General features: G+C 49.4%; 6 protein-coding genes, 1 long non-coding RNA gene and 2 other non-coding genes across 23 annotated transcripts; 5 read left to right on the top strand and 4 right to left on the bottom strand.

Annotated features, from left to right (window-relative positions):
* Positions 1–467: 467 nt before the first annotated feature.
* On the top strand, positions 468–1988 carry Csf3 (colony stimulating factor 3). 4 transcript variants are annotated; one of them, XM_048365864.1, is made up of 5 exons: positions 468–507; positions 586–751; positions 1156–1267; positions 1391–1537; positions 1824–1988. In XM_048365864.1, the coding sequence occupies exons 1-5, from the start codon at positions 468–470 to the stop codon at positions 1986–1988; spliced, it is 630 nt and encodes a 209-aa protein (XP_048221821.1). The 4 variants fall into 4 exon arrangements, with proteins under 4 accessions (XP_048221821.1, XP_048221822.1, XP_048221823.1 ...); XM_048365865.1 differs by having other exon boundaries at positions 586–746; positions 1160–1267; XM_048365866.1 differs by lacking the exon at positions 1156–1267 and having other exon boundaries at positions 586–763; positions 1396–1537.
* A 2004-nt stretch (positions 1989–3992) lies between these two features.
* Positions 3993–41520, bottom strand: Med24 (mediator complex subunit 24). 8 transcript variants are annotated; one of them, XM_048366659.1, is made up of 26 exons: positions 41122–41520; positions 33141–33303; positions 32964–33046; positions 19639–19677; positions 19020–19093; positions 18453–18685; positions 16789–16900; positions 16501–16651; positions 16111–16224; positions 15551–15598; positions 15104–15186; positions 14761–14847; positions 13483–13588; positions 12890–13032; positions 11194–11231; positions 10619–10701; positions 10047–10225; positions 9824–9923; positions 9339–9514; positions 6901–7165; positions 6559–6740; positions 6273–6363; positions 5866–5965; positions 4967–5047; positions 4588–4736; positions 3993–4456 (listed from the first exon to the last, which is right to left on the bottom strand). In XM_048366659.1, exons 2-26 carry the CDS (start codon positions 33214–33216, stop codon positions 4340–4342), a joined length of 2910 nt encoding a protein of 969 aa, XP_048222616.1. In that variant the 5' UTR covers positions 33217–33303; positions 41122–41520; the 3' UTR covers positions 3993–4339. The 8 variants fall into 8 exon arrangements, with proteins under 8 accessions (XP_048222616.1, XP_048222612.1, XP_048222614.1 ...); XM_048366655.1 differs by having other exon boundaries at positions 33137–33303; positions 41122–41519; XM_048366657.1 differs by lacking the exon at positions 41122–41520 and adding an exon at positions 33701–33796.
* On the bottom strand, positions 10876–10979 carry LOC125366624. The gene has a single exon (XR_007213916.1). It is a non-coding gene; the product is annotated as a small nucleolar RNA SNORD124 (small nucleolar RNA).
* Positions 40853–63784, top strand: Thra (thyroid hormone receptor alpha). Its single transcript, XM_048366664.1, has 9 exons — positions 40853–41080; positions 51669–52027; positions 54459–54526; positions 55345–55445; positions 57809–57956; positions 58543–58748; positions 60529–60675; positions 61205–61463; positions 62933–63784. The coding sequence occupies exons 2-9, from the start codon at positions 51975–51977 to the stop codon at positions 63181–63183; spliced, it is 1233 nt and encodes a 410-aa protein (XP_048222621.1). The 5' UTR covers positions 40853–41080; positions 51669–51974; the 3' UTR covers positions 63184–63784.
* A 2860-nt stretch (positions 63785–66644) lies between these two features.
* Nr1d1 (nuclear receptor subfamily 1 group D member 1) lies at positions 66645–74850 on the bottom strand. 3 transcript variants are annotated; one of them, XM_048366662.1, is made up of 9 exons: positions 74183–74483; positions 73805–74064; positions 70869–71213; positions 70507–70595; positions 70257–70401; positions 68943–69586; positions 68449–68634; positions 67776–67986; positions 66645–67146 (listed from the first exon to the last, which is right to left on the bottom strand). In XM_048366662.1, the coding sequence occupies exons 2-9, from the start codon at positions 73833–73835 to the stop codon at positions 66947–66949; spliced, it is 1851 nt and encodes a 616-aa protein (XP_048222619.1). In that variant the 5' UTR covers positions 73836–74064; positions 74183–74483; the 3' UTR covers positions 66645–66946. The 3 variants fall into 3 exon arrangements, with proteins under 3 accessions (XP_048222619.1, XP_048222618.1, XP_048222620.1); XM_048366661.1 differs by having other exon boundaries at positions 73805–74483; XM_048366663.1 differs by lacking the exons at positions 66645–67146; positions 67776–67986 and adding an exon at positions 68004–68329 and having other exon boundaries at positions 68374–68634; positions 73805–74850.
* Positions 74851–94934: 20084 nt separating this feature from the next.
* Positions 94935–95848, bottom strand: LOC125365117. Its single transcript, XR_007213650.1, has 2 exons — positions 95690–95848; positions 94935–95257 (listed from the first exon to the last, which is right to left on the bottom strand). It is a non-coding gene; the product is annotated as an uncharacterized LOC125365117 (long non-coding RNA).
* Positions 95849–96225: 377 nt separating this feature from the next.
* Msl1 (MSL complex subunit 1) lies at positions 96226–108539 on the top strand. 3 transcript variants are annotated; one of them, XM_048364958.1, is made up of 9 exons: positions 96226–97312; positions 100048–100271; positions 101410–101792; positions 103681–103728; positions 104187–104251; positions 105477–105544; positions 106384–106508; positions 106672–106744; positions 107371–108539. In XM_048364958.1, exons 1-9 carry the CDS (start codon positions 96545–96547, stop codon positions 107459–107461), a joined length of 1845 nt encoding a protein of 614 aa, XP_048220915.1. In that variant the 5' UTR covers positions 96226–96544; the 3' UTR covers positions 107462–108539. The 3 variants fall into 3 exon arrangements, with proteins under 3 accessions (XP_048220915.1, XP_048220917.1, XP_048220918.1); XM_048364961.1 differs by lacking the exon at positions 96226–97312 and adding an exon at positions 98288–98994; XM_048364960.1 differs by lacking the exon at positions 103681–103728 and having other exon boundaries at positions 96291–97312.
* Positions 108540–113494: 4955 nt separating this feature from the next.
* Positions 113495–134989, top strand: Casc3 (CASC3 exon junction complex subunit). The gene is made up of 14 exons (XM_048364956.1): positions 113495–113872; positions 114285–114312; positions 114665–114702; positions 123679–123837; positions 123924–124075; positions 124821–124997; positions 125178–125860; positions 128663–128727; positions 129009–129123; positions 129360–129458; positions 129711–129925; positions 131011–131133; positions 131303–131367; positions 133343–134989. Exons 1-13 carry the CDS (start codon positions 113642–113644, stop codon positions 131324–131326), a joined length of 2109 nt encoding a protein of 702 aa, XP_048220913.1. The 5' UTR covers positions 113495–113641; the 3' UTR covers positions 131327–131367; positions 133343–134989.
* LOC125366579 lies at positions 115769–115969 on the top strand. The gene has a single exon (XR_007213876.1). It is a non-coding gene; the product is annotated as a small nucleolar RNA SNORA73 family (small nucleolar RNA).
* Positions 134990–137949: the final 2960 nt, after the last annotated feature.

Below are 137949 nucleotides of genomic sequence, written 5' to 3' on the forward strand. Positions count from 1 at the left end.
GTACAGGTGGCTTGAGGGGCACAGGGGGCTGCCTCAAATGTCTGCCAGAGGAGGGAAGGAAGCAGCCTCTGGAAACTGACCCCTTCCCTAGGGCCCTGACCAGCCTCCAGCTAGCCTCAGGACTGAAGCAGCAGCTAAGCTTCTGTTTCTCTGCCCTCATCAAACCTATGGGGTCAGCAGCAGGCCTGGGGGAGGGGAGGCTGGTGGGGGGAGGGCAGATGACACCAAGGAAGGATGAGAGATTCCATAATTTCACAAAACTTTCGCAAACTATTTTTTGGTCCCACCCACCCCCTGCATTGTCCTGGACATGAAATTTGCATAAATCCTAGGAAGTTATTACTAAGCCTTAGTGGCCACAAACGCAGGTAATTTCCTCCTGGGACTCCAAGGGGTTATGTATAAAGCCTTCTGAAACCTGGGCCTTCCCAGAGCCCAGAGCTTGCAGCCCAGATTGCTCAGGACCCATGGCAGACCCTGCTCCCCAAAGCCCCATGAAGCTTGTGGGTGAGTGTCCTGGCTACCTGCCTGGGGGTGGGAGGCAGGCGGGAGGCAGGGCCTCTCTCGAGCCCCATCTGCCCTCAGCCCTGCAGCTGCTGCTCTGGCTGGGTGCACTGTGCTTGGGATGCGAGGCTGTGCCCCTGAACCCCACGAGTGCCCTGCTGCTGCCCCGGAGCTTCCTGCTCAAGTCCTTGGAGCAAGTGAGGAAAATCCAGGCGGAGGGCACTGAGCTGCTGGAGATGCTGGTGAGGGGGAGCCCGGGGCGGGGGAGGGGAGGACAGGATGGAAGACCCCGGGAGTGGCCCGGAGGGGGAGGGGAAGGATAAGAGCTGTTGGCAAGGGAATACAGGGGGAAATGTCCTCAGGAAAGGGACAGAGAGAGAGAGAGAGAGAGAGAGAGAGAGAGAGAGAGAGAGAGAGAGAGAGAGAGGCACCTGGACCTGAAAGGAAACTAGAAGAGGTGATGATACTGGGGGACCCTCCAGTGGGAGTGAGGATGAGGTTCTGGCCAGGATAGGAGGCTCCCCATTCAGGAAGGCTGGGCCCAGGGCAATGGGGCAGGGAGCGGAACAGAATGAGCCAGGGAGGGGGCCGGGGGAAGGCAAGGAGGCCCAGAAAGATGCCCATCCTCAGTGACTTGCCCTCCTTCCATCCCCAGTGTACCACCTACACGCTGTGCCACGCCAATGAGCTGGAGCTGCTCGGCCACTCTCTGGCTATCCCGCGGGCTCCCCTGGGCAGCTGCTCCAGCCAGGCCCTGCGGCTGGTGAGTGGAGGGGCCATGGCCAGGGGGATGAAGGAGAGGTGCATCACACCTCCATGCCTGGGCATGGAAAAGGGGGTGCCCTATACCAAATGACACAGCCCAATGCCCCTACTCTGTCCCCAGGAAAGCTGCCTGAGCCAGCTCCACAGTGGCCTCGTCCTGTACGGGAGCGTCCTGCAGGCCCTGGGAGGGATTTCCTCAGAGTTCTCTCCCGCCTTGGACACGCTACAGCTGGATGTCGCCAACTTTGCCACCACTGTCAGGCAGCAGGTGAGCTGTGGGAGGACTGAGGGTAGCGACCCAGCTCGTCATGCCACCATGCCACACCACAGCCGGCTCGCTGGGCTGGAGATGGAAGCATTCCCCAGGAAGAGGCGGCCCCGGGGGAGGGTGTCCCCCCTATTCAGGCCACTCCTGCCCCCCTCCTTCCTCCCAGCCTCCCAGCCCAGGACAAAGCATAAGATCTCAGGGCCTTGACACCACCCAGGAGCAAGCGTGAGCACCCACCGTGGACCCATCAGCCCCTAACATCGCCTCTCCCCCCTCCCCCCCACAGATGGAAGACCTCGGGGTGGCCCCTGAGGCGAAGCCCACCGCAGGCGCCATGTGGGCCTTCACCTCTACCTTCCAGCGCCGGGCAGTGGGGGTCCTGGTGACCTCCAATCTGCAGAGCTCTCTGAAGCTGGCATATGAAGTTCTGCGCTACCTCGCTGAGCCCTGAGCACAGCCCTTCCCTGTTCAGTGTGTTTATCGCTATTTATTTTTCCTTGGTCTTTTGGTATTGGTACTGGGGCTCGAACTCAGGGCCTGGGCACTGGGCTTTTTCCCTCAGGGCTGTAGTTCTACTACTTGAGCCACCGCTCCACTTCCAGCTTTTTGGTACTTAATAGATTAGAGTTACAGACTTTCCTGGTAGGTTGGCATCAAACCGCGATGTAATGCCCAGATGGCAGCCTCCTGAGTAACTAGGATTACAGGCGTGAGCCACCGGCGCCTGGCTTATTTATATTTAATATTTATACTTATTTAAGCCTACTATTTAAAAATAGGGAAGTGAGAATGGAGCCAACTTCTAAGTCCTTCCCTTCCTCTTCGAGTTTCATTCTTCTGCCTGTAGCAGCAAGAAAAAGCTCCAGTCCTCTTGTCCTCCGGTCCATGGGACAGGGGGGTAAATAGGTAAATACCACGTATTGATTCCTGCCGCTGCTCCCCGGGGACCCTGGGGAGTACCAGGAGGTCTCCCCACGTGGGAGACCAGGCATCCCTGTTTAATATTTAAACACCAGTGTTCCCGACTGCTCCTCTGTCAGGCCCTACGCCCCCTGCAGGAGCCGAGGTGGTAGAGCAGGGAACCCGCGCTGGCACTTGCTCTAAGTTCTCTTTGCGCCTCCCAGCACAAGCTCGGGCAGCCGGTGCAGCTACCTGTGGCTGACAAGGCTGGGGCTCACTTTAGGGCCTTGTCAAGCTGGGACTGGCTCATGCATGGGAGGGAAGGTGGGGAATCATGAGGGGAGCAAGCATGACTGTGTCCTCTCTCCCTCCTCCCCCCCATTTCCTCATTGTCACTAAGTCTAGAAAGAATAAAGTCTTTGTCTGCAATACACGTTCTTCCTCCTCTTTGTATCCAGCTGGTGTGGGGTGGACACTGGGGAATGGTCCGGGAGGAGGGATGGGAGCAGGGTCCTCTAGCTCACTGACACTTGGGGCTCAGCCTGCATCACTTGGTGCTCCCTCAGCAGATGCTAGGCTTCTTGGGGAAGACCAAGGCAGACAGGTCACAGGTCAGAACAGAGCTGGCTGGGTTGGGCCACCAGCCTCAACATGGGCTACAGCAAGGGCAAATATTTGCCTGGGGCCACAAACCTGAGAGCACCCACAAACGTAAAGTGACCACTTGGGGCAGAACTCCTGGAATGGCTTTTCTCTCCCCATGGAGCCCACCAACAGAGAACACCCCGGCGGGACAGGAGCCTCCCAGACTGGAGGGAACCAACTGGAACAGTGGAACCAGAGCTATGGAGACACAGCTCCAGCCGAAGGCGCCCGTGGGGATTGGAAGAGCCTGTCCTTTTACCCACATGGCTCCTCGGCCTCAGGCCTGAAGAGTTCAGTGGCAGGGAAAGGCTAGAAAGAGCTTTTGCCTTCACCCCCCACAGCCTTTTCTGGAGAGGACAGATGGAAATCAGGGCCATCAGACTGGGCAGGGTGAGACTAAAGAGCAGGACACCTGCAAGGCACCGTAGCTACTCGGGTGGCTGAGATCTGAGGATCAAGGTTCAAAGCCAACCTGGGCAGAAAAGTCTGTGAGACTTTTCTCCAATTAATCATAGAAAAAAACCAGAAGTGGGTCAAAGTGGAAGAGCACTAGCCTTGAGCAAAAGAAGTACAGCGACAGTGCCCAATCTCCAAGTTCAGGTCCCAGGACTGGCACACACACACACAAAAAAAAGCAGGATACCCGTGGGGCCTTTTACAGGAACCGGCTCCTTTTTCATTGAGGGAGGGAAAGGGCTGATCCTTCACCACCCTAGTGGGTCTGCTGAAGGGAGCTGCTCTCTCTGCCCCTGCCCAGCCTGTCCCTGCCCAGCCTAGTAAACAAATGCACAAAGGGCCCTGGACTCTGCCTCTTCCTCCTTCTCACCACAGCACTGCACCCCTCCCAGCACCAGGAACTCGGGGAGGATGGGAGGACAGGGGAGGACAGGGGCAGGTAAAGCACGTCAAGTCACGGCATCCACAGGGATCTTTATTAACAAATGAGCCCAGGCAGCCTCCCTGGGTGATACAAAAATAGACTTCTATACACACTGTGCATCTACAAAGTTCCCACCTCGGGGTGGGCCAGCACTTGGGACCCGCTGCGTGTCTCCTTCAGGAGCTGGCAGAAGAGAAGGGAAGTTACAAAACCAACTGAGATGCCTGGGAAGTCAGAGGTCGGGAGTGGGCAGTCTGCAAGCTGAAAACGGGTCTTGCCATCCCGTGAACGTGAAGGGTGGAAGCTGGTGGCTCGTTCTCCTCACAGTTCTCTCTGGGCACGGAGTCTGAGTCCCTCCCCAGCACGCTCCCAGCTCCTCAGAGCGCGGCGATGGCCTTGGCAGCCACCTGGCGGCCCAGGGGCAGGCTGAGGTCGGTGATGGCCAGAACCACCTTGGGGCTGGACATGGCAGACACCTTCACTAGCTCTGACACCTGCCACAGACAGATGAACTCAGGGGAGTGTGTGAGGGGTGACGTCCCAGGAGAAAGGCCCCCCCCTTCAGGAGGGCTGCCTCCAGCCCCCGCCTCTGCCCTGCCTGCTACCCCGTCCCCCTGGTACTCACGGTGGTGAAGGGCATGAACTGCAGGATGCTGCCCTGGCTGCCCTGCTCGAGGCAGTCCACGCACTCCTCCATGAACCACTGCACGAACTGCGTGTGGGGGCCGGCGGTGCGCGAGCCCAGGATGGAGGAAATGAGCAGGAACAGGTTGGCTGTGCGGGGAGGGGCAGGAGAGTTCCCTGAGAACGCCAGCCTCGGGGAGGGAAGAGGACGCACAAGTGCGCTCCAGACGGGGCGATCGGAGGAAGTGTAGGAGGAAGGCAGGAGCTGGGGGACCTGAAGCGGGTGAAGGCTGCTTGGAGGGAAGCAGCGGGGCCTTGGGGCCCCTTCTAGCCAGGGCCCCGCCTCCAGCTGTGCTCAGGAGCAGCGGGCAGGGACTCACCCAGCACTCGGTTCAGAGGGTCCCTCATGTTGACTGTGTGGAGCTGGGAGGCCGAGAGCGAGGTGTTCATGGACCGGTCAGCTGTGGGAGGAGGGGGAAGGGAACTGGACTCAGAACCAGTGCTTCCTGCTCTCCGCTCATCAGGGGGGTGCGCACATGCTGAGCCCAGATGTGATTCTTGGACCCCATAAGATGGGGGAAGAGCTAACTAACGCCGCATGAGCCACACAAGGTGGAGCGATCCTTGCATGAAGCTACCGAGCCCTCCCCATGCTCCATCGTACAGACAAGGACACTGAGTCTCGGAGTTGAGTGTACAGGCGGCAGACCCAGCATCTTCTCGACTTAAGTGTGAATCCCAGTCCCCAATAGGCCCCAGAGAAAACATCTAGGCTCTGGAGAAACCTCTGGAGACAGGAAAAATTAAATAGTGCATAAATAAGGAGCCTCTGGCAGAAGTCGTGAGGAGGGGAGGGGAGGACAATGAAGGAGATGACACTCGGAGAAGCAGAGCCGGGAGGGAAGCTCTCCAGTTAGGGGGTGAGTCACCCCAGGTCCCGGCTCAGGGCTGTTCCAGGCCGCAGGACACACTTCAGGGGAAGGAAGGAAGGAAGGAAGGAAGATGGAGCGGGTGAGTCAGTGGCACAGGCTGTACTGGGGCAGTGAACACATGGGTGCTTGTCACCCCTCAACCCGACAGTGACGGAGGGCGGGAGTGGGGACAACTGGGCGGCTACAGGCTCTGGGAAGGACAGCTTCACTCCCTGGGGAGAGACAATGGTGCACCTCCTGGGCGACAGAATGGCACAAGCTCCTGCCATGCCCTCTGACAGGTGTCTCTGGGAGCAGCAGGTCAGGGTCCCCAGCAGAAAGCAGCCCCGGCCCCCGCACGCGCTCACTAGGACTTGACAGAAGGTTGGCATCATCCTCATTGGAGCTCAGGAGCCGCATCAGCTTGGAGGGCTGCGTGTCTTCCAGGGGGAAGAGGCTGATGTAATCCTGGGGGGCAGGAGGGTTGCCATCATGGCCCTGACCGCTCACATTTCCGGTTAGCAGGGGAATCAGCTCCCTACTGCCCAAGGATGGGCATCACCAGTGGGTAGATTCCTCTTTCCCCTCTTCACTCTGAAGCCCCAGTTAGCGGACAGGACCCTCTCAGCAGGAGGTCTGGGGGCCCATATCAGCTACTTCTCTAGACTTGGGCCAGCCAGGCCCCCACACAGCTGACCCAAGGGCAGAGCCCCCTGGCCCACTGCTCAGCAACAACCTGCCGAGGACACACCGAGCAAGTCATCGGCGGGCCTACCTCAATGTCTTCCCGGTGCCTCTTCTTTTGGCGGGAGGACGCCTGTCCCTTGTGAGAAGAGTAAGAACTCAGGGCACACCACACGGCAAGCCTGCCAAAAGATTCCAGGAAGAGGGTACCATTAGAGGCTCCCCAAGGAAGGTTTCCACATCTGGATTAATTGATACCATCTATGGCTTTCAACAGCCTAGTTTCCCGCCAAAGTTCCCGGCCAGGGCGCCTGACTGGGTGGCAGGCGCTTGGGACCCAGGGCCGGGAGCTAGGCAGACTCCGGGGAGAATCCTACTTAGCCAGTGCCGTGCCAGGGGGGTCCATGAGGCTGTGCCACTTGGCGGAGTCTGTGAGCAGGCCAGGAAGGACGTGTCCCAGCAGGACGAGCGTCACCTGCTGCATATCCAGACAGAAGATGGAATACAGCAGCTCCACCGCCCGCAGTGTGTGCTCCTTCCGCGTCTCCTTCAACAGCTCCTGAACAACAGGGGAGCAGGTGGCTAAGGGGCGGAGGGTCCTGATCTGGGGGCTCTGACACCCCAAACACACCCTGCTGGCTGGTATGCCCAGCTCCCAGCAGCTCCCAAGAAGCCAGGGCGGGCGCCAGGCTCAGCACACACGGCTGTCCCCCAAGTACCTTGATCAGATTGTTGCAGAACCAGTAGACACCCCCCATGTGCAGCAGTGTGTCGAGGATGTGGATGGAGCGGCTGTCCACCCAGCCCTTCTCCAGCACCTTGGCAAAGATGTCCATCAGCACTTCCTTGATGGGGCGCTTGGGGGGCAGCAGGTTCCAGTAGGGCATCGTGTCCACCCCCGCGGAAGGGAACTTGATCTGCGTGGCTGTCTGCTGCAGCACGTCTGCACACATGTGCTCCAGAATGGAGCTCATGATCACCACCCTGGGGGCGGGGGACACAGCAAAGCCATGCTCTTCCCGGGTCTAGGGTTACAGACATACTCCTGGGGACGTCACCCTATTCTGATCTGAGGAGGAGGCGACCCCAGCTCTGCTCCTCCTCAGGCCAGCTCTTGCTGCTGGGCACAGAGCCCATGAGTGGTGAAGGGCAGAGGCCATTCCCCCTCCACCCCCCCAGGTGGCTCCTGCAATGTGTTCCCAAGTTCTCTCCCATCCCCCAGGCCCAGGCTCTGCCAACTCTGTCATAAATAATGATAGTCACTTCCCCTGTACTGAGTGCTTGGGGGGGGGTCCCCACCCAGCCTTGGCCTCCTCCCAAAATAAGCTGTAACTTCCAGGAGAGGACCGAGGGCTGCCCCACGGGGCTCTTCCCGGCTCTGGGCAGCTGGGCAAATAAAGAGGTATGTCCAGGAATCTTCTCAGGAGTGTCATGGCTGAATGCAGGCGGGGTGTGAGAACGAGCTGTTCCTGGAATGCTGGTGGAGAGGGGATGGTGCTGAGATTCAGAGCACCTTCCGCCTGTGTGACAGCCACAGGTTGCCCACTAGTCCTGACCAACAGGACGTAGGTGGCTCTGGATGGATGGTGACAGGGCAAATGGTCCATGACTTGGAGGGGGGGGAATGGGGGAAAAAAAGCAAGCATATTTGATTTTTTTTTGGGGGGGGTCGGTTGTGGGGCTTGAACTCAGGGCCTATGCACTGTTCTTGAGCTCTTTTTGTTCAAGGCTAACTAACACTCTACTACTTGAGCCACAGTGTCACTTCTGGCTTTTTCTGTTTCTGTAGTACTGAGGAATCGAACCCAGGGCGTTGTGCATGCTGGGCAAGCACTTTACCACTAGGCCAAACCCCTAGCCCACATATGTGATTTTATTTTATAGACCCTACCCAGGTACCTGCTTCTGTCTGTCCTTCCTAAGACCCCCCCCCGCCAGCAGCCAGGCCACCCACGTGCATAGCAGCACACTGCACCCCAACAGTCAGGGGTGGAAGCATGCCGAGCAGCCACGAGAGCTGAACAGATAGACATGACGTGGCACATGCGGACTATGGGAATATTACTCAGTCTTAAAAAGGAAGGAAATGCAGTCACATGCTACAACATGAATGGACTTTGAGGAGTTTCTGCGGAATGGAGCAAGTTGGTTGCAATAATACAAACATTGCCTCACTTGGCTTACAGGAGACATCTAAAGTAGCCCAGCTCATCAGCAAAGCAGTTGCCAGGGGCTGGAGGGGGGGAGGGGGAAGCGGGAAAGTTGCTTCCTGAGTGTAGTTTCAGACTTGCAAGATGAAATATTCTGGAGTTTTGTTTCCCAATAATCTGAATATATGCCATGCTACTGAACTGTTACACGCATACTCAGGGAAGATACATTTTCTGTCGTGTTTTTTGTCACATTTAAAAAAAGGTCCTGCAAGCCCTTCAAGAGCCAGCGCATGAGCCGCTTATGAAGCCAGCTGGGCGACAGAGGCTCCGCAGCCCGCAGATGGCTCCCAGCTCCTCCGTGGCAGCACAGCAGGAGAATCCCGCGGCTGTTCTGCTCAGCTAGTGCTCCTTAAGGACAAAAGTCAGAGCTGTTTGGAATCTGCATTCCTGGCACACAGAAGGTGCTGGATTAAAACATCCCTAACAACAAGGCGCTGGTAACTCATGCCTGCAATCCTAGGTACTCAGGAGGCTGATATCTGAGGATCATGGTTCAAAGCCAGCCTGAGCAGGAAAGTCTGTGAGACTCCCATATCCAATTAACCACCAGAAAAGCTGAAAGTGTGAAAGTGGAGCTGCGGATCTAGTGGTAGAGCGTTAGCTTTGAGCTAATGTCAGTGCCCAGGCCCTGAGTTCAAACCCCAGGACCAGTACCAAAAAACAAGCAAAAAAAAAAAAAAAAAAAAAACCATTCCTGAGACACACAAAATGTTCACTGAGCCATGGCATGACTGTGTGGCTGAGAATGGGGGGAGGGGAACATGAGGGTCTTGGCACTCTCAGCACGCCAGATCACCGGAGCCAAACCAGGATGGCTGGTGTGAGGGAGGAGGAAGGGGGTGAGCGAGTGAGGAAGGTAACAAGAGCGAGCTGGTGGTTTGGGCCAGTGCTGACTCCTCTGGCCACACCTGCAGGGTTTGAGGAGGGTGGGCGGGGTCACTGACCTCTCCTTGTAGAACTGCAGGGTGTTCTCACTGTATAGTGGCCCTGCCAGCTGGCGGATCATCTGAAGCGACTTCTCACGCTCATCCAGCCCCAGCATCCGGACGTGGGCCACAAGCCAAGCCACGGCGCACACCGCCAGACTGCATACCTTTCCCTTGATATTATCGGTGATTTTCTGTGGGACGGGAGAAGGGTGGCGGGGGCTACTCTCCTCCCTCTTTGGCCTCTGGGAACAGCAGAGGAGGCGGGAGGAGTCCTGGGTCACACTCACGCCTCTCGGCACAAGTATGAAGTTCCCAGAGCCACCTGGGTGGGAAGGACTGGCTACGACTATGATTTCAGAGAAAACTAATTTCAAGACATAAGATCTGAATTAAGGGTCTTCTTTTTCTTATCAAATATAAAAACTGATGTAGTAAATATAACAAGCTACTGATAACTGGCTTTGTGTCTTAGGGAAGAGGGGGATGGAAAAGGGGACTACCTGGATAGACTCAAAGGCCAGGACACCATTCTCCCAGGCATTGAGGATTTCCAAGATGGCTGCAGAAATGCTGAGACAGGCTTCATGCCACTTCATTTGCCTACAGAGGGGTGGAGGCAGGAGGAAAATCACCACAGGGGAGCATGGAGTGGGCTTGCAGAAGCAAGGGGGTCTTGGCCCTGCCCCTACCACTACCCTGGGAGCAGGTACCCAAGTCACTAACACCAGCTTCATTTCCGAGGAGTTGTTGAGCAGGGCGACCAGGGACTCTACTTTAGTGGAGTCGGGCCGGAAACAGGGGTGGTCAGGGTTCAGGATCTTGCCTTCCTCAGGCATGCAGGTCTGCATCCAGGTCTCAAAGAAAGGCACCTCTGCTCCTGTGCTTGACTCAGACAAAATCACCTGCGTGAGAGGGAAAGGAGAGGCTAAGTGAGAAAGGTGTGGTACCTGCCAGAGCTTGGCCCTGTGGCTGTGCCTCAATTCCCTGTCCCAATGCTATTTCCTCCCCTGCCTGAGGAGCTGGGGAACAAATTGGCCTAAGGGCAGCAGACAGGGGGCAATGCTGCCACCTAGTGGTCAGCATGAATGTGGCGCTGGAGGATTTGGGTGGGAGGTAACTAGAAGCATCTATTGACTTTCCCAGGGTGGGTTCCTGGTTTCAGAGGCCAGCAGAACCCACTAGTGTTAAGAGACTGATGGGGACAGGGAGTGATGTGGGTAAATTATTTGTCATTATCTTCCTCTTTTCCCCATCATTTGGCACCCTCTAAGCCCACCTGCTCTCTTCTCACTCACCTCTGACCCATAGGTCTGGGCCACATGGCACAGCATGAGGAAGGAGATGTCGAAGAGTAAGGCACGAACTGAGGCGGTTTTGGCTGTGGGAAGAGTAACAAGGCTAACTGCTCAGCCCAGAGCAAGGGCCCAGAGGTCTTGTCTGGATCAGGAAGGAGATCAAGATTTTGTTTTGTCTTTGCAGTGCTGGGGACTGAACCCAGGGCCTCTGCCTATTAGGCAAGCACCCTTCCACTGAGCTACAGCCCAGTCTAGGATTTGTCTTAAGGAAGGTCAGGGATCAGCTGGCTCCTTCAAAGCTCTGAGGCTCAGAATCCTTTTCTTGAGTCTCAATTAGAACATCATCCCTTCCTTAGAGTCCAAGATTTCTAGAACCTTCTTCCTTACATTGTACAAATACTAACGGATGAAGGTAAAAGGGAAGACTTGATTGCTTTAGACGAATCCCCTTCCCAGCATTAACTTCCCTCAAGGCTCCCCAAAAACTTCAGTTAGTCATGACTCAGGGGAGGAAACCAGACTCCCAGAATGAGCCCAGGTAGCCCCTCCCTCCACACCCACAACTGAGGACTTACTGCTTTCTCCACTGCCATGGGTGGTGAACTCATTCAGACTGTGGAAGAAATGGAGACAGGGGGTATCAGGGAAAGCTCACAGAGGTAATTCACTACAGCCTGAATTATAGGCTGCACTTAAACACTATCAATACAGGAAAAAGAAAAGAGAAAAGAGAATGGAGAATGTGGGGCTGGAAATGTGGCTTAGCGGTAGAGTGTTTGCCTAGCATGCACAAAGCCCTGGGTTCAACTCCCCAGCACCACATAAACAGAAAAAGCAGGAAGTGGCACTGGTGGCTCAAGAGGTAGAGTGCTAGCCTTGTGCAAAAAGGAGTCAGGGAGAGTGCTCAAGACCCCGAGTCCAAGCCCCAGGACTAGCAAAAAAAAGAAAAAAGAATGCTTTCTGCTATTAAAAGATTTCTGCTAGAGAACTAGGCACTGATGGCTCACACCTGTAATTTTAGCTTCTCAGGAGGCTCAGACTTAGAGAACTATAGTTCAAAGCTAGTCCGGGCAGAGAAGTTTGTGGGACTCCATTTCCAATTAACCAGCAAAAAGGTTGGCCAGAAGCATGGCTCAGGTGGTAGAGGGAGGACTAAACATGAGCAAGCTAGCTAAGTAATAGTAAGGCCCCAGAATTTAAGCGCCGGTATACAGAAAAAAATAATTCTGTTGGGAATGATAGTTTATACCTATAATCCTATCACTCACAAGGCTGAGGTAGGAGGAGAATCTCAAGTCTGAAGCTAGCCTGAGTTACAGAGCCAGATTCTTTCTCAAAATAAAATTATTATTATTTTGTTTTTTACTTTTGGTGTTAATGAGGTTTGAAACCAATGCCCTGGGGCTGGGAATATGGCCTAGTGGCAAGAGTGCTTGCCTCATATACATGAAGCCCTGGGTTCGATTCCCCAGCACCACATATATAGAAAATGGCCAGAAGTGGCGCTGTGGCTCAAGTGGCAGAGTGCTAGCCTTGAGCAAAAAGAAGCCAGGGACAGTGCTCAGGCCCTGAGTCCAAGCCCCAGGACTGGCCAAAAAAAACAAGAAAAGAAAAGAAAAGAAAAGAAACCAATGCCCTTACTCTGCCACTTGAACCATACTTCCAGCCCTATTTTCAACTGGTTATTTTTTGGAGCTTTTCTGCTTGGACTGGCTTCAAACAGTGATTCTTCCACTCTTAGCCTCATGACTAACAAAAATTATAGGACTAATCCTATAATCAAAAAAGATTTCAAAGACCTACAAAATGGCTCATTGAATGGAACAATGTTCTATAACGCCAAATTCCCAGTCAACCCAAAAAGGTAACAGAATTTGAGAGACTATTAAAACAAAAATTGGACAGGATCTCACTATATAGCCCAGGCTGGCCTTGAGCTCATAATCCTCCTGCTTCTGCTCATGAGTGTGAGGATTACAGGCATGTGCCACCAAGTCCGACAGAGCACCCTTGTTAATAGAGCAAACAGAATTTCTCTGTGCTGACTGTTCAATGCCTCTCACCTGACCAGCCTTCTCCACTCCATCCTCAACTGAAGAGGGAAGAGGAAAGGGAACCAGCCCTTCCACAGAGGGGTCTAGTTACCATGCTCACTAAGCCTTGGCCTATGAAACTCCAGGGAAAGGCAGACCCAGATGCCTCACTCCCACTCTGCTGTCTGCTCCTTTCAGACATGACCTCCGCTTGAGACAGGGGCTCAGCTTTTCTCACTTGATGAACTTCCGGGCGAAGGATTTCAGCTTCCCAGTGGCAGCGGCAGCAGCCAGCAGCAAGTCTAGGCTCTTCCCCGACAGCATGTGTCCCAGGACCCCCAGCAGTCCCTCCGGGGACTTGGAGTGGTCTGCGTCCATTGTCTGGAGACAGGACAGGAAATCAAGTCCTGAAGAACACTGAAGACCCCCCAGACATGGCCTAGCCACACTTTTTCTCCGCATAGCTCCACCAACTGGTATATCACACCCTGCGATTTGACTCCAATCTGAAAAACAGTTCCTAAAATCCATCCTTGCTCTACAGCCCACCACACTTAACTGTGCTGGTGCAGTGGTGGTCGGGATGGGTGAGAAACTGGCTGGGAGCTTCGCCACCATGTCCTCATGTGCTGGTCTCTGGGAAGGCATCTACCACAGTGCCAGGACACAGGTGAAGTCTGACCAGTGTGAGCTTTGGGTGCTAGCTGTCCTTGCCTTCCCCCTTTCTCTATTCCCAAAGCAGCTACATACGGAAGTCAGATGCTGTGGATCCTGTCTATTTGGAAGTAAAGAAGAGCTCGAAGGAAAAAGAGGAAGTTCCTGACAGCTCACCTTGAGGATGTTTGTGACAGTGGGCTCTGCCCGGAGGATCAACCCAGGATTGGGCTGGATGTTGGCATTTTCTGATGATTTTAGTTCTGGGTCCCGGTCTGCTGCACTATGGCCACGACCGGTTGGTCAAGAGAAGGAAATAGGAACAAAAAACATAGTTTACACACTCTATAGTAAAACCCCAGAAAAAGAAGCACAGAGGAAAGTGGAAAGCATGCAGGAGCTGGGCACCAGTAGCTCACACCTGTAATCCTAGCAACTCAGGAGGATGAGATGAAGATGGCAGTTCAAAGCCATCCTGGGCAGAAAAGGCCCCAGGAGACTCTTATCTTCAATAAACTACTCAAAAAGGCTCGAAGTGGCACTGTGGCTCAAGGGGTGGAGCACTAGCCTTGAGCACAAAGAGGCTCAGGGACAGCACCCAGGCCCTGAGTTCAAGCCCCATGACTGACCAAAAAAAAAAGAAAGCAAGTATGTAGGAACTTCCGGGGGCTTGGGGTATAGCTCAGTGGTATAGCATTTGCCTAGTATGCATAAGGCTGTAGGATTGAACCTCAGCACTGAATATAACAATGACAAAATCCAAAACTTTGGGGCTGGGGTGAAGTTAACAAAGGATAAGGATATTCAATATTGTAATCATCTTAATTATCCTTAATCACTACATCTATTTAAAAGGTTTGTCTAGGGCTGGGGATATAGCCTAGTGGCAAGAGTGCCTGCCTCGGATACACGAGGCCCTAGGTTCGATTCCCCAGCACCACATATACAGAAAACGGCCAGAAGCAGCGCTGTGGCTCAAGTGGCAGAGTGCTAGCCTTGAGCGGGAAGAAGCCAGGGACAGTGCTCAGGCCCTGAGTCCAAGGCCCAGGACTGGCCAAAAATAAAATCAATAAATAAATAAATAAAAGGTTTGTCTAAGCTAGGTGCCAGTGGCTCACACCTATAAACCTAGCTACTCTGGAGGCTGAGATCTGAGAATCACGGTTCAAAGTCAGCCCCAAGAGAAAAACCCAAGAGACTCTTGTCTCTTGTTATCCTGCCAGACTGAAGGCATGGCTCAAAAAAGCCAAGTGAGAGTACAAATCCCAGAGTTCAAGATCTAGTAATCCCCTCCCCTCCCCCCACCCCACAATCACACAAGATTAAAGGAAGACCTAAGACGTTTTCCTTTGATCACAAAGAAGGCTGCGTCAGTCACTGAGGATGTCAACTGTGCTTTGGCAGCAAAGTCTGGCATGAGATAGGGAAGCAAGGGCCAAGTGGCCCCGTACTTACCGCTTGGCTACAAGGTTGGCAAAATTGGCTTCAGACAGAAGCCCCTGCTTGTTACACTCTTGGAGAAGGAAGTTTGTACAGTCACAGCTGTGAAGAAAGCAAGGATGAGGGAAGTGGGCGCCGAGGGCGGGAGGAACAGGAGCAATGGAGTGCCATCCACTCTCCTCCCTCCTTTGGGATTAAGACAACGAGGGCCCACAGGAAGACTGGGAGACTGTGGGCAAGGACAACTATGACCCATGCTAAGGGCAGCCAACAAGCAGACAAAGTCTCCTGCAACTCAGCTGGCATGGGGAGCGCAGACACCTTCCAGAAGAGCACTGGGAAGCAGCAGAGTTCATACTTGCAGCGCTGGTCAGCTTTGTCCAACAGAGGGGTGAGCTTCAGCAGGAACTCAAAAGCACAGTTGACATCCTCAGTGAAGTCCTGAAAGAGTCAGAGCCTCCGCCTGGGTTCAGGTCCTCCAGGCCTCCTGCAGCCTGTGGTGCAGGCATACAAGGACACTCTGCTGGGGTGAGAACCTGAAGTTGGCTGTGCTCACCAGTAGCCTAGATGCTGGTGTTGGGGGGTCTCCCTGCCCCCCCCCCCCATATGGTTATCATGGGCAATCTTGTCTGCTGGGGGGAGCAGCTCAGGCCTCCTGTCTAGAGCCTGGGCATTGAGGCAAGGATGCATATAGGTATTCAGCCAATGCACATTTCTGCTTTCTCCATGGCACTGGAATACACTAGCACCCAGAATTATCCCTAATGTACTCCCCAAACCCCTCACTCTCATTTCTCTAACTCACCTTGTCTCCGTGAGAATATTTCTTTAACTTCACCAAAACCTGTGGAATCTATTGTGCAGTAGGAAGAAAAATAGGAAACTCAATTTCTTTTCTATTTTACCCACTACTGAAGGGCCCAGGTTCCTGGCTCGGGGTAGAGACAGAACACTCTGGTCCTGGCAGTGAAGGTGCTTTTACACTCCCATCAGAAATCCCACAGCCACCCATCCACCCATGCCTCTTGACCTACAGGACATGTGTACCACTCACTTCTACTGACTCAACCAGGAAAAGCCATAAGCAAAGCAGAAGCCCAGCTCAAGGAGACTGGGGCCATTTTCCCCAGCTCCCCAGCACCAACATGGCTAACAATGAGCTGAGCAATGAGAAGAACTGAGCTAGCCCCACAAAATGGCTACACATAGCTTCAGAGAAAAATGGTTGGAATTTGTGCCAGAGACGCAACAGGCTGGTCCCAAGGACAGCAGGGGAACACACAAGGCAAGGACCCCGCCATTTTTCCACTTCCTGAGACCCTGACCCCAAGACCTGGCTCTCTGTTGCTCCGTGTCCCCAAGTACCTTGAGGTAGGTGAAAGCCGTCCACTTCAGCTCCTGCGTCCCCTCAGGAGACTCAATGAGCCCCACGAAGCAAGCTTTCCAGATCTCCAGCACAAACAGTGGGGTGGGGATATGCTGTGGGAAGTGTGGAGGGGAGGCATGAGAGGGTGCCCACGGCCTCCATGCTCCTGAGGCTCCAGGGACCAGACAGAGGGGGCACTATACACAGCCCAGCCATGACCCAGCTCCAGGGCTGAGAACCAGGAGCGTAAGGCTGAATGACAGAACTGTGCACAACTGGCATCTACAGTCCAGGGACGAAGAGAAAACCGACTCGTCCCAAGAAGTACAGAACAGGCCCCCAAATGATGGGCCCATCTTGGGAAAGGGGAGACTCTTGGCCCCTCCCACCTGCATGCGTTTCACCATCATCAGCTGCTCCACCAGGGGCTGTGTCTCGCCTGTCAGGTTCATGGTGCCCTCAAGCAAGATCAGTGCGTGGACAGTAGGGAAGCCGGTCTTATGCAGCTTCTCTGAATGCACAGATAGCATCGTGGGGATGCTGCGGGGACAGATATATGAGACAGTGTTGAGTGAGAGTGAGAGTGGAAAGGAGGAGCAGATACTCCATCTTCCCACAAGGCCCTGGGGCACTGTCTCTCTCTCTCCCTTTACCACCTCCCCCTGGAAGCCTGGTACCTCCTAATGAGCGTGCCACACTGCTCAGCCTGGCTTCGGAGCTGGGGGTTGCTGAGGCTGGTCAAGATCTCCCCAAGTTTCAAAAGAGAATGCTCAATGGCAGTCCAGGAGGCTGGAAGAGAAAAGGAAAGGCAGAGATAGAATGGGGCACAGTGGAGAGATAGCGTTTGGCCCCAGACTTCTTGACTGTCGTACCACTTGGGCTCATGAAACCATGAAGAGACGCTTCCCAAGGAGGCTGTGGAAGCCAGAGCCCTGAGGGCAGGACAAACTGTGTCTGGAAGAGGTGTGACCACCAAGGACCAAACCCTGAACAACTGTTCCCAAGGGCCTGACTACCAGGAGTCACATGGACTCACTTTATCAGCCAATGAGAAAAGCGCAGGGAGGCTACAGCCTCCTCCAGGGGCTGGAACAGGGACACTGGCCCTAAGTCAGGACCAGGCCAACTCAAAAAGCCAGACTTGCTGCAGCCACTTCTACCCAAAGCAAGCCAGGGTCCTAAACGCCACTCACTCCCTGTCCAGGCTTGGCCCTCACTGTTCTCTTCTCATAGGATACCTCATCTTATCCTTCAAGTCTCAGCTCCTCAAACCACCTGTCCAACTGGTCCCTGTCCTAAATGCCCAGACACATGGTCTATACTTAAAGCTTAATTGGAAGTCACTTATCCTAGTTACAATTCCAGTCGGTCAAATGATGAATAATGGCACCAACTAGCCCATTAATCTCCATGTAGCATGGTGAGAAAGAAAGACAAGACCCAAAATCCATTAAAACTAAGTATTCGTCCACTTTTCAGCCAATAAACATTTATCAAGTGCTCAAGGTAGGGAGAAACTGTCAACACAGCCCATTTTGACATAGTAGAACTCTTTCTGGACTTCTCCCAGACAATAAGGTATATCTGGAGAAATAATAAATAGAGTATAATTTTCTAACAAGCTCTCTAACTGGGCCCTAAAGGCTTGGATGCTATCCATTCTACCACTCTTGTCAATAGAAGATAGGTGATCTGGAGCTATTGGAGCCCCAAAAGGACTGTGGCCTCAGGACCCCCATTGCTGAAAGGCTTCCCTCCCATAGATTTGTCTGTTCTCAGGCTCTGGAAGGTTCCAATAGTTGAGTGGAGGTGGCTGGCACACAGGCCTGACAGTAGATTTGTGTCTGGAAGATGAGCTAAGACAAAGAGCAAATGGTGAACTTGTTTTGTCTTCTAATTTTGTGTTTGTTTTTTAGTGCTGGGGATTGAACTCAGGGCCCCGTGCTTGCACACTACCACTTGAGCCACACCCCAAGTCCTTGTCATCTAATCTGCTCTACGTAGATGGCAAACTAATCTTGTTGTCCATTAGTGTGTATGCCTGTTGAGGGCAGGGACCCTGCCACATGCTTCTTTGGTAGTCCCCCCTACCCTCCCACCCCCAGCACCTAGCATAGGGCTGGGAATAGGACAATGCTCAGTAAATACCTTTTGGTTGATTGGCTCGGGCGCCACCCTGCCCAAGTCCCTGGGATGTATGCAATGCTTATGGGAGAGAGAAAAGGAAGTGGGATGGTTTCAGATCCTCCTGGAAAGAAGTGGGATGGCATCCTGCCTCTCCCCTCTCAATCAAAGGATCGGCTACAGAAGCAGCAGCAGGCGGGGCACACGGGGGACATACAGGCCTCCTCTAGCTTGGCGATGTGCAGCAGGGCCCGGTTCTTGGTGCTGCTGAGGGTCTTCTCCAGGCACTGCAGGCACATGGCAAGCTGCTTCTCCCCAGCGGCTGGGGTGCCAGCCTCCAATCCTTCTTGGATCCGTTCTGCAGAGGCCGCTGTGCAGCGCAGAAGCCAGTGGAGGGCGCTGAGAAGGGCTCGGCACAGCCCAATGCACTCCTCAGCTTTGCCATGACAGCTACGGGAAAGGATACAAAATCTATCTCTGCTCCAATGGCTGAAATCTGACCCACACCCATGTTCCTCAGTCTCTGGCAATCCCCTACTAGGGAGCAGATTTGGAAACCTAGTAAAGTCCGGGGGAAGACACTTAGCCCAGCCAACTTCCACCGGACAGGGTTTCAAATGAGCTATTTCGAGTAGAGAAGAGGCATTTTATCCTAAGGGAATAAATAGAAAAGATAGGAACAGGCAGGTGGGGAGAAGAAATGAAGGAACACAAATAGGTGCCAAGAGGTTCTTCGTAGTGAGTGAACGTTGGAATGTTCTTAACCCCCGCTCCCAACCCTTACCTCAGTCGGTCACAAAACATGTCCATGATATCCAGCAAAGCCTGGACACACAGGTCCCGGGAGAAGTCATCAAACTGGAAAGAAGAGTGGACAGGCTCCAGAGTGCCTGGTTACCCCAGGATTTGTGCAAGGCGGCAGATGGTGCATGCTTTTCTTTCCTCCAACCTCAGGTTTCAGACTCTGCACCCTTTCCATATGGAAGCTGACTCCCAATTCCAGTCCCCACTTCCCAGATCTCCCAGGGAGAAGCAGCAACACCAGAGGCCATCATGGACTGTCTGTCCAACCTCAAAAGTCACATGACAACGGTAGTAAAAAAAAAAAGTGGACCTTGGGCCGGGCATGTGGCCTAGTGGTAAAGTGCTTACCTCATATACATGAAGCCCTGGGTTTGATTTCTCAGCACCACATAGATAAAAAAAAAAAAAGCCAGAAGTGGCACTGTGGCTCAAGTGGTAGAGTGCTAGCCTTTAGCAAAAAGAAGCCAGGGACAGTGCTCAGGCCCTGAGTTCAAGCACCAGGACTGGCAAAAAAAAAAAAAAAAAAAAAAAGGACCTTGTCTGTCACTACCACAGGTCTGCCCCTGCCCTCCGTAGTGTGTGAGTGGCTATGGTCATACCTTACTGATAGCTGTGAGGACAGAGGAGTAGGACACCATCTAAAGGGAAGGAAGAAAGATGGCATTCAGACAAGCAGTCTACTTAAAGGGAACAAATACTGATGCTTCAAGCTGCTGTAGCTCTGAAACCTCAACTCCTTCAAAAAGCTTTGTGAATTTATTAAGACAGGTGATAGCCAGGTGCCAGTGGCTCACATCTGTACTCCTAGCTACTCATGAGGCTGAGACCTAAAGATTGTGGTCTATGAGACTCTAATCTCTAATTAACCACCAAAAAACCTTGAGCAAAAAAGCTCAGGAAGCACCTAGGCCCTGAGTTCAAGCCCCAACACACATACACACACAAATAGCCAGTGGCTATTTGTACCAGTGGCTCACATCTGAAAGCCCAGCTACTCGGGAAGCTGAGATCTGACAAAGGAGGTTAAAAGCCAGCTTACACAGATAGCCAGCGAAAGGCCAGAATTGGGAGGTGTGGCTCAAGCAGAAGAACACCAGCCTGGAGCTAGGATAACAGGTGTGACCATCAGCACCCAGCTAAATTATCATTTTTGTTTTGTTTTGTTTTGTTTTGTTTTGTTTTGGCCAGTCCTGGCTTCTTTTTGCTCAAGGCTAGCACTCTGCCACTTGAGCCACAGCGCCACTTCTGGCCATTTTCTGTATATGTGGTGCTGGGGAATTGAACCCAGGGCCTCATGTACCTATGAGGCAAGCACTCTTGCCACTAGGCCATATCCCCAGCCCCAATTATCATATTTTTAAAGAAACAATTACAGAGGGGGCAGAGGTATACATCAGTGGTAAAGCATCTGTCTAGCACTCACAGGACTCTGGATTGATTCTACTCTCACCACTGCAAAGAACAATAACAGTAACAATAGTGCCAATAAAATACAAGTCATATTACAGAACATAGTTACAATGGTATACACTCAAAACCAATAGCAAAACACACCAAAATTAAAATTCAGAATACACTAACAGAATAATCATCTGCTTCTTGAGATGTCTCTGCTTACATAGTAGAACCCTCCAAAGATTTAAGAAAACTTAACTCAGCCCCAATGACCAAAGTTATGATGAATTTTCCTTCCATGTATAATTTCCCTTTCAATTGAACTGGCAGCTCCCATTCAGAAATCTTTACCTAGAACTCTTGCATGGACAGAAGCAAACCAGAGAGAGCTTTAATGCAATTAGTATTCAGAACCATCATGAGCAGGACACACTGTGAAGCCAAGGCTGGTGTCTGACAGTGATCAAAAAATTGGGAGCTTGCCTGGGCAGAATGACCATAACGTTCCAGCCTAGTGTTTGTTTATTTATAGCCGATGTCCCCATAGCAAGAGCTTGGCAGAGAACTAACACTTGCTGGATACCAACCTCTAGGTGGAGCTGGATGTTCCTGTTAAACAGACCCCACACTGAGGAGAGACTCCCCCAGCTCTGTATATTCTGAGGGATGGTGTTCGTTTAAATAAATTTATGGGCCCTTAGAACCTGATTTTTTTTTTTGTAAATTCAGGATACACTTCCTAAGTGTATCAATACACTCTTTCTCGCAGCAAGATTTAACCTATTCTACTCTGAATAACTGTACCAACCCAGCTCTAACCCAGAAGGCTCCCAAGGCTGGCGGCCAGCGGCATGGTAAGCTGCACAAGTGGCCAGCCTGGGCCTGACCCTCCATCTGCTCTCTAATCCTCTCTGCTCGTCTTCAGATTGCACTCCTAAGTGCTCTCCAGACACAATACTGGACCAAAGAGCCTCTTGACCCAGGGAAGAAGAAATTACCAATTTTGCACAGCACTTGCTAGGTCACAGAGGTCTTTCATGTCTATTTCTCCCTCATTCTCATCAGCTCTACCTCCTCCTTGCCTTTCTCATCACTACTTACACATCTCAAGATTCTTCTGGTTTTTTTGTTTTGTTTTGTTTTTGTGGGGTCAGTCATGAGTCTTGAACTCTGGGCCCCAGACACTACTCCTGAGTTCTTCTTTTCAAGGCTAATGCTCTACCACTTTGAGCCATAGCACCACTTCTGGGTTTCTAGTGATTAACTGGAGATAAGAGTCTCATAGACTTTCCTGCTCAGGCTGGCTTTGAACTTCGATCCTCAGATCTCAGCCTCCTGAGTAGCTAGAATTACAGGCTTGAATCTCTAGCACCCAGCTAACATTTCTATTCATTCACTATCTCTATCTCCACACCTTCTCTTTCCTCTTCAGCCACTCCAATCACCTCTGTGAATCTTCTCATAAGGTCATCCACATCATCTTGAGATTAAACCCACTGGAACTCAAATGCGACCTAATTTGGCTTCTTAGCAGCTTCTGATACCATGAAAGGCACCCTCTTCCATACCCTTCTACCATGATATTCTAACTTAATCATGCCCAGAAACAATATAGCTGGCCAACAAGGGACTAAAATCTCTGAAACCTAAGCCAAAACCAATCTTTTTCCTCTTAGTTGTTTATCTCAGAGACTGTGTCACAGCAACAAAAACCCAACAGACATAGATATGCAACTACCAAACTAATAGCTCCGACCCAGACCTTTCTTTAAGTTGCACACGTAAATCCTAGATACCTACTGACTGTCCTTTCAGACAGCTCTCCAAGGCACCTTGAATTTAACAAGGCCAGAATCAAACATGCCATCTTCCCTCTCAACCCAATTCTAACCAGTCCTACCCTGCTTCTGTTGTCTCATGAACTCACGAGCCAGTTATCACTTTTGATTTCTTGCACTCTCCTCATGCAGTTAATCAGCAAATCCTCTTCATGTCATTCCCTAAAATGTCTTTGAATCTATCTTTGTGTCTGCTGTCACTTTCTAGGTTTATGCTAATATCACTTCTCATCTGAATTACTTTAGTAGCCTAAATCAAGTGTTTTAATAGGACAGAGATATACCCACTTATTTACACATTATCAATATTTGCTTCCAAAATGTATGGAATGAATAGAGGCTTCAGAGACATTATAGCCTACAAAGTTCAAAATATTTACTATCTGGTTCCTTACAAAATATAAAAAGTCAGCCTAGATGGTCTCCTGCCTTATGTTCTAAGTCCCTTAAACTAAAACTACTCCCAGAGGAGTTCTAAAATTAATTCCTAAGTTTCCAAAATTATTCTACAAAGTCTAGAAAATCTCTGTTAAAATCCTAAGGCTTTTAAAGGAACTTAACAAGTTTGATTCTAAAATCTGTCTGGAAAGTGACAAACAGACTGAAAACAGCCAAGAAATTTTTGAAAAATAAAACAACTAAGGAAAGATTTGCCTAATCAGAGTGGGGATGTAGCTCAGTGCTAGAACATCTGCCTAGCGTGTACAGGACCTGGGCTGGATCCCCAGTGCAACAAACAAAACAAATCAAAACAACTGTTAAAGTACGGGTGTAAAACATGGCTCTGAGATAGAACTAAAGTACCAAGAAACAGGTGTTGTCCATAAGAGAATTTAAGGTATGACAGATAATGGCCTTGTCAATAAAGACAGCTGAGTCCATTATCTATTTGGAAAATTAAATGAGCAAACTTGACTCCCTCATACAATGAACTCTAAATGGAATAAACAGAAATTTAAAAAAAAGAAAAGACAGAGTTTAGAGCAGATGTGGTTGTGAGTACCTGTAATTCCAGCATTTGAAAGGTAATTTGAATTCAGGGCCTTACACTGCTAGGCCTCCAGCCCTTGTGTGGGCTGGTGATAAGATGGTAAGGTCTCACTTCCCGCTTGGGCATAGGCCTGGACCAGAGTCCACCTACTTTAGGCTTCCCCTCCTAGCTATCATGACAGGCTAGTGCTACCACGCCTAGCTATCAGTTGAGAATGGGTCTTGAAAACTTTTCTGCCTGGGCTGGCCTTTAACTTCAAACTTCCCAATCTCAGCCTCAAGGACAGTTAGGATTCTAGGCATAAGCTACCAGCATCCAGCAAAAAAATCTAATTTCTGTTGGCAAAAAGTAGAGAATATATTTAGATTCTTGGAGCAGGGAATTCTTTAAGCAAGACAAAAGCCATTTAGGGAAAACAAAAAGTGCAAGACTGACAATGAAAGCAGTAAGAATTTCTGTGCTAAGGGTGCAACTCGATGGCAGTGCATGTTCAGTATATATGCGACCCCAAGTGTCATTCCTGGCCCCCACACCTGCCAAAAAAAAGGCACAAAAATGTCTACATAGTAGAGAACAAAATGATGAAGTTAAAACAGTGATAGAGTGCTGGGTGCCAGCACTGTGCCAGAGCTGTGGTGCTCACACCTATAATCCTAGGATCACAGTTCAAAGCCAGCTCAGGCAGGAAAGTCTGTGAGACTTATCTCCAATAAACTACCAAAAAGCTGGAAAAAGAGCTGTGACTCAAGTGGTACAGCACAAGTTGAGAAAAAAGAAGCTCAAGTACAGCACCCAGGCCCTGAGTTCAAGCCCAGGACCAGGGTGCACATGCCTGCACACATAGACATGCATGCAGACACACACTGACAGACAGACACACACACACACACACACACACACACACACACACACACAGAGCAGGCACTGAAACTCATATCCAATTAACCACCAAAAAACCTGGAAGTAGAGCTATGGCTCCAAGTGGTAGAGCACTAGCCTTGAGCAAAACATTGCTCAGGGACAGTACCCAGGCCTTGAATTTAAGCCCCACAACCACACACATATGCACGCACACACACACACACACACACACACACACACACACACACACACAAGTAAATACACAAATAGGTAAGGATTAAAAGACACAGAGCTAGAGATGTAGGGATGTATGTCAGTGGTACAGCATTTGCCAATTAAATTAAAAGACCAAGAGTTCGATCCCAACCAACTCAAATAAAAACAAGGCCAGGTGCCAGAGGCTCACACCTATAATCCTACCTACTCAGGAGGCTGAGATCTGAGGATTACCTTTCAAAGCCAGCCTGGGCAGCAAAGTATGGGAGACTCTTATCTCCCATTAACTATATAAAGTCCAGAAGTGGAACTGTGGCTCATGTAGTAGAGCACACTAGCCTTGAGCACAAAAACTCAGGAACAGTGTCTAGGTCATGAGTTCAAGCCCCAGAACCAGAACAAAAGAAAAAAAAGAGTTCTAGACTAGACTGGGCTACATAGCAAGTCCTTTAAAAAAATTTTTTTTTAAAGGAAGAGAGGGAAACAGGTAGAAAAAGCAGTAGGAGGGAGAAGAGAGAAGAGGAAGAGGAAGCAGAGGATAAACTACTGACATAATAAAAAGCAACCTAGGAAAATCCCGAAAACATTTATGCTAAATAAGAGCATGTATAAACTACGTAACTATGATTTCATTTCCATGAAGTACAAATGTAGATAGTATTTTTTGATACAAATTCTTTAGTAGCATTGGGGAAAAAAAAACAGAATAAAAGGGACAAAGGGGAATCATACGGAAAAGCTGAGATGTCCTTCCTGTACATTACTGTGGCTGTTGGTAACGAGAGTACACAAAACTGGTAGCACTCACTGACGTGAGCTTAGGATCTGGGCCTTCTAGAGTTAGGTATAGCTCCATTATATATATATTGCATATACACATTTCTTTTGTAAATAAATCCTATAACACTATTTCTCCAATTAAAAACCCCTCTAAGCGAGCCAGGTATGGTAGCACACAACTATAATAGAACCTGGGAAGATGAGGCAAGATCATTGTGAGTACAAGGCCAGCTTTGGCTACAAAACAAAACTCTTATAAAAAACAAAAACAAGCAAAGCCTTGAAGTAATTTGCTGGACACCAAACATAAAATCCAAGCTCCTGGGCATTAGCCATAGGTCCCTTACTACCTATCTATATTTCCTTACCGAGGAATTGAACCCAGGGCTTCATGCATGCTAGGCAAGAACTCTACTACTAGGCCAAACTCCTGGCCCTCACTTTCTTAAAGTACTAGCTTGGCAGATCTCAAGGTGGGGTTCAAAACCTCCTGAAGGCTCCCCTAGATTTTTTTAAAAAGCCTAGAAGGTCTAAAAAAAAAAAGAGGTTTGGGGTAGTAATGGAGAATGAACTCGAGGCTTTCCGCTTGTTAGGCAAGCACTCTAACAACTGAGCCATACACCCCCACCCCCTTCTTTTTTGCATTTAGTCTGTTTTTAAAGAAAAAGGTCTTGGGGGCTGGGAATATGGCCTAGTGGCAAGAGTGTTTGACTCGTATACATGAAGCCCTGGGTTCAATTTCCCAGCAACACATATATAGAAAATGGCCAGAAGTGGCACTGTGGCTCAAGTGGTAGAGTGCTAGCCTTGAGCAAAGAGAAGCCAGGGACAGTGCTCAGGCCCTGAGTCCAAGGCCCAAGACTGGCCAAAAAAAAAGAAAGAAAAGGTCTTAAGCCAGATTCTGGTGGCTCACGACTGTAATCCTAGCTACTTAGATGTAAGGAGCCTGGTTCCAAGACAGCTGGGACAGGAAAGTCTGTGAGACTTTTTGTTTGTTCTTGGCCAGTCCTGGGGCCTAGGCACTACCCCTGGGTTTCTTTTGCTCAAGGCTAGCATCTACCACTTGAGCCATAGTCCCACTTCTGGCTTTTTCTGTTTATATGGCACTGAGGAATCCAACTCGGGGCTTCATGAATGCTAGACAAGCACTCTACCACTAAGCCACATCCCCAGCCCCTGTGAGACTCATCTCTAATATAAACTACTCAGAAACGGCTGGAAGCGGTGCTGTGGCTCAAGTGGTAGAGTACTAGCCTTGAGGCAAAGAAACTCAGGGACAGGGACAGGCCCTGAATTCAAGCCCCAGGACTGCACACACACACACACACACACACACACACACACACAAAGGTTTTACACTTTTACTAGGAACAGCCCTAGATAGTGATACTCCTGTCTTTATTTCCCAAGGAGCAGAGATTCTAAACATGCACTGGCAGGCCGGCTAATACTATTTTTAAAATACTACTAAGGTGTTATTTTGTACTGCCATGCCTGGCCAAAACTATTTTTAAAATACTATTAAGATATTATTTACCTTTTCACTCTCATTTTCTCACACTTGTGCAGTGAATTCAATAATTAGAGGATAGTAAGCCCACCTCATTCACAAACTTCATCTGGTTTTAATCAAGCATGGTCAAAAAAATAGTGCCAGTTGCTCACGCCTGTAATCCTAGCTACTTAAGAGGCTGAGATCTAGAGGATCACAGTTCAAAACTAGCCCAGACTGGAAAGCCCAAGAGATTCCAACTTCAAAATAACCAGTAAAAAAAAAACTGGGCTGGTGGCTGGGAATATGGCCTAGTGGTAAAGTGCTCGCCTTGTATACATGAAGCCCTGGGTTCGATTCCTCAGCACCACATATATAGAAAAAGCCAGGAGTGGTACTGTGGCTCAAGTGCTAGAGTGCTGGCCTTGAGCAAAAAGAAGCCAGGGACAGTGCTCAGGTCCTGAGCTCAAGCCCCAGGACTGGCAAAAAACAAAAACAAAAACTGGGCTGGTGACAGTTCACTTAGGATAGCCCCCAGCCAAGTAAGCCAAGTAAGAGAATGGTCCCCAGTTCAAACTTCAGTACCAGCAAAAAATAATATAGTAGTAGTAGTAATAATAAATTTCTTTATTAAAAATCATAGGAAACTAAAAAATAAATACCTTAACAGCTTAGTGGAGCTGCTCAGTCCTTTCTATGTTCCCATCACTTGTGTTTAAATCATTGTGATCTGCTGTTTCCTTGCCTTTAATTTTGTGAAAATATACCCCCAAAATAAATGGTTAGCACAGTGCCAGTGGCTCATGCCTGTAACCCTCGCTACTCAGAAGGCTGACATCTGAAAATTGCAGTTGTTCAAAGCCAGCCGGAGCAAGAAAATCCATGAGACTCTTAGCTCCAATTTTCAGCAAAAAGCTGGAAGCGGAGCTGTACCTCAAGTGTTCAAGCATCAGCCTTGAAGCTCCAGGGACAGTGCCCAGACCTTAGGTCCAAGCCCTAGTACTGGCACCAAAAAAAAAAAAAAGGTGCCTAAAAAGCAAGACAACACAGCTATGGTAATCTTCCTAAGCCAAAAAGGGCACAGAATGTACTTAATTTAAGTAATAAAAAGAAATTTAAAGATTTGTTGAAAAACAGCATATGTTTAGCAAAAGTTGGGCAGCAATATGGGAAAAATGAATCCACCATCTGCAGAATTCGAAATAACTTGAGACAACATCTATTAATACTGCAATGATGTGTGTGACAATAAATTTTGTCACAACAATGGAGCCTACCCCATGCAGTTCCAAGTTATGGATCTCAGACCTGTTGTACATACAGTCAAGGTAAATTTGAGTTCGCCTTTTGTGTATATGCTAGTATTGGGGACTGACGGCAAGCACTCAAGCTCTGGCTCAGCATTTCAGTTCACAGTTGGCACTCTACCACTTGAGCCAGGCATTCACTTCTAGTTTTTTTGCTGGTTATTTGGAGATAACAGTCTTGTGGATTTGTCCGCCAAGACTACATCTAAACTGAGAGTGTCAGATCTCAGCCTCCTGAGTAGTAGGATTATAAGAATAATCCACCAATACATTTGGGTAACTTTGAAAAGTACTGAATCCTTCATTCTAAGCAATCATGGATTTTCCTCAATGGAGATCTTCTTGGAACCATATGCCCACAGATACTAAGGATTTACTGTAGCTGTATAACTCAGCAATGGATATTTTCCAAATGACCATTTCTTGATGTTCCAAAATCCTGCATGAGTAAAAGGTCCATTCAAAGTGCAAAAGAGTGCTGTGGGTATATGTATATCTTAGTGGCAGGGTGATCACCTGGCCATGTGCAAGGCCTGGGGGTTGATCTCCTGCACCATGGGGCACTGAATGAGGTAGGCCAAGGGTTTGTTTCAAGTTCCCATACTGGGGCTTGATATCAGGACCTGGTGCTCTTGCAAAAGGCTCTTAGCTTTTCTGCTCAAGGATGACACCCTATCATTGAGCTATACCTCCACTTCCAGCTTTTTGCTAGTTGGAGACAAAAGAGTCTCTTAGATTTGTCTACTCAGACTTTAAACCTTCATCCTCATATCTCAGCCTCCTGAGTAGCAAGGTTCCAGGCATGAGCCACCAGCACCCAACTTGGGACCAGTGGATTTAATTTTTTTTTTTTTTTTTTTTGCCAGTCCTAAGGCTTGAACTTGGGGCTTGGTTGCTGTCTATGAAGCTAGTGCTCTACCACTTGAGCCACAGCTCCACTTCTGGCTTTATTTATTTATTATTATTTTTTTTTTTTTTGGCCTGTCTTGGGGCTTGGACTCAGGGCCTCAGCACTGTCCCTGGCTTCTTTTTGCTCAAGGCTAGCACTCTGCCACTTGAGCCACAGCGCCACTTCTGGCCATTTTCTGTATATGTGGTGCTGGGGAATCGAACCCAGGGCCTCATGTATATGAGGCAAGCACTCTTGCCACTAGGCCATATCCCCAGCCTCTGGCTTTATTTTGAGTAGTTTATTGGAGATAAGAGAGCTGCTTGGGCTGGCTTCAAACCACAATCCTCATATTTGTCTTCTGAGTAGCTAGGATTACAGTGTGAGCCACTAGGGCATGGCAGGACTGATGGATTTTAATATAATCAAGTGCAACATATTAATTGAACTGGCCCAGTGGCTCATGAGTGGAATTCTAGCAACTCGGGAGATTAGAAGGACTGTAGTTCAAGGCTAGCTCAGGCAAAAAGCTTATAAGACCTTATCTCAACCAACGAAACACTGATTATATGGTTTATGTCTGTAATCTCAGTGACACAGGAAGTATAAATAGGAGACCCAGTCTAGGCCAGCCTGGACACAAACTGGAGATATTACTTAAAAAAATAACTAAGGGGGCTGGGAATGTGGCTTAGTGGTAAAGTGCTTGCCTAGCATGCACAAAGCCCTGGGTTTGATTCCTCAACACCACATAAACAGAAAAAGCTGGAAGTGTCGCTGTGGTTCAAGAGGTAGAATGTTAGCCTTGAGCAAAAAGAAGCCAGGGACAGTGCACAGGCCCTGAGTCCAAGCTCCAGGACTGACAAAATAACAACACCAACAACAACTAAGCCAGGCACCGGTGGTTCACACCTGTAACCCTAGCTACTTAGGAGGCTGAGATCTGAAGATCCTGGTTCAAAGCCAGCCTGGACAGGAAAGTCAATGAGACTCTTATCTCCAGTTAACCACCAGAAAACTAGAAGTGGTGCTGTGGCTCAAGTGATAGAGAGCTGAAGAGCTCAGTGACAGTACCCACTCCCAGAGTTTAAGCCCCACTATCAATTAACTAAATAAATAAAAGCTCTGTGTGTGTGTGTGTGTGTGTGTGTGTGTGTGCGCGCAGCTCAAGTGGCAAAGTATTCTCCTAGCAAGTAAAAGGTCCAGAGTTCAAACTCCAGAATCCCTCCTGAAAAAATAAAAGATTCATTGAAGTCACATTACCTGTTAATTTTTTTTTTTTGGGTGGCCAGTCCAGGGGGTCTTGCCCCTGGCTTCTTTTTGCTCAAGGTGAGCACTCTACCACTTGGGCCACAGCACCACTTCTGGCTTTTTCTGTTTATGTGGTGCTAAAGAATTGAACCCAGGGCTTCATACATGCTAGGCAAGCAGTCTACCACTAGGCCACATTCCCAGCCCATACCTGTCAAATTTTAATAAAATATTAAGTAATATTGCTACCTGAGCAGGGTGACAGTGGTTCGCACCTGAAATCCTAACTATTCAGGAGGTTGAGATCTGAGGATCAAGGTTCAAAGCCAGCCCAAGCAAGAAATTCTATAAGACTCTTTTTTTTTTTTTGCCAGTCCTGGGCTTGGACTCAGGGCCTGAACACTGTCCCTGGCTTCTTTTTTGCTCAAGGCTAGCACTCTACCACTTGAGCCACAGCGCCACTTCTGGCCATTTTCTGTATATGTGGTGCTGAGGAATCGAACCGAGGGCTTCATGCATACAAGGCAAGCGCTCTTGCCACTAGGCCATATCCCCAGCCCCTCTATAAGACTCTTATCTCTAATAAATCACCAAAAGCTAGAAGTGGGGCTGTGGCTCAAATAGTAGAGCAATAGCTTTGAACAAAAAAGCTCAGGGACAGCACTCAGGCCCTGGTTCAAGCCCTAGGACCAGCACACACACATGCTGCTACTACTACTACTAATAATAATAATGTTATCTGAAAAGCTTATTAAAATACTTCTCTGGTACTGGGATGTAGCTCAGTGGCAAAGTGCTTCCCTAGCAAGTGCAACATCCTGGGTTTGATCCCCAGTACCAAAAAAAAAAAAAAAAAGACAAAGGGGGAAAAAGAAAAACAGTTAAAAGGAAAAATAAGACAACAAAAAAAATACTTCTCTGTTTTCAAAGTAAACATCAGGACAGGTGCCAGTCTGAGATTTTTATCTCCAATTAACCACAAAAAAATAAAATCTGATGTGTAAGGTCAGATTTTCTTCATGTATTTCAAGTAGAATAAGAGCCTATTGCAATAATTGAATGCAGAAGCAGGTGTGAGATTCAACTCTCTTCTGCTAAGCAAAACATTAAAGATATTTATAGAAAAGCAAAAGAGGGTTGGGAATATGGCCTAGTGGCAAGAGTGCTTGCCTTGTATACATGAGGCCCTGAGTTCGATTCCCCAGCACCACATATACCGAAAGCGGCCAGAAGTGGCTTTGTGGCTCAAGTGGCAGAGTGCTAGCCTTGAGCAAAAAAGAAGCCAGGGACAGTGCTCAGGCCCTGAGTTCAAGGCCCAGGACTGGCAAAAAAAAAAAAAAGCAAAAGATTAACTTTTTTTGTTTTGGAAAACATGTTTTCATTATGCTGTTACTTATATCCAAGTACAATGAATTATTTTAAATTAGCTCAGATTTTTTTTTTTTTTTTTTTTTTTTTTTTTTTTTTTTTTTTTTTGCCAGTCCTGGGCCTTGAACTCGGCCTGAGCACTGTCCCTGGCTTCTTTTTTGCTCAAGGCTAGCACTCTGCCACTTGAGCCACAGCGCCACTTATGGCCGTTTCCTATATATGTGGTGCTGGGGAATTGAACCCAGGGCTTTATGTATATGAGGCAAGCACTCTTGCCACTAGGCCATATTCCCAGCCCTAGCTCAGATATTTCTTAAATCCCTCTGTTCTAATTTCTATGGCAGATATTAATTTCTATGGATAACTATAATACACATAAACAAAAGCTGTCTATGAAAATCTATAATGTTTCTCTAGCCACACCAAATTGTCATCAGTTCTTTTTGTGGTGCTGAGGATCAAATCCAGAACCTACTGAATGCTAAGCAAACTCACTACTACTGGGCTACTTATTTTCAGTACTTCAACACAACATGACTTCTGCCTCCTAATCTTTGCATTTGCTTTTGCATACTCTCATTCATCTGCCTGGCTAACTCCTACTCAACAGTCAGGTCTTGATTTAAACACCACTTACTTCCTCTAGAAAGCCTTCCCCGACTACACTGACAACTTGAGATGTCCCCTTCCTGTACTCCTATAATAGCACCTGTAATTCATCCTAATGTTTATCATAAATCCATCCTGTTATTGATTGTTTATAGTCTGCATTATCCACCATATTCTTTGTGTAATGAAATCAGGTCCAGCTCACAGCTGTCTCCAGGGCTTAACACTGCCTGACACATACAAACATTTGTAAACACTTATGAATAGAACAAGTTAAGCGAACAGAATAATCATCACAACAAATGAAATACCATATTTCATATTTCATACACACACACACAAAACCCTATAGTTCAGAGAGGTGATCCAGAGAAGGTGTAAACTGGCAAGTGCACTTCAAGTATAAATTGCAAATTGTCAAGTTCGGAATCCTTTTTTTCTTTTTTTTTGGTGCTGTTACGGGGCTTGAGCTCAAAGCCTCATACTTTTGCTTAGTATTTTCACTCAAAGCAAGTGCTCTACCACTTGAGCGCCTCCACATTTGGCCTTTTGCTGGTTAATTGGAAATACGCATCTGCTCAAGCTGGTTTTGTTTTGTTTTGTTTTTTTGCCAGTCCTGAGGGCTTGGGACTCAGGGCCTGAGCGCTGTCCCTGGCTTCTTTTTGCTCAAGGCTAGCACTCTACCTCTTGAGTCACAGCGCCACTTCTGGCTCTCTGTTTATGTGGTGTTGAGAAATCAAACCCAGGGCTTCATGCATGCTAGGCAAGCACTCTACCACTAAGCCACATTCTCTGCCCTCAAGCTGGTTTTGAACTGCCATTCTCAGATCTTGAGAAGCTTACAGATGTGAGCCAATGGCACCCAGCTCAAAATCCTCTCTCTCTTTTACTTTTTGAGGGGTGGGGGGGTGATGTCGCATAGTTTACCTGGGAACTAATGGCATACTTCAGGTAAGAAAGGATAAGAGGATTGGGGGAAGGTCCAATCATAGCCTGCTCCAGTAGTGCTTCTGCAAAGGCAAATAACAAAATAAGGCTGAGTAGTTACAACTTTCCTGGGAATATCCCTCCCATACCTTCCTTCCCATTTCACTGGAGACCTGCCAGGTTGAGAATGTCCCAGGTGGCTCCTTTGGGAAAGAATTTCTTCATGTTGATTGCCCATTGGTAGTCGCTCCATCGCTCCTTCCAAGCTTGCAAAATGGCTTGTTTCAAGTTCACCACCTTCATGATTTCACTCTGAGGAGGCCAGGCTGGTGGCCGCCAGCTTTGAGATGTGGAAAAATGGGAGTTAGAGAAAAGATGAGGGTCTGGGGAGGGATGGAGGGAGGAGGGGGGAACAAGGAAGGCGGAGCTATAAAGACTGGAGATTAGGGAAGATAAGCAGAGCAGAGAAACTAGATGGGGCGGGCGGGGGGCGGGGGAGAATGAGGTGGGAGGGGACGTCGAGACCCTCCTGGGGCCTCTCCTCCGTTGCCATTCTTCTGGCACTGACTAGACGCGCCTGACCCGCTAACACCAACACCGAAGGGGGCAGGAAGGAGTTAAGCCAGCCCCGCTGCCTAATTGCGCCCTCGGTGCTAGCTGCGTTCCGCACCCACGGCCGCCCCCCGATCCATATTTCCACCCCCTAAACACACACATTTCCTGTGCCTCCTCCAAACCTGAAACTCTTAATTCTTCTCCTTTCATTCACCACCTCCTCAAATTTGAGCCTACCGGACAATCAACTTCTACATCTCCGGCTGCGCCATCTTGGCACCTATCAAGGAACTCGCTTTCTATTGGCTAGAGCTAAAACACATCTGCCAATAAAAATGCAGGGGGAGAAAGGCCGTAGTGTCTTCTGGGAAATGTAGTTCCTTAAGCTGGAGCCGCGTTTGAGCGAGAGAGCTTGTGAATCCTATTGGTCTAGCAAGGAACCAAAAGCTCAGGGTCTGGGAAAGGTGTTAGTCAGGTGTCACCCGACGACGTCGCCGTCGACTGCCGCTTGTTTAAATATATTTCCCTTATCCTCGTGTTAGAAGGCACAGCAAAGGATGTGGTATGCTTTCCAGCCCTCTCCCTCCACCACCCCCCCTTTTTTTGTGTCTTCAAAGCCTGCCACCCTTGTTCCTATTTTCCATACTTGTGTTAAGGAAGTGACATTGAGGTACCATTGATTGCAACGTATCGTCACCCCATTCTCCTTCATTTGACTATTCTCATAGAATATAATGACTCTGCATATTGATAAGGAGGAATCTGAGGTTAAGGCTATCAAAACAGCAAGGTTTTAACTCTAAGAAACTCTTCACCATTGCCTAGAGAGAAATGATAACTGAATTTAATGCGGTATTGTAGTTGAGTTCCAGGAACAGAAACAGAATATTTGATTTTTTTTTAAATTAAGAAGCTGGGCTCCCGTGGCTCACTTCTAGAATCCTAGCTACTCAGAAGGTTGAGATCTGAAAATCTTGGTTCAAAGCCAACCCAGGCAGGAAAGTCCCTGAGATTCTTATCTCCAGTTAACCAGTAAAAACCTGAAAGTCGTGCTGTGGCTCCAATGATAGCACAGAGACCAAGTTTAACCCCAAGACTAGCACATACAAACACATAAATACACACACACACACACACACACACACACGCATACATGCCACTATGCCAGGTCACTGTCTGAATGAAAATTAGGATGAATCTGAGAGATCTCCACTTTGGGCTCTGGAAGTGGCCTTGCAGCTGTTAGGGAAGAGAATAACAGGTTCCGGGGTACTTTGAGCAAAGTTTAAACGGAGAGACAAGGACTGCTATCTGAAGCTAAGAATGTGGCTTGAAGAAATCCAAATTGCATCCTTCTAAGACGTGTATGGCTCTGCTGTCTCTTCAAACTTTCAGCCCCCTCCATTCTGTCCCCTTGGTGCCTGTCCAAGTGCCACCACCGGGGAAACAGTATTTATACATGATGACTGACAAATGTCTGTCACCAAAGTACCCAAGCAGAAGGAAGGAGAACTCAGAGTCCTCATGCGAAACCTCCAGGCTTCCTCAACCACACACAAGCTTATACTTGCCATTGCCACTAACTCTGCTTCTCCACAGTCTCTTACCTAGCTAGCTTTGCCCTTCATTCCACCTGCTCCACACCTCCTCCTATTCATTTTCTATTACAGCAGCCCAAGACCTCCTCCCACATATACTTTATGCCATTTCTGGATCCTGCAGCTCTTTTCCTATCCTTCATAGCCCAAACTAGCCCTCTTGGAGAGAAGCTGTCAGCTTTGTGACTGCTTCTTACAGGGTTAGTGAGTGCTGGTTGGAGCAGTCCACATGGGAGTGGAAACTATTTAGGCTCCGAGGATGGCAACACTCTGAGCTCAAGCCAGCTCCTCTGACAAAAAAGCCTAGCAGATTTCTAGAGGAGGTGACTCCCCCATTTCATAGTGACAGAGAGGCAGCTCTTGGAATCAAGCCATCTGTCTTACACACACACACACACACACACACACACACACACACACACAGTTTAAGAAAAAGTAATGAGTCCAAAACCCAGAAACCCTTAGATCACTGATAAGCATAAAAGCCTAGGGCATTTCAGCTTTCCTTCTCTCCAGAGAGAAACTGAGTTATGTAAGTGGGACGTTTCTCTCTGGAAACTTGCGTGGGCAGCCCACTATGAGAAGAGGCGCACGGGAAGAGTCGCACTCACTCACTCACACATAGTGGGCTTCAAACCAGTTTCATTCTCTTAGCAGTTCAAAAATCAAAATCCTGCTTTCTGCTTTACCTGGAGAAGAGGCTGGTCAGGAGGAGGGTCCCAGGGTGACGAAGCCTCGTAGACAGGCCCTGGGGCCCCGGCACTCTGCCTCTGTCTTCAGCCCCTCCAGGAGAGTGAAAAGCTAAGTTTGTTTTTATTTTTGTTTATTTAGGCTTTTGAGACAGGTTGCACTATATGCCCAGATTGGCCTCAAACTCATGATCCTCCTGCTTCCAGGTTCCATATGCTGGGATTACAAGTGTGAGCCACCATACTGGGCTGAAGGGGCAGAATGTGAACCAAATCTCAGAATAGTTTCTTCTCTAACACCCTAGAGATTGTTTCCCTCTCCCAGTAGATGTACCAGCTCTATCTTCAGGCCAAGAAAGCTCAAAATGCCATTCTATTTTTACTTTTTTTTGCCAGTCCTGGGCCTTGAACTCAGGGCTTGAGCACTGTCCCTGGCTTCTTTTTACTCAAGGGTAGCACTTTGCCACTTGAGTCACAGCGCCTCTTCTGGCTGTTTTCTATATAAGTGGGGCTGGGGAATCAAACCTAGGACTTCATGTATACGAGACAAGCACTCTTGCCACTAGGCCATATTCCCAGCCCAGCCATTCTATTTTATACTCTCAAACTCACCAACTTCCCCATCCTCTCCTCTAACTGGAAGGGGAGGACTGAAAGGATGTAAGCCCCAAACTCCGATGATTAAGAAGACCTCCCTCGGGCTGGAAATGTGGCTTAGTGGTAGAGTGCTTGCTTAGCATGCATGAAGCCCTGGGTTCGATTCCTCAGTACCATATATACAGAAAAAGCCAGAAGTGGCGCTGTGATCCAAGTGGTGGAGTGGTTAGCATTGAGCAAAAGAAGCTCAGGGACAGCCGGGCACTGGTGGCTCATGCCTGTAATCCTAGCTACTCCACAGGATGAGATCTGAAGATCATGGTTCAAAGCCAGTCCAGGCAGGAAAGTTGTGAAACTCTTATCTCCAATGAACCACCAGAAAACTAGAAGTGGTGCTGAGGTAGATCACTAGCCTTGAGCTGAAGCGCTCAGGGAGGGTGCCTGAGCCCTGAGTTCAAGGCCCAGGACTGGAGAAGGAAAAGGAGGAGAAGGAGAAGGAGAATGCTAGTCTTTGAGTACAAAAGCTAAGGGATGGGGCTGGGAATGTGGCTTAACGGTAGAGTGCCTGCCTAGCATAGAGGAAGCCCTGGGTCCCATTCCTTAGTACTACATACACAGAAGAAAACAGAAGTGGCACTGTAGCTCAAGTGGTAGAGTGCTTGAGCAAAAAGAAGCTCAGGGACAGTGCTCTGAGTTCAAGTCCCAGGACTGGCAGAAAGAAAGAGAGGGAGGAAAGGAGGGAGGGAGGGAGGGAGGGAAGAAGGAAGGAAGGAAGGAAGGAAGGAAGGAAGGAAGGAAGGAAGGAAGGGTTGTACATCCCTAGCCATTTGGGAAAATAGGAGACAGGCTTTTTGCCAACCAGTCCCAATGGCTGGGGCCTCAGAGCACCCCCAATAATTAAGGCTGCGTTTTCAGAGCCAGTGAGTGCTGCTGGGTATTTCATCACTTGCTGACATCACCCCAAGCCTAAGAGGTCAAGATGAGATGGTAGGAGGCAGGGAGTTGTAGAACACATGCTAAGTTCTAAGCCCTGAGTTTGACCCCTAGGACTAAGTAAAGAAATAAAAGATAGGGAGGGGGATTATTGAGGCCCAGGCCATATAGTAAGGCTAGCAGAGGGGCCTGTCTTGCTTCCCCAAACCCCTAAGATATAGAACGCTTCCTAGAAGAAATGGAGGGTGCTGTATAGATCTTAGCTGCTATAAGAGGGGAAACCTCTTTGGAAACAGATTCCTTGGTTTCTAGGGGTGGAAACCTCAAGAAATCTTGGGGGCGCCTCCTAGCAACAGCCTGGGAGGAAGGCAAGGAAAAGAGGAAAGGAGGGGCCTGGGTACCAACTGCTCCAATGGAAGCCCAGACAGCAGACTATTCCTGCCGCTTCCTTGGCAACCCAAATCCAAGATGGAGGGGAGGGGACTGGCAGACAGTCTCCTAACCATCTCGTTCATGCTCCACCTTCAGGCTTTCTGCATAGATGCAGAAGTGGGGGTTCCTGCAGAAGCAGGGGGGATAAGAATCTGAGTATGGGGGGGGGGTTCATGGGAAGGATGGAACAGGAACTGGGATGAACTGAATCTCAGAAGAGCTAGAAGCTTCAAGGAACAGGTGGGCAGGGTAAGCGGGTAGGAAGAAGAATGTTGCAACCCAGAGATAGAGGCTTGTAAGCGCAGAACTGGGCTGCAGCCTGGCATCTGGTGAAGTGTCATCTCTGAAGGCAATATGCTATTCACTTTGCCCTTGCCCAGGTAGGTCATTCACCTGTATTAGGAACCCAGGAGAGAGGGAGATGGGAATGGTGAACCCTTATCTTTGAATTCAAAGAGCCCCATTCTGCCTCTGATGGGGTAGTTGAAGGTAAAACACAAGGCATTTCATTTTCTGGCTCTGGGTCTACGATTTCACTTTTGGAGAGTGTCTAAGATTTCAGAAAGTCTCCACCTTGTATCAAAAAGCACTGGCCTTGCATCAAAGACATATTTGGTGAAGAAAGACAGAATGGCTGGGCGTGGCGGCACACCTCTTTAATCCCAGCACTCAGGAGTCTGGGGCAGGAGAATCATGAATTTGAGGCAGCATAGGCTACATAACAGACCTTATTTTAAAAAAGAACGAAAAGAAAAGCATTAGAGAAGAGGCAAAAATGGGCTGGGGATATAGCCTAGTGGCAAGAGTGCCTGCCTCGGATACACGAGGCCCTAGGTTCGATTCCCCAGCACCACATATACAGAAAACGGCCAGAAGCGGCGCTGTGGCTCAAGTGGTGGAGTGCTAGCCTTGAGCGGGAAGAAGCCAGGGACAGTGCTCAGGCCCTGAGTCCAAGGCCCAGGACTGGCAAAAAAAAAAAAAAAAAGAAAAGAAAAGAAAAAGAGAAGAGGCAAAAGACAAAAGGAGATCTGGGAACGTGGCTTAGTGGTAGAGTGCATGCATGAAGACCTGGGTTCAATTCCTCAGTACCCAATAGACAAAAGCTGGAAGTGGCGCTGAGGCTCAAGTGGTAGAGTGCTAGCCTTGAGCAAAAGCAGCCCAGGGACAATGCCCAGGACCTGAGTTTGAGCCCCAGGACTAACAACAACAACAACAAAAAAAAGGGTATCATCTTCATTTTCTAGTTCTGTCTGGTCTAGGCAGAATACAACTGTGTATCTCATGCACTGGGTTGGGTTGGTTTCCCAACTCCTCAGGTCCAAGGAACTATTTTCCATAGAGAGTAGAACACATGCTCCAAGTAGGGCATGATCGCGGCGGCCTTGCTCCCCAGGGTTTCTCAGCCAAACCTGATCACTGATGAGGTGGCATCAACTGGCAGACAGCCACACTCAGTGCACCTCCCAGTCCATGCAGCACTGACTACGCTGCAGCTGTTGCATGTTCACTGCGAGCCCAGACTGAACACAGGCTGGTTCACTTACTGCGTGCTGACTCTGCACACTGCAGCCTCAATTTCCCACTGCAGCTGCCAGGGCACACTGCATACTTCCACCCATTGCATATCCACCACCATCTCCTATTGCATTCTGTGCCCCGAGGATTTCCTTCCAGCAGCCTTCTCAGCAACCTCTGTGCTCCACGAAGCGGCTGGGCCCTCCAAGTATGCACTGCAAACCTGTAAATTGCCCTGCAAGAGAAGTGGCTCCATGGGAGCCGAGGATGCTTACTTAGGCGGATGAAGGGCAGCCCAACTGACATAGGCTGTTTTGGTGAGCATCTCACTCAGCACATGATTCTGTCCAGTATAAACGGGGCAATTACCAGAACCAGCTCTCCCCCCCCCCCACACACACATACACACATACACTCCTCCCCAAGAGCTGGCTGTAGAGGCAGGGCCCCACCCTGGGAGCCGTGGGAAGGCCATGGCCCCCGCTGGTAAAACTGGGCTAATGACAGCGGGGGAACCGGCGGGGCCAGAGGGGGGTGCTAAGGTAATTAGACCTCTGCCTGGCGCTAGGAGATCCAGAGATGAAAGGGGCTCTGGCGTCGCTGGCGTGGTTTTATGTCCATGAATGCAGGTGTGTTTTGAGTATGCGTGTGCGTCCACACGTGTGTGTGTGTGTGTGCGCGCGCGCGTGCAGGGGCTTGGAGACGGCGGCGCGAAGCCCTCTCTTTTGGGGAAACGCGGTCACCCACCACCTTTGGTTGGCTCTGATTGCCCTTTGGATTTTGATGGGAGGAAATGCCCTATCTACGAAGCTGGGAGAAGAGGGGCCCTGGCTGGTCCTGGGGTGGGGGGGTGGGGGGGGCAGATGGTTGGAGAACAGCTGTAGTCGGTGAAAGGAACCGAGTCTCCGTGGGGAGGGGCGGGCGTCTGCGAGGCCGTGGGCGCAGCACTGTGGGGAGTCGGAGGGGAGAGGGTCACACGCGGCGCCGAAGGCCCCTGCCCACCCCTCGCCGGGGGTTAAGCCGAGGAAGCGCTGCCCCGGGGCGGCGGTGGTGATTTGCTCAAGGTCACCCGGAGCGTTGGCTGGGAGGGAAGGGACCCGAACACTGAACAGGACAAAACCAAACACGAGAACTGCGGCCCCTCCCAGCGGTCCGGCAAGTCCGGGTGGAGGCGGGCTCCCCCGGGCTTCCTTCCCACCCCGGGGTGCAAACCCGAAAGCCTCCCAAGGCTTCCAGCGACGGAAGCGCTGGCTTTTATTTTTATTTTTTGCTTTTCTTTCTTTCTTTCTTCTTAATGACATCTTTTCCAAAACGTGTCACCGAGTAACCCCATTCCGGCCTGCAGTGGGGAGGGCGAGTCGTCCCGGAGCCGTGATCCGAGGCGATCGCGGGGCGGCCGGGGGTTGCTGGCCGGGGTCCCGGGGCGCGGCGGGGGGCGGGGGCCGCGGGGCGGGGGGGGGGGGGGGGGGCGGAGGCCGGCGGCGGCGCGGCGGCGGCGGCGGCGGCGGCGGCCTGCAGGGAGCAGCCGCGAGCCGGGCCGGGCGCGCCGAGCCCGAGCCCCAGCCGGAGCGGAGCGGGGCGGGGGAGGGAGGAGCCAGAGCGGCCGCCGCCTCTGCCGGAGGAGCCGCGGGGCCGCCACACTCGCCCCCCGCCCCCCCCCGCGCTCACTCGCACTCACACCCGGGCGCTGGAGGCGGGCGGCCCGGGCCCCACCGGCCCCCCATGGACGCCCCCGGCTCGGGGCGCTAGGACCCCCGCGGTCGCTCACCCAAGCCCCGGTCCAGCGCACCACGCCGAGGTAAGGAGGAGGGAGCGCGGGGGGCATTAATATGCAAATACCTCGCGATTGATTATGCAAAGCCGCGGGTCTCCACCGCCAGCCTGGCCGGCCGAGCCGGGGGGACCCCGGGGCTTCCCGATGCCCACCGTCGCCTTTCCCGGCGCCCGGGTGACCCTGTCAGAGCTCCGGAGCTTTGCAACCGAACGCCCGTGGGGAAGGGAGATGGTGCTGGGCGATCGGGGGGCCCCCCGGGTTCGCAGGCGGAGATGGCGTCCGGGCCTCCCCCTCGAGGGCCCGCCCGGCGTCTGTCCGGCCGGTCTGCTGCGCATTCCCGGGCCCCGAGCCCCCGGAGCCGGGGCTCCCCCGCCCGCCGCGCCGCGGTTTGTTTACGGTGCGCGCCGGAGGCCTGCCCCCCCTCCCCGGCCCCCACCCCTAGCCTCGAAGACCGAGTGGCCTTTGCAGACCTGCCTCTCCAGCTGCGGAGGGCAGTGTGGGTGCGGCGGTGGGAGGGGGCCTGCTTGGACAGGGGTGGGGGGGAGGAGAGGGAAGGCCCCCTCCCCTCACCCGCCTCCCCAGTTAAGCATGGCCCTCTGGTTGCAACACTCCTAATTGCAAAAACGCGGCGGATTGGGGGGGGGGGAGTGTGTGCGTGCGCGTGTGTGTAATGGTGGGGGTGTGCTTGATGGTCCCAAGATGATTAGGGGAGTTAACTGGCTGGCATGGTTGGAGAAGAGAGGAAGGAACGGACCTGTGCTGTGCGTGCCCCCTCCCTTCCTTTTTTCCCCTCCCTTTGCAACGTGTCTCTGGTGCCCCTTCTCTGTCTAGGGCCCTCCCTTGTCCAGTGTGAAAGGAAGGCCTGGGAAGATGTCAGAAGCAGTGGAGACAGACACCCATTCCAGGGGCTGGGGTGTGTGTGGAGGGGGGGGGGGCTGCACACAGAAGGAAAGCCAGTGCCATTGGAGCCTGCTCCTCAATGCTGGCCCTGGCCCCAGGAGGGGGAGGGGATGAAGGGGTCCATTGTCCAAGATGAAGGGGAAAGCAAAGGTGACATGCAGACACAGATATGCCCACACAGCCACATGCATACCCAGGGACACCCAGGCAGACTCAAGGACAGGAGCAGTTGGACACACCCACATGGGGACAAGGGAAAAAGGCAGGCTGCGGCTGGCTGCATGGTGGAGCTCAGAGGGGCGGGACACACCCACAAGAGACCAAGAGCAGGGAGACCAACCCATGCACATACCCACGCACAGGGTCACACGGAGTTGCTGTCACACACAGGAGCAAGGAGGAGGCACTGTCACCCACACAGCACCGCATGCACGCACGCATGCATGCGTGCACACAGAGCAATTGCACACAGGCACACAATTACAAAAGACCCTGTCACTCGCAGGCACACACGTGCTCACATATGCCCAGTCACGCAGTCATCATCGCCTGCCATGACCGCCGCTGTCACTCAGTCAAACACAAACGTAGTTAACACATCAACACATGTGTAGACAACCTAGCAACAAGTATTTTCCTGGACTCTTACCGTGGAGTTCTGAGGTCCTGTAGACAATAAAACCTCTACTCGGGGGCGGGGGCGGGGGGGGGGGAATCAAATTCATCTGTGTGAAAAGACTTCTGCATAATGGTTGCAAAGCGAACATTCCCAGGAACACCTTCTCAGTCACTGTCGCTTGCCATACCACCCAATTACTAGATGGCAAGCTCTTTGAAACCTGGGAGAATCACTAGAAGACCTCTGGATCCCACCCAGAGCCTAGCACAGGGTGTGCTCTGTAAACACCTGTTAGTTGATTGCGGGAACTCAGGTGCACTCAGTTGTGCACAGTCCCACAGACTTGTGTGCAGAACACATGCACAAGACACAAGTCCACAGAGTCGGAAGTCCACTCTGGCAGTGTCTAGACAACCCTAGGTACACACATTGCAACCAGAGCAATCAGGCACATGCCTAGGCACAACCATCAACTTTTCCATCCCTCTTCTTTCTGTTCTCTAAGCTCAGCCACCGAGTAGCAATGGATGGCTTTTTTTTGGGGGGGGGGGTGGGGAGTGGGGGGAAGAAGACAAAGAAACAAGAGCAAAATGGGTGCCGGGGGGGGGGTGTGCTCCAGAGGGGCGAGCCATGGGCCTGAAGCAGTGTCCAATAACTTCCAGCAGCTGGGATTGTCCTGGCTGCTGAGGGAGGGTGTCGGCAAGGGCTGGCTCCTAGGGAGCAGCTGGGTTTTCTTGTTCCTACCCTAAAAGCCAAAGCGGGGACCTGGCTTGAGCCTTTCCTGTGTCCCCTTAATTGCCCCGAGCTGAATGTCTGCCTCCCACCCTATGTTCAAGCCCCTTTCCCACCTCTCCCCTCTGATCCAAACTTGGAAACTTTGCTTCGGAGGCTGTATGCTGGCCAGTGTCTGTGAGTGATGTGTATTTTTGACTTGGAATTTCTAACTCTTGTCTCTCACCGTTGCTCTGTCTTGGGGTGTCTGATTCTCCCTCACTCCTTGTTTCTCTGCCAGTCTGTAACTCTCTTTTCTCTCACCCTGCCCCTGGTCTCTGTTTCTGCCACAGCCGCCTGTCTCACAGAGATGGGAACTGGCAGCAAAGTTCTTCATACTTTTCCAGTTGTTAATGCTCAAACTCTGGCCTTCTGTCCCGCCCGCCCCGCCTCTGGGGTCAGCCGGAGGTTGGGGTGGGGGGTGGGGGGGTTTCAGCTGGCTGCTCAGGACATCCTGCGCTTCCTTAGTGCTGCAGCTGAGGCTGGCTAACAAGTTTTGGGGGCTGGGAATGGGGGAGACAGGGGTGCCCCATAAGGACCCCTCAGGCTAGCACACCCAGCCCAGGGAACACCAGTTCTGTGGGAGCCATGGGTGCAAAGGCTGCAGCGCCTCCCCCGGCACTGACCTAAGTGGGAAAAGCATGACCCTGCCGGGCAGTGGCGGGAATTGGCTGGGTCCACAGCAGGACTTACAATGGCCTTTCTCCACACCCCTGGCAGCTGAGACCCACCTCAAAGATGCCCAACAGCTGTGCCCTCCTTGCCCAGCCTCAGGCCTAGCTCTGAGAGTACAACTGCTCAGATTGTTTGTGGGGTTAAAGGAAAGCACCTCACCCGCAAGAGAGGGCAAAAGGGACACCCTTTGAGAGCAGGAATTTAAGCAGGGGTCACAGGGACAGGAGATCCAAAGCCCAGGGCATAGGTACCGGGCATTTCTGGCCCTGGCCCTCTAGTTTTGGCCTACTTGGATAATGAGGCATTGGTAAGGATTCTACTGTAGAGCATCCATGGGCTGCTACAAAAGGGAAAACTGAGGCTTGCCACACATGGCCCGAGGAAAGAATAGACTATCTTTCCTCTAGCAAGATATATGCTGCCATGGTAAGGAGCAGGCATGTTTCTGGAGCTGGACTGCCTAGTTTGAGTCCCAGCTCTTCCCCCTGTTGGTTGGGTGACCTTGAAAAGATTTCATTTCCCTCTTGCCTTATGTATAAACCAAGGATATTAATATCTACCTCATTTAGCCTTCCATGTTGAGCGGTCTTTCAGATGTATAAGATGCTTTGAAAAGTACCTAGTTTGTACCAAGCTATATGTATTAAGCTGCTGTGGTGTTTGAAGAAAACTGGGGGTCGTGGGTCTCCTGGATTTTTTGGAGAAGCTAGGTAGAGACACCACAGAAATGGTGATAAGACTTGATAGGGGACAGTGGGTCTCCAATCTCCAGCCTCTGCACCACTCCGGCCATCTCTCCCTCTCCCACTTATTTTTGCAAGCTAGAATCTGTACCTCTCCCTCTCCCACTTACTGCTGCAAGCTAGAATCTGTTCTCTAACCCTCACCTAAAAGGAGCCCTTGGCATCTCATCCTAGGACACACCTCCCCAGCTAAGGGCACGTGTCCTGGCACCACTGCATCTCTTTTGGGACAAGTCTGAGTGCTGGCAGCAGGAGAGATAACAAGAAAAACAATCCCCTCTCCACCAGCGCTCTCCCTTACACAATGAGAGACTCAGGAAAGAGGTAGTGGCCTTACTCTTTCTGGGGGAGTGAAGGGGTGCAGGCTAGCATGCTACCTATGTCCTACCATCCATCAACCAGGACCTGGGCCTGCCTCACAGATCCCAGATTCCCCTCCACTCCTTAGATCGGACATGAGTGTGAAGGGTGGTGGGCAGAGAGAAACAGACATTGAGGAAGGCATGCGTGGTAGGCATGGCATCTGAAGATCCTGAATCTGCTCTAGGTTTCCCCAAACCTCTTTATTCAGTGCCTGCCCTTCTAGGTGATGCAAGGACAATGGGGGCTGCCCCTTGGTGGGGCATCTTTGGAATGGGACCCAATCTCAATTCCAGTTCTCATAGCTGTAGAGGTGTGCTTGGGGAACGTTGGTGCCTCTTTGGTGGGGGAGGCAGAGGTGACAGTATGGAAACAACACAGGTTGGGAGTTGAGGGGCTGGGTGTTTGCCATTCACCTCTGGTGGAACTGGACCTGGGCTTGGGTTATCTGCTCCATTGAGGGTGAGGATAAGAATGTAAGATGGTTGGGGCTGTGGAGGAGACGGGGGAGTAAATCAGTGGTAGAATGCTTGCCCAGCATGTGTGAGGCACTGAATTTGATCCTGAGCACTACCACGAGAGAGAGAGGGAGACAGGAGAGACAGAGAGAGGGAGCTCACTGAAGGCAGAGTGCTAATCATGTTCAATATTCATTCCATGTTGTTGTACCTGGCGTGGTAAACAGTACCTGTGGATTCTCCCCTCTGGCATACACACATCAGGCTGCCGTCCCACACACATCTTGGGCTAGTGTGCAGTGGGGCACATGTGGCTTCACCTTAGTGCCACTTGGCAGGCCAAAACTGGGCTACTAACACCCCTTGTGTTGCCTCTGGTGGTTTAGAGGGAGCGGGTCGGAAGTCCTGAAGCAGACAAGAGGAGCCAAACGGGCGTTATTGTGCCCAGGAATGCTTTCCTTGTTTCTTTGCTTTGGGATGGGCACTGAGTTTGAGGATTCGGGGCGGGGGGGGGGTGAGGGGGAGGTGGGGATTACAAGTTAGTGCCAAAGACACAGCCATGCCTCCCCAGAAGTGGCAAAGAGCAGTGTGATTGGGCCAGGCACCCAGCCCTCCTTCTCCTTCGCCTCCTCCTTTCTCTCTCTTCTAAGGGAGATGAGCTCTTGGCTCTCGGAGCCCTTGGCTGCCTGTTTCGTTTTCTTTTTTACCAGACATGGGAAGGGGGAGGGGACAGCTTTGGTGGCTATCAGCCTTTCTGTACACATCAGTGAGTAGGTGTGTTGTGCATACGTCCATGTATCCATGTGAGAGTGTTTTTAATGCGTGTGTGGGCTGGGCAGGGCTCTGAATATCTCCGTGAACGGTACCAGAGCCCTGCAGCTCTGCGCATGCGGGGTGCGTGTGTGTGTGTGTGTGTGTGTGTGTGTGTGTGTGTGTGTCTGCACGTGTCTGTGGTGTGTGCGGAGACTCAGCTGCATTTCTCTCTCCCTCTTTCTCTTTCTCACACATGCACATGCACACACCCTTCTCAATCTTCCTTCTCCTTCCCCTCCCTTCGTCCCTTCTTTCCTATTCCCTCCCTCCCTCCCTCTCTTCCCCCTCTGTCTCTCTTTTCTTCTCTCTCCCTCCTTCTGCCTGGGTGGGGGCTAGCTTCTGCCTGGCTAGGATGCCTGGGAGAACACCCCTGCCTTCTTTCTTTTCCCATCCACCATTCCCTCCCATTCTCGGCACCGTGTCCCTGGGGTGCAGGACTTTTCCTGCCTTAGATGGGGAGGGTGCAGAGGGAGTCCCCCAAGCCTTGTACCCATGATGCCATCTGCAGCCAGCGCCTTGGCCCCGTGACATTCATGCCTCCAGCATTCAGCTGCCCCAGCTCCCAGCTCCCAGCTCCAATTACCCACTGGCTGCTGGGGGAGGGTGGGGAGAAAGTGCCATACCCAGCTTAGGGGTGCTCCTCGTACCACCTTTTGGGCTCCTTGTAACTCCCACCTCCATTCCTTGAGGGGAGTTGGGGCAGAAGGGCTGAGCTCTTGAGCAGAGGTATATATAGGCAGAGCTGTCCACCAGCGGGTATAGAGTCTGGACGTGACCAGGGAAGTGACCCCTAGACCTGAGTCCTAAGTGCCCAACCTTGAAACCTGCTGGAGCTGGCCTAGACTAGAGGAGAGGCCTTAGACTAGAAGCAGGTGAGTGAGGTTATAGGGGAGTGGGGTGGGAAGCCAGTCTTTGATCTTAGTACTGGGCATCTGGCCCAAAACAGGGCTGCTGTTTATGTCTTTCTGTCTCTGACCTGTAGGGGAGAGTTTCCTGTCAGATTCTTCGGGAGGGGGTACAGGGAGGAGCCTTTGTTTAAGTAACCAGTTTCCCCCATAGGTCCATTCTCCTCCCCCATCTCTCATTCCCTCGCCTCTAATGCCCCAGGGGTAACGGTAATGAGGCGATCTGACTTCTGGACCCCAGAATCCCACCTTCTGGGGCCCCAGCGAGAGCCTTACTAAGGGATCCTGCCTCCCTCCCCACCCCCACCCCCACGCCTGCCAAGCTGTGCCCGAGTCTGTGTACTCCTCTGCCACCTCACACCTGCCAAATAGTGCCTTGCCTTCCCGCCTTCACTCTCTCTTTCCTGGCACGAGGATAGCCGCGTTGGGTGGGGCAGCCCTGCCCAATCCCTACCTGAGAATAGAGCTGGGGGCTGGGGAGGGGCGTTCTGGGGAAAGAGAGCCCGGCCCCAGCCCTGAGGAGGCATCCACGCCCCCGCGTGGGGCATGGATTGCCGTGGCAGATCCTCTTATGGCCGTAGGCTTGCAAAGGGGGCTGGTGGGTTGGTGGCCGCTCACAGGCCCATGTTGGCACTGGGCACATCTACACACAGATGCCTGTTTGCCTGTGCATGCCCATGTGTGCTTGGGCTCTAGCGGCTGCCCGGGCTCCTCTACGTTTTGCTCTTCTCGGTTGGTTCTCTGGTAGGGAGTCAGGATAGCCAGGATATCGATGCTGTGTGATTGGGAGTAGGTTGTTGGTGGGGAAGGGATGGCCCCCCACCCTAGCAGCAGGCAGAGGGGAAGGGGAGAGAGAGGTGTGAACCTACCCACAGCACTATTAATAGCCCACATGCCAGGCCACCAAGAACCAGCTGTCACCGTGGTAACCATTCCTACTTCCTCCCCTCCCCCAGCCTCCAAAGGGTGGGACTTAGGCAGGGCAGAAGCACCCCAACACACACACACACACACACACTCACACACACACAGGTACACACACACACTCTCGTCTTTCTTTGTTTTCTTTCTCTCTTTGTCTCTCCTCCTTCATCTGTCTCTCTTCCCCTTTATCTGTCCTCCTTCCACATCCCCCTTTCTTTTCCCATCCCCCTTCCCATCCTCTCCTTCCTTTCCTTCTACTTCCTTGATATCCCCAGCTCTACTCCCATCCTGCCCTGCCTCTTTGTTCTTCCTCATCCCATCTCTCCCTTCCACATACACTGCTTTCCCTCTTGCACCCCTTCGCCTTGCTCTTCCTCCCCTTTGCTCAGCCCTCCTCCCCATGTGTACCTCTTTCTATGGTTGACCAGGAGGGCTGAGCTTTCTTCAGCGCATTAAGGACAAAGTTCAGAGGCCCCAGAAAGGTGGGGCCAAAGCCAAGCGCAGTTACTCGGGAGAGCAGTGTGTGGAGTGTTTGAAGCTCGGTTGGGCGGGGGTGGTGGGGCACAGAGTCCCTGGTGGCAGCCCCAGGAGTTGTTGGGGAGTGTCCCTCGGATGCACAGGACTGCAGTGTGGGACAGACGGCAGTGGGAACTTGGCCTAGTGCCTGTGGATGCCGCATTGGCTCTTCATCCCGGTACCCCTCATTGCAGAAGCACTTAAGCTTAATGAAATGCTTCCCCCTCGGCGGGCACCTTGCCCACGCTGCCACCCGGCAGTTCTTATCTGACAAACAGGGAGTGGGTGGCCAGGCCAGCCGACAGGTGGGGCCTGCTGTCCACAAGACTCTCAGAGCCCTCTTCTGCCTCCTTGGGGCTGAGCCTCTGCCTCTACAAGGCATGTGCCAGGGAGGAGCTTAAGAATATTAAGCTGGACTGCTGGAGGAAGGGGGACAGGCTGCCCTTCAGGGTGGGTATCCATACTCCTATCCCCTTGCCTGGTGACCTTTCTGTGCCCACGGCTAACACAGCTCACATGGTTTGTGCCTCTGCATGCTGGGCCCTCTGCCTGGGCAGTGTTGCTTCAGAGGCCTAGGCACATCCCTGGAGAGACTTCAAGAAGTCTCCAGAGGTTCTAGTCTCTTGCTAGGTGCCAGGCAAGAGTGCCCTAGGCAGCAAGGGCAGCACATTGGTCTTCTGCCCACTGCCAGGGGCTAACTGTATTCTGGGTTGCACCGACAGGCACCAGGACACCGGTGGAGAGGCGGGGCAGAAGAGGGCCCTGCCCTTCCCCCAGTGGGCACGTGCAAGCCCTTGGCAGTGCCCAGACACATTTGGAGTTAAGGCCGGGCTGGGAAGGGGAAATAAACAGGGTGGCTTAGGTTGGCACTGCCCCAGGTCTGCCCTGTAGCAAGTGGTGGCAGTAGTGTGTGTGGTGTGGGGGGAGTTCCCCCAGAACTATGGCCTGGGGCAGGAGCTGCCCACGCCAGTGACTGCCGCTGGGGTTCCCTGCCCAGCCTGGCCCATGGCTGCTAATACCCATTCCTCCACACCCCGGGCCTTTTTGCCTGCCCCCAGGGCCTGCTCCCTAGGACTGCCCCTCTCTTTCACTATGCCCACTCCTGGGTCTGCCTCCTCCCCTCCCCGGGGGCACTTGGGCCTCCGGCTGGCGAGTGGATTTTTCCAGCTTCTGTAAACAAGTGGTGGCAGCGTGCCAGGCGGGCAGGAGACAGGCGGGGGCAGCACCGCAGCCAGGGTGTGCCAAGCACCGAGGCACAGACTAGGGGGAGACAGGGAGACACCCAGACCCAGAGAGAGAGAGAGAGAGAGAGAGAGAGAGAGAGAGAGAGAGAGAGAGAAAGAGAGAGAGGAGACATTCAGACACACGAAGACAGACCAAATGGAAGCCTTGCTGGGTACAGATAGAAGGGGGAACAGAATCGTCTCTGTTGTCCATCCTAGCCCCCCCACATTGCCCCTCATCCGGTCTCTCTGTCCCTCTGTCCTGGCTGAGAGCAGAGGGCCCCAGTGCCCAACCCAACCCTGGGCATCCCCACCCACTCCTTCTCTTTCCCCACCTCCACCCCTTAGGGCTGGCTACGCCATTATAAATTTATAACAGGAATTTCTCCACAAGCCAAGAAAAACTTGACCTACTTTCTTGAAGGCTCCCTGGACTAAGGCGCCCCACACTCGTCGTTCCCCCCCACCAGTCTCCCATCCAGCCCCCCACCCCCACCCCAGTGCCCAGGCGCAGCCCGGGCCCCGAGGGGTGCCAGAGGCAGAATGGGCCTTTTTTTTTTTTTTTTTCCTGTGCTTCTCCCATATTCCCCACCCACCCCAGGGGCTTGCCTGGGTGCTGAGGCCCTGCCCTGTTGCCTGGCCCTGCCCAATGCCCTGCCTTATCTCAGCCCCCTCCTCTTACCCCGGCTCCTTATCAGTTCCTGGGGGTGGGGCCCAGGGGGCCCAGGGTGAGATCCCTGGTACTGCAGTCACGTGAAGGTTGAGTGTATGGAACTGCACCCTTTGTCCCCCTCCCATCTGCCTGCACCTGCCTGCGTGCCTGCAGACAGCACACCACCGGTCTGCAGCCCAGGGCCAGAGGTAGAATGTAGAGGGATGGTGGGCCCAAGCTGGCATTGTTTGGCTCCAGGTAGCAGCTCAAGGATGACCTAAGGCCCAGGCTGTGAGGTTGTAATCCCTGAACCATTTGCTTCTGGTGAACTCTTTGCTTTGTGAACTCTTGAGTGTGACCTTGGAGCTTTCTGAGACTCAGTTTCTGCACCTGCAAAGTCCTGCTGCCTGCTGTTCAGTCGCCTTGTTAGTTTCCTTTCCTGTTCTCTCGCTATTCTGGTGCCTGGCAGCTCAGCCTAACCACCTAAGTCTCATCCATAAACTGGACAGTGGGATTTGGGGCCTTGTATAGGAGACACAGGAGTCTCAGAGACAGAAGTTGTAGGATTGATACCGGGCTGGCAGCAGGGGAGGCCATTCCTCATTGCTTTTGGTGTGTCTCTAACCTGCGCATTCACAATCCCCGCATGCTCTTCCCCACCCTGCCGTTGCGGGTACCCCCATGCCTGAACTGGAAACTGCTTTTCTCTTACCCCCATATGACTGAGCAATCTTAGGAAAACTTGGGTGTAAGGTGGTAACAATAGCTAGTGTTTAATAGACACTCGTCAAGAGCTAGGCATTTGTGTGAATGCGAGTATTGTGACTTACTACCTGCCACATGGATGACCTCATTCTTTCCCTCCATCCCTCCCCATGTCTAGGGCATGGGATGTGGTACTCCAGTCTTACCTGCAACATAAAGTTACTATGGTCCTCTCCTGTGCCTGTCCTCCATGCCTACTGCCATCTTGTTATGGGCCCTGGAAACCCCAAATGTTACCCACCTTTCCCATGGTACCTTCTTACCCCTGATTCTCTCTTGTCTCCACAGGGATCTCTGGACAGGACAAGAGTCCGAAGTTACTTCCCCAACCACCTAGCCCAGGACCTCCTAAGCAGATCCAGCTTGCCCCCAGCCCTCTCTCCTGCCACTCCCTGGCCCCTCCCACCACCTGCCCCCCCCCCTTGGGGAGCAGGGCATGGTGTGAAAGGCCAAGTGCTGAGGGAGGTACCATGGGTGCTGTGCCCTAGGGCCTGGGTAGTGGGGGGTGGGTGGCTGTGGGTGTGCCGGGGGGGCCAGTGTGCCCACCCCAGTCTCTTGGCGTGCTGGAGGGCATCCTGGATGGAATTGAAGTGAATGGAACAGAAGCCAAGCAAGGTGGAGTGTGGGTCAGACCCAGAGGAGAACAGGTAATCAATCTGACAAGCTGGCAGTGTCAGCTCCTAACAGCAGGCACGGGCACCTGCCCGGTCAAGAGTACTGAATTCCCCTTTAAGTGCTGCCTTTTAAACACCTCTGGAGATGGATGCGAGGCCAGCAGGCCTGCTGCCTACCTTGGTCCAGGAGATGGCGTGATCAGATGTCACAGAGAATTAGGCACTTGAATTGAGAGATGCCCATTTTGAAGAAAGAAATGATAGGAACAGAGTAATTGCAGGCAGCAGGCATGTAGCCCCTTTCTTGACAGTGCCAGACAATTCCCAGTGCCCTGATTGTCCCCCTCTGTCATTGCTGTCCTCTCCTAAGCCATTTTTCCCCCTCTCCCTCTGACCACAAACAAGTGCACTGACCACAAGCCTTGGTGCATGTAACATGACGTTTCAGTATACAGGCACCAATAACTATACGTCATAACCCATGTTTATATATGGGATCTCCTGGGAGCCCTATAAGCGCTTCCTTGTTCTTGGTCAAGGGCGGGCTCTGTCCTGGGACTCCTCCCAGGAAGTGGAAGTGCAAACCAGCCATGAAAGTTTTGCCTACTCGTGGGTGAGGCATCAGTCCTGCACGCACAAGTCGGGATGTTACCTCTGTTCTGCCCTGCCCTCCAGCAGTCCAGAGGGTCTTTGCTTCTCCCATTAGCTCCAAGTGGCACAGAGCTCTGTCCCAGTTGGCATAGTATCCCGGGAGCTGGGTACAGCCTGTGCCTATGGCCGGAGAAGGAGTGGGGGTGGGGGTGCTCTGGGGAGCAGTGTGGCTGGCTGTTGCCTAGGAGATCAGATCCTGAGCCAGGAGGCCAGAGGCTTGGCCAGGCAAAACCCTGGGGCCCAAGATTGGTTCCCTGGGGTGTATTGAGGGAAGCATAGAGAAAGTAGATGGGGCTTCTAATTGTGTAGGTAAGGGCACTGGGTAAGCCCCTTCCCCAGGAGACTATAAGAAGGACAATCTGGTTTGCCACCATGTAGCTGTCACTTGCATCTTTTTTTTTTTTTTTTTTTTTAATTTCCTGCTGAGACTTCTGTGGCTCTGGAAGAGACTACACCTTAAGGCTTGAACAATGGCGGGAATGCAGGTTCCAGTCCCCTAGAACTGAGGCCCCTCCCCCAATGCTTCCCCTCCCCCTCCCATCCATGTGCCACCTTGTGGCTGTTCGTGGGACTGCACCCAGAGGATATGAATCTGGCCATCGTAAAGATGCCAGCTTCACTGGAGCCTAGATAGCCCAAGTTCTCCCCAGTTCCCCCTCCTGAAGGCAAGAGGGAGGTCTGACCCTCCGGCCTGGTAGGAACCAGACAAGGACAAATTCCCAGGGGGAGTGGAGCACAGGGCCGTCTATAACTGTGACCCTGGCCAAGGTCACTGTGTCAGTGTGTTGGGAGCTGCCTTTGGCTCCAGGAGGAGGGGCCCTGCAACATGCCACGCGCAAAATGGGTGTGGTATGGAAGGTTATACAATCCTTGCATGCGTGTAGAGGGCTTATGTAACCTGCGTGTGCTGAGGTTATGTAACATGTATGTGGAGAGCCTGGCAACATGTATGTGCATTGTCTGAGCGTGGCTAAGAATACCTTGCATAGAGGGGTTCAGGGTCCTTGTCCTGGCTCCAGCTCTAAAGCATGGTGTCACCAGGCTGGAGTGGCAGTTGAGTTTGCTGCTCTGCTAAATGGAGGATGGTGCTAGTGTTTTCTGTCACTGTGAGTTATTTAGCATGTCCTAGAAATCAGGCAACATGTTCACACTAGTAGGAGGAGGTGATATCATTAGGTGCCTGTTCTGAGTATTATATAATGCACAGGGAATATCCTAGAGGTCATAAAATATATTTGAGAATGTCCTGAAAGTTGCATAGATATGCAGATTTAGGGCTTATTACCGTACTTGGGTTGATACCGAAGGCTGCATAGTTATTCATGTGCGTGGGTGTCATGTTGCATATGTGTGTGTGTGTTTTAAAGGTTACATAGCTTTTAAGAATATTCTGAGGATTCTTCCAGCCTATTTGTCATCTACTGAAGGCTTAAATATATGGATGTCCCATGAATTATGGGTGTTTAAGGTCTATGGTGTATATGCATATGTGTATACTTGGGTATATGTGTACATGTGGAAGGATATGTGTGTTTATGTGGTATAGGTGTTGGAGTCTTAGAACAATGTTTACATATGTGATGAGGTGGCCCTAGAACGTGCTTTTGCCCCTCATCAAGCCCCTTATCTCTTCTCTGCAGCTACCAGATAGCCAGACCCTTCTAAGCTTTCTTAGCTGACCTGGAGGCTGGCAGGTAGAATAAGGACATAAAAATGGAGGGAGCTGAACCTAGGGGAGTGTAGCTGCCCCTTAGATGAGAAGGGACTACCCAAAGACTTGCTCTGTGATCCTACCCACTTTGCCCCTATCCAGTGCCAGGTCACCAGATGGAAAGCGAAAAAGAAAGAACGGCCAATGTTCCCTGAAAACCAGCATGTCAGGTGAGTCTGGCTGTGTGTCCCTTCTCCCTGCCTCTCATGCCACAGACCACCCTGGGCCTCCTCTGGACTCTGACTGGTACCTCTTGTGTCCCTGGGGAGAGCCTGGGGATGAGAGTAGTCTTTGTGGAGGAATTAGATCAGGAAGTGCCTCTTTTGTTCTCCCATTAATTAATTACTCCCTCACCTAAGGCCCCACCATAGTCGGGTCTGCACAGAGGAACAGAGGGCATGTCTGCTCCCAAGATAAACGGCTCCTATTCATTCTTCTCCTTGCCATCCTCCGCCTTTTAGAAAAAGCAAGTGTGTGTGGGGGAACAAACACCTAAGTAGTCCCAGCTATTCAGGAAGAGGATGGGCAGAAAGATCATTTTAATACAAGAGTTTAAGGCTAGCCTGAGCAACATAGTAAGAACCTAGCTTAGACAGGGGGAAGAAGAAAAGAGAAAAAAAAAAAAAAGAAATTCTGGATGGGTAGTCAAAAGTGCAGATTTGCTGGGTATGGTGGTACATGCCTGTAATCCCAGCATTCATGTGGTTGAGGCAGGAGGATGTTGAGTTCAAGGCCAGTCACAGAGAGACTCTTTTCTTAGAAAACCAGTGGGGGGGGGGGGGGCGTAAAACCCTGTTATATTAGATGGACACGATTACCTCCACTGTGTCTCTAGGAGCCTAACTTTCTACCTGGAACAAAGTCCCCTTCAGCAAAACTGGGTTAGGAAATGGGCCAGAAAGGAAAACTTGGGGTTGGGGAAAGTATAGGAGCCTCTCTACTGGGCTTCTCGCCATACCCACTGTCTCCACCCTTTCCTCCCTCCCAGGGTATATCCCTAGTTACCTGGACAAAGACGAGCAGTGTGTCGTGTGTGGGGACAAGGCAACCGGTTATCACTACCGCTGTATCACTTGTGAGGGCTGCAAGGTATGGACCAGCCATGGCCTCCCCTCCCCTCCCCCGCCACCCCTGCCTCCTCCCACTCCCCTTGAATCTCTCAGCATCTGGCATGACAGACAAGCTCTATAAATATGTAACCTAATCCAGGTGGCTCATTCCTGTAATCTTAGCTACTCAGAGGCTAAGATCTGAGGATCAAGGTTCAAAGCCAGCCCAGGCACACACACAAAAAAAATCTATTGAGACTCTTATCTCCAATGAACCCTCCAAAAAGCCAGAAGTAGAGCTGTGACTGCAGTGGTAAAGCACTCAGCCTTCAGTGAAGAAAACGAAGGGGCAGCACCCAGGCCCCGAGTTCAAGCTCCAGTGCTGATACATAAAAACAAAACAACATACAACACAAAGCCAAAAGGCCACCAGTTATATCATTTTTCTTCTCTTCTATATTCATTCACTCATTCCTCATCTCTGCTCTGCCACTTGTGGGGAAATTGCTTAACCTTTCTAAGCCTCTGTTTCTTCCTCTATAAACTGGGTATAATTATAGTGCCTATTTCCTAAGAATTGTTCAGAGAAGTAAATGAGATAATTCACATGGACTGCTTAACACAACAACAGGCACTTAAGGACTTGATAAATGTGGTACAGTAGTGGCTCAGAAGAAGGTGACAGGTTTTCCCTGGACAGAGAGGACAAGAACTTGGAGAGGCTTAATTCAATTTCGTTTTCATTGTTCCAGTCTGCAAAGTTTTTCTGGGCTCCCTCTTATCCTGAAAGTATACACCTTCAAAGAAACAGTGGCTCACACCTGTAATCCTAGCTACTCAGGAGGCTGAAATCTTGGCTCCACCCCTAGTTTGGATTAATAGGTCTGGAATGAGGCCCAGGAGTCTGTATCTTGGGTAAGTGTGCTAGGTGATTTTAATACATCCCAAATATCTGAGAGCACGGGCCTTAGTGTCTTCTACTTGAGAGAGCCTCTGGCTCTGCTGCCCATGTAGCCCGCTGACTGGGGGAAAATTGTATGAAGCTCTCCAAACTTCCATTTCCTAGTCTGCGAAATAGAAACAGTGACAGTTTCTACCTCCTGGGGTTGTCATTAGGGCTAAATGTAACGGTGCATGAGAGAAAGAGAAAGCTTTATTAAGTGCCAAACACAGTAGTATGCATTCAACCAGTATTTGCTCTTCATCCTGCTGCCATCTCCATTCTTGACATTTTTTCCTTTAAAGCAAAGATCAAGCCTAATGGGGCTGGGAATATGGCCTAGTGGCAAGAGTGCTTGCCTTGTATACATTGAAGCCCTGGGTTCAATTCCCAGCACCACATATATAGAAAACGGCCAGAAGTGGTGCTGTGGCTCAAGTGGTAGAGTGCTGGCCTTGAGCAAAAAGAAGCCAGGGACAGTGCTCAGGCCCTGAGTCCAAGGCCCAGGACTGGCAATAAGAAAAAAAAAGAAAGAAAGAAAGAAAGAAAAAGATCAAGCCTAATTATAGAAATGAAAATTTTCTTTTCAAGCTACTAGAGTTTATATACAATGCCTTTTCTTATCTTTTTTTGCCAGTCTTGGGGCTTGGACTCAAGGCCTGGGCACCGTCCTTTCTTTTTTGCTCAAGGCTAGCACTCTACCTCTTGAGCCACAGCGCCACTTCTGGCTTTTTCTATGTATGTGGTGCTGAGGAATCAAACCCAGGGCTTCATGAGTGCTAGGCAAGCGCGCTACCACTAAGTCACATTTCCAGTCCCTTACTTACATTCTTTATTTTTGATGCTGTCTTTAATTAGATTTCCAAAGCTGTCATTCCTTATAGCACCTCATACTACCCTAGGCCCAATGCTCCCCATTACAGTCACAATTTCTCTCTCTCTCTCTCTCTCTCTCTCTCTCTCTCTCTCTCTCTCTCTCTCTCTTTTTCTCCTCTCCCTCCTCCTCCTCCTCCCCTCTTCTTCTTCCTCCTCCTTGGGCTTGAACTCAGGGCCATGAGCCTATTTGTACTCAAGGCTAATGCTCTACCACTTGAGCCACAGTGCCATTTACAGCTGCTTCTGAGTCGTTTATTGAAGTCTCTTGGACTTTTCTGCCTGGGCTGGCTTTGAACTGTGATCTAGATCTCAGCCTCCTGAATAGAGTAGCTAGGATGACAGGCATGAGCCACTGGTGGCCCAGCCACCATCCTTATTTCTTTTACCTCAGCAGCCTGGGGGCTGAGGGCATGTGTTTCTCAGACTCTTTGGCCTTGCAGAGCTCATTGATCATTTGTCAGCAGTATCAGGAGTGCCCAGGTGTCCTTGCTGATCTTACCTCCCCCACCCACCCCCGTGAACTGTGTGGTTGATTCAGGAGGGAGAAGTCACGATTAGAACCTGCCTCATCTCCCCTCCAACCCCAGGGCTTCTTTCGCCGCACAATCCAGAAGAACCTTCATCCCACCTATTCCTGCAAATATGACAGCTGCTGTGTCATTGACAAGATCACTCGCAATCAGTGCCAGCTGTGCCGCTTCAAGAAGTGCATCGCCGTGGGCATGGCCATGGACTGTAAGGGGCAAGGCTGGGGATTAGAACCAGGCACCTGGGGGTGGGGAGAGATCAGGGGTGACAGCTCCCTTCCAGGGTACCCTCAAGGCAGAGGGAGGTGTAGTCAGTCCAGTCAGGCTGATGGCACGTTCAGGCATCTTCATCCCTCGTCCCCAGGGAAACAGGATTTCCCTTGGGCCCTGCACACGGCCTCGGTGCTGGGACTGTCTACAGGCCTTAGAGACCGAGTTGAGTAAGAACTCAAGGATTCACCCTGGTTCACATGGTCCTGACTCCCAGGGAAGGTACCCCACTTCTGGATAAAGGAGATGTCTTTCATTGGTTTTGGCTTGGGTGTCAGCCATTGTTACTGTCCCATATTGGACCAGAGTATACTAGTTCTCTGAACTGAAGTTGACACGGTCCCAGTGATGATACTCAATTGTTAGTTGACTTGAGAAGTCAATTCACCTCCCTGGCCCTGTTTCCCCAATCTGTGTACGAGGCGGCACAGACAGAAAACTACTACTAAGAGTAGTTTTTGCCAGGATTGTGGTGAGGAAAGGGAGGGTACCAAGCAAAGACTCGCGTATCTCTCTGCCAACAGTGGTTCTAGATGACTCGAAGCGAGTGGCCAAGCGCAAACTGATTGAGCAGAACCGGGAGCGGCGGCGGAAAGAAGAGATGATCCGGTCATTGCAGCAGCGACCAGAGCCCACTCCTGAGGAGTGGGATCTGATCCACGTTGCCACAGAGGCCCATCGCAGCACCAATGCCCAGGGCAGCCATTGGAAGCAGAGGCGGAAATTCCTGGTAAGGAGACCAGGGCATAAGGAGGCTTGCCTTCTGTAGGAAACCTCCTTGGTTTAATCCAACCCAGAGCCTAACATCTCCACACCTTGGCAGTTCAGGTTTTGTATACATGTGTATGTGCCATTGCTGTCCGCAAGTGCAGGGCCTTGCCTTCCTCATCAAACTTCCAGTGCAGACAGGACCCCTCCTTCTTTGCTTGCACACAGTGACAAGGAGGGGACCATGAAGACACAGTCATGTAATGGAATCTTTTTTGAGCACCTGCTGGGTCTCAGGCATTGTATCAGGACTGGTAAACTGACTTCTGAGTGGATGATCAGTTTGGAAGGAGATGTACTACTGGCTCCTGGTTCTTTATTTTTGTGCCTGTACTGGGGCTTGAACTCAGGACCTTGAACTCTAGGTTTTTTTGTTTTGTGTTGTTTTGTTTTGCTCAAGGATAGCCCTACCTCTGCTTTTAGCTTTTTGATGGTTAATTGGAGCTAAGAGTCTCATAGAGGGCTGGGAATGTGGCTTAGTGGTAGAGTGCTTGCCTAGTATGCATGAAGTCCTGGGTTTGATTCCTTAGTACCATCATAAACAGAAAAAGTCAGAAGTGGCGCTGTGGCTCAAGTGATAAGAGTGCTAGCCTTGAGCAAAAGAAGCTTAGGGATAGTGCCTAGGCTCTGAGTTCAAGCTCCAGGACTGGCCAAAAAAAAAAAAAAAACCTTTTCCTGAGCACTGTCCCTGGCTTCTTCTTGCTCAAGGCTAGCACTCTGCCACTTGAGCCACAGCGCCACTTCTGGCCATTTTCTGTATATGGTGCTGGGGAATCGAACCTAGGGCCTCATGTATACGAGGCAAGCACTCTTGCCACTAGGCCATATCCCCAGCCCCGCTCATGGACTTTTCTAAATTAGCTCACCTTGAACCAAGATCTTCATCTCAGCTTCCTGACTAGGTTGGATTATAGGCGTAAGCCACTAGAACATGCCAGGAGGTAGAACAGTAGTACATTGTGAAGAACATGTGTTCCAATGCCGAACATTGGACTGTGTGTGTGTGTGTGTGTGTGTGTGTGTGTGTGTGTGTGTGTGTGGTGTGTATGTGATGTGCCAGGTCTGGGCTTAAACTCAGGGTCCAGGTGCTATCTGTGAGCTTTTCTGTTCAAGGTTAGTACTCTACCAATTGAGCCATAGCTCCACATCTGGTTTCTTGTTGTTGGTGGTGGTGGTTTTTTGGTGAATAATTGGAGACAAGAGTTTTACATATTTTTCCTGCCTGGCCTGTATTTGAACCTCGATCCTCAAACCTCGGTCCTCAGATCTCAGCCTCCTGAGTAGCTAGGATTATTACTATTGCCCACCGATGCTGGGCAAGAACTAGTCATGTGACTTTAACCTTATACCTTAGTTTCACTTGTCCTCAGTTTCCTGGTCTGTCAGGTAGTGACAGTGTTACCTTCTTTATAGAATTGATTTAGGGGTTAAAATGAGCTAAAAATCTGTAGAACATATAGTCTAATAGCTGGCTACATGTTTTCAATCATTATAGCTATTATTCTACTACAGCTACTTCCGTTCTTACCATTATTATTAGTCGACTTGGAACATTTGCTCTGGTCTACCCTCTGCCCAAGGTTGAAGGAAAAACCTCGCTGAGACACAGCTGTCCTGCCCAGTCCTGTCCAACCTTTCTTCCCCAAGCTGCCCTGGAGCTCCCCCTGGTGGGCAGGGATCCTCAGTGAGAGGTTGAAAGGGGTCTGCAGCCCCAGCTGACCCCCTTGTCTCTCTCTCTCTAGCCCGATGACATTGGCCAGTCACCCATAGTCTCCATGCCGGATGGAGACAAGGTGGACCTAGAGGCCTTCAGTGAGTTTACCAAGATCATCACCCCGGCCATCACCCGTGTGGTGGACTTTGCCAAAAAACTGCCCATGTTCTCCGAGGTGAGTGGCATGAAGGACATGACAGCACGTGGGAGGGAATCTGGAGGGTAATTCCCCAGGTTACCCAGTCTCACTGGGTTCTCCTTGGAAGTTCCCTGAGTGATTTCTGTAGAGTAACATATCCTGTACACGGTCTTGGGTAAACACACACACACACACACACATTTGCACACTAGGGATGCCTACTCTATGAGCCAGCGGGCTTCATGTGCCCACCTTCCCAGCCCTTCTCCCCTCAAGTCTGGGGTGGCCATCTCACCTCCAGGCAACCTGAATGTTTTCCTCCTTTTGCACAGGACAGTAGACTACAGCACAGTATGAGACAGCCTGTCCTACCAGCTGTGAGGTCTTGACCAAGTTCCCTCAAATCCCCTGTACTGCTTGTGCACACTGGGTTGGGTATACTCCTTAGGCCTAAGTGTGAGGGCCTGGGCATGGTCCAGCATAAGGTAGCTGTAGAGGAGACTCCTTACTAGGAGTTACTAGGAGAAGGGATGCTGACCGGTCCTGTGGCCCTGCCGTCCTGCAGCTGCCTTGCGAAGACCAGATCATCCTCCTGAAGGGGTGCTGCATGGAGATCATGTCCCTGCGGGCAGCCGTCCGCTATGACCCCGAGAGTGATACCCTGACACTGAGTGGGGAGATGGCCGTGAAGCGGGAGCAGCTCAAGAATGGTGGCCTGGGCGTAGTCTCTGATGCCATCTTTGAACTGGGCAAGTCACTCTCTGCCTTTAACCTGGATGACACGGAAGTGGCTCTGCTGCAGGCTGTGCTGCTAATGTCAACAGGTACCTGCTGCTGCTGGGAAGGCTTAGAAGCCCTCGGGCCCAGAGCTGAGCTGGACCCCAGGCTTATTGCCCTCCTCCTGCCTTAATCTTATAGACTCCTCCAGCTACCTCTCTGTCATCCAAGCTGTCCTATCCTCTGCTGTCATCTGCTCCCCATCCCACCCCCACCTCTGGTCCTCAGCCCCATCACTGACCTCCCAGCCCCTTTGTGTGTGTGTGTGTGTGTGTGTGTGTGTGTGTGTGTGTGTGTGTGCTTGAATTCAGGGCCTGGGCACAATCCTGTAGATTTTTTTCCCCTCAAAGTAAGTGTGATCCCCACTTGAGCCATAGTACAACTTCTGGATTTTGGGTGGTTATTAGAGATAAGAGTCTCATGAACTTTCTTGCCTCAGCTGGCTTCAAACAGCCATCCTCCTCTCCTCAGATCTCATTCCCAACTTCTGACCTTCCTGAGTAGCTAGGAGTTCAGGAGTAAATCACTAGCAGGCTGGTTTCATTGCCTTTTGTTGTTGTCGTTTGTCTTGTTTTCTGTTGTGTGTGTGTGAGATAGTACTGGGGCTTAAACTCAGGACCTGAATGCAGTCTCTTAGCTTTTTCCACTCAAGGCTAGTGCTCTACAACTTGAGCCACAACTCCACTTTTTTTTTGTTGTTGTTGTTGTTTTAGTGGTTAGCTGCAGATAAGAGTCTCACAGGCCTTCCTCTCCAGGGTGGCTTTTGAACCCTGATACTTAGGTCTCAGCCTCCTGAGTAGCTAGGATTATATAACCACCAACACCCAGCCCCTGCTTTTTTTTTTTTTTTTTTTTGCCAGTCCTAGGCCTTGGACTCAGGACCTGAGCACTGTCCCTGGCTTTTTTTTTTTTTTTTTTGCTCAAGGCTAGCACTCTGCCACTTGAGCCACAGCGCCACTTCCAGCTTTTTTCTATATATGTGGTGCTGAGGAATCGAACCCAGGGCTTCATGTATACGAGGCAAGCACTCTACCACTAGGCCATATTCCCAGCGCCCTGCTTCGTTCTCTGTCCTGCTGCTGCCCATTCTTCCTCTTCCCCCCTCATCCTGTCACTTACACGCCCCTTTGTTCCTTACTCCCCACTTTGATCCTATCTATTTTCTGTTGTCTCTCCCATATGTCTCTCAGTCCTACCTTTTGTCCCTCAATCTCCTCTCTACCCCACCTCTCTGACCACCATCAACATTTCTCTCTCCCCCCTGGTCCTCTTGTTTCCACCTTCCCGTTCCTCTGTCCTCTTTATGCATTACTCCACACCCCCTGTCCCTTCAATGCCCTATATGATCCTCGGCGCAGGAGTCACCCCCATACAGGTCACTTGGTGTTCTTTTCTTCCCACATTCTCTCCTAGCCTCAGACTACCACCTTGCCCCCTACTTGTGTCCTCCCCTGCATTTTATTCATGTCTCTCCCAGGCCTTTGCCACTCACCCATCATGCCTTCCCTCCCTACAGATCGCTCGGGCCTGCTGTGTGTGGACAAGATCGAGAAGAGTCAGGAGGCGTACCTGCTGGCGTTCGAGCACTACGTGAACCACCGCAAACACAACATTCCGCACTTCTGGCCCAAGCTGCTGATGAAGGTGACTGACCTCCGCATGATCGGGGCCTGCCACGCCAGCCGCTTCCTCCACATGAAAGTCGAGTGCCCCACCGAACTCTTCCCCCCACTCTTCCTCGAGGTCTTTGAGGATCAGGAAGTCTAAAGCCTCAGGCGGCCAGAGGGTGTGCGGAGCTGGTGGGGAGGAGTCTGGAGAGAAGGGGTAGAGCTGGGGACTGAGAGAGACCTCCCACCTCTTCTCTCCTTCCTCCCATCCTTGGATAGATGCAGCTCCCACATAACCCCTGCACTGCCCAGATCCCCCTCAGAACCTCCATAGCCCTGAGACAGGGCAAACAAATGAACTTGCTATGAGGACAGTATGGGAGGCTGGGCCCCGTGTCTTGCAGTTCCCAGAACCCCATCCTCTAAGAAGGTAGGGGAAGGGAAAACAGAGAGACAGGCCATCTTGACCGTAGGGAAAGGAGAAATGAGGGTTGGGGGCAGATGCCCCCACTCAGTCCCCTACACATATACAAGAGAGCCCCAACCCAGTTCCTTGGCCTAGTTTTCCCCTCCAGGCGAAGGGCCTCTACTTCCCCAGATGCCTGGATGGCAAAGGACAGCTTGGCTTGGCTCCTCCCCTGGAGGCTAAAAATGATAAGTCATCCTAACTGCACTTTGGAAACCAAGCAAGGGGAGAAGATACATGAAGAAAAACTAGACAGAGGATAAGGAGAAAAAGAAAAAAAAGAAAAAAAAACAGAGAGAGAGAGAGAGAGAGCAATAGAGAGAGACATGATATTAAGTTATTAGCTGAGGCTGGCCCGAGGGGAAGGACCCCTACTTCCCACCCCCATGCACTTTGAGAGCTGCCCTTCCTCCCCACCCCCCAGATCAGAGGAAAAAAATGCCCCCCCCCAGCAGACCCCCCAAGGGTAGGGCTGCCGATCAGAGCTGTGAGTTGACACAACAGGGTCCTGGCACCCCCTTGCCTTGCCCCCACCCTGTGCCCCTTTGGCACCCCGAACCCCAGTACTTCCTCTGTCCTTTGCCACTCGTGCCCGCTGAGTTCCATCTACCTCTCACGCTGGATGCCAGCTGGCCCCTCACCAGCCTGCCCTGCTGCCCACACAGCTCCCCTTTTAAGTGCCCAGCCCCAGGGGCCTTCCTGGTCCCCCCTCCTCTTGCACCTTGGCACCCACACAGGAAAAAACGGTGGCCCACGCTCGCTCCTTCCCTCTTTCGGATCCTGCAGTATTAGCTCCGATCCAGATGCGGCTGTGGTGGGGGAGGGGGCGGTGTGTGAGATCTCCCAGAGCCTCCACCCCTTGTAGGTCTGTTGCCCTGTTTGCCCCGTCTGTCTTCTTCCCTCCTTGTTCCCCCACCCCCACCCAATGCATCCAACCCAGACTCCGGGTGGATGGGCACAGAATGGGGATGTTTCCATGAGTGGCACTTAGTGGAAGCCCCAGAGGAGGAAGCAGTTGGTGCTCCTCCTGTTTTCTTTGAAGCTCTTCAGGCTGGCTGCCCCTTTGCCCCTGGGACTCCTTTCCCTTCTTCTCTCTAATTCAGGGACTTTGGCTTGAGCCACCTCCCACCCTCTGGGAAGGAGTGCTCTGTTGGTCTGTACTTGGGTGAGCTACCGTCCTCCTCCTCCTCCTCCCCCTCCTCCCCTCCTCCCCCTGTTGGCTACAGCCTACTTCTCAGGGGAGAGAAGGAGAGGGAATTGGCCCTCCCGTGGGTGAGAGGGAGGGGAGGAGGCGGGACAGAGCAGACCAGAGGGCCCTGGGCTCAGGGCTGCATGTCGGCAGGGATGGATGGGTGGACACTGATGCCCCCCCGGAAGCCATGGGGAATGGGGCAGGGGGTGAGCGAGGGGTGCCAGGGCTTCCTGCGCTTTGCACTATTGGGGCAGTCATGTCTTAAGCAGTGGGGAAGCCTGCCACCCCACTCTGACCCTCAGCCTGCCACAGCCCCCAACACACACACATACACACACACACACACACACACCACACACACACACACACACACACACTCCACAGAGGCAATGCTGTGCTGCCACTCAGGGCAGTGCCCTCTCACTGTTCAGGTGTTCCCACTGGGTAGAGGGCCTGGGGGAGCATCCACTGTCACCCGTGCATATGCCCTCCCTGTGCCTCTGGGGCCACAGGGCCTCCTGCACTATCTACTATCTTTGTCTCTATCCTTCCTCCACTCCCTCTATGCCCTCCTGCCACCTCTCTCTCTCTCTCTCTCTCTCTCTCTCTCTCTTTCATCTCTCTCTCCTGGGTTACTGGTTTCTGTATTCCAGTCCCATGGGTAAACCCTGTCACACCTTCCTTCTTTGCCTGGGAGCCCAGTGGAGTTCCTGACCTGCCTGCTGTCTCTTTCCCCTTCCTACAGACCCACTCCTGTCCATCCAGCCCCATTCTTAGCCATATACTTGGCCTCTTCTCTTACAAGCACTTGGAGTCCCCGTCCCTCCCCAATCATATGAGCTGTGATCCCCCTCCCTTTTGGCTTCTCCCCCTCCCCTTGGTGACATGGTGTGCGTGTGCGTGTGTGTGTGTGTGTGTGTGTGTGTTTCTCTGTGTGAATGTCTGAGTGAGTACACGTGGTAGGGGAGGAGCCAGGGAGACTCAGGAGTGCCACGTACCTGCTCTAGAGGCAGCTGTCCCAGTCCCTGCTGTGGAAGTGAGGGACAGGGCCCTCTCCTGGGGGCCATTGGTGCTAATGGGGGGACGGCCTTGGTGTGGGTGCTTAGCATGCCTCCCCCAGTGTTGGCCCGGGGCACTAGGGCAGGCAGGGTGAGGCAGCAGGTGCAGTATTGGTGGGAGGGTGGGTTGCTGGGAATAGGACGAGGAGGCCAGGCCAGGACAAGGGGGTGCCAGAGCCATGACCACTACCCTACCCCCACCCGCCTCACCTCTCCATCTCAGTATTTCCCCTCCCATCACTTATAACACACATACCTCATCCAGCCTCCTCCCTGCTCAGACTTGGGGAGGGTGGGGGAGGAGGAGCCCCTGCCCCTTCCTGGGGGGGTGGGTCTGCAGGGCTGGGAGAGGGCAGGGCGCGTGACACAGACACCGTCCATAAGGGGGACAGTACTTGCTGCCCTGGGAACTCCTGGGTGGGGGAGGGAGACACTGCCCAGAGGCGCTACTGAATGTATGAGAAGCTGGTGCTGGGGTGGGGGGAGGGAGGGTTGTGGCCAGAAACAGGGAAGGAGGTAGGTCCCTTCCCCAGGGAGGGGTGGGACCGGTAGGGGTGACTTGCGGGGGCTCCTACTCCTGCCCCACGTTGACAATCAGTATGTCTGTTATGTGCGATTTTTCACCCCGTTGTGTTTTGGGTCAGGATTTTAAAGAAAGATATTTTTATGGTAATTGTTGCTCGTCTATTTTACTATATATTTATGTAATAAATATATGATGAAAATAACCCCCTTGGGCACTCCCCCCTTAGACTTGTGTGCTGTTTCCCTATATCCTCCCATCTGCTGGCAGAGTACCCTCCCCACAAGCTGACCAGATGGAGAGATGCCCCCCTCCCAGCCTTGGCACCAGTCCCCATCCATCCCCACCCTACCCCAAACGAGCACACACCACAGAAGCCAGCTTAGCTGTAAACTATTGGATTTGAGACAGGAACAGAACAAGTGGGGGGGGGGGGTGAGGGCAGAGGCAGGTGGGAAAGCAAGAGTGGTTTAAATAGGGGAGGATGGGAAAGCACGGTGATGGGTGGGGAGGGAAGCAGGCTATTTACAAGAAGGCTCAGGGGGCCAGAAGCTCATCTTGGAATATTTTATAACAATATAAATAAGATTCTGGTTTGCTTTTCCTTTTCGTCTCGTAAAGGAGAGAGAAGTGCAGAGTTCGATTCTGTACAAGGGGGCAGCGGCAGAAGGCCGGCCGGGCGGGTCACTGGGCGTCCACCCGGAAGGACAGCAGCTTCTCGGAATGCATGTTGTTCAGGGTCCGCAGGTCCGGCAGCTTGAGCAGCAGCTTGGTGAAGCGGGAAGTCTCCGAGGGCCGGTTCTTCAGCACCAGAGCCCGAAGAGCCCGCAGCAGCGTCTCCTGGAGCTGCTCCACCGAAGCGGAATTCTCCATGCCCGAGCGGTCTGTGGGGAGGAAGACGACAGCAGTGAGGCAGGCTCCTTGAGCTCCTCTGACGAGGACCCGGAGGTCTGCGAGGACCTGGCAGGCAAGGCAGCCTCTCCCTGAAGCCCCTCGGAGGGCCCATGGGGAAGGAGAAGGAGAAGGAGGGCGCTACTCCTTCTCCCAGGCCTCTGCCCCAATGCTGGGAGCAAGGGCCACAGGCTGGCTGCCTCCCATCCCCCCAAGACCACACTCCTCCCCTCAACAGGCCACATGTGACCAGGCTCCCTTGCTATTTGCTCTGTAGTTCCCTCTGCCTGGGATGCCCTCCCCCCCCCCTGTTCTATGCCTGGCAACATCTCACTTGTCCCTTTGAGGCCCCACTCAAGTGTCACCTCCTTCCCCCAGCTCCCCCAGGCAGAAATAGTTTTGTCTGTGCTTCCTTGGTTCATGCTTCTAATGTGACACTTATCTCACTGTTTTATTATTAGTCGGGCATGAGTCTGTTTTCCCAAGCTAGACTGTGTCTGAATCATGTCTGTATGCCCCAGTGCCTGGTGCAGGGCCTGGCGTAGAGTAGGTACTCCATAAAAGGTATGTTGAATTCAACCGCGTCTGCCTCCTCCCGGGTCAGGCGAGAGCTTGAACCTACCTGCAGATACAAGCACCACCGCCGTGAAGAGGCCTAGCTCCTCCTCTGTCAGCGCCAGGGAGTTGAGCTTCTCGCTGAAGTCGAACATGGCGCTGAGCAGGTCTCCCATGCCCATGGCGCCCAGCTCTTGCAGGCTGTAGGTGGTGCGGCTCAGGAACATCACTGTCTGGTCCTTCACGTTGAACAATGATGCAAAGCGCACCATTAGCACCTGAATCAGGGAGATAGTCAGACTGGGTGAGGCGGGAACAGCACCTGGCAAAATTACCCCTCAAGTTTCCCAGAGGGCTCAAGGGGCACTGCTGTTGATTTCTCAGTAGGGAAGTTGTTTCTAAAAGGGCAGTGGGGGGGGGGGGGCGGGGAATGGGGTGTGTGTGTGGTGGTGGGGATCTGGAATGGGTTCTTCACCCAAGTTTGCTTGTTCACATCTGGCAGGGGAATAGCAATGCACCGTGGTGTTATTTTCATGTAATGGGTGGGGATTAGACGCCAACTGAGATGACAGAAATCTTAGCCACCCAGAGGTGGGAACAGAAGGGATTCAGCCCCCCCCCCTCAGATACTAGAGTTTTAGAAGCCCAGAGAACCCCCTGCCCACCCCAGACACCATGCCATTCTTCTGGGTCCTGAGACTCTCAAGGGCAAAAGCAAGGGGTGAACAGGGGTCACTCACCTCAAAAGTGCCAGCCTTAAGCAAGGTGACCTGGTCATGCTGAGAAAGGTCACGGAAGCCAGGGATGTGCTTTGCAAATTCTACCACCTCCCGCACAGCAGGCGTGAAGCTCATAGAAAAGTCCTCCCAGATTTCCTGCACAGTCCGGCCGCTGCGTCCGTGGGGGTACATGTTCATGGGACAAGCCTAGGGAAGGAAGGGATGTGAGGAAGGGAGAATCAACCAGACTGGCTTGGATGAGCTGCCCTGCAAGAAAGTGTTCCAGATTTTTCCCTGGGCTAGACTTTGTGGCTCTTGAGGAAGAGTCCTTCCTGAAAACTAGCAATCAGGTGCTAGATGGCAATCAGGGATTCCCAGGCAGAGCCTAGACTGCAGGTCAGGAAATCCCCTCTTAGAAAGAAGCTATCTCTACCTTCAGCCTCCAGGGAATACCCAGGGTCCCCCAGAGAAGTCCTCCTGTGACCCTGCCCGCCATAGCCACTCTGTGCCCTCACCAGCAGAACGTTCTTGGAGTTGCTTTGCCTTGGCCCGTTGGCAGGTGCCTCCCCTTCTGGAGCCGAGTACATGTGGGTGGGGCATAGCCGGTGCCCATTGCTGTTGGGCTGGTGGCAGCTATGGTGGGCAGGGCCAGGGGGCCAAGCAGGAGGGTAGGAGGAGGGGCCCTGGCGTAGACCGTTCAAAGCCTCATTGTGGCGCTGGGCAGCCAAGGTGTTATTGTCATTGGGGGCAGGAGGGCAGCTGTGACTCTCCCAGCGGTGTGGGGTGGTGGCTGCAGGGCTTCCAGATGCATGGTTGGCATTGAAGTTGCTAGGTGAAGTGCCCAGCTTGTCATGGGCATAGGTGAAGATCTCTCGATGGGCCCTGGCCACCTGGGATATCACATCCTCCATGGTGGGCTCAGGGCTGGGGGATCTGGGTGGTGTGAGCTGCTGTGGGAACTGAGAGAAGCCCACCAAGGGTGAGGGGGCTGGAGCAGGAGGTGGTGAGGGGCCCATAGGGCCTGAAGTGGGGTGCTGGGTGGATGAGGTCTCCAAGGGGCACTGGCTGCTCAGCTGGTTATTGGCCAGGTTCATGGCACTCTGCATCTCAGCAAGCATCCTCTGCTTCTCTCGTTTGGGGATGCGCCCGAAACGTACAGCTGTGACAAGATAAGAGAGCAGGGTCAGGAAGTTCTCACACACACTCGAACGTGTCTCTTCCTTCCTTCCTCCTGAAAGAGCAAGACCCTGAATGTCTAGGGTTCCACATTAAAATGAAAGCCAGCAAGGACACACTTTCAAAGGGATTTTCCCAGTAACTATTCTGGTAAGGGGTGGGTGACCAGAAGAGCCAATGGGAGAGTAGTATGTGTTTACCCAAGAAGGTAACACATGAGCTTCCTCTATGCAAATGAGATTCATGGTGTAAAGTGTCTTTGTTTAGAACTAATTTGTGTGTGTGTGTGTGTGTGTGTGTGTGTGTGTGTGTGTATTGGTACTAGGGTTTGAACTCAGGGCCTGGGCACTGTCACTGTCCCTTAGCTTTTTCCGCTCAAGGTTAGCACTCTGCTTCCTGAACCACAGCTTCACTTCTGCCTTTCTGCTGGTTAATTGGAGCTAAGAGTCTCACAGACTTTCCGGCCCAGCTTAGCCTGAACTAGTGAGTGGATGACCCTCAGACTGTTCAGTGTCCTAAGTCGCTAGGTTTACAGGTTTCAGTCACTGCACCCACTCCCCCCCAATTTGGAACTACTTTTTTTTTTTAAGGGAGGAATTAAGTCAGAAACTTTGGGTAGAAGGAAGGGGGAGGATGTAGAGCTGCAGCCTCACCATCTCGAGACATGCCCACGGAGAGACACTTCTTGAAGCGACACTGCTGGCAGCGGTTGCGGTTGATGCGGACAATGGAACAGTTCTCATTTTTCAGACACCTTTTGTACTGGATATTCTGCTGAATGCTCCGACGGAAAAAGCCCTGGAGGGCCAAGGCAACTAGTAAGCATCTGCATGTAGGCTGAGCCTAGTGACAACTAGGGAAGGGGTCCCCTTTCCCCTGCCCTCACCCTCAACCCCACCTCACCTTGCAGCCCTCACAGGCATGCACACCATAGTGGAAGCCTGAAGCCACGTCCCCACACACTTTGCAGAGTAGCACCATGCCATTCAACTCTGTGGAAAGACATAGGCAGTGGGTAAGCAGAGGCCTGAGTGGTCTGAGACACAGAGGCTTTCTTGGCTGGAGATTCTAGAAAGGAAAAGCTATGGAGAAGCTCATGTCTATGGGCACTCAGGTTCCAGCCTGGATTGAACAGGCTGGTAGAACCCAAGGATAAAACTCTTGAGACTAGGAAAGGTGCTAAGAATAACTTACATGGAAACCAACTTCCCACTGAGCCCTCTGGCCTGCTTTCCCTTCCCCCAATCAGGTGGACATTTACTCACTGGTGATATTGCTGGTGCTCTTGCTGGGGGACACTCGGCTGCTGTCCTCCATGGCCACTTGTAGGGTTCCTGGGGGACTCCCATTATAGAAGGAGGAGGAGGAGGAGGAAGAAGAAGAAGAAGAGGAGGAGGAAGGGGAGCCATCATCACTGAGGCTGGGTGGAATGCTCCCAAAGGAGCGAGCTGGATCCTGGGTAAGGGAGCCAGTGGGTGATGGTGGGAAGTAGGTGGGACAGCCTTGAGTCAGGGACTGGAAGCTGCCATTGGAATTGTCACTGTAGAGAGACTCAGGGCTGGTGCGGCTCGGGGAAGAGCCACTGGAGCCAATGTAGGTGATGACGCCACCTGGCAGGAAAACACAAAAGAAGCAGGAATCAGCTGCCATGTCAGTCTTAGGACACCACCATGCTTATCCCTATAAAACTGTTCTTTTTCAAAGTTAACCCTTTGGAATCTCTAACTTTGTAGTTAATAAACAACTCATCAGCATGCATACCAGATATGACATAACCAATCTAGTCACAAGAAGAAACTACACAGGCTAGACATATAGCATGGCCAACTGAAACCCACAACCCATTCTTTGTACCCATACTTTCCGCTCCATTTTGTGTGTCATGCATGACACCTCTGGGCACTCACACACATGACCCCCTGCCGTAGACACTTTTCTGGGGACTATCTACTACAACTAGTTGGAGGTGGCAGACAGGATTAGATGAACAGCTAATTCATTTGTATTGTCTCAAAAACAAAAAGCCAGCTGCCAATGTGAATACTGCAAAACCACGGATGGTGAGGGGCGGCTGGCTAACATCCAAGAGAACAGAGGTCTTACAAAAGTAAGACAGTCACATGTTCTCCCCAAACTGGGGACCATTTGTAAAAGGTACTATAGGAAAGAAACTGGCCCAGCCTGGCTCTTCTGGCCTGCAAACTATGAGTCACTGTGACTATCTCTGCGTTCAGAAAAGACTTAGCAGGTATGTACTGAAGAACGTAGAAGAGAGGTACAAATTGTCCAGCCTCGGCCTCCGGAATTCCCCCTTCCAGATCTTAAATCTGATGACAACTTTAGCTCTCTGACCACTCAGGGACTTTGGCCCTTTGGTTACATTGTTAACCAGGTGTCTCAGTTCCCATGGTATGAGTAGGAGAAAAGGGTGACCTGGCTGGCCACACCTCTGCCAAGGACCTAGCTTAGTGTGTCATGGGTAGGGTGGAAGAAGGGAGGATCCCAGGACACGTGTGAGCTGACACATGCCATGCCACCATGTCTACCGAGGCACATGTCTTGCTCACCCACTGACACACACTAAACTGGGCAGGGCAGTCTTAAAATAGCTCAAGGTTGGTCAGGGTGAACCCAGCTCCCTATAAAATAGTTTCACAACATGCTCACTCCTACAGTTTCAGGGCTGAAGTGGAGGATGGGGTATTTATTTGGTGGTAAATGAACTTGACCTAGTTTACCCATCTCCAAAAGGGGAGTGAGACCATCACCCAAAGACACTTCCCACTTTGAAGCAAGGGGCTCACTCCAGACAGCCTAGTAATCACCAAATTCATTACTGCCAAATCTGCTTTGACCCCCTAGGAAACGAATTCCCCTTTACTGGGCTTGTTTTCCTCTCTCTGATAGAAAGCAAAAGAGCTGAAAAGCCGTGTGTCAGCTATGATTCTGTTTGGGAGACGGAGGAGGAAGAAGGCGCTTGCGGTGGAAGGGAGATGCTGGGAGAAATTTGATGGGGCTGGGTCTCAACGCGGTCCAGTGAAGTACAAATGGAATAAAAGAGAAAACAGTGCTTAGGAGTGAGGTCCCTTTTGGGAGCATAACTTGAAGCCAGGGGAGGTCAGAGCGGTCTTCACCTTAGTCTGCCTCAATGGTGTTGGGGGGGGGGGTAGGGGATGGGCAGGCAGACAGGAAAAGGAGGCAGGCAGGCGGGGGCGGTGAGTCAGCCCAGCTTCACCCAGATCTTGGCAGGGCGGGGCGGGGGAGCCCGGGCCTCAGCCGGCCTCACGTCCCAGCTCCACGTGTGCCCCTCGCACGTGGCTCCCCAACGAGGAACCCCGGAACTCAAGGCCCCGCCCACCCCGAGCTTCCCGCAGCAGCCCCGCCCCGGCCCCGCCCCTCCCTGGCGTCCCACGTCTCGGGGCTGGGACCAGAACGCCAGCTGAGGCCGGGACAACCTCAGGGAGGAGAAAAGGGAACACGCGTTGCCGGGGTAACCGGGGGGGCGGAGCTCATTATGTAACGGGGCCGGGAGGCAACAACCAATGGGGTGGCGGCCACGGCTTCGGCTGAATGAAAACAAATGCAGCACGTGGGCCCGGCTCTAAGGCCATGTGAGCCTTACCCGAGCTAGTCGGCCAGCCCGGTGGCCCAGCACCACGCGCGGGACTCCTTGAGTGCGGGTCCCCACTGTCACTGAGGATTTTCCTTGTGAGACCCGACCCATTCCCTCAGCCCTCCCTGCCCCCCACTGCTTCTCAGATGTTCTGGTGCCTGAGGGGACTAGAGAAAAGGGGGGAGACGAAGAGGGAAGAGGTCCTCCTTCGGAGGTCAGGCATCCCCCAGCTTCAGGAGACGGACAGATAGGGACATTCCAGGGTAATTGTCCAAAGCCCTCAGTCTCCCTAAACGCTTCGCCTCACCGCCAGTACCGGCTCTCGATTTCCTCCAGCCGGGAATTCGAGTCCTTCCGGCTGGAAGGAGCGAGCCTTGGTGCGCTTCAGGGGAGCGCAATCCCCGGCAGGCAGGGGCAACCCCCTCCGGAAATTCTACCCCAGGACCCGGCTGCTGGGCTCGCTCGCCAACCCTCGGGGCGGAGGGAATCCCCCGTCCCTGCTGAAGTTCCTTTCATTACCAGCCACAGAAGTCGGGAGACAGTGACAGAACAAGGAGGGGAGGACGATCTAAAAAAAGAGTCTAGTACCTGTGTTGTTGTTGGAGTCCAGGGTCGTCATGTCTTCACCGGCTGAGAGCGGTCATTCAAACTGGACCTTGACACAAACGGGAGGTTGCGACGGTCGCTCTGGCCCCCGGGGCGCTGGCTGAGGGCGGCAAGTGGACCCCGCGGCTCGCAGTCAGGACTCCTCCGCAGCAAGGTCTTGGGGTGGCTGGACTGCAGCTCTGCAGAAGGGTTGGACGCTGAAGCAACGGAGATCTGCTTTGCATGGGAAGAGCAGGGAGTGCCTGTGGAGGGAAATCAGCCTGCAGTAGTTCTGGCTGGAAGGTATCAAGGAGGGTCGGGTGTCTGCAGTGCACCGGGTGGCACTGCCTGAAGGCTCCGCAGCACTGCGGGATAGCGAACCTGGAGCGCCCGGTGCAAAAGTCCCAGAGAGGGAGTTGCAATCAGGAAGTAAGTAGGTGATGGGAGAAACGGGGCACCCCGACGCAAAGAGGAGACGTGTGCCCTGCTACGTTCCCTCAGCAGCAATATTTCACTCTGCCTATCTCAGCCGCCTTTTGCCCGAGCCTTTCCCTGGGACAGAGGGCTCTGCGCAGGCGCCAACAGCCCAGGGTTCCCGGGCCGCACGCGGCACTGGAGCAGGTACCATGTGATCCCAGGGAGCGCCTCGTGCCCCAGTGACACACTTTTCCAGCACCCGGCACGTTGAGCCGCCGCGCGCCTGCGCAGAGCCAGGGCTGTTGGGATTTGTAGTCCGCCGGTAAAGTGGGCGGACTGCATATCTTTCCCCTATTGCCTCGCAAAAGTTCTGGTTGCCAGCTGGGAGGAGCTTCCGAAAGTGGAGTTGGGTGGGGTCCGCTGGAGAGACTGGGTGGCGTGTTTGGAAAGCCTGTATGGCAAGGGCATGTGAATTCCTGGGGAGGGACTGGCAAGCCTGGCTGCTCCCTGGGAGATCAAAGCTAACAGGCTCTTTCTGCAAACCTTGCAAACGTGAGAGATTCACGTGATTGCAGGACTGACCTCACCCCGGAGGTTTGCCAGTGACACTGGGAGAGGCAAGGAGGGAAAGGAGAGTTCTCTGGAGTCAACAGGTCAATCTACCTTCTGGTGGAGGGTCAAGGCCTGAAATGGAAAGGCAGTGTGACCCCTTTTTCCCTTCTACTCCTCTTAGGGAGAACATCCCAAGGGAAAGGAGTGTCACAAAGGTGGGGATGTCCCCAGGGACTCCCTGTTTGCTTGTATGACATTACACCACCCACTCAAGGTGACTTTGGGATGAGTCACTTCCCTTTGGGGAATAAAAAGGACAACAGAGGGGATCCTCGTGGTGAAAGTGTTTTGAAGTCCTAAAGTAATGGGACAGAAGAAGGCAGGGGTATGGGGGTGAGTAGTGCTACCCCAAGCTCTATAGAAGAAAACATGATGATCATCTTAGTCTTCCTTCATCGTCGTCCTCCTTCTCCTTCTTCTTTTTTCTCCTACTTCTTTTCCTCCTTCTCCTTCTTCTTCTTTGGTGCTGGCACTGGGGCTTGAACTTGGCCTTGTGTTCATGCTTGGCTTTTTTGCTCACATGAGCCATAGCTCCACTTCAGCTTTTTGCTGGTTAATTGGAGGCAATCTTATGGACTTTACTGCCGGCCCTGGCTAGCTTCAAACCTTGATGCTCAGATCTCAACCTCCGGATTAGCTAGGATTACAAGTGCCTGACTGTCTCCACCCCCCTGCACCACCACCACCCCGCTCCCATTCTTTTTATTTTTTTGTCAGTCATTGGGCTTGAACTCAAGGCCTGGGTGCTGTCCCTGAGCCTCTCTGTGCTCAAGGCAAGCACTTTACCTCTTGATCCACAGCACCGCTTCCGGCTTTTGAATAGTTAATTGGAGATGAGCGTCTCACTGAGACTATTCTCCCCAGGCTGGCTTTGAACCATGATCCTCAGATCTCAGCCTCCTGAGTAGTTAGGATTACAGTTACAGGTGTGAGCCACCAGTGCCCGACTCTTCCCACCCCCACCCCCCATTTCATTGAAAAAGAAAAATGAAACTTAGATTGACCCAAGATCAGACATCGATGGCTTGTTTCACCTTTCTGAGGATCACCTTATTCTCAGAGAGATGATGGCTAGATGAGCAAGTGGAACCCTGAGCATAGGGTTTAGAAACATCTATAATCTACCTTCAGGGCAGCAATTGCCCCAGTGGTGAAAAACAGGTCCCTAGGTTTCAAGCAGAGCTCTTAGAGGTTTTGGGTTGCATGAGAAGTAGAAGTTTCCTCAGTCATCTGAGCTTGGGCCACCTCCAGCTTCTGCCAAGTCCTCCTTATCACCAGTGATTCTAGGATGAGTTTTCTTCATGGAGGAAGCCCTTCTCCACTTGTTCACAGGCGGCTCCAGGGCAGCCTTCATGGATGGTTGAGAAACATGACAACGCAGAGAAAAGGTTAGGGGACGGGTACAGTGGCAGGCATCTATAGGTCCACTTACTTGGGAGGCTGAGATAGGAAAATTACTTGAGCCTAGGAGTTCGAGACCAGTCTGGACACTGCAATGAAGTATAGATTCCAAAAGGTAAGGAAGGAGTACCAAGGAAAAGAGGAAGCCAGACAGGGAGGCCAGTGAAGTTGATTGGGCATCTGGCTTGACCATTGACCCTCTGAGGCTCCGAATAAAATGGGCTTCCTAAAATAGACTAGATTTTTAGCTTTGTTTCTCTGTCCCCAATAAAAGTAGGAAGGAGAAGGAAGTGGGCTTTTTTTTTTTTTTTTTTTCCTGGCCTAGCCTAGCTTGGCCCTTGGGCCCAGAGCTGGGAAGCTGCTGCTTCCGCGTGGGAGGAACTGGGAGTGGTTAGGACAAACAAGGAAAGAGGCTTTTCAGGAAAACTTGGTTCTGAGCATAGTTACCACCCTTTCTCCCTCCTCCCACTGTCCTGTGGAAAGAGAGCTAAGAAGTGACCTGCTCTGCCTTGCTTACTCTCTGTGACATTCCTGACTCTGTCAGGCCAAACCAGCCAGGCTGCTGAAAATCAGGGTCCTGATTTTTACTGCCCACCACCTTGGCATGGCCATTGACACAACACACTCCTTATGGTTGCTCTGGGACATCCTAAGGCTCCCTGCTACATGTGCTGCTGTGGTGGTCCTGCCCAGCCCTTGGCTGCTGGCTGGTTGTTTGTTCCTATATGGGCTAGGCCAGGGGTCAAGACTCCCTCTTTGAATTTGCAGCCAGCAAGGAGGAGGGGCCAGAGGCAGCAAGAGCTGAAATTCAGTGGGCCTCTTTTCTTGGCAAGAGGCTGTGTTGTTTTGTAGTCTGTGTGGTATAAAGGCAAGGGCTAGAAGACATGAGGCCAAGGAGGGGCGTTTTCTCTGCTCCCTCTCCTTGTTCCTTCTCTCCCTAACAAAGAGGTAACTTTGGGGTTTTATTTTTTGAGACAGTGGGTTTCCTTATATAGGTGGCCCAGGATGGCTTCGAACTAGTAATCCATCCACCTAAACTTCCTGAGTACTGGGATTACAGATGGGTGTTGCCACACCCAACTAAAAAAAAAAATTTTTTTTTTTCTTTCTGCAATGGATGAGAGAGATTCAGCATGAAAGGCAAGCTTCCTTAGGCTTCAGCCAGCAGCTGCTAAGAAGGACATATATTAGGGGAACCAGAGCCACCAAAAGGAGGATGGTGAGGGGAAATTTGGCTTCCCTGGTCTTTGGGGACCTGGAATAGACTCATGGCTTCCTTTTTATCTTTTTATTATTTAATTCTATACCTTGTCTTTTTTCCATGGTCTCCTTTTGACCTTAATCTTGACTTTAAGACAAAAGGTGTTGGGACTGGGAATGTGGCTTAGTGGTAGAGTGCTTGCCTAGCATGCATGAAGCCATGGGTTCGATTCCTCAGTACCATATAAACAGAAAAAGCAGGCTCAAGTGGCAGAGTGCTAGCCTTGAGCAAAAGAAGCTCAGGGACAGTGCCCACGCCCTGAGTTCAAGCCCTAGGACTGGCAAAAAAAAAAAAAAAGACAAAAGTGTGGGGGTTGGAGGCCTGGCTCAGGTGACAGAGCACCAGCCACTGAGTGAAAGCTTCAGATACCAAATCCCAACAACAAAAAAGACAAAAGGTGTCAGCTGAGCTTCAAAGGCTCATGGCTATAAACCTGTCTATTGAGAAGGCTGAGATCTGAGGATCATGATTCAAAGCCAGGCAGGTAGGAAAGACCAATGAGATCCTTTAATTAACCACAAAAAAAAGTCAGAAGTAGAGCTGTGTAGGGCTCTACTAGGCTCAAGTGGTACAGCACTAGGCCCTGAGTTCAAGTCCTAGTATAAGGACCAAAAAAAAGAAAAAGGAAGAAAAAATAAAAGGTATACTTCAACCTTCCTCTCCCTCTTGCTAGTCATATATTACAGTTCACTCCTATACACACACACAAACCCCATCCCACAAGAACATCATGCCTCTCCAGAGCCAAGTTTAGCCCAGCTTAGTCCAGACTCAATAAACAGTGCTCAGCAAGGCACTGTGGATTCATATTGTTCACACTTCCATTCAGATTCCTTGAAGTCAGGGATCCTGAGACTGAGTGAGTCTTCATTTAGGGGCTGCATTGGATCTTTTGTGTGTTTCCAAATATGTCTTTAATCTTTCTGTATTCTTTGGACCGGGAAGGACAGAGGAAAAAAAGATTAAGGGTTTGGCTATACACTTCAGTCACTGTGTATGTGTGTGTGTGATATGATTGTGTGAGATGGTACCTTTGCATGTGTATGAATGATGTGAGTGGGCGTCCTTTTGATCCCAGATCTATTCTCCTAGCCAGAAGGTTGTTCTGGGTAACAAGGTAACACCCTGTGCAAATCCTAGGTGCCCTAAATCTTAGACAGACTGCTTAACTGACAGACTGACTGAGGGTGGGTCCTTGCTGAAAACAGGTCAGGCTTCAGTGGGTGCCTTCCCATCTGCCCATCCCCCTCCTTTCTCACCAAGGAACATTGCCCAGGGTAAAAACCTGTCTGTCCAGATGATGCAAACCTGGGACAGAAGCCCCGGGGATGCCCTGGAATTGAATCCGGGAACCAGCCCATATACCTGGCAGAGACTCATCCCTGCCTTCCTGGATCCATTTCCTAGTCTCTAGAAGGCCAGCTAGCATTCCCTACCCCACCCAAAGCCTAGACATGTGGGGGGGGGGGGGCGGGGAGGGAGGGCTTCAAGATTGTAGAGGGTCAAGATCTGAGCTAACTTGCTTATTTGGGGACATGGGGGAGATGGAAAAAGACAAGGTAAGATGAGAGCCAGGACTGGGTTCCATGGATGTGTATTGCCTTAGATTCTATCTTTAGCTCACTGTTGCTCTTTCCAACAGAAAGAAATAATAAATATGTATTAAGTACCAACTGTATGCCAGGCACTGTGCTAACTACCTTACACACACTTTTCTCACTTAATTTTCACCACAAGGCTAGCTTGTAGGTCCCATTCTTATTTTAGAGATGGGAACACTGAGACCTAAAGATGTTCATTAATTTACTCAGTGTGTCAGAGGGACCAGGTGATTTGTCTGGGCTGTTTGTCAGAGGAGCTGGGTGTATTTGCACAAGACTTAAGGTTGGGAAGATGTCACATCAAGCCAGGTGCTGCTGGCTCATGCCTGTAATCCTAGCTGTTCAGGAAGAAGGCTGAGCTCTGAGGATCACTGTTCAACGCCAGCCCAGACAGGAAAGTCTGTGAGCCTCTTACCTCTACTTAACCAGCAGAAAACCGGAAGTGGTTCTGTGGCTTGAAGTGGTAGAGCACTAGCCTTGAGCACAAATTGCTCAGGGACAGCAGTGCCCAGGCCCTGAATTCAGGCCCCACAATGAACAACAACAACAAGATGTCACATCAAAGAATAACAAAGCTGATAGAGATTATTGGAAGTGCTAAAGCTCCCCAGAGTGCGTGGCACTGGTGGTTCACACCTGTAATCCTAGTTATTCAGGAGGCTGTGATCTGACGATCAAGGTTTGAAGCCAGCTGGGGAAGGCAAGAAAGTCCTTGAGTCTCATCTCCAATTAACCAGAAAAAAAGCTGGGAATAGAGCTGTGGCTCAAACTGTAGAACCCAAGCCCTGAGCAAAAGAACTTAGGGACAGCACCCATGCCCTGAATTCAAGCTTCACTACTAGCACCAAAAAAAAAAAAAAAAAAAAAGTAAATAAATAAAAACACCATCCTGGATCAATGCTTTTTTGGCAGATGCTTTGACAAACCCCAAAAGAAAATCTCCTGCTTAGGATCCAGGATCCCATCCACATCATAGGATCTGAGAATACTATGGAATGTAGGTGACCCTCCTTCTGGCATGGGATTCCTCTTCCTAATTAGGGGGACAGTAGTATGGAGCACCCCCAGTGCTAAAGTGTCCTGTCTGTCTTTTGATGTACATACGGGTGCTGTGGTCACCTTCCAGGCCCCTGTACCTGCCCCCTGGCTGTCCTTGAGTCTGTATGGACTGAGATGTAGAGAAATGTGGAGCCCCCTGTACTCTTGCTTCCATCTCCACCCCAAGCTGCATCTCAAACCCTCTCCTTATCCAGGATCTCTCATTCCTTGGGCCACTGTAGGTCTCTGTACAGCTGCCTGGAGAGGCCAGAGGCTCATGACAGTCCTCGTGAGCAGGATGGCCCTTGGAGGAGCTGAGGCCCAGGCAGGCATTAGTGGCCATGTGTAGCTTCTAGGAGGCTTACATAAACACTGGCTGGGATGAAGAGGGAAAGCGGGAGGGGGGGGGGCGCGATGGTTTGCCCAGGAAAAAAAGAAACCCCAGCCTCGACAGCTCAGCCTGCCTAGAAACAAGGCTCACGTTTCCTGGTTCCCTCCTCCCACCCTTCTATCCTGGTCTGCAGCTGTTAGCTGGGCTAGGAGGACTGCAGTATCTTTGGGGAGGGAGGGAGGGGGAAGGAGAGAGAGTGAGGATGCAACTACACAAATTTGGTATCTTTCCCCCTCTTCTAAATTGGGGGGGGGGGGGAAGAGACGAGGGAAGAAGCAATTTGCCAAAGAGATTTTCAATGCCGCAGGAAGGAGCTTTGGCTCATTAGAATGCAGTTTGCACCCTGGAAAAAAAAATCTGTGCTGGTTGCAAAAATGCAGACGTGTGTAGAGGCCCAGTAGAGACAAAAAAAAAAAAAAAAAAGAAAAAGAAAAAAAGCTAGCTCTGCAATGCAGGATCCGCGAAGTTTTTGGTGTGCAGAGGAAATGTGGGTCGTGCTCATTTCATTTGCTTGTTCCTGCTAACCTACTGTCCGCCTGACTCCAGCAGACTCACATCCCAGCAAGAGGGACCGCTGCTCAGAAACAGGGTCACAGGAGGGGGGATGGCACAGAGGACTGGAAGTGAGGGTCTGAGGTCAGAAGGCCAGGTGGGTGGGGGAGGGGACTCTGCAGGGATAGAGGCTGAGCTTGTCTTCTATACCCTTATTTGTCCTCTGGACTGGCAAGGGTTAGTGTGACAGCCCTTAGAGATCCTCAGATCTCTCAGCCCTGGGCTCCTCCTCACCACACCAGCAGGCAAGGCAGTCTTTCCCCTTCCTATCTCTTAACCTCTCAGCTCACGACTGCAGGAAGGACCTTTGCTTCCTGCCCATGACCCTTACATATCCTTGAATTCACCCTTTTCTAGTCCTTGGAAGGGGGCAACTAGCTGCCTAGTTGCTTGGCATTCTCCTTCCTAGAAAGAGGGGACCGAGAAGCCTGATTTGGGGAGCCCCAGACTGCAGGACAAAGTCTGGGCTCTGGGTTGATGCCAGTCTGTCAGCTCTGTGTGTGTGTGTGTGGGGGGGGGGGGATTCTGTGCCTTCAGACTGGAGAGGCCCTTTGTTCTTTTGGGGGTGAGGACTCTAGGCTATGTAATCACCAGGGGGGGCTTCCTGGGTGGTTCAGGAAAGACAAAAAGAAAAAAAAAAAAGGCAGAAGTAGAGCCAGGGTCTAGGAGGCCCAGGGAGCCCAGTGCCCTCTCACTCCTATCCCCTTCTTGCCTCCTGAAACTCCCGCTGCTGGAGGACAGTTTGTGCCGGCTGGAGGCTCACGCGGGCTGCCCAGGTCACATGGCCCGGGCATGTGCAGCCTGCTCCATTTCTACCACAACAACTCGCTCATAAACAGCCGGGCTGCTGCGGCGGCGGCGGCGGAGACATGTGCGAGCGAGGGGGTGGGGCACGTGGCCCGGCCCGAGCCAAGGGAAGGCGCTGGATCGCTCGCTCGCTCGCTCGCTCGGCGCGGCCTCCACCCCTCCCCGCACTGGCGCAGCCTTTCTACAGGAAATTCCGAGTGCTCTGTTGCTTCTGCAAAACATGTTTTGGGGAAGTAGCTTTCTGTAAAGGGATGGATTCCATGGATTACCAATTCTCACGTGTCCCTACTAAGAATTGGAAGTAACCACATCCTCACAGTGGACGTTGAGTTCAGGAGCCGGAATTCCCAAAGACAATGATGGTTCTCAGGACCAACAAACCCTGTCAAGCATCACTTGGGAACCTGCAAGAAATGCATTTTCTCAGCCCCAGGGTGCTGGGAGTCAGACCTGTAATCCTAGCTCCTTAGGAAGCAGAGACCTGAGGATCAAGGTTCACAGCCAGCCCAGGCAGGAAAGTCCAGGAGACTCTTAGCTCCAGGGAACCACCCAAAGCTGATAGTGAAGCTGTGGCTCAAGTGGTAGAAGTTAAGGGACAGTGCTCAGGTCCTAATAAGTTCAAGTCCCGGTTACCCAGCCAGGCTGAATCAAACTCTGGGGCAGAGCCTAGGAATCTGTGTTTTATCATGAGCTCCATTTGATTCTGATGGACTATGAAGTCTGGGGACCTCCAGTTTAGATCATAGTTTCCTCTAGGAGAATGAACTGTAGCCCCAGGTGCAGGAATGTGTCTATTTTTCTCCTTTGGGGGTTTCATCTCCAAGTGTAACCAAAGACCATGAACCAGATTTAGTTTGACTCAGTGTAAAAAAGCATTTATGGAGTGTCTTCTGTGTGAAAGGATTTTGAAAATAAGGGCAAATGACCCAAAAATTCAATCAATGAGTTGCTGAGTTCTCAAAGGAGAGATGGTAGAAAAATAAGGGACTGAGACAACTAGACCCTTCCTGTCCTACCTACTTTTCTTCCTGCCCTGAGTCTCCTATTAGAACAACTGATGGTTGTTTAAATTGTTTTAAAGTAGAAATTGGTCCCTTGCCTATTTTTGCTGGCCATGGGGACCCTGAGCTAGTTATAGTCATTTGCCCTTGTGAGTTGAATTGTGTAACTCAACTCCCCCTGTGAAACCAAAAGACTGAAGACCATGCACACACATTACACAAACACACACTCCTTTTGATTTTTTGATTGGGGGTGGGGAGGAGGCGGGGAAGAGCTGGGAGAGCCAAGAAAAAGAATGAGGTCCCAGAGGATTGGAAGTTCCCTGGGCAAAATGAGTTTAACAGATAAGGCAGGAAAAGTTTTTCAATAGGAGGGTGGGGACAACACTGTCCTACTCCTGCTTCCTGAGACCCAGAAAAACTATGGCCAGAGGAAGTAGAGGGTCTCTATAGGTTAGATCACAAAGGCTTCTGAAAATGAAACTTGAGCCTTAGAATAGAGGATAGATACCAGATCCAAAGGGTTCTCTTACATAGATAGGCAAACAGAGCAAGGGAAAGAAGGGGAAAGCTAGGGATGGGACCCAGATCTAGCCTGTCTGCTCCGGCTTTCTTTCTATCACAGCCAGCTTGAAGGTGCAGAATTCCTGTTACTGTTTCAACTAACCAGTAGGCTCCTGGTTTCTCCTGGCTTCACGTTCTGAGCAATATATTTTTGTGTGTGTCTGATTCTTAGGGAGTACTTTCCTTTGCTTCTCTGCAAGGCTTCCTCTGGGCCTGAAAGACTGTGGGCTCAAGGAGCAGACAGCCCTGCAGGCTCAGCTGCAGTGACCTACATTGGCTCTCCCCTAGGCCCTGGGTGTGGGGGCTGAGATTTCAAGATAGGAACTTGGGAATCTGGCACAGGTCTATAGATGATGACGTCAGACAGATGGCAAAAGTGGCAGCGAGGGACTGTGAAACAGGGGGTGCCACAGGGCTGAATTCTCATTTTGTCATCTGAGGACCTTTGTGGACAATATGACAAGATTCCTCCCCCCACCCCAAATGCCAAAAACATTTTTAAGCAGTGACCCCTTGGATAAGAGCCAGAGGTTTCTGACAGGCTTGCTGTCTATTCATGAGATCTGAGAGTGGTTTCTGCCTGCTCCTTCTTGCTGAACCCACCCCAGTCTGCTGGAAAGACTCCTTTGATCTTGATGTGGACGGGTGAGTTCAGATTTCAGCTGACTTATTTCAGGGAAATGGAGGCTAAGTGGAGGTCAGATATGCAGAAATCTGCTTACTCCTGGGCTTAACTATATAGGGACCAGCCTACTACTTTAGACCTGTGGGTTCTGAGAAGGAACCAAAAGGAACTTGAGGGATGAGTTACTATAAATAGCTCCTGACCTTGGGACCCTGGTAACTGAATCCCTCCTTCAGCTTGCAGGCCTCTGTAACAGGAAAGGTAGGCTGTCAGATAGGTGCCTCCCCTCCCACCCACTCTAACCCACAATGCTCAGGATGATCACCGCCTCCAGACTGGATGTTTTGCCTTTGCTAGGAAATCCTATTGTGGTGGAGAGGAAATTAGGTAGTGGTCACAGAGAATGACAGATGATCCTTTTGCTTAACAGAGAGAGAAAGCCGGCAGGCTGTGCAGGACTGGGTGGCTCTCCTGTCCAAAGGGCTTCCCTTCTGCTAAGCCCCACCCCAAAACCCAGAAAGGCCACAGGTTGGCACCTAGCCAGGACAGTGCATTCCTCAGCATTCTAACCAGCTGGGGGACAGTTCCCATTGGGAGGGTGGGGGAGGGGAAGGAAACTAGAAAGGGAGGAAATGACCACACAGCAGGGGTGAGGGTAATAGACGAGGAGTTAAGTTTCCCATGCCCATGCATCCCTTTTCAAGAAGAGGGTTGGGGCTTCATGACTTCCTACCACCACACAAAGGGTCTGCACCTTCAGAACAGATGGCCCCTGGGTCAACCTCTTTGTTCAGGGTCACACACAAGTCCTAAGTTGTCCTCTAAAAGCTCCTAGGCTTGCTTGTTTTTCTCTCTCTCTTTACTCTGGGCCTGTGGTTGAGCTCGGGAGCCCCCGAGTGGCGAAAAGCTGGAACTGTATCTGGACTGTGGGGAGGAGCCCAGGCAGGCTCCCTCGGCCTCTCCACCTCTGCCCCTCCCATTTCCTCCCCTAAGCCGGGGACTCTGGAAATAGCACCTGGTAATGGGAGTGCTGACAGATGCTGAGTTATAAGAGAGCAAGTGTCCCCGCCAGAGTCCTCAATCTTCTAGCTTGATTGTTTTGGGACATTTTCCCTTAAAGATAGGTACTCTGGCTAGGTGTGGTGGTGCACACCTGTCTCAGCACTTGGGAGGCTGAGCCAAAAGGATTTCAAGTTCAAGGCCAGTCTGGGCTACACAGAGAAACAAACAAGACAAAATGCCTGATTCCTCCCATTCTTTCTACTCTTGTACCATAACATGTCCATGAATTGTTTCTTAGCTACAGTGCCTCTCCTTGGGCCCATGGTTTTCAGCTCTTGGGCAATCTACTATTCATGACTCCTGTGACCTTTGAAGGACAAATGGTCCCACTATAATTCTGTGTGTGTGTGTATGTGTGTGTGTGTTGGTTATGGGGCTTGAACTCAGAGCCTATATAATGTTCCTGTTTTTGTTTTATTACTAGTCCTGGGGCTTGAACTCAGGGCCAGAGCACTGTCCCTGGCTTCTTTTTGCTCAAGGCTAGCACTCTACCACTTGAGCCACAGCACCACTTCTGACTTTTTCTCTATATGTGGTGCTGAGGAATTGAACCCAGGGCCTCATGTATACGAAGCAAGCACTCTACCAGTAGGCCATATTCCCAGCCCCCATTCCTTTTTTTTTTTTTTTTCTTTTACCAGTCCTGGGGCATTTTAACTCAAGGCCTAGGCACTGTCCCTCAGCTTTTTTTTTTTTTTTTTTTTTTTTTTGCTTAGGCTAGTGCTCTTGAACTTGAGCCCCAGCTCCACTTTCCAGCTTTTGTAATAGTTCATTGGAGTGAATAGTGGGCAATGATCATCAATAACATAACATCTCAAAGACAATTGTGTCTATATAAAAGGGTATGCATATATGTAAGTTTGTCTTGATATGAATATTTATCAGGCACTGTTAAGCACCTTGCCCATAAGACCACATATGTGCGTATGTGTATTGTTGTTGTTGGTGGTGGTCATGGGGCTTGAACTCAGGGCCTGTGTGCTGTCCCAAGCTCTTTTGCTCAAGACCAGGGACCTGGTGGCTCATGTCACTCCAGAGGCTGAGATCTGAGGATCATGGTTCAAAGCTAGCCTGGGCAGGAAAGTCCTTGAGACTCTTCAATTAATCACAGAAAAAACTGGAAGTAGCACTGTAACTCCAGTAGTAGAGTGCTAGTATGAGCAAAAGGAGCTCGGGGACAGTGCCCAGGCCTTCAAGCCGCATGACTGACAAAAAAAAAATGTCTCAGGCTGGCTTTGAACCGAATTCGATCCTCAATCTCAGCCTTCTGAGTAGCTAGGATTACAGGCATGAACCATGGCTGCCTGGCTTGTCTTAAAGCTTTCAGTCATCCTGCTGCAACCTCTGAGTAACTGGGATTACAAACCTGCATTACTAGTCTTTTTTTTGTGTGTGTGTGTCATTTGTGGGGCTTGAACTCTGGACCTGGGCGCTGTCCCTGAGCTCTTTTCAGCTCAAGGTTAGTGCTCTACCACTTGAGCCACAGCACCACTTCCGGTTTTCTCCTGGCTAATTAGAGATAAATGTCTCAGGGACTTTCCTGACTGGGCTGGCTTTGAACCATGATCCTCAGATTACAGGGTAGCTAGGAATACAGGCGTGAGCCACCAAGCTTGGCACCCCTCGTTTTTTTTTTTTTTATTCCCCAGTCCTGGGGCTTGAACTCAACGCCTGAGCACTGTCCCTGGCTTCTTCTTTTTTTTTTTGGCCAGTCCTGGGCCTTGGACTCAGGGCCTGAGCACTGTTCCTGGCTTCTTTTTGCTCAAGGCTAGCACTCTGCCACTGAGCCACAGTGCCACTTCTGGCCATTTTCTGTATATGTGGTGCTGGGGAATCGAACCCAGGGTATACAGGGCAAGCACTCTTGCCACTAGGCCATATCCCCATTCCCCCCCCCCCCCCCACCCCTCGGCTTCTTTTTGCTGAAGGTTAGCGCACTGCCAAGCGCCACTTGTGGCTTTTTTCTATATATGTGGTGCTGAGGAATCGAACCCCAGGCTTCATGGATAGGAGACAAACACGCTACCATAAGGCCATGTTCCCAGCTCCCTCCTCGTCTTTTAATTGTGCAATCCTTGAAGTTATTAACCAGAGAACTGTGTGGGTGTGAAATTATTCCTAGCGGAAGCAGCCACATTCCCTTAATATACTCGAGGTCTCAACAACTCCGCCCTGACCTAGGCTGCTGCCCCACAACTGCCCTGAAGGGGGCGCCTTTGGTCAGTCCTTACTTGTTGCCAGCTAGGAGGGGAGTCTCAGGAAGGAAACACAACAATTGATCACGTGTTGGTGGAGGGGGGGCGTGGCGTTCTCGCAGGGGTTGCTGGGAAAGGGAGGTCCACGTGGGGTGGGCGGGACGCGCTGGAAGTTTTGGCGCGGGCCGGCCGCGAGAGAAAAATGCCCAAATTTGAGTCGTGGTATTACTGGGAAAGGAGGGGGGTGGGGTAGAGAAGAGCAGCGGGGAGGGTGCTGCGCCCTGCGACCGCCGAGGCCCGGGTAAGAAGGGCAGTCGGGCGTCCGGCACCCCGAGACCTGCTGGAACGCTGGGCAGAGAGGCTTTCTGCCGGAAGGCTCGGGTCGGGCTGGGGCTTCCGAGCCGGAAGCTTCTGTGGCTTCAAGGCTGCACCCGCCCCCCACCCCCATCCCCTCTTGCTCCCGGGGAAGCGCGAGGGGGCCTTCCCCGGCCGCGGCCTCCTTTCCGTGCCATGTGGGCCGGGGCGAATGCCAGACGCACAGCTCCCGAGCTCTGTTATTTACCTTTCCGAGAGCCTGAGGAAGCTGCCTAGGAATCCTGTCTTCCTGGGGAGAAACCAAAACAAGTCTTTTTAAATTTTTTTTTAAACTATCTAGTTCTGCCCCCTCTGTTGGCAGAAAAATACATTTCCAGCATCGTGAAGCTGGACAAGACCCGGGAAGATGGTCCATTGCACTTTTTGGCCAGGGGGAAACAGGACCCAAGGGCTAGCTAGCTTCATGTTATTTCCCGGCCGCAAGAATGGGTGTAGAAATGGAACCCTGGGGCTGGGAATGCGGTTTAGTGGTAGAGTGCTGGCCTTGCATGCATCAGGCTCTGGGTTCGATCCCTCAGCACCACGTGGCACGGGAAAAAAAAGCCGGAAGTGGTGCTATGGCTCAAGTGGTAGAGTGGTTGCCTTGAGCAAAAAGAAGCAGCTCAGGGACAACGCCCAGGCCCAACGTTCAAGCCCCAGAACTGGCAAAAAGAAGAAAAAAATGGCATTCTGTCATTCTGTAAAAGCCTGCAATGGGAGGGTGAAAGGGCTGACATTTAAGTTTTTCCATAGCCAGAGGGTCAGAGGTCCTCATCTGGCTAAGGATTGTTTTAGGGACTGGATTTTCCTAGGTTCTCTCAGCTAGATTTCTGATTTCTCCCTCTTTGAGTTGTTGTTTTTTTCCCCCTCATTGAAACCGTCCCATGTTTTAGTTCAGGAGTCTCAGAAGCTTAAAACATAAAGGTTTGGAAATAAGAACTCCTTCCTTTCTTAGAAGACCCTTTTTTTTTTCTTTTTGGCCAGTCCTGGGGCCTGAGCACTGTCCCTGGCTGCTTTTTTTTTTTTTTTTTTTGCTCAAGGCTAGCACTCTGCCACTTGAGCCACAGCGCCACTTCTGGCCGTTTTCTGTATATATGGTGCATGGGGAATCGAACCCAGGGCTTCATGTATACAAGGCAAGCACTCTTGCCACTAGGCCATATCCCCAGCTCCTAGAAGACCTTTTAGCTTTGTTTTCTAGTGGTTTGTTCAGGTCATCCTATAAATTAAGAAGATTGGACTTCAAATCCAAAAATTCCAGCCGTGAAATCCTGAACTATGGATCTCAGAGCTGTAAAGTTTCCAGGGGAAAAATTGTCCTAGATTGGCTGCAGTTTGGTATATATGTCTTTAGGTCAGGCAGGAGTGGGTACTCTGAATTCTAAGCCCAATCCAGCTTTTGGTTTGTGTGCTGGTACTGGGGCTTTAATTCATGGCCTGGCCACTGTCCCTGAGCTTTTTTGCTCAGGCTGGCACTTGAACTACAGCTCCATTATCTGGTTTGGGGGCTGGTTAATTGGGAATTAGAATCTCAGAGACTGCTTCCCTGCCTGGACTGGCTTCAAACTGTGATCCTCAGGCTGGGAATGTGGCTTAGTGGTGTAGTGCTTGCCTAGCATGCATGAAATCCTGGATTCGATTCCTCAGCACCACATAAACAGAAAATACTTGAAGTGGTGCTGTGGCCCAAGTGGTAGAGTGCTAAGCCTTAAGCAAAAGCAGCTCAGGGGAGGACAGTGCCCAGGCCCTGAGTTTAAGCCCCAGGACTGGCAAAAACAAAACAAAGAACAACAAAAAACCATGATCCTCAGCCCTCAGCCTCTCGAGTACTTAGGATTACAAGAATGAGTTGCTGTTTTGTTTTTTTTTTGTGCAGATCCTGGGGCTTAAACTTAGGGCCTATGTGCCAGCACTCAGCTGGTTGTTTGTTTTGTTTTCTCTTTGTTTTGTTTCTTGAGAAAGGTCCTCATTGTGTTGTTCAAGCTGGTCTATAACTCCTGTGTAACCCAGGCTGGACTCATTTTCCATTTGGGTGTTAGGATTACAGGTATATACCACCATGCATGCCAAATTAACAGCTATATGTCCTACAAACCAGAATTTTCAAACACTCCAACTTAAAACATTTCATGACATTAAAACTATATGGAGAGTTCATACAATCAAATTAAGATGGAACACAGCTATACCCACGCCATTTACCACAGCAGCTTTTGTAAAGGCAGAATTGAGGCATACAAAAGACAGTCTTGTAATCCTACCTACTCAGGAGGCTGAGATCCAAAGATCATGGTTTGAAGCCAGCCTGGGCTGAAAAGTCCCCATGAGACACTTATCTCCAGTTAACCACCAGAAAACTGGAAGTGGCACTATGACTTAATGTGGTAGAGTGCTATCCTTGAGCAAAAGAGCTCAGGGACAGTTCCCAGTCCTTGGGCTCAAGCCCACACGACCAACCAAAAAACAAAACAAAAAACGGTAACAGGCAAAGCCTGAAACAATCACTGTCCTGGCAAGAATAGGTAGGCCAACCCCAGGATCAAACTCCAAAGCAAGCAATGATTCTTAAGGATTATCAGCATCAACTAGAGGAATTGTTAAAACTAACTTTCTGGGGGCACCAGGTGGCTCATGCTGTAATTCTAGCTACTTTAGGAGGCTGAGATTGGAGGATAGAAGTTCAAAGCTAGCCCAGTAGGAAAGTCCACAGACTTTTAGCTGCTATCAGTCAACAAAAAGCCACAAGTGGAGCTGTGGCTCAAGTGGTAGAGGACTAGCTTTGAAGGGGGAATAAAAAAAGCTTGGGGTCAGTGCCCAGGCCTTGAGTTCAGACCCTAGGACCAGCACAAAAAATATACTACTCCATCCCTGTCTACTGATCAAATCCTGTCAGTAATAAATGTACTCACCTAATCTTCATAATAATGGTATAGGGTATGATACTATTGCAGGCGTTTTTCAGCTAAGGAAACATGCAGAGAAGTTCAATAATAGCGAAAAATGGTTAGTGATTATTTGCTTTGCTCCTAGAAGGCTGTCCAACCTATGATCCTTCTATATATCACTATACTACTACACTTGAACCACAGTGCCACTTCTGGCTTTCTCTGTGTATGTGGTACTGAGGAATCAAACCCAGGGCTTCATGCATGCTAGGCAAGCACTCTATAGTTAAGCCACATTCCCAGCCCCTTCACTTAGCTATTGTACTCAAAGACTAGCATTTTACCACTTAATCCACAGCTCCACTTCCTGGCTTCTTGGTGACTAATTGGAGATAAAAATGTCAAAGGTTTCCTAGCTACTCAGGAGGTTGAGATCTGAGGATCATGGCTCAAAGCCAGCCCAGGCAGAAAAGTCCATGAAACTGTTTATCTCCATTTAGCCATCAGAAAACCAGAAATGGTGCTGTGGCTCAAGTGATAGAGTGCTATCCTTGAGCTGAAGAGCTCAGGGACAGTGCCCAGGCCCAGAATTCAAACCCCAGGACTAACAACAACAAAAGTCAAAGGATTTCTATCCCAGGCTGGCCTTGAACTATAATCCTTAGATCTTAGCCTCCTGAGAAGCTAGGATTACAGGTGTGAGCAGCACTTGGCAGAAAGTATATTATTGCTTCTGCACAACTTTGGTCTCACCTAGATTTCATTAATCATGTGTGTCTGTGTATGCCAGTAGTAGGGCTTGAACTCAGGGCACAGGCGCTGTCCCTTAGATTTTTCTAGTTAATTGGAGATACGAGTTTCCTAGGACTTTCTTGCCCAGGCTGGCTTTGAACCTTGATTCTCAGTCTCCTGAATAGTTAGGATTATAGACCTGAGCCATTAATGCCTGGCTTTTGTTTTCTTCCAGACCTCGAACTTGAACTCAGGGCCTGGACATTGTCCTTGAACTTTTGTTCTACCACCACTTGAGCCACAGCGCCACTTCCAACTTTTTCTTTTTTGCCAGTCCTGGGCCTTGGACTCAGGGCCTGAGCACTGTCCCTGGCTTCTTCCCGCTCAAGGCTAGCACTCTGCCACTTGAGCCACAGCGCCCCTGCTGGCCATTTTCCATATATGTGGTGCTGGGGAACTGAACCGAGAGCTTCATGTGTAGGAGGCAAGCACTCTTGCCACTAGGCCATATTCCCAGCCCCCAACTTTTTCTGTATATGTGGTACTGAGGAATAGAACCCAGAGCTGCATGCATGCTAGGCAAGCACTCTACCACTAAGCCACATTCCTAGCCCTGGTGCCTGACTAGTTTTTGTATAACAATGTTCTGTGACTGCCACTTTCAAACCAAGCTAAAGGTTAAGGGTAGATACCTTATCTTGATACATCTAAACAGCTCATTTACTCACTTGATGTATATCTATTGATGAGTACTTTGTGCCAGGTATGGCTCTAGATGCTAAAAACACGGCACTGAGGCTGGGAATATGGCCTAGTGGCTAGAGTGCTTGCCTCATATACATGAAGCCCTGGGTTTGATTCCTCAGCACCACATATATAGAAAATGGCCAGAAGTGGCGCTGTGGCTCCAGGTGGCCGAGCAAAAAAAAAAAAAAAAAAAAAAAAAAAGAAGCCAGGGACAGCACTCAGGCAGAGTCCAAGGCCCAGGACTGGCAAAAAAGAAAACCAAAAACACAGCACTGAACAATACAGGAAACTTACATTTACTAGGATCAAAGAAAAGCAGATTAAGGGGAAAGTATGTTTGAAGGAGGTTGAGAATCTATAAGTATAGCCAGAGAAGTTATCACTGAAAAGATATTAAGAGGTGAAGGAAAAGAGATCCACACAGAGGGATCGGAAAATGGAAGGACTTGGGCATACATGTGCTGGGTATGCAAGGGGCAGCAAGGAGGTGAATGAATATGGCGAGAGGAATAAACTAAGGGGAGGTCAGAGCAATATTGAGGCCAGATCCAACAGGCTTTACAGAGGTCTTGCTTTTCATTCAAATGAGATGGGAAGTTAGGAGAGGTTTTTAATTTGAGAAAGAGCACGATTTCACATCTTATTGGGAGCACTACAGCTTCTCAGAGAAGCAGACATGAGGGAAGGTATAGGTTGGCATTGAGACCAATTACAAGGTTACAGCCATTTAAAACACACACACACACACACACACACAGATTAGGTTGTGGCTTCTGGAGGTGAAAGTGTTGAGGTAGTATAGGATTTTGGACATATATTTGGCAAGCGCTTTTTTTTTTCCTTTTCTTTTTTTTTTGCCAGTCCTGGGCCTTGGACTCAGGGCCTGAGCACTGTCCCTGGCTTCTTTTTGCTCAAGGCTAGCACTCTGCTACTTGAGCCACAGTGCCACTTCTGGTCATTTTCTGTATATGTGGTGCTGGGGAATCGAACCCAGGGCTTCATGTATGTGAGGCAAGTGCTCTTGCCACTAGGCCATATCCCCAGCCTGGACATATATTTGGAAGTATATAATTTGCTGACTTACCAGATACTAGAAGCAGGATTCAGAAGCTTGATTTTAGATTAGTCTGAAATCCTTATTCAACATTCATCTGGATACACAAATCAGGCAATTGGAGAAATGATTTTGTGAGGGGATGAGACAAAGAGGAACACAGAAACTTGGGAGTTGTCAGTGCATGAGTGTGAGGTGGCATGGAAAGTAGAATGGAAGCTTATAGACTGAAAGGTCACATTCTACAATTGTACCACACTTTCACACTTCCCTTCCTTGGTATTCCTAAGCCCAGTATTTCCCTTGCAGATCTGAGGCCATACAGCTTGGTGGAAGAGGGCTAGGGCACTCTTGCCTTTTTTTTTTTTTTTTGGCCAGTCCTGGGGCCTGAACTCAGGGCCTGAGCACTGTCTCTGGCTTCTTGTTGCTCAAGGCTAGTAGCACTCAAGGGCCACTTCTGGCTTTTTCTATATATATATATTACTAAGGACTCAAACCCAGGGCTTCATGTATAAGAACGAGACAAGCACTCTACCACTAGGTCATATTCCCAGCCCCCTCTTGACTTCTGAACACTCTCATACCCATGTGTTCAAACTTTCCTGTGCTTAATGCTTTGGGTCCACAAGGAAGAGACACAGTTTCAATTAGGGGCTTTCACGTGAGTTCATACAGATTTTTTTTCCCCCTAGTCCTAGGGCTTAAACTCAAACTCAAGCCTGGGCACTGTCCCTCAGCTTCTTTTGCTCAAGGCTAGCACTCTACCACTTGAGCCATAGTACCACTTCTAGCCTTTCCTGTTTATGGGGTACTGAAGAATCAAACCTAGGGCTTCTGAATGCTAGGTAAGCACTCTACCACTAAGACACATTACCAGCCCGCCATACAGATTTTTTAAAACACAGATAGAAAAAGAACCAAGGGGGCCGGGGATATGGCCTAGTGGCAAGAGTGCTTGCCTCGTAGACATGAGGCCCTGGGTTCAGAAAATGACCAGAAGTGGCGCTGTGGCTCAAGTGGCAGAGTGCTAGCCTTGAGCAAAAAGAAGCCAGGGACAGTGCTCAGGCCCTGAGTCCAAGCCCCAGGACTGGCCAAAAAACAAAAAACAAAAAAAAAAAAGAGAAAAAGAACCAATTAAGAGTACTTAAAAGTTTCTGCAGCCAGGCATTGGTAGCTTAAGCCGCAGTCCTAGCTACTCAGGAGGCTGAGAACTGAGGATCTCAGTTCAAAGCCAACCCTAGCAGTTTATCTCCAATAAACTACTCAGAAAAAGCCAGAAGTGGCATTGTGGCTCACATGTTAAAGCTCTAACCTTGAGCACAGTCTCAACAGAGCCCAGGCCCAGAAAGGAAAAAACAACAAAAAAACAGCTGGGTGTTGGTGGTGGCTCCTAACCTGTAACCCCAGCTACTCAGAAGGCTTAGATATTGAGGTTCACAGTCCTTAGCCAGTTGGGGCAGGAAAGTTCAGGAAATTCTTATCTTCAATTAGCTATCAAAATAGCTCTAAGGGGAGGTGTGTCTCCAAAGGTAGAGCAGTACTAGCCTTGGGCAATTTCCCTCCACTCACAGGGGCTCCTACCTACAATCCCAGCTACTCTGAAGGATGAGACCTGAGAATTGTGGTTCCAAGCCAACCTCCACAGGAAAGTCCTAGAGACTCATCACCAATTAGCTTCCAAAAAGCCTGAAGTGTAGCTGTGGCTCAAGTGGATAGAGTGCTAGCCTTGAGTCAAAATGGCTCAGAGGCAGTCCAAGAGCCAGGATGGATCCTCCCCCCCCACCCCACGCCAAACACACCCCGTAAAAAAAGGAACAAGGAACACTAGGAGACCTGACCTCAAATGGCTAAGTTGCTTGGAAAGGGAAGACACACATGGGAAATGAACATGGAGATAAGAGGTGCTCTGATAGAAGGCCTTAAAGCACCGCTGCCCCTCACAAAGGCATAAATTATAAATCTCTTAAGAGATTTTCTTCCCGAGCTTCCTCCTGCAGAAAACACTAGCTGGGGAGGTAGGTGGCCGTTGGGAAAGATCTGTTGGTAGTTGGTAGTCCTTCATGCTGAAGAGGTGGTGGCAACAACTCCCTGGGCAGTAGACATCGTGGGTTTTCCTGCCTCTGGGGTGCAGAAGTCCCTCCGTTTCTGTCCCGGGTCCTTTAGAGACAAAGAACTTCATTCTCTCCACACCAAGTGTGGGGCTTGGCAGGGCGCGTAAGGGGGGGAACGGGTTAGGGCGCCACTACCCCAAGCCACTCGCAACCCGCTCCAAAGCGGAGCCTGGATCCTGACTGGTCCGGGAGGCGCCGCGCTGGGCCCCGCCGGCCTGCGCCAGGCGCGTTGCCAAGGCGCCCGAGCAGGCAGGGCGACCCCGTGCAGGCCGGGCTCGGTGGGGCGCTCCGCACGCAGCTACGAAGGGCGGGCGCCATCTACCTCCCGAGCCCCTGTCCTTCCCCTTCCCCTTCCCCTTCCCTTTCTCCCACCTCCATTCCCCCGCGTGCGCCGCTTCTCCGGGGGAAGCCTCCGCATTTCCCAGGTCCCAGCGGCCGCCTGACCCTCCCCAGGCCCGCCCCTCCCGGGGCTGCCCACCTTCGCCCGCTCCTTCCGCGCGCTCCTCGGTCCGCGCCCCGCAGCCCTGCGCCGGCCCCCCGGGGGAGGAAGCGGGGGGGGGGGGAGAACCCTTCCCGCCCCCCTGGCGGCGGCCCGGGCCCCTTTCACAATAGTGCGGCCCGCCGCCCTCCCCTGCGCGGCCCGTGCGCTCCCGCCCGCCGCCCTCCCGGCGCATGCGCCCTCCGGTCGGCGGTGGCTCCGGCGGTGGCGGCTGCGAGCGGCTCGGTTTTTTTAAAGGGAAACGCTGAGGCGCCGGGGGTGACTGTGGGGGAGGGGGGCCCGGAGCGGCAGAGACCCCCAGGGGAGGCAGCAGACCCCCACCCGGAGTAGGAGGGCTCGGGGCGGACCCATCCCTTCCACCTCCTCCTGAGGAGGAGGAGGAGGAGGGGGGGGGAGAGGAATGGAAGCTCGGGGCGGCTGAGGCGAGCTCCGGGGCGGGGGGCCGGGGCGGGGAAGGGGGGGTGCGGGGTGGGGAGACGAGGCGGGCCCGGCCGGGCCAGGGGGGGCCGAGGCGAGCTCCGGGGATGAGCTCGGGGGCGGCTGGGTGCGAGCTCCTGCCTCTGAGGCGAAGGCGGCGGCGGCGGCGGCAGCAGAGGCGGCGGCGGCGAGGCCCCCGTGGGCCGGCGGCGGGCCTCAGCCGCGGCCTCCACTTCTCCGCTCGCCGGCGGGATGGCGCCCGGGCTCCGGAGCAGCCGCGCTAGCGGAGGCCCGCGGCCGCGCTGCTGAGGCGAGCCCGCCAAACTCCCCTCCCCCCCCCTGCGTCCGCGACCCCCCGCACCTCGCCCCCTCCCCGCCCCTCCTCCGCCTCGGTGCCCGGCGCGGCCCCGGACCACTATGACCATGAGATCCGCAGTGTTCAAGGCGGCCGCGGCCCCTGCCGGCGGCAACCCTGAGCAGCGACTGGACTACGAGCGGGCTGCGGCGCTGGGCGGGCCCGAGGACGAGCCCGGGGCGGCCGAAGCCCACTTCCTTCCCCGGCACCGTAAGCTCAAGGAGCCGGGGCCCCCGCTGGCCTCCTCCCAGGGCGGCAGCCCCGCGCCCTCCCCGGCCGGCTGCGGCGGCAAGGGCCGGGGTTTGTTACTCCCGGCCGGGGCGGCCCCCGGGCAGCAGGAAGAGAGCTGGGGCGGTTCGGTGCCCTTGCCCTGCCCGCCCCCGGCTACCAAACAAGCCGGCATCGGTGGGGAGCCGGCGGCGGCCGGCGCCGGCTGCAGCCCCCGACCCAAGTATCAGGCGGTGCTGCCCATTCAGACGGGCTCGCTCGTGGCGGCGGCCAAAGAGCCTACGCCCTGGGCTGGGGACAAGGGTGGGGCGGCTGCGCCGGCTGCCACCGCCTCGGACCCGGCGGGACCCCCGCCACTACCTCTGCCCGGGCCGCCACCACTCGCGCCCACCGCTACCGCTGGGACCCTGGCGGCCAGCGAGGGCAGATGGAAGAGTATGAGGAAGAGCCCTCTCGGGGGTGGCGGCGGTTCGGGAGCCTCCAGCCAGGCCGCCTGCCTCAAACAGATACTCCTGCTGCAATTGGACCTCATCGAGCAGCAGCAGCAGCAGCTGCAGGCCAAGGAGAAGGAGATCGAGGAGCTCAAGTCCGAGAGAGACACGGTACGCGAGGGGTTAATCGGCGTTCGGGCCGGGGAGCGCGCTGTGCGCATGCTCGGGGGGAGGGGGGGGGACTGGGGAAGGCTTAGGTCTCCCTTGGTGAGGGGGTAGAGGAGGTTGGCCACCCGCAGACGAGTAATCTTAGGTGCCGGGTGCTGGGGAACCCAGCTCCCAGACACGTTGGGTCGGAGCGAAGGGGTTAAAGGGCAAACCTCCCAGGGGGAGGGGGGGAGGGGTGGTTTCGGGCGCCGAAGGGTTAATTTAAAATGACAGCCTCAGACTTGTGGGAAAGACGTTTAGAATGGGGAAAGACTTGATGTGTGAGGGGTTAAAAAAAAAAAATGAAAGGGTTGGGGTGGAGATGTGGTGGCTGTGTGGAAGGGGTTAAGTTAAAGAGCTATTGCGTTAGTAATGGATTGTGGAGGGGAGGCCCATAGCAGCTGTTGCTCTAACCAGTGCTGCAGCATCTTTAGACCAGAGGGTCGTAGGCCCTTCAGCGGGCAGAGGGGTAGAGGTGAACTTCATAGAATTCTGTTTGGCTTTCTTAAATGATGTTATGAGAATCACTGCCTTTGGTTTCAGACAATTTTGATAGGAATTTGAGTTATAAAACATAACCCACTGACCCAGGCCCCTTGAATAAGCATGATGTTTGAAGCTGGAAGATTTTAAGACCATCAGGGAAAAGTAAGCTTATTCAGTATATTAAATAGATCCATTCCCTCCAAAATCTCTCTTTGAGAATCTAGAGCATAGTAGGAGAAGTCTGTTAGTATTTCTTCATACTTCTTGTACATAGGCTTGTTTAAGGGCACCTCCACCTTAAACATACTCCTTCATATATCAGGGAAGCTGGGGTGGTGGGGTTTTACTGTGCTAGCATACCTGCCTAAAAATAAACATGGTTTCTACAATGGTTAGGTTGAGGCTACAGCAGTTTCCCTCCCTGTCTCTATGTCTCTGTCTTCCTCTCCTCCCTCCCTCCCTCTCCTCTCTGCACTCACCCCTTCCCCTCGCCCAGTGGTGCGCCAAGGGCTGAGCTAGGGAGCAGAGGCTATTCATTTTGTTTGTTTTCCAAATGAATCTCATCAGGCTGCTTTTTAAAAAAAAATTGGAGAATGCATTCTGAGAGGTGGAATGGAAGCTGGGGCAGGTCTTAGGAAAATATCTGTGTTGGTTTGTGGAAGTTACTCAATATGGAGGTGCCACTGCTTAGGTACTCTACTGCAGTCTAGGGGTGTGTTGGTTCTGTAATTACAGCACTTCATATCCTTCCATGGGGAGGGGATGGGAAGAAAGACCAGTGAAGGAGAAGAAATTAAGAAAATATCCACAAATTGTGGTGAACTAATGCTAAGGCTGTGAATCAAAACAGATAAAAGAAGATGAAATGAGACTATGTCTGACAAGTGGGGCTCTGCTGACTGGTGGCTTCTGTTGTGTTGCTTAGGTAATGTCCCTTTTGCAGGATTTCCTAGGTAGGAAAAGTGGGGTGAATTAAGGATAGAATATTGGTTAAAACTTGGCGTTCACTGCTTCTGTTATGTATTGCAGTCCTAGCATTGCTTAAGCTTGTTTCTCTTATTCCAGCCATTGTTTGGCCTCTACTGAAATCTATGCAATGGATGTAATGAAGGCAGAAATACTAACACTGTATAACCCTGATCAAATTCTTGTAGTATGGTGTAAGTAGCACATTTTCTCAGAAGTTGAGTTAATGTGAAGCTTTTATGACAATAGACTTCCATTTTCTCTTTGATATGTAGTCCTCTTTTAATTAGAATGAAAGGATATTAATTTTAAGGAATATTTAAATATTGTTTCTTTTCTTTCAAATGCAAAGCATTATATACATGCCATTATTTGCTAGGATTTATATTACTTTTTTTTTCTGGTCCTGGGGCTTGAACTAGGTATGGGTGCTGACCTTGGTCTCCTTTTACTCAAGGCTAGTGCTCTACCACTTGAGCCACAGCTCCACTTTGGGCTTTTTTGGTGCTTAACTAGAGATAAAAATCTCATGGACTTTCTTCCCTGGCTGACTTTGAGCCGCCATCCTCAGATCTCAGCCTCCTGAGTAACTAGGATTACAAGTGTGAGCCACTGGCACCCAGCTTATATTACTGTTTTCTATATAGCTTTTTTCAAAGGGAATGTTCATTGTTTTAGAAGTATAGCACACACACACACACACACACACTTTCAAATAGTACTGCCATCCCTAGTGATACTGTAAGTTCTTGATTCCCTCTCTATGTATGTACTATTTTGGGTGACTTAAGGTCCTCTTAAAAAACACAAGATGGCATAAAGTTTAGTAGTGGAGTGCTTGCCTACCATTCCCTCTCAAGGACCAGCTTCTCAGCACTGAGCGTGCACGCGCCACACACGGAGAACAATATATGATATATGAGAAACTCCCCAACTGCTTTGGTTAGCAGTACCACATAGCATGCCACTAAAAGACATGCTGTGGCCTCTCTCTTATGTAGAGGATCTTTCAGAATACTGAACTACAAATTGCCCCATACCTCTTTCCATTTAGGCTAACCACTAAAATTAAATCATATGTCTTATCTTCTCTCTTGAGTTTGAAGAAAACTATTGAGATTAATTTCTGCCAATTAAAAATAAGTTCAATTGATAGGAGCTTCCAAAAAATATTGCTGAGAACTGTGCTGATTCCTAAGTGGATTCTTTTGAGTGTATTAAGCCTATGTCTTGTCACTTTCTTTTAGCTCCTTGCTCGGATTGAACGTATGGAAAGGCGGATGCAGCTGGTAAAGAAGGATAACGAGAAGGAAAGGCACAAGCTGTTTCAGGGCTATGAAACTGAAGAGAGAGAGGAAACTGAGCTATCGGAGAAAATTAAATTGGAGTGCCAGTCAGAGCTTTCTGAAACATCCCAGACTCTGCCTCCCAAGCCTTTCTCCTGTGGGCGGAGTGGAAAGGGACATAAAAGGTGTGCTCATAACTTTGTTCTACTGTCTGGACATGATGAGGACTTCTTACAGTGATTGAATGTAGGGGTTGGGATTTATGCATTGGTTTTATTGCAACCTTAGCCTGAATTACCAAGTCTTCTCTATCTTGAAACAGTCTTGCAGCTGGCTATTTAAAGTCTCTTAGGAACATTTGGTCACAGTAGTAAGTATATCATAAAGAGAATGATAAGAAATAGTTTTTTTAAAGCTATAGCAGTTTACTTCAAGTTTGAAAAATGTTAAATTACTCCCTTATGTGAGACATTGATAGACATAAATTAATATAATTTAAACAATAAAATACACAGAAAACACTTGTTAAAAACTCACTTTTATAGGATCCACAGGTATTAAACATACTAAGAATTGTGAAACTTGAAGGAGGAAATGGATCATGAAAAAGAAGCACAGAATTTAGGTTGGTTAATAAGGAATGATAGAGTGCTTGGCACATGGCTCTGAGTTCAAACTCCAGTTATCTCCCCCCCCCCCCAAAAAAAAAAGACATATAGGTTGTAACGTGAAACAGGGCAAGTTATTAAAATAGAGTAGTGAGTCTCTGGTTGACAGGAATGAAATCAGTAACAGGGTAGTGGCATCTAATGTTGGCTAAAGAACTTTGATGAAAATAAAGACCCGTGTGTGTGTTTGTGTACTCACCCATACTAGGGTTTGCAGGCACTGGGTGCTATCCCTTAGCTTTTTTACTCAAGGCTGGTGGACTGCCACTTGAACCATGGCACCATTTCTAGCTTTCTGGTGCTTAATCAGAGATAAGAGCCTCATAGACTTTTCTATCTGGGCTGACTTCAAATCTTGATATGTAGACCTCCTGAGTAGCTAGGATTACAGGCATGAGCCACCAGCTCCTGGCTCTATTAGAGATTCTTAAATGTGGAACCTTGTTTTTTTTATTTACGAAGGTCCTAGTCTATGTACTGTTAATCATAAGGTGGTTTCTGCTCATGACTTCCAAATGAGCACCATATATGTAAGTACCATGAGCACTGGTTATTTTGGAGCATGGAAACAAAGTACTTCTTTGCCCCAAAACATATTCAGATCAGATTTTATTCAAGAGTCAATAAATCTTACATTTTCTTTCCTATCTGATAGGAAAACCTCATTTGGAAGTACAGAAAGAAAGACTCCAGTAAAAAAGCTGGCTCCTGAATTTTCAAAAGTCAAAACAAAAACTCCTAAGCACTCTCCCATTAAAGAGGAGCCCTGTGGTTCCTTATCTGAAACTCTTTGTAAGCGTGAATTGAGGAGCCAAGAAACCCCAGAAAAGCCCCGGTCTTCAGTGGACACTCCACCAAGACTCTCCACTCCCCAAAAGGGACCCATCGCCCATCCCAAGGAGAAAGCCTTCGCAAGTGAGATAGAAGATTTGCCGTACCTTTCCACCACAGAAATGTATTTGTGTCGTTGGCACCAGCCTCCCCCATCACCATTACCATTACGGGAATCCTCTCCAAAGAAGGAGGAGACTGTAGCAAGTAAGGCATAGAGAACACTTGCTCTTATACCCTAGTGGTGGCGGTCAAGCTAACAAGTGTGAAAATGCCTTTGGCATTTTTTTTTTTTAAAGTGCAATCAATAAAGCAGAGTTCTGTCAAGAATGAGTAAGTTAACAGCCAGAGACAGACACTGTGCAGGCATTGCAAATAGATGGAATTACAGCAAAATGTGTACAATGTATTTGCCTGCTTACAACACTGGGAGATGTGTTTGCCAGTAAGTTGCTCATCACAAGAGCATCAGACTTGGGGGGTGTAATCTCCGGCAACTTGCATGCCCTCTTGAAAGAAGGGTTTTCTGTGCTGTGAAATGCATAGAACTTATACTTTGCCGTGCACGACTGTTCCTGAAATTGATATTATGTGAAACCTGGGAGGGTGGTCTTTGGGTGTTCTCAGGGGCTAATGGTAATTTTTGGTTGGGGAGCCAGGTTGGGATGGGGGATTTCATCTGGGCCTCCATTCTTAACTATATAAACATTTATCTGTATCTCTATGTCCCGGTCTGGGGGCAGGAGGAATCTGCCAAAGACCAACAGTCTTACTTAATCTTACTATACTTCACAAAGGTTCTAAAATGTGAAGAGTTTACTTGGATTGCAGTAGCCCATTGGTTGTTCATATATTTAAATAAAATGGTCTACAAACTATTTTTCAAACAATAAGGACTATCTTGGGATATCTGAGCTGCTTGGGGAGGGTGGGGATATGGGACTTGGTTTTCATTCCTTTTTTTTTCCTTTATGGCTTCCACACAGAGATGCTCCCCTATCTCCTACATCAACTATTAACTGGAATGTGTCTTCATTGTGTGCTACTAGCCTGTGACAGTCACTGTGGGTGTCTTGGGTTGTGGTGGGGAAGCATTCTTGGATAGAGCCTCAGACCTGAGTTTCTATCCCTGTGCCTTGTCCTAGCAGGGATGGGGATGGGAATCCATTCCAATGAGATGAGAGCATTCTCCAGGCTTTGTTTGGCTGTTGTGGTGACAACATTAAGTGGGGAAGATAGATTCATTATCTGACATTTATTAGGCCTCACACTTGAATGTATGAGAGACTAGGATCCTGATCTAGATTCAGATTTTTCTGTTGTTCAGTCAGTTGAAGGTTCATCCCTAATGGTTAACCTTTTTGCTACCATGGCAATGCTTTGTAACAACTTAAGAGAAACTGAAGTAACTTCCTATCCGGAATTGGGAAATGGCTTGGTCTGGAGATACTCTGTGTGACTGGCTGTTTTTGAAAACCCCGTCTGCCCTAGTAAAGCAAGTTCCAAACACCTCTGAGATTGTGGGCCCGACCATTTGAAGGAGTGTGACTGGGGATATCCTAGTCCTTTGAGGAGCCTGAGTTCCAATAAACATGTGAATCCTTGTTCTTGGTCCCCCTATCTCAAGAGGAAGTCTCAATGGCTTGTTCTAAGGAAGCCAGTCTTTGTGCATGTTGTTCAGGCTGGACCAGCAAGGTAGTTTGTTTGGAGGGAGGAGGGAGCTGTTTAAGAAGACTACATATGTAAGTTTTGAGAACATTGATCTTTTATTTGAAAAATAGGGTCAACTTTTACTCACCTGCCATGTTCTGAGTTTTAAGGTTTGATATCCTTGGCCATCAACTGTTGCAGGGAAACCACCCTAAATAATGAAGAAAAGAAGTCGTCTCAGTGTAAAAAAAAAAGTGGTGGGCTTATTTTCTTTTCTTTTGTCTGTTGTTCCCTTTTCCCCTCCCCCAGAGAGAAATTCTCAAAACAACTCAAAAAACAAAATGGCTTCCTAAGTGAGAACTTCAGTGATGATCCTTTCCTCCATCTTGGGTATGGGCTTTTTTTCTTTTACACTGAGATGATTCTTCTTTCCTGCATTATTTAGGGTGTCTGATGCCATCAAGTGTTGCAGGAGAAACTTCAGTCTTGGCTGGTGAGTAGAATAGGAATTTTGCTGGCTGGGCCTGGGGTGGAGGTGGGTGGGCTGGTGGCTGGTTGGGAGCTGAATTCCCCATCTGCTGGATGTGGGTGAGAGTCCTTGGTGTTTGATTACATTACCATATAGACTTCAAAATGACAACAAATTTCAGTTGTTTTTCAGGAACTGCCATAGCATCCATTTTATGAATTGTCAGGTATTGGCTTAGGGTTTTTTGTGTTCCCGAGTTTGGCAGACCACAATGGCATTTTAGGTACTTTTATACCATAGCCAGGACACTGAATATGGCTTCAGGTGAGGCCATAGAATGGATTCCTATCACTTGGTAACTTTGTCTTATCTGGGGAGAGATCTCTTATCCTAGTGAATAGGTAGAGGGTTTATAAGACTTTGGATTTAAGGGTGGTTCCACCCCTCCTCTCTTTCTTTTTCTTTTTCTTTTTTTTTTTCAGTTCCTTCTTGGAGGGACCACTTGGTAGAGCCTCTAAGGGACCCAAATCCTTCAGACATTTTGGAGGTGAGTACCAAGAGCTTGTCATAGAAGAGAGTAAGAGATTAAATAAAATGTGGGGCGGGTTCAGCCAGCCATGGAGGCTGGTATCTATAGTCCCAACTACTTTGGAGACTGAGGCAGGAAGGTTGCTTAAACCTAGGACTCTGAGGCCAGCCCATCTAAAAGAAATGGAGGGGCATAACTATGTGGATGGATGTCATGTACATTTTTTTATGTTTCAACTTTGAATTGCAGAAAGGAACTTGTCTAGTTGGACTTATCTAGTCTGACTCCTTCATTTCATATATGAGAAAGCCAGGATCCAAAGTGCATTTCTCAAAAATAAGTTGCTGCCTGACCTAGGTGACTTACATCTGTAATCCTAGTTACTTAGAAGGCTAAGATGTAAAGATCACAGTTTGAAGCCAGCCCAGGCAGGAAAGTCTGAAACTCTTTATTTCCACTTAACCCCCAAAAAGCTGGAAGTGGAGCTGTGGCTCAAGTGGTAGAGCATTAGCCTTAAGCAAGCAAAAGCATGTAAGCCTGAATTCAAGCCCCAAACTTGACAGTTTAAGGAAAAAAAACAAAACTGGAGGGCTGGGAATATGGCTTAGTGATAGAGTGAGTGCTTGCCCAGCATGCATGAAGCCCTGGGTTCAATTCCTCAGCACCACATTAACAGAAAAAAACCGAAAGTGGCACTGTGGTTCAAGTGGTAGAGCGCTAGCCTTGAGCAAAAGGAAACCAGGGACAGTGCTCAGGCCCGAGTCCAAGCCCCAGGATTGGCAAAAAAAGAAAAATGTTGAAAACAATGGGAGATTTTATGCCAAGTAGAAAAGTATACCATTATAAGCTCATTTGACTCTAAAAAATTTGATAGCTGAACTCAGACTCTGAGCATATGTAGGTAGGGAGAATTAATGGCAATCTCAGGGGTTTCAGTTCTATGTGGTGAGCATTTTCCTGATTAGTTGGAGACAGAGTTTCATGGACTTTCCTACCCAGACTGTCTTTGAACTTGAACCTTGATCTTCCAGGTCTCACTCAGCCTCTTGAGTATCCAAGATTACTGGCATGAGCCATCAGCATCCATCCACCGTGATGGTTGTGGCTTTTACTTTGGAAAATTAAGGGAATTATTTTGAAATTTGTAGTTTCTGAAAGAATGTAGGTGACAAAAAGCCTGGATGTAGGTAGTTATATGAATATGATATGGTGATTTAGCTTATTACTGCTGTTCCTTAACCAGAACCTGGATGACAGTGTGTTTTCAAAGAGGCATGCAAAACTGGAGCTGGATGAGAAGAGAAGGAAAAGGTAAGGCACAGATGTCCATCATGGAAACAACTGATCCCCAGCACCCTGAGCTCCCTCTTCCATGTTGTGGACAGCCCTACAGCTCTTAATACTCCATTATTGACTTCCTAATCAGTTGAGTATCGTAGGTGCAAGTGATAGTTGTAAGTAAACATGTTTGACTTCCTTTTCTTTTTTTCTTTATGCCAATCCTGGGGCTTGAACTCAGGACTCGGGCTAACACTGAGCTTTTGTGCTTAAAGCTAGTGCTGTATACACCACTTGAGCGCCAGCTCCACTTGCAGTTTTTTGGCAATTAGTTGGAGATCAGAGTCTCACAGACTTTACCAGCTGGTTTCAAACCATGATCCTCAGATCTCAGCCTAAGTAGCTAGGATTACAGGTGTGAGGCACTGATACCCAAGCTTTTCTTTATTTATGTCCTTCTTCAGTTCTACTTTGTGTGGAACACCAACACATAATCTGGATTGCTAGACCTTAATAGCTCTTCCTAACCAAGCAGTCAGCAGTCGCTTTATCCTACCTAGAAGAGTCAGTAAGTATTTTCCTAGCATCTGGACCGTGAGGTTTTTGTTTGTTTGTTTTTCCTTCAGGGCCTGGGCACTGTCCCTCAGCTTCTTTTGCTCAAGGCTAGTGTTCACCACTTGAGCCACAGCACCACTTCTGGCTTTTTTGTTTTTGTTTATTTGGTACTGAGGAATCAAACCCTGGGCTTCATGTATACCAGGCGAGCACTTTACCACTAGGCCATATTCCCAGCCCTGGCCTTGAAGTGTTCTTACAGAACAAATTTGGGGTAAGCAGTAATGTGTTTGTTTTGTGTGTCTGGTTTTTCCCAGGTGGGATATTCAAAGGATCAGGGAACAAAGAATTTTACAGCGACTGCAGCTCAGAATGTATAAAAAGAAAGGAATTCAGGAATCTGAGCCTGAGGTTACCTCATTTTTCCCTGAGCCAGATGATGGTAAGTTTTACCTCTCTAAGAAAGTAATTTTTTCAGAAGAAAAAGGGGGGTGTATAGCTTCAGAATACAACTTGTTCTGATGAGTAGGCTATTTTGGTGCCATTGTTACTAGACACTTTCCACCTGTGTCACTAACAAGGTCTCATTTGACTTTCTTCCGTAGTTGAAAGTTTGATGATTACCCCCTTCTTGCCGGTTGTAGCATTTGGACGGCCATTACCAAAATTAGCTCCACAGTAAGTATAAAGGACTTACTTTGTCCCCTGTCCTTTGTGTTCTGTATCTCCTTTCAGACTCCAGAAGCCTAGATAGGTCAAACCAAATGGCTTAAGGATAACCATGATTCTATGATAGATGTGAAGCTACCTGAGCAACAGCCAGGAATTGTTTTTTGACCAAGAAATAGATTAATCTGTTACTTTAATAGTATATGGACTATTATTCAGAGGCATGAATGACAATTGAAACTTGGGTCTCAGCAGTAAGGGCTGGAAATGGTGAGAAGCATGAGAGCATTACAGAGATGCTGTCTTGTCATACTGAATATCTCCTAATTTTTTGTTTGTTTGTTTGCTTGCTTATTTGTTTTGATCTGTCATGGGGCTTGAACTCAGGGCTTGAATGTTGTCCCTGAACTCTTGTTGCTCAAGGCTTGTGCTCTACAACTTGTAGCTACAACCTCCACTTCCAGTTTTCTGGTGGTTAATTGGGGATAAGAGTCCCACGGACTTTCCTGCCCAGGCTGGCTTTGAACCACAGTCCTCAGATCTCAGCCTCCTAAGAAGCTAGGACTACAGGCATGAACCACTCGTGCCCAGCTCCTTCTAGTCTTGCCATTGATATCCTCATCTTTTTTTCCTAGAAATTTTGAGCTGCCCTGGTTGGATGAACGTAGCCGATGCAGGCTGGAGATCCAGAAGAAGCAAACACCTCACCGGACGTGTAGGAAATAGCTGTGCTGGCAAGAACTCTGTCTTCAGATAGTTGTAGCATGCCATTCCCAGAGAGTGGCAGAGACCTGTTATGTGACCTATGTCCTCATGTATGTTATCATTTGCTGATGATGCCCTTCCATACTCCCTTGATTTTAGTTTTATTTTTGTCACTCTGGATTCACAAAAAGTCTTTCACTGGGCTAATTGAGAATTAGAGTGATTGGGAATTCTTTTCCCTTTTTGGGGAAATGAGCTCTCAAGCTAAATCTATAGGATGGTAGATTTGGAAGTTTCAGGGTCATTTCTACACATTTGCCTAGGTTAAAGGTGTACAAGGGCTCTCTTCATTCAACATGTGGAAGATGAAGCAACCCTTTCTATTAGGAGCTGTGCCTGCCTGGCACTCTTGCTCTGGTATACATCCTATGTATAGTTGGCGCATAGTGGTTTTGGACCTCACCATGAGCTTTAGGACCAGATGAGGAATAAATAACAGTGAAGTGATAAAGCAAGTCGTTTTCACAGAATAAGGTTAAAATTGGAGAGTTGATAGATAAATATCTGAAAAGATAATTGTTCTCTTCAAACTATTCTGTGATATAGGTTAGGTAAGAAGGGATGTGTGGTTGTGACTATTTTCTTTCTTAGTTAATGCTTAACTGAAGTTCTTCCCTCACCCCTCAAAAAACATAATCTTTGAAAAGAGAATGGAGATGTTTGTTTCAGACAGTTACAGTGCTAAACAAAAGCATTTATCATTTGGGGATGGCATGCCAGAACGTGTACATGTCCTAGTGTCACATCACTTCTCAAATATTCCTTAGTTGGGCTTTATCCTCTTAGCTGAGCTCTTGGTGGTGGGGTAGAGATATAGGGTGGGAGGGGGGTGCAGAATATGTGCTTCCTTTGGCTGGCAAATGTCTACATCTTGAAACAAACAGATGTCCCTATTGAGCTTCTCTGTTCATTTTGTAAAAGTAGATTCGTGTGTGTACCATCTTGGTCACCTTCCCCATTTTGTTAAAAAGAAATTTAAGGACAGAACTCCCAGGCCACTTTGGTCTCAGTGCAAGATCCCCACTAACTATCTGGGGGGGAGGGGGGGAAGCCAAGACCTCTGGTCTTACGTACATAGGAATTGCCTTTCTTTAGTCTTCAGGACTATTGTGTGGAAATGAGTAGGGGTCTAATCTCCTAGAAGGTAGGGGCTTTTATCCTTAAAGAGAATATGTCCCCAGATTATTAGCACTTTTAGAGGAGAAGCCAAGGTATGTAAGGTGTGTGGCGGGCCCATCAGTGGAGCATGAGAGAGAATGGGATATGGTGAGAAGAGAAGTTCCTCAGGGGCCATCCACTGCTACAAGCTTTTTGTGAGATGTTGATCTGTGCTCCCTGGGTTTGATTTTGAAAAGAATTATTCCGGCAGCACGTGTAGTATTCTTGGATGACCTTGCTGCTCTTATTTCTCTTTCTCTTTTCGTGTGTTGTGTGTGTGTGTGTGTGTGTGTGTGTGTGTGTGTGTGTGTGTGTGTGTGTAATTCCATCTGCTTAGGAGAATGGGCTCTATAAGGGAACCTGCTCTAAGCTTCCTTGCAGCAAGGATGTAAAGGATTTATTCCACTAGGGGCTCTCATCTCACACCTTAAGGATAAGATTTCTTTTTGGAAAAAAAAAAAAAGGAAAGAAACAAAACTGGGCCAGATTTTTTTGTTTTCTATTATTTTAATGTGGCAAACTGTTTAGCCTTCCTACTCTGACCTATGTTGTTTCTTTATAATGTACCCCAAAGGAAAAAATACTCATGTCTCTTTACTTTGTTCCTGGATCCCTCTCAGCTTCTTCTTGATTTCATCATTTGTCAGATTCCTAATTTTGGGTGTGGATTAACAAATTTAGCCTTTATGTTTCTGCCCTATACATGGAACTCCTCAGATACTGCTTTTGCTAGACTGAGAGGAATCCATGAGGTGCTATCTGGCCAGACTTAAGTGGATTTCATTTCCCTGGTTCTCCCTTTTGCTGAAGACCTCTGATTTTATTGGCCCCGTTTCTAGATCTCCTTTGATTTGGATATGTTGGGGTTTGTTGAGAATGAGGCTGGACAAAGTTTAAAGAGTGAAATTACAGTGTGTTAGAGTGTAAGGGAAAAATTTGTCTTATTTTTCCCTACATGGGATACAACACTGTGAAATTCAATCTTTAACTGAAGGCCCTGCAATTCTCCTAAAACATAGTTCCTTATTTCTTTAACAGAGTTTAAGCTAGTGTTAATAAATTAAGAGAAATTGCTTGTCTGTCCACCTCAGCTTTGTTTTATGCCCATTTCATATTGTTGTCTGTGTTGTAATTCATACTTTTGATACCATTTCTGATGTGTAAAATTGGTTGTCTTGTAAATATCTTATAAAGAGTTCAATTGTAAATAAACTATTGTGGCTGTTAACTTTTGAACTGCCTCAAATTATTAGATTTCTTGGGAAACAAGAAATCAATCTGCTTATATATTTGAATGATTAGGAAAAGATCTATTTCCACAATAAAGTATAACACATTATTTCCCCCTCTTACTTCCCCCTTACAAGGTACTCACTTGTATTTGTACCTGAATACAGTGTACTTTGGATACTCTTCTTCCTTAGTTGACAGTCTCTCTCTCTCTCACTCTCCTCTCTCCTCTCTCTCCTCCCTCCCTCCCTCCCTCTCTCCCTCCCTTCCTTCCTTCCCTCTTTGTCCTGGGGCTTGAACTCAAAGCCTGACCCTGAACTCTTTTGCTCAAGGCTAGCACTCTGCCATTTTTGAGTCACCGCTCCACTTCTGGCTTTCTGGTGGTTAATTGAAGATGAAAGCAATGGACTTTTCCTGACCAGGTTGGTTTTGAACCATGTTTCCCAGATCTTGCCCTCCTGAGTAGTTAGGATAACAGGTACGCCACCAGTGGCAGGCCATGAGACTCTTTATCTCCAATAAACAAGAGCTCAGGTCACTAGCCCTGAGTGAAAAAGCTAAAGGCTAGCACCTAGACCCTTAAGTTCAAACCCCAGTATTGGGTCACACGTGCACACTCATACCATCTCAAAAGTCCAACATTGTTGGCTCACACCTGTAATCCTAAGTCTCACTTTGAAGCCAGCCTCAGCAAGAAAGTCCATGAGACTCTTACTTCTTAGCCACACAAAAAAAGCTGGAAGGGCTGGGGATATGGCCTAGTGGCAAGAGTGCTTGCCTTGTATACATGAAGCCCTGGGTTCGATTCCTCAACACCACATACACAGAAAATGGCCAGAAGTGGCACTGTGGCTCAAGTGGCAGAGTGCTAGCCTTGAGCAAAAAAGAAGCCAGGGACAGTGCTCAGGCCCTGAGTTCACAGCCTAGAACTGGCCAAAAAAAAAAAACAAAAAAAACTGGCAGTAGAGGTGTGGCTTTAGTGGTAGAGCGCTAGCCTTGAGTGAAAAAGCTAAGGAATAAGCTCTAGTACTGGCATATATACACAATCTCAGACCTTGTCATCTGATGCACGATTTATCCTGGACATTCCCAAAAAATTGAAGTTCAGCCTCTGTTTCAACCCAGTGTTTTTCCCCATATACCTTTTTTTCTATACGTCTGAAAATTCTCTGACAAAATAATACCTTGTAACTTGAACCCATTGTCTCTTGTTTTGTCTTCTAGAGTAATGAAGGTCAATCTCTTTTCCCAAGTCCTTCTAGTAAGACACCTGTAGTTTATTTTAAACATTCAGAAACCTTCAAGTTCTGTTCCTTAAAAGAAAAGATCCTCCCTGGCTACAGTGGCTCACTCCTGTAAGCCTAACTACTTGAGAGGCTGAGAAAGGGAGGATCATAGTTTGAGACCAGCCTGGGCAAAAGTAACTAGACCCCACCCCCACCCCCAATCTCTACAGAAAATGCTGGGCACAGTGGGGCTTGCCTGTTACCTCACTGTGGTACGAACTGCAAATAGGAGGGTTATAGTATAGGCTGGCCCTGGAGAAAAATCGAGACCCTATCTAACAACCAAAGCAAAAGGGCTGGCAGGAAAGCACAAGTGGTAACGTACCTGCTAACAAGCACCAGACCCAAAGTTCAAATCCCAGTGGCACCAAACTAAAAAAAATTTTTTTTTCTGAATTTTCAGTTCCCTCTGTAAGAATTAACAATTCTATGTCCATTTATAAGTTGGACTCAGAAGAGCTGGGTATAGTGGTGCACATCTACTCCCAGAACTTGGAAGAGTAAAGTAGGAGGATCATGAGTTTGATGCTACTTAGACCATGTCTCAGATGCACTCAGACCAAACATCTGAAGTATAATGTGGCAGACTACCCCTTTCTTTAGACACTATTAACTTTTCAATCTTAATTGTATCGATTTACTTGTAAATAAGATTTTCCAGATCTTTTTATTTATTTTTATTTTCTTGCCAGTCCTGGGGCTTGAATTCAGGGCCTAGGTGCTGTCCCCGAGCTTCTTTGCTCAAGTGCCACTTCCAGCTTTTTCCACATATGTGGTACTGAGAATCGAACCCAGGGCTTCATGCATGCTAGGCAAGCACTCTACTACTAAGCCACAGTCCCAGCCATACAGATCTTTTTAGTTCTTTTTTAAAGTGTGTGTGTGTGCACGTGCATGTGTGTGTGTGCACCAGTCTAGCACTCTACCACTTGAGCCATAGTTTCATTTCTGGCCTTTTGGTTGTTAATTTGGAGATAAGAATCTCAGGGACTTTCCTACTTGGGCTGGCTTTGAATCTTGTCACATCTTCTGAGTAGCTCCAGCACTGGGCTAAATCCTACTAACATTTGTTAAAAATCATAATCCTCTATTTTGAACTCAAGCAGCCTCTTGGAGCTGGACTTACAAGTTGTCTCATTTGGCCACCTATATAGCCAGTTGAGATTGTTCAGATTCTGATTCATTCTCTAAAGGTATTTGTAATTCATTTTGGTCTCATGGCTGTTAGGAAAATGGAGAAGAAAGGAAACAGGCAAGAACAACCAGGGGCAGCAACCTTCCCTGGGGATCAGAGCTTTTGCCAGGGGGTGGATTTGGGGCAGGGCTTATATGGGTCTTAACAAGGAAGCAGAATATAAAAAATTTTAGGGGCCAAGGGAGGTGCCCTTGGCCAGGCCCTGAATTGAATGCTCAGCCTGAGGTAAGGGGGCTTCCAACAAAGTCAAGGTCAGAGTGACCTCCCTTTGGACTAGCACACACCAGGTGTTTTACTTGACCTGGGGTAATAAGGTGGGAGTCAATCTTTCAATTGTCTATTTTATAGGCATCTGGATCTTTAACTGTATCTTTATTAGCAAAGAATTTTATTATATCATGAAGATTGCTTTATATATGTGCACTCCTGTAATACTGTATATAATGTGTATAATGTATATATCTTTATTGTGGTCCAGGGAAAATACACCGATTTAAAAAAAAAAATTGCTGACAAATGTCTTGCCAAAAACCAAAGCAATTCCATCTGGTCACCCTTAACAAAAAAGAAACAGGATTTTGAACCACCACAGGTTTCCAAGGATTACTAGAAGGATTAAAAGCCCAAAGATGATTAAATCTTTAAATTGGTTCTAAAATCTTGGTAAGACTGGGATCCTGTCTAGCTAGCCTGTACTCTGGGGAGAGGTGATGGCTGGGGTGGGAGGACGTGGACGCGGAAATTGCTGCACCAGTACTGCAGGCAGTACTAGCTTAAACCGGGGTGGCAAGACAAATCTGACTCAGCACTACAGCTTTTGATTCACCTTGATTCGTGATTTCACCAAGCAAACCAATGCAGCAAAACGCTCTGCCTCAAACGTGGGTGAAAAGACGTAGAAATGGGAAAACAGAAAACCATGAAGCAGCCCCACGTTGCAGTGGACCCGTGGCAGGTGGCCGCCTTCTGCTAGAAAAGCCCAAGATGGCCGGGCTGGGGACCCAGGGAGACGGGGTGACAGAGTCGTTTCAACACCCCTCGCCCTCAGGTGGCCCAGAGGAAGTCAAGCGCCGAGCCACGCCCCCTGACATCACCAACATGCGCAATCTCCACCCTTCCCAAAACGTGCCGCAGGGCTGAGGCCCCGCCCCAAGAAAAGCCGTGCGGACTAGCGCTGCGCGCGTGAAGCATGCCGGGACTGGCTCTCGAGACTCCCGACGGCCTTTGCGACGGGCGTGGTGCGTCAGGAGCTCGCCGGCGGTTCTCCCTAAGATGGCGGACCGGCGGCGGCAACGCGCTTCGCAGGACACCGAGGACGAAGAATCGGGTGCTTCGGCATCCGACAGCGGTGGCTCTCAGGGGCGAGGCGGTGGCAGCTGCAGCGGGAGCGCTGGAGGCGGCGGCAGCGGCTCTCTGCCTTCCCAACGCGGCGGCCGTGCCGGGGCCTTGCATCTGCGGCGGGTGGAGAGCGGGGGGGCCAAGAGCGCGGAGGAGTCGGAGTGTGTGAGTGCACCGAGGGGGCGGGGCATGGAGGGGCGGAGCCTTGGGGCGGGGCGGAGTTTGCGGGGGCGGGGCGGAGGCTGTGGGAGATGCTAAGGCCTATTTTATTACTGAAAAACCAGCTATCCCACAGTCGGGGTTGCAACCTTGTGGAGCCCCGAGGGAAAGAGGGGTCGGGGTTTCTGAGGAGCGCTGAGCTGCTTGCTGTTGCAGCCGGAAAGCCGATGTTTATTTAGAAATTAAGGCCGGGGACGTAGACACACCAGCCTGAGTAGGATAATACTTGTTAAAGATTTATCTTTGTTGTCTCTCCATTCAACCATTTTGTATTGAGTCGTCAGCTCTCCCCACATTTCTTTATTGAGCTCCCCACTTCTGGGAATCACAGAGCTAATCCATGTCTTCTTCTCTTCAGGAGAGTGAAGATGGCATGGAAGGCGATGGTGAGTAGCAGTCTCTTTACATCATCATGGCAAGATTTTGGTACTTAAAATTCAGGCCACTTATTTCCAACAATGGATTTTCTCTCAGATTGTTAGGGACTTGGGGGAAGGGGAGGGGACAGCAGAAAGGCTTTTTGCAACATCGTGGTTCAGAACTAGCTTAGTTTTTTGTCAGTGTGATTTCACTGAGCTAGCTATCCCCTCTGTAAATGGAGACTATAATTTTATCTCCTCGTGGGTTGATGTCAGAATCGAATTTTAGACTAATTCATAATAAGCAACTGGGAATGTAACTATGATTGTTTCTGTTGCTTAAGAAAAAAATCTTCACGTATTTCTTATTCCATTTCAGCTGTTCTCTCAGATTATGAAAGTGCAGAAGACTCAGAAGTGAGTGTCATCGATTCTTTTTCCTTATGGTCTTAAGTCCGAAAATGTGTTTATAAAAATGTATGCACTTATAGTGCAAAATTACTGTGATGACCTATTTGTTTCTCCTCCTCTCTTGTGTATTCTTCATTTATACTTCTTAAAAACTGTTGGGCTGGGAAGGTGGCTTAGCAGTAGAGTGATTGCCTAGCTTTTCTCCCTATTTGAAGAAAATAAGCTTCTAAGTAAGAGAAACCAGGACATTCTGAGTTCCTTCTTTTTTTGGCCAGTCCTGGGCCTTGGACTCAGGGCCTGAGCACTGTCCCTGGCTTCTTTTTGCTCAAGGCTAGCACTCTGCCACTTGAGCCGCAGCGCCACTTCTGGCCATTTTCTGTATATGTGGTGCTGGGGAATCGAACCGAGGGCTTCATGTATACGAGGCAAGCGCTCTTGCCACTAGGCCATATCCCCAGGCCTCTGAGTTCCTTCTTTCACAAGATGTTTGACAGCTCATTTATGTTGTCTAGATTCATAAAACCAATTTTTTTTCCTTTGGTGGTCACAGGGCTTGAACTCAGGTCCTGGGCTCTGTCCCTGATCTTCTTTGCTCAAGGCTAGCACTCTACCACTTTAAGCCACAGCGCCATTTCCAGTTTTCTGGTGGTTAACTGGAGATACTCACAGACTTAATTGTGTAGGGTGGTTTTGAACCACGATTCTCAGATCTCAGACTTCTGCGTAGCTAGAATTATAGGTGTGAACCACTGGAGTGCTTTGAAAATTCTTATCTTTAGGAAGTTATACAAAAGAATTCCCGAAGGAATGAATATACAAAAACATGGGGTTTTCCCCTTACTACTGGCACTCTACCATTTGAGCCACACTTCCACTTTTTGGTGGTTAATAGAGTTAAGATTCTCTCTGGTTTGTCTTCCAAAGCTGGCTCTGAACAGAAATCCTACATCTTATCCTCCTGAGTAGTTAAGACTATAGGGGTGAGCCACTGGTGCTCCCTGTGTGGTGGTGGTTTGCATAGTTTTGTCTTCATAAAATAGAAGAAACGTTTGTTTCAAGAAGTAGTGTAGTCCTAATACGGATACTGCAGCAAGTTACTCTCCCTGAGCTGTGTCTGGGTGGTATAGGAGAGCAGAGGGCTCTATCCCATGATGTACAGTTCCTTTCTATGATGTTGAGGAAGCTATGAGCCTCCCATCTGCACCTGCATATTCCTATAACTTCTCAGAATTCTGAGGGTGACTACAGGAGACAAACTGTGCAAGATACACTAATCTGGATATAAGTTAGTCCCAATTGTTTAAGAAAATTCTGTTTTTGCCAGGCGCTGGTAGCATATACCTGTGATCCCAGCTACTCAGGAGGCTGAAATTTGGTCAGGGTTCAAAACCAGACTGAGCAAAAAATTTTGTGAGACTCTTACCTCCAATTAAGCACCAAAACAGCTGGAAATAAGGCTGTGGCTCACATGGTACCACACTAGCCCTCAGCAAGAAAAGCTTAGGGACAGCATGCAGACCTTGAGTTCAAACCCCAGGACTGGTACAAAAAAGAAAAAGAAAATTTTGCTTCTGTTTTACCATTGTTAAGTGATTTGGAAAAAAATAAGTGAGGGTCCTGGAAAGGAGAAGTACGAACTTAGATTGAAGTAGATATGAATATTTGGAGGTGGCATGGATCTGCAAAGTGGGGCAGGGTGTGTGTGAGGGGGGCCCACCAGCACCCTTCATTGATAGAATTGTTTTGTGGTCTAGAACAAACAAGCTTGAGTTGATTCATTCCAATACAAGGGCTTGGCCAAGGATTACAGGGTGTCACTAGTAATAATTGAAGTAAATGATCCATGGAGTTGAAAGGGAACGAAAGTGATTTTAAGAAAGGTCTGAAGGGGGGCTGGGAATATGGTCTAGCAATAGAGTGCTTGCCTCATATGCATTAAGTCCTGGGTTCTGTTCCTCAGCACCACATATATAATAGAAAAGGCCAGAAGTGGCGCTGTGGCTCAAGTGGTAGAGCACTAGCCTTGAGCACAAAGAGGCCAGGGACAGTGCTCAGGCCCTGAGTTCAAGCCCCAGGATTGACAAGAAAAGGAAAAGGAAGAAAGAAAAAAAAGAAAGGACGGAATGACAGTATGGAAAACCTGGAGGAGATGGAGGCAGGGGGCGACATTGTCCAAAAAGAAATGCACTTTTTACCTGACTTAGGTAACTAATCCCTCTGTATCTCACCTTTATAATAATAAATTTTTTTTTTTTTTTTTTTTTGGCCAGTCCTAGGCTGTGAACTCAGGGCCTGAGCACTGTCCCTGGCTTCTTTTTGCTCAAGGCTAGCACTCTGCCACTTGAGCCACAGCGCCACTTCTGGCCATTTTCTGTATATGTGGTGCTGGGGAATCGAACCCGGGGCCTCATGTATATGAGGCAGGCACTCTTGCCACTAGACCATATCCCCAGCCCCTATAATAATAATTTTTAAAAAATAAGAAAGGAGGGCTGGGAATGTGGCTTAGTGGTAGAGTGCTTGCCTAGCATGCATGATGCCCTGGGTTCAATTCCTCAGTACCGCAAAGACAGAAAAAAATAAAGGACTGACTGATAGAAAGTAAAAAAGTCGCTGATGGTTTATGCCTAACTACTCGGGCGGCTGAGGTCTAAGGAGTGCAGCTCAAAGCAGGCCTGGGCAGACAAGTCTGAGAGACACCTTCCCATACCCCCCACTCCCCGTTCCTCCTCCCCTTCTTACCCCAAACTGGGGACAGTGCACTATCCCTGAGTTTCTTTTGCTCAAGGCTAGCACTCTACCACCTGAGCACAGAGTCACTTCTGGCTTTTTTGAGTAGTTTATTGGAGATAGAAGTCTCACGGGGAGTTTTCTGCTCAGGCTGGCTTTGAACCTTGATCCTGAGATCTTAGCCTCCTGAAATAGCTAGGATTGAAGGCATGAGCCACCTATGCCTGGCTTCTGAGAGACTCTTATTTCCAATTAACCAGGTGTCAGTGGCTCACCCCTGTAATCCTAGCTACTCAAGAGGCTGAAATCTGAGGGTCAGGGTTCAAAGCCAGCCCAGGCAGAAAAAGTCTCTGAGGCTCTTATTGCCACTTAATCAGCAGAAAACTGGAAGTGGCAATATGTGTCAAGTGTCAAAGCACTAGCCTTGAGCTGAAGAGTTCAGAGACGGTGCCTAGGCCCAGAGTTCATGCCCCACAATTGACCAATAAAAAAGCTGAAAGTAGAGCTATTGGTTCAAGTGCCAGCTTGAGGGAAAAGAACTAAAGACAATGCTTGGACCCTGAGATCAAACTTCAGCACTGGCACATACACACTAACAAAGAAGGTTGAAGAACCTGTGGTGCTGGGGCTGGGAATGTGGCTTAGTGGTAGAGTGCTTGCCTTGCATGCATGAAGCCCTCGGTTTGATTCCTCAGCACCACATAAACAGATGAAGCCAGAAGTGGCGCTGTGGCTCAAGTGGTAGAGTGTTAGCCTTGAGCAAAAATAAGCCAGTTACAGTACTCAGGCCCTGAGTCTAAGCCCCAGGACTGGCACAAAAAAAAAAAAGAAGTGGGTGCCTAGAAACAAGAATAACAAGCAGATTTAGAAATTGGATACCGTTTTATTGAGATAGAATTTATATACCATTTCATCCATTTAAAATGTATAATTTAAGCCAGGTGCCAATGGCTCACACTATAATCTTAGCTACTTAGGAAGCTGGAGTTGGAAGGTCTTAGTGCCAAGCCAGGAAAGTCCATGAGATTCCTATCTCTTAACTAGTCACCAAAAATGTTGGAAGTAGACATATGACTCAAGTGGTCAAGTCAAAAAGCCAAGTAAGAGCACAAGCCCTGAGTTTAAGCCCAGAGCGCGTGCACACACACACACACACACACACACACACACACACACACACACACACACACACACACGAGAGAAGTGGCGCAGTTGCTCCAAGTGGTAAATTGCTAGCCTTGAATCCAGGCCCTGAGTTAAGTCCCACTACTGAGAGAAAAAAGTGTGAAATTTAAGCCTGGCTTAGTAGTTAAAGATTATGCTAGTTACTTGGAAGGCAGAGAATGGAATTATAATTTGAGGCCACGTCAGGCATAAAAGTTCCATCTCATTCAGTGGCTTGATGTAATAGTATGCTTTTATCACCAGTGATTTAGGAAACCATAAAGAGTTTATTGGCAGTCTAGACTGGGCTGAGCATAAAGTATGACCCTACCTCAAAAACAACCAGTATTTAGCCAGGTGCTGGTGGCTCACACCTGTAATTCTGGATATTCAGGAGGCTGAGATCTGAGGATCACGGTCCAAAGCTAACCCCTTGAAACTCTTTTTTTTTTTTTTTTTGGCCAGTCCTGGGGCTTGGACTCAGGGCCTGAGCACTGTCCCTGGCTTCTTCTTGCTCAAGGCTAGCACTCTGCCATTTGAGCCACAGCGCCACTTCTGGCCATTTTCTGTATATATGGTGCTGGGGAATCGAACCCAGGGCCTCATGTATATGAGGCAAGCACTCTTGCCACTAGGCCATATCCCCAGCCCCCCTTGAAACTCTTATCACCAGTTAACCACCAGAAAACCAGAAGTAGCGTTGTGATATAGTGCTAGCCTTGAGCAAAATATATCAGGGATAGTGACCAGGCCCTGAGGTCAGGCTCCTTGACTGACCAACAAACAAAAAACAACAACCAGTGTTGTTGTTTTTTTTAATGGGCTGGAGCTAGGCACCAGTGGCTCATGCCTGTAATCCTAGCAACTCAGTAAACTGAGATCTTAGGATCACAGTTCAAAGCCAGCCTGGGCAGGAAAGTCTGTGAAACTGTTATCTCCAATTAACTATAAGAAAACAAGAAATAAAGCTGTGGTTCAAAGTGGTAGAGTGCTAGCCTTGAGTGAAAGAGCTCAGAGACAGCACTCCATGACCAAAAAAAAAAAAAAAAAAGACTAGATCAGTGTCTACCTAGCTAGCTCAAGCTCAAGGCTTGAGTTCAGCCAAGAAGAAAAAAATTTAATAGGTGCAACCATTGCTGTAATCAGTTTCAGAAATATTTTCATCACTTCAAAAAAGAGACTCTGGGGCTGGTAATATGGCCTAGTGGCAAGAGTGCTTGCCTTGTGTACATGAAGCCCTGGGTTCGATTCCCCAGCACTACATATATAGAAAACAGCCAGAAGTGATGCTGTGGCTAAAGTGGCAGAGTGCTAGCCTTGAGCAAAAGGAAGCCAGGGACTTCTCAGGTCCTGAGTTCAAGGCCTAGGACTGGCAAAAAATAAATAAAAGAAACTCTGGAGCCTTGAAGTGTTTCACACCTCTAATCCTATCTACTTCAACAAAGGAAATTGGGAGGATTGAAGTTTCAGGCCAACTTGGGTTAAAAAGTTTCTGAAATTTTAACCAATAAAAAGCTGAGCATTGGTGCTGGAAACATGGCTTAGTGGTAGAGTGCTTGCCTAGCATGCATGAAGCCCTAGGTTCAATTCCTCAGCACCACCTATACAGAAAAAGCCAGAAGTGTTACTGTGGGTCAAGTGGTAGAGTGCTAGCCTTAAGCAAAAGAAGCTCAGGAACAGCAACCAGGCCCTGAATTCAAGCCTCAGGACTGGCCAAGAAAAATAAAAAGATTTTTCTCTCCAATTAACCACCAGAGAGCTGGAAGTAGAACTGTGGCTCAAGTGGTAGAGTTCTAGCCTTGAGCACAAGAGCTCAAGACAATACCCAGATCCTAAGTTCAATTTTTTTTTCAGTGAAGTAGATAGGTGATATAGGAGAGTTTGTCCTTTGTAGAAAGGAGTTTAGATAATATTCCTTTAATAAAGCAGTGTGGCTCTAGAATACTACCTTGGCTTCAGTTAGACCAGGCTTTGACTGTGCTATGGCTTCTCAGCACTGTGCTACCTTTTGCTCATTTGGAATAAAGAGAGTTGCCTGATTTGACATTATACCACTGACTAGAAAGGGTACGGTATAATCATGGTAATTTTTTTGTGTGTGCCATTCCTGGATCTTGATTTCAGGGCCTTAGCACTGTCCCTGAGCTATTTTGCTAGTGTTCTACCAGTTGAGATACAGTTCTACTGGCTTTTTGGTGTTGGATTAGACAAAGAGTCCTACAGACTTTTCAGGCCAGGCTAGCTTTGAACTGTATCCTTAAGTCTCAGCCTCCTGGGAAGCTAGATTACAGATGTGAGAGCTACTGTTGCTTGGCTGCCAATGCTAATTTTAAGATATTTTAGGGGCTGGGAATATGGCCTAGTGGCAAGCGTGCTTGCTTCCTATACATGAAGCCCTGGGTTCAATTCCTCAGCACCACAGATATAGAAAATGGCCAGAAATGGCTTTGTGGCTCAAGTGGCAGAGTGCTAGCCTTGACCAAAAAGAAGCCAGGGACAGTGCTCAGGCCCCAGTTCAAGCCCCAGGACTGGCAAAAAAAAAAAAAAAATTCAAGCACACTAAGAAAGTTCCTATATTTTTGGCTCTGTAAACTAATAGGAGAAAAGAACTGAGTGATTTTGTTTTTTGCCAGTCCTGGAGCTTGAACTCAGGGCCTGGGTACTGTCCCTGGCTTCTTTTTGCTTAAGGCTGGCACTGTGCCAGGCTTTTTCTATATGTGGTGCTGGGGAATCGAACCCAGGGTTTTACGTATACAAGGCAAGCGCTTTACCACTAGGCCATATTCCCAGCCCCAGAACTGAGTGATTACTACCCACTTATCATATCAAGAGGCGTAACAGCTTTATGTAGTTGAAAAGATGGGAAGAATCAAGCTATTTAGTTGTGAAAAAATCCTTAGATAAATTCTTGATCCTCATAGTGCAAATGTAGTCAAGCTGTCTCCCTCGTTTTTCTATTACCTTTCTGGAAATCCTGAGCCAAAACACTTTGAGGCCAAAATACCCAGATGCTGAGCAGGGAAGAATAGAGAAGAGGTATTAACCAGCTTGTCTAGACCAGACAAGCAGACTTAGCTCTATTTGAAGAAAGAGCCAAACACTGAGCTCACCTAATTAGGATTCTACTGGGGCCAGCCTGGGTCTGAAGTAAGAAGGCCGTCTGGTTCAGGGCAGGTGAAAGGCCCGATAGAGAATAGGAGGCCATGGCTACCAGGTGGCAGGGATAAGCTTCCAGTTGGGGACTGGATTACTTTTACCTTCCCATCAGCTCCTTTCTTTGTGTTCTTACAGGCCTCACTTATCCTCTCTAATTTTTGATTCTGCTTCCTTATGTCCAAATCAAGGGAAGACAAGGAGAGGAGAGTAACTGTTAAGCCAGTCCTGTCTCATAGAACTTTAGCTGCTGCTTTTCCATACCTAGAGCTAGCTACACCTTCATGTCTGGTACTTGTGTATTTAGGGTGATGGCCTAATGGTCCTTCTTGTCAGGAGCAAGATTGTTCAACCTCCCTGAGCTTATATTTGCTCAAGTCTAGCACTCTACCACTTGAGCCACAGTGCCAATTCCAGCTTTTTCTGTTTAAGTGGTACTAGGAATTGAACCCAAAGGCTTCATGCATGCTAGGCAAACATTCTACCCCTAAGCCACATTCCCAGCCCAACTTCAAAGTTTTAAGAGGAAAATAAGATAGGGAAGAAAGAGGGAAAGAGAGCACTTCAACATTACTTCTTTTTTTTTTCTTTTAACTTTTTTTTGTGCTGGTCCTGAGACTTAAACTCGGACCTGGATACTGTTCCTGAGCTTTTTAGCTCAAATCTAGTGCTATAGTGCTTGAGCCACAGCTCCACTTCTCACATTTTGTTTATTTGTTTTGTTTTTGTTGCCAGTCCTGGGGCTTGAACTCAAGGCCTGAGCACTGTCCCTGGCCCTCTTTGTGCTCAAGGCTAGCGCTCTACCACTTGAGCCACAGCGCCACTTCTGGCCGTTTTCTATATATGTGGTGCTGAGGAATTGAACCCAGAGCTTCATGTATACGAGGCGAGCACTCTTACCACTAGACCATATTCCCAGCCCCCACTTCTCACATTTTGGTGGTTAATTGAAGATAAGATTCTCACAGATTTTCCTGCCTTGGCTGGCTTGAACTGTAATTCTCATATTTCGGCCTCCTGAGTAGCTAAGATTATAGGTATGAGCCACCAGTGCCCAGCTGACAGGAGAGGGTGGGTTTTTTTTGGGTTTTTGTGTTGTTGTTTTGTTGTTGTTGTTGTCGTTGTTTTGCCAGCCCTGAGGCTTAAACTCAAGGCCTGGGCACTGTCCCTGAGCTTCTTTTGTTCAAGGCTAGCACTCTGCCACTTGAACCACAGTGCCACTGCAGGCCTTTTCTCTTTATGTAGTACTGAGGAATCGAACCCAGGGCTTCCTACATGCTAGATAATCACTCTACCACTAAGCCACATTCTCAGCCTAAGGGGAGTTTTTTGGTTTTCTTGTTTTTTTATTAGTCATGGGGTTTGAACTCAGGGCCTAGGCACTGTCTCTGAACTTTTCTGCTCAAGGCTATAGCAGTCTACCACTTTGAGCCGCAGTTCTATTTCTGATTTTTCTGGTGCTTAATTGGAGGTAGGAGTCTCACAACCTTTCCTGCCTGGGGTAGCTTCAAACTGCGATTCTCAAGTCTCATCCTTTTGGATCCTCAGCTAGGATTACAGGTGTGAGCCACCTTCACCTGGTTAAAAGGGGAATTTTATTGTGACACTTCCACATCTATGCTATGAATCCCAATCAGCCTTCCTCACCCTGTCATTCTCTTTTTTTATGAGTGCAAATAAGAAAGTTTTAGACTAGAAAAAATATCTACATAATTGGTGGTGGTGTTTTTTGTTTTTGTTTGTTTGCCTCTCCGGGTGCTGGAACTCAGGGCTTGGGCCCTGTCCTTGTTCTTTTTTGCTCAAGGCTAGTACTCTGTCACTAGAGCAGCTCAGGGACAGTGCCTAGGCCGAGTTCAAGCTCCAGGACTGGCAAAAGAAAAAAAAATTATTGTTAAGACTTTTACCTGTAGAGCTTACAAGAAAACTTTTTTTCAGGGTGAAGAAGGGGAATATAGTGAAGAAGAAAACTCCAAAGTGGAGCTGAAATCAGAAGCTAATGATGCTGCTAATTCTTCCGCAAAAGAAGAAAAGGGCGAAGAAAAGCCTGAAACCAAAGGCACTGTTACTGGAGAGCGGCAAAGTGGAGATGGACAGGTCGGTGCACTGCACAGTCCTTCACTTGGGGATGGAGTAGGGCACTCAACCTTGGAGAAGTAAGGAGTCTTTTATCTGTCCCCCAGGAGAGCACGGAGCCTGTGGAAAACAAAGTGGGCAAGAAGGGACCTAAGCATTTGGATGATGATGAAGATCGGAAAAATCCAGCATACATACCCCGGAAAGGACTCTTCTTTGAGCATGATCTCCGAGGGCAAACTCAGGAGGAGGAAGTCAGGTAACATCCAGTTGTGCTGCTGTGTAGTGTGTATTTAGTGTTTAGTATACGTCAGATGCTTTGCTAAGTGCTTTGCTTATACTCTTATTTACTATTCAACATTCAACATTAAGGCAACTATATAATTATTCTTTCTGTACAGATGAGGAAAGTGAAGCTTAGAATATTTGGTACCTTGTTTGGGGGGGAAAAAAAGAAAGAAAGGGATTTGGTAACTGTTGATGGGAGAGCTGAGTCCAGATGCCGGCAGACTGTCTACAAAATCCATTTTTTTAATATACATTTTCTTTTTCTTCTTTTTTTCTTTTCTTTTCTTTTTCTTTTTCTTTTTTCTTCTTTTTTTTTTTTTAATCAGTTGTGGAGCCTGGGCGCTGTCCCTGAGCTCTTTAGCTCAAGACTAGAATTCTACCACTTGAGCCAGTCCCAGTTTTCTGGTGGTTAATTGGAATCTCACTGACTTTCCTGCCCAGGCTGGCTTTGAACCGCTATCCTCAGATCTCAGTAGCTAGGATTATAGGCATGAGCTACCAGCTCCTACCTTCCTTTCTTTCTTTGACGGTCTCTTGCTATGTAACATAGTTTGGCCTTGAACTCCTAATCCTTCTGTTCCTGGCTCCCATCTTTTCTTGGTCATCACAACTCTGCTTTGTTTAATCCATGGCCTCTGAGGTATTGCTGCATTTTGTTAGAGTATGTGTTTCAAAGTTCTGGTTGTCTCAAGGTACATTGTCTTGGTTTTGTCCAGACCCAAGGGACGTCAGCGAAAGCTATGGAAGGATGAGGGTCGCTGGGAACATGACAAGTTCCGTGAAGATGAGCAGGCCCCAAAGTCCCGACAGGAGCTCATTGCTCTTTATGGATATGACATTCGCTCAGCTCACAATCCCGATGACATCAAACCCCGAAGAATTCGGAAACCTCGGTGAGGAAAATTGGGAGCTTAGGTTATTGATATTTTTAGAAAGAACACCCCTAGTTTTCTAAAAGTCTTTCTAACTTGTGACTGAATGGATAAGGAATATAGAATGTCTCCCCAATTTCATTTATTTCTGTAGTAGTCGTTATTTACTTATTTTCAATTCATTTTTTTTTTTTTTTTCAGATTTGGCAGTCCTCCACAAAGAGATCCAAACTGGATTGGTGAACGGTCAAACAGGTCCCATCGCCACCAGGGTCCTGGGGGCACTGTACCACCAAGAACATTTATTAACAGGAATGCAGCAGGTACTGGCCGCATGTCTACACCCAGGAATTACTCCCGATCTGGGGGCTTCAAGGAAGGTCGTGCTGGTTTTAGACCTGCGGAAGCTAGTGGGCAGCATGGTGGTCGGTCTGGCGAGATTGTTAAGCATGAGACTAGTTACCGGTCACGGCGCCTGGAGCAGGCTCCTGTGAGAGACCCATCTCCAGAAACAGATATTCCAACACCTGGCAGTCCTGAAAAGGAAGAAGCCGCTTCAGAGACACCAGCTCCTGTTCCTGACATTGTACCACCAGCCCCTGACAGACCCATTGAGAAGAAATCCTATTCTCGAGCCAGAAGAACTCGAACCAAAGTTGGGGATGCAGTGAAAGCTGCTGAAGAGGTGCCCCCTCCACCAGAAGTGCTGACCTCAGCACCTGCTGTCCCTGAAACTACCCCTCCAGCTGCTAAGTCTGGTAACTGGGAGGCTCCAGTAGATTCTGCTACAGGTGGACTGGAGCAGGATGTGGCACAACTAAACATAGCAGACCAGAATTGGAGTCCAGGACAGCCTTCATTCCTGCCACCACGGGAACTTCGAGGTAGGTATTATGGGCTAATGGCTAGCTTTTTTCCTTTTCCATCATTGGGTTTCAAGGTTTGGGACTGAATGTGGTGTGTAACAAATACTTAACAGAGAAAAGGGCAGATTCATAAGTCTATTTGTTTAGTCCTCAACAGTTCTCTCTCATTATGTAAGGCTGTCACACTTGTTTCACACTATTAACTGGCTATTACTGTATTGAGCTTCTGAATACAGAATCCTTTTCCGTTCTGCACAAAAGAACAGGATAGCGGTGTTATTATTTAAACTATCAAGGAAATCCTTGAAGGCAGAAAACTCACTTGAATTTGGATCTAAATATTCTATCTTTGAAGGATTGCCTTTCTAAGCAAGCACTATCACTAGGCTATATTCCCAGCCCAAGGATTGCCTTTCTTTTTTTTTTTTTTTTTTTTTTGCCAGTCCTGGGCCTTGGACTCAGGGCCTGAGCACTGTCCCTGGCTTCTTCCCGCTCAAGGCTAGCACTCTACCACCTGAGCCACAGCGCCCCTTCTGGCAGTTTTCCATATATGTGGTGCTGGGGGAACCGAGAGCTTCATGTGTAGGAGGCAAGCGCTCTTGCCAGTAGGCCATATTCCCAGCCCCTGCCTTTTTAATTTCTTTAGTCTTCTAATGATAGGCTGACCAATAAAACTTTATGTAATGTGGGCGCCTTTGAATACTTTGAATGTGACCAGAGGGAGTAACCCTTCACCCCAGTATTAAGGCTTGAACTCAGAGGCTAGTGAATATCATACAGCATAACATAGTTCCAGAAAATGGCACTTTACCTACTGCCCTTTTTGCCCCTTCTGCTTTGTCTTTGTCCCTCTAAAAAGATCGAGATCTTTTCTCTAGTTTCTGTAATGTAGCTCAAACTTAAAGATTTGGAATTCTTATTTGTACTAGGAGTTTCTGCGTCCTTCTCTGGTTTATGTAAAAAAAATTTTTTTTTTTTTTTGGCCAGTCCTGGGGCGTGGACTCAGGGCCTGAGCACTGTCCCTGGCTTCTTTTTGCTCAAAGCTAGCACTCTACCTCTTGAACCATAGCACTACTTCCGGCCTTTTCTGTTTATGTGGTGCTGAGGAATCGAACCCAGGGCTTCGTGCATGCTGGGCAAGCACTCTACCACTAAGCCACATTCCCAGCCCGGTTTATGTAAATTTTGAACACCAAAAACTAGTGTAGCCTGGACCCAGATGGGTAGCTTATTATCCTTGGAAGACTGTTTATAGAACATTCCTTTTTTTTTTTTTTTTTTTTTTTGGCCAGTCCTGGGGCTTGGACTCAGGGCCTGAGCACTGTCCCTGGCTTCTTCTTGCTCAAGGCTAGCACTCTGCCACTTGAGCCACAGCGCCACTTCTGGCCATTTTCTGTATATGTGGTGCTTGGGAATCGAACCCAGGGCCTCATGTATATGAGGCAAGCACTCTTGCCACTAGGCCATATCCCCAGCCCAGAACATTCCTTTTTATCTTGAGTAATTTGTAGCCAGATAGGAATCTCTTCTCAAACTTCTTCCCAGCCCCAGACCACTTGTGGCCAAAATATAATCAAGTATATTTATAAAACATCCAATTGCTGTTCAGAAACATTTAGACTAAGGTTATATAATAGGTTTAATAACATAATATGCAAATTGTAACTTCCCAGGGTTTCTATGCAGAAAAGTATTTGATAAGAAAAATTTGAACTTGGGTTTTTGTTTTGTTTGCTTCTTTTTTTACCAAAATTGAGGTCTTCTCTTTCATGTTCATTATTACTGTTTTAAGATGGTGAGCAGCCAGGCCCAGGTGACTCACACCTGTATTCATAGCTACTTAGGAAGCTAAAATCCACGGATGGGATCAAGGTTTGAAGCCAATCCCAGGCAGGAATGTCTGTGAGATTCTTACCTCCAATTTTTCACAAAAAGAAAAAAAAAAAAAGAAGAAGAAGAAAGAAAAAGCTGGACATAAAGCTGTGGTTTAGGTGGTTGAATACCAACCTCAAGTGAAAGCTAAGGGAAAGTGTCCAGGCCCTGAGTTCAAGACCTAGTACTAGCAAAAAAAAAAAAAAAAGACAGCAGTTTAAGATGTTAGTATTAGGACTGAGATGTAGCTCAGTGGCAGAAGCGCTTGCCTAGCAAGTGCAACATTCTGGATTCGATCCCCAGTACCAAAAAAAAGATGTTAGTATTAGCTGGGTGCCAGTGGCTCATGCCTGTAATCCTAGCTACTCAAAAGGTCTGATGATCTGACGATCATGGTTCAAAGCTAGCCTAGACTGGAAAGTCCTTGAGACTTTTATCTCCAGTTAACCACCAGAAAACTGGGAGTGGAACCGTGGCTCAAAGTGGTAGAGCACTAGCCTGAGTTCAAGCTCCATGACCCACTCAAAAATAAATAAATGTTGGTATTGACAAGTAAGTAGATAGTGTAAAGAAGTTTGGCTAATGTAAAAGAAGAAAGCCAGTACCATTCCCAGTGTTCAACTTTTTTGTTGTTGTGGTGGTTGTGGTACTTGAACTCTGGGGCTGGGCACTGTCCCTGAGCTCTTCAGCTCAAGACTAGCACTCTACCACTTGAGCCACAGCACCACTCCAGAGTGGTTTTTGGTTGTTAATTGGAGATAAGAGTGATGGACTTTCCTTCCTGGGTGGATTTGAACTGTGATCCTCAGATCTCAGCCTCCTGAGTAGCTAGGATTACAGGTATGAGTCACCAGCTCCTGGTTTCAACTTGGTTTCTAGATGTCATTTTCTTTGAGTCTCATTTATATACATGTGCTCTGCAGCAGTGATATTTTTGGTGTATTACAGGTATGCCCAACCACATACACATGGGAGCAGGACCTCCACCTCAGTTTAACCGGATGGAAGAAATGGTACAAAAGGGAAGAGGGATGGATAGATGGGGGAAAGGGCTACATAGTACAGCTGGGCTCACTGTTCAAACCATGATGAGATTATTCATGTTCCTTTTCATTTGGGACAGAGTTGTAGAGTAGAAGGTTTATTTTCAATAATGATGCTTCTTGTTGACTTTTTAAAATTGATTTTACAAATAACAGCCATATACCAATTATTTTGCTGCATCTAAAGGATATGACTTTGTAACAGGTAACTCTGGAAGTCTTGAATATTAAGGCCTCTCTTGCTTTCTAAGGGTGTCCAGGGTGGTCGAGCCAAACGCTATTCATCTCAGCGACAGAGACCTGTTCCAGAGCCCCCTGCTCCTCCTGTGCATATCAGTATCATGGAGGGACACTACTATGACCCATGTGAGTTTTTGTTTCAGGGGTTCCTTTTTTGTTTGTGTGGAATGACTTAAGAGGCCAGCCTTCTGACTCTTGATTTCCATTCTGACCTCTCATAGTTATTAGGCATTGTCTAGTTGGTGTTTTCTTCACATGGAAAATTGGGAATATCTTTTTAAGGGGTTGGGAGGCAAGAAGACTTGTCCGTGTGACATGAAGAGTGAGGGTTTGTAATAGTGCCAATGTTTACCCATTTACAGTGCAGTTCCAGGGACCAATCTATACCCATGGTGACAGCCCTGCCCCCCTGCCTCCACAGGGCATGATTGTGCAGCCCGAAATGCACCTTCCCCACCCAGGTAAGCTTTCTATTTCTCTGCTTCCAGTGTGTGAAGATGTGTTTTGGGGGCTTCACAAACTCCACCCCTTTGGCTCTGTGCAACTAAGTCTGTGAGGCTTGCTAGCCTGGCTGCTTAGACAGCAAATTTCTCTTGAGGCCCTCCTAAGAACTTCCAGCCTGAGCCTGTTTATGCTTAGTAATCCAACCAGACTATCCTGTGAAAATGGCAGTGAGTTTTTCAGTTTTTGTTTTCCTTTCCTTGTCCTTCTAGGTTTACATCCTCACCAGACACCAGCACCTCTGCCCAATCCGGGCCTCTATCCCCCACCAGTGTCCATGTCTCCAGGACAGCCACCTCCCCAGCAGTTGCTTGCTCCTACTTACTTTTCTGCTCCAGGTGTCATGAACTTCGGTAATCCCAGTTACCCTTATGCTCCTGGAGCACTGCCTCCCCCACCACCTCCTCATCTATACCCTAATACACAGGTGAGATGGCTGATGCGCAGATTGTTCTAGTTACATACCTTTAAAATTAGACACGACTATGATATGGGGAGACTTCCTAAAGGAATTTTAATAAGAGAACAAGGATGCCTCTTGGTGGTCATAAGCTGGAAGTGCAGCTTACATAATTACTCATCTGTATTCAGTTCAGGTTGTTTTTGTTTTGTTCTTTTTTGGGGGTGAGGAGATTTGTTTTGTTTTCCAGATCAAATTCAGGACCTTGTACTTACCACTGAGCTACATACCCAGCCCTTGGGTCTTTTTTGAGATAGATTTCTGCCATGTAGCCTAAGCCTCAAAATACTGCTTCAGCCTCCCAAATGCTGGGATTACAGGTGTGCACCACCTGTTTGTTTTGTTTCGCCAGTTGGGGGTTTGAACTCCTGGGCCTGGGAGCTGTCTCTGAGCTCCTTTTGCTCAAGGCTAGCATTCTACCATTTGAGTCACGGCTTCACTTCTGGCTTTTCTTGATGCTTAATTAGAGATAAGAGTGTCACATACGTTCCTGCTAAGGCTGGCTTTGAATTTAATCTTCAGATCTCAACTTCCTGACTAGCTAGGATTGCAGGTATGAGCCACTAGCACCCAGCAAGCTCAGCCTTTTCTTTTTTTTTGCCAGTCCTGGGCCTTGGACTCATGGCCTGAGCACTGTCCCTGGCTTCTTTTTGCTCAAGGCTAGCACTCTGCCACTTGAGTCACAGCACCACTTCTGGACATTTTCTGTATATGTGGTGCTGGGGAATCAAACCCAGAGCTTCAAGTATACGAGGCAAGCGCTCTTGCCACTAGGCCATATTCCCAGCCCCGGCTCAGCCTTTTCATCTGTCAGTTGATGGTGAGAATTGGAAAAAGGTGAAGTGTATTTTCAAGTATGAAAATCAGAACATTTTAGTGACATAGTAAGGCAGAAATGCACAGGTGCTTTATTTTGGAGGGAACATCTTAAAGATTTGAAAAATTATGAATTTTCCAGTTATTCTTTATTTTTGTAGATAGATAGTGTTTACTGTTCTTCATAGGTTAGATGAATTTTTAACGTACCTTCTCCTGGCTTATGGGGGTCTCAGGCCCCATCGCAGGTGTATGGAGGAGTGACCTACTATAACCCTGCCCAGCAGCAGGTGCAGCCAAAGCCTTCTCCACCGCGAAGGACTCCCCAGCCAGTGTCCATCAAGCCCCCTCCACCTGAGGTATGAACCCCCTCTCACACTTACAGTATAAGCTGCATCTCTGAGCATTTCTCCAGGGGATTTCTCTGCTTTTCAGGGTGTGTTTCTGTTTAAAAAACAAAACAAAAACCCCAAACACTTTTTGTGTAATCTAATAACAAACTCCTAACAAATTTCCTTTCTGTTTCAGGTTGTAAGCAGGGGTTCCAGTTAGTCCAACTTTTTGAATATTTTTCAGTCCAAAATCATATGAGAGTAAGTACATAGCTTACTGTGGCTGTATTCTTTAACACTCATGCTTACAATTGACAAACAAAAAAATTTGCCTGATACTATAATTAAGGAATAACTTGGGAGGCTTCAGGAGGTGCAAGAATTTGTCAGTTTCTTTGCTCTGTGAATGTATTGATTGGGTAGGAGTAGAGTCAAAACTGCTGTTGACCTGGTAATTTTATTTGGAAAGCTGCATCGTAAATATTTAGGAGCACTGATCAAGAAAAAGGGAAATATAATATGAAGTGAAAGACCATGGAGTTGTTTAGACCCACTGTGTAACCCAAGCAGGTGTTTAACTCAAAATCCTCCTTCTGTGTCTCCCAAGTGCTGAGATTACAGATGTGTGCCATCACAGTCAACTGTGGGTTTGTTTTTTTCAGTCTTGGGGCATGAACTCAGGGCCTGGGCACTGTCCCTGAGCTTCTTTTAGCTCAAGGCTGGCACTCTACCATTTGAGCCACAGCACCATTTCTAGCCTTTTCTGCTTAAGTGGTACTGAGGAATCAAACTCAGGGTTTCATGCATGCTAGGCAAGCGCCCTCTACCAGTAAGCCACATTCCCAGCCCCTCAACGGTTTTTATTTTATTATTATTTTAACCATTATTTCTGTCTTGTTTTAGGGTAATTAAAACACATTATTGGAGCTAGGAATGTGGTTTAATGATAGAGTGCTTGCCTAGCATGCATGGAGCCCTGGATTCAACCCCTCAATACCACATAAACAGAAAAAGCCAAAGTGGCACTGTGGCTGAAGTTATAGAGTGCTAGCCTTGAGCAGAAGAAGCTCAGGGACAGTGCCCCAGGCCCTGAGTTCAAGCCCCAGGACTGGAAAAAAAAGTAAAGAGAAGAAAAACATTATTTAAAGCTCAACACCAGTGGCTCACACCTATAATCCTAGCTACTCAAGAGATTGAGATCTGAGGACCATGGTTCCAAGCCGGCCCATACAGAAAAGTCTGTGAGACTCTTACCTCCAATAAACTACTCAGGAAAAGCCAGAAGTATCACTACGGCTCAAATAGTAGAGCATAGCCTTTAGCACAAAGAAACTCGGGAACAATGCCCAGGCTCTGAGTTCAAGCCCCAGGACCAGGGGAAAAAAAAACAAACTCATTATTTAGGTGCAGTAGGTGTGGTTCAGTGATAAGAGTACATGCATGCTCAAGGCCTTGAATTTTATTTTCGGCACCAAAAAAACCCAATCTCCCACATTATTTAGAGAAAAGGAAGGACAAGGACAAATGGAGAGTGAATATTTCAGAAGTACTTTATATGCCTGTATGAAAATAAGAAAAGGGGGCTGGGAATATGGCTTAGTGGCAAGAGTGCTTGCCTCCTTTACATGAAGCCCTGGGTTCGATTCCCCAGCACCACATATATAGAAAATGGCCAGAAGTGGTGCTGTGGCTCAAGTGGCAGAGTGCTAGACTTGAGCGAAAAGAAGCCAGGGACAGTGCTCAGGCCCTGAGTTCAAGGCCCAGGACTGGCCAAAAAAATAAAAAGAAAAGAAAAGAAGAAAAGGGCTGGGAATGTGGCTTAGTGGTAGAGTACTTGCCTAGCGTACATGAATCCCTGGGTTCAATTCCTCAGAACCCCATAAACAGAAAAAGTTAGAAGTGTTGCTGTAGCTAAGAGTCGTAGAGTGCTAGCCTGGAGCAGAAGAAGCTCAGGGATAGCACCCAGGCCCTGAGTTCAAGCCTCAGGATTGGCAAAAGAAAATAAAAAAGGGAAACCTGTTGGGATTGTCTTTTAAAGGAGGAAGGTGGAATGAGAGAGATGGGATGATATTGATTGGGATACATTGTATGGATTTGGAAATGTCACCATGAACTCCCCCTTGTACAAGTGATATATGCTAATGAAAAATACCTTAAAAAAAGATGTGTAACCTTTTGAGAAAACTTTTCTAAATGCCAAGGTCCACTAATACTTTGGTGTTCTTCATTTTCCCAGCCCTTATTAAGACAGCAGAGGTGAGAACTCAGGAGAGAAAAGAAGTACAGCTATCTACTACCCAGAGGGCTCCAAAGATAGGATGTAGTCCTACCAGCAAGCAACTGGAGAAGGAAGAGTACCTTTCCCCTGCAGACAGGCTCTGCTGGAGAGAAGAGAAATAGTTGTCTTCTACTCTTCACTTGAGCTGACCATGCTCAGGGGAGCAGAGATAACTGCCCAGGCTTTCGAGTCTAGGTCCAGAAGCTGTATCTTGATCTTCACTGTCTCCTGGGAAATGCAAGTGTCTTCTGCTCCCAGGGAATTTCTTGTTTGTTTGTTTTCTGAAATGTTTGTTTTTAAAGCCTGGCTTGCTGTTCTTAAACTTAAATTAATATTTGTAGTGTTGTCTCCTCTCTCTCTTGATATGAAACAAGTTCATTCTGGTTTGCCAGTATGTCTGGGTTCCCTTTTGTCACTTACCTGCATCCCAGATTATTAAGAATGTTATCAGCCAAGTGTAAAGACAGCTAGCCTTTCATGTTTGACTGGCCTTTGTTACTTTTATACTTGGCTTTTAATTCTTCTAACCCCGTGGAAGCGAAGCTGTCTACATAGAGTCCCATTGTGGAGAAAAACTCAGTAGGTGAGTAGGAGCTCTTCTTTTTGATGTTGGCTGTAAAGTCTGAGCTTCCAGTAGTACCTGTATTCTGGTAGGCTTCAGCCCCCTCTTATCCCTACTGGGAATGAGAATGGGCAAACCAGAGGAGTTGGTGAGGGGGAAAGGTGGAGCCTCTGCCCCTTAGGGAAATCTATCACTCCGTCCTCGGGGCTCAGTCTTTGAGGTAACTGAGATTAGCAAGCCCTGCTTTTCTTCTTTCCATCCCTCCTACCACTTCCTTTCCAGTTGTCATGGACCAATGCATCTCTCCAGAAGCAAGTGCTATTCAGCAAGCAGCTTATCTTGTCCTTTACAGTTGCTCTTCTCCATGCCTTTCCTGCTACAAGTGTTATAGATGTTACTCCTTTATTTTTTCCCAAATTCTGCTCTTGTCCTTACAACAGAAGATACAGTACCTGGGCTTAAGGCCTAAGGAAACCAGTCACCTTTGGGGCAAGGGCTTTCCCTCCTGTTCTAGCCATGGTACCAAACCACCTCCCGGCTGCCTTTGGAAGTTTGCTGGCACGGCAGCACTGTGGCTGCCAGGAGGATCTGGCACTGTGGCTGCCACTGTCCCTGTCCTGTGGGGACCTGCAAGAGAAAGTTGTAGCTATCTTTCTCAAGCAATGTCATTGTTGATACTCCTTTCCTTTGGTAGCTGCCCTAACAACTTTTGAGTCACAGTGTGGGGTGAGGAGGGGGGTAAGGCACTTAAGCTGTAACTCCCCTATAAGGAGAAAACTATTTAAGAGGTTCTTCCAGGGGTAGCTGGTGGTTGTGCCTTTTGTAGGCTTCCCTTTGCCTTAAACCTGAAGATGTTTCCTCGAGCCTGTGGGCAGCATGCCCCAACTCCCAGACCTTAAGACACTGTGACAGTTGTCTGTCAGTCCACTGTGTTTAGTTGCAAGGATTTCGCCATGTGTGGTGTTTTTGTTACTGTTTTAAAGGGTGCACATTTGTGATCAGCATTGTGACTTGGAGGTAATAAAATTTAGACTATAAACTTGGCTCACTTGCTAGTTCTTTGCATGAGTTTTTATTTGGGAGGGAAAAAAAAGGACTCCCTAATTTCCTCATGAAGTCAGAGTCACAACTGGATTCAGCTCAGGCTGGTGAAATGGAAGGCCAGAGGTGAGCCCCTGTGAAGCCCAGCATGTAGCTGTACACCCTGATAGTTTTAGTTTCCTCCCCCTTCCTCCTCCTCCCTCCCTGACAATTTTAGTTCTCCCTCCTCCTCCTCCTCCTCCTCCTCCTCCTCCTCCTCCTCCTCCTCCTCCTCCTCCTCCTCCTCCTCCTCCTCCTCCGCCTCCTTCCTCCTTCCTCCTTCCTCCCTCCTCCTTCCTCCTCCTCCTCCTTCCTCCTCCTCTTTCCTCCTCCTTCTCTTTCCTTTCCTTCCTGGGCATTGTCTCTGAGCTTCTTTTGTTTGCACTCTACCACTTGAGCCACAGCGCCACTTCTGGCTTTTTCTCTTTATGTGGTACTGAGGAATTGAACCCAGGGCTTCATGCATGCTAGGCAAGCACTCTACCACTAAGCCACATTCCCAGCCCACAGTTCTTTCTGTGTGTGTGTGTGTGTGTGTGTGTGTGTGTGTGTGTGTGTGTGTGTGTTGGTCCTGGGGCTTGAACTCAGGGCCTAGTCTCTGTCCCTGAGCTTTTTTGCTCAAAGTTAGTGCTCTATGACTTGAGCCACAGTGCCACCTCCGGCTTTTTGGTGGCTAATTGCAGATAAGAGTCGCACAGACTTTAATGCCCAGATTGTCTTAGAACTGTAATCCTCAGATCTCAGCCTCCTGAGTAGCTAGGGTTACAGGGAAGAGCCACTGGCACTCAGGGACAGTTCTGTTTTTTAACTACAGTGCCAGGTAGATACCACGATACCATGGAAGTGTCCAGGATAAAACTGATTAACCACAAAAACACCTAGTATCTTGGGTGTCTACATGTTTTCCAAATTTCTTTAAGTGGTAAACCCCACACATCCGAGTATCAATCAGTACAACTGTCATGTGCTGGATGAGAGGCACATGTAGTTGGTTTTCTTGAAAAGTAAAGACGAGGGCTGGGAATGTGGCTCAGTGGTAAAGTTCTTGCCTCGCAAACATGAAGCCCTGGGTTTGACTTCTCCATTACCACATACACAGAAAAAGCTGGAAGCGGCCCTGTGGCTCAAGTGGTAAAGTGCTAGCCTTGAGCAAAAGAAGCTCAGGGACAGTGCCCAAGCCCTAGGACTGGCAGAAAAGAAAAAGATGCTGGCATGGACCATAGTCTAAAAGGGACTTGGGAAAAAGGAACCAGAAAACCAACAGCTATTACTCATGATGGCCTTTCCTTGGGGCCCAGGTGCACACAGCATAATTGATTGACTGTGCCAGATCCTAGTTGAGACAGAATTTTACTGGTATAGGAGAGCAATTGAATTTAATAGGGAATTGATAGCATTTGTTCTTACATAAAACCTCACATGGGGAATGTGGGCATCTTAAAATGTGGGCATCAGGGAATGTACATCTTAAAATGATCCACAGCCCTTGGTGTTGCTTTTACACGGATTCCCATGACTTTCCTGACTCCATCCCAAATTCTTTAATTCATGTCATTTTGCTTCCTTTCTGCCCCACGGGTGATGGGTAACTGTAGGCTTGGTCTCCTGGGGTCATGTAAAAGAATGTCAACCTTTTGGGGGGCGGGCGGTTGGTTACTGGCAGGAGGAATGAGAATGTTAAGATGCTTCCTCGTCACCCCTGCCTCTTGCTTCTCTCAAGTCCTGCAGTTAGATCCCATTGCTCTCTCTGTTGCCCTGGTAACCAGCTCGGCAAAAAGAAATTCAAGCTCAGCAAAGCCCCCAGGTTCTCTGCTCTCCCAGCTTGCCTCTTGGGTAGAAAGAAAAGGAATATAAGGGGCAGACAGATCAGCCTTAGGTAGCCCTGCCCAACTCCCTTCTGGAAACTCATAGACCTTAGTGAAAGCTTTTTGGTCCCCATCTCACAGTTGTAATTCTATATCACCTTACATCTCTCTAGTTTCCTGTGATAGACTGAAGATACCCTGCCAACCTTCTCACTCTGGTAGAGTGCACACATGCTTGCAACCTGTGGTCCATCCAAACAGTAAGGTCTTGGACTCCCAAAACCACCCTCCAGCATCAGCAGCTGACTTCTGTTGGCTCTCTGAAGGCAGTGATTTACGAATCTGGCTATTGGAATTACCTGGGGAACTTTCTAAACTTGTGGAAGGTCCTTCCTGAGAGCTCATTTAATTGGTCTGGGATATGACCTAAGCAACAGTATTTCTAAAAATCTATGTTTCCAGTGTGCAGTGTGAGTGGGAACAACTACTGGTGCAAGAGGACCACTACTTGAGGCTGGTTTTCCTCCCTATTCAAGATCTCAAAGTCATTCCCTGCTGTCCTTAAGTAGTTGGAGGGATGCTGGAGTCCTGTTCTCCAAGCTTTTACTTTGCAGAAGTCTTTCAGTCCCTTTTATTTCCAGCTCCCACACCCTCCACACTCCCCAATTCTTCGCCCTTCCTAACCGACAATCCCAAATCCTGCCCAGAGAGGAGGTTACCAAGGCAACCAGCTTAATCTGGTAACTGTGGCATGTGCGGGAGAAAAGCCCTCCCTTCTTCCTATTTGGTTCATAAAATGCTACCTGGGGAGCTCCAAGCCACTTTAGACACTTTCCACTCTGAACCCCAGGGATATTGAGGTGTTCAATCAATGAGGAAAGCCAGGAAGCTGATACACCTAGCTTCTTAGCCAAGATGGGGCTCCTTTCTTTTATTGTCCCTTCTCCAAATCCACAGATGGATGTGCAAAGCTTCATTTCTGTGAACACATGCTCTAGCACACATGGAACTAGACATGCATATCCAGCAACACAAGTGTAGTATACACCCTGTCCTTTCCATCGCTCCCTGCCATTAGCATTCTTCTGCGTGCCTGGCTGGTCCATGGTAAACAGGGG

This window comes from Perognathus longimembris, chromosome 17, assembly GCF_023159225.1.
Source record: "Perognathus longimembris pacificus isolate PPM17 chromosome 17, ASM2315922v1, whole genome shotgun sequence".
In the NCBI taxonomy this organism is placed as follows: Eukaryota; Metazoa; Chordata; class Mammalia; order Rodentia; family Heteromyidae; genus Perognathus; species Perognathus longimembris.

Coding starts and splice junctions, on each gene's coding strand:
- Csf3 (XM_048365864.1), top strand. CDS start 468: ATGGCAGACCCTGCTCCCCAAAGCCCCATGAAGCTTGTGG. Junction 508..585: donor AAGCCCCATGAAGCTTGTGG/GTGAGTGTCCTG, acceptor ATCTGCCCTCAG/CCCTGCAGCTGCTGCTCTGG. Junction 752..1,155: donor CTGCTGGAGATGCTGGTGAG/GGGGAGCCCGGG, acceptor CTCCTTCCATCC/CCAGTGTACCACCTACACGC.
- Med24 (XM_048366653.1), bottom strand. CDS start 33,728: ATGAAAGGAGAAGAATTAAGAGTTTCAGGTTTGGAGGAGGCACAGGAA. Junction 16,225..16,500: donor TGATGGTGAAACGCATGCAG/GTGGGAGGGGCC, acceptor CACTTCCCACAG/CATATCCCCACCCCACTGTT. Junction 9,515..9,823: donor TGGCCTTTGAGTCTATCCAG/GTAGTCCCCTTT, acceptor CCCGTCCCACAG/AAAATCACCGATAATATCAA.
- Thra (XM_048366664.1), top strand. CDS start 51,975: ATGGAACAGAAGCCAAGCAAGGTGGAGTGTGGGTCAGACCCAGAGGAG. Junction 57,957..58,542: donor CGTGGGCATGGCCATGGACT/GTAAGGGGCAAG, acceptor CTCTGCCAACAG/TGGTTCTAGATGACTCGAAG. Junction 61,464..62,932: donor TGTGCTGCTAATGTCAACAG/GTACCTGCTGCT, acceptor CCCTCCCTACAG/ATCGCTCGGGCCTGCTGTGT.
- Nr1d1 (XM_048366662.1), bottom strand. CDS start 73,835: ATGACGACCCTGGACTCCAACAACAACACAG. Junction 70,596..70,868: donor GAGCACCAGCAATATCACCA/GTGAGTAAATGT, acceptor GTCTTTCCACAG/AGTTGAATGGCATGGTGCTA. Junction 67,987..68,448: donor TTAAGGCTGGCACTTTTGAG/GTGAGTGACCCC, acceptor TCCCTGATTCAG/GTGCTAATGGTGCGCTTTGC.
- Msl1 (XM_048364958.1), top strand. CDS start 96,545: ATGACCATGAGATCCGCAGTGTTCAAGGCGGCCGCGGCCCCTGCCGGC. Junction 97,313..100,047: donor TCAAGTCCGAGAGAGACACG/GTACGCGAGGGG, acceptor ACTTTCTTTTAG/CTCCTTGCTCGGATTGAACG. Junction 103,729..104,186: donor AGAAACTTCAGTCTTGGCTG/GTGAGTAGAATA, acceptor TTTTTTTTTCAG/TTCCTTCTTGGAGGGACCAC.
- Casc3 (XM_048364956.1), top strand. CDS start 113,642: ATGGCGGACCGGCGGCGGCAACGCGCTTCGCAGGACACCGAGGACGAA. Junction 114,703..123,678: donor AAAGTGCAGAAGACTCAGAA/GTGAGTGTCATC, acceptor ACTTTTTTTCAG/GGTGAAGAAGGGGAATATAG. Junction 129,124..129,359: donor GGGACACTACTATGACCCAT/GTGAGTTTTTGT, acceptor ACCCATTTACAG/TGCAGTTCCAGGGACCAATC.